This window comes from Heterodontus francisci, chromosome 4, assembly GCF_036365525.1.
Source record: "Heterodontus francisci isolate sHetFra1 chromosome 4, sHetFra1.hap1, whole genome shotgun sequence".
Lineage (NCBI taxonomy): Eukaryota > Metazoa > Chordata > Chondrichthyes > Heterodontiformes > Heterodontidae > Heterodontus > Heterodontus francisci.
In genome coordinates, this window is record NC_090374.1 from 127,736,818 (window position 1) to 127,880,996 (window position 144,179).

A 144,179-nucleotide genomic window follows, 5' to 3' on the forward strand; every position below is an offset into this window, starting at 1 on the left:
GCCTACATGTGACTCCAGACCCACTACAATGTGGTTGATGCTTAAATGCCCTCTGAAATCGCTTAGCAAGCCATTCAGTTGCATCAAACTGCTACAAAGCCAATTAGGAATGAAACTGGTTAGACCACTCGGCATCGCCCTAGGCACTGGAAACTACAATAGCAAACTCAGCCCTGTCAACACTGCAAAGTCCTCCTTATTAACATCTGAGCTTGTGCCAAAGCTGGGAGAGCTGTCTCACAGACTAGTCAAGCAGCAGCCTGACTTAGTCATATTCATGGAATCATACCTTACAATGTCCCAGACACTGCCATCACCATCCCCAGGCATGTCCTGTCCCACCGGCAGGACAGACTCACCAGAGATGGCGGCAAAGTGGTATACAGTCAGGAGGAAGTCGCCCTGGGAGTCCTCAACATCGACTCCGGACCACATGAAGTCTCATGGCATCAGGTCAAACATGGGAAAAGAAACCTCCTGCTGATTACCACCTACCACACCCCCCGGCCCTCGGCTGATGAATCAGTGCCTCTCCATATTGAACACCATGTGGAGGAAGTGCTGAGAGTGGCAAGGGTGCAGAATGTACTCTGAGTGGGGGACTTCAACGTCCATCACCAAGAGTAGCTCGGTAGCACCATTACTGACCAAGCCCTAAAGCTAGACTGGGTCTGCGGCAGGTGGTGAAGGAACCAAAAAAAAAAAAAAAAAAAAAAAGAGGGAACATACTTGACCTTGTCCTCACCAATCTGCCAGTCACAGATGCATCGGTCCATGACAGTATTGGTAGGAGTGACCACCGCACAGTCCCTGTGGAAACAAAGTCCCGTCTACACATTGAGGATACCTTCCATCAGGTTGTGTGACACTACCACAGTGCTAAATGGGACAGCAACACCAAGGCTCATTTTAGATGGCATCTTCCAAACCCACGAACTCTACCCCCGACAAGGACAACAGATGCATGGGAACATCACCACCTGCAAGTTTCCCTCCAAGCCACACACCATCCTGACTTGGAACTGTATCACCATTCCTTCACTGTCGCTGGGTCAAAATCCTGGAGCTCCCTTCCTAACAACACGGGTGTACCTACTCCAGATGGACTGCAGCGGTTCAAGAAGGCAGCTCACTACCATCTTCTCTTGGGCAATTAGGGATGGGCAATAAATGCTGTCCTAGCCAGCGATACCCACATCCCATGAATGAATTATAAAAAAAAAAAAAAATTTTGTCAGGGGCCCATAGCCTTTGCAGTATCCAGTGCCTTCAGCCTTTTCTTGATATCACGTGAAATGAATCGGATTGGCTGAAGAGTGGCATCTGTGATGCTGGGGACTTCAAGATGCATCCTCTACTCGGCACTTCTGGCTGAAGATTGTTGCAAATGGTTCAGTGTTGTCTTTTGCACTGATATTCTAGGCTCCCCCATCATTGAGGATGGGGATTTTTGCGGAGTCACCTCCTCCAGTTGTTTAATTGTCCACCACCATTCATGCCTGGCTGTGGCAGGACTGCAGAGCTTGGATCTGATCCACTGGTTGTGGGATTGCATAGTTCTGTCTATCGCATGTTTACGCTGTTTGGCACGCATGTAGTCCTGCGTTGCAGCTTCCCCAGGTTGATACCTAATTTTTAGGTATGTCTGGTGCTGCTCCTGGCATGTCCTCCTGCACTCTTCATTGAACCAGGGTCGGTTCCCCCAGCTTGATGGTAATGGTAGAACGGGGTAATATGCCAGGCCATGAGGTTACAGATTGTGGTTGAGTAAAATTCTGCTAATGGCCCACAGCGCCTTATGGATGCCCAGTTTTGCATTGCTAGATCTGTCTGACTATTATTACCCTATTATTTTTACACCTCTCTGAGGTTTGCCTACATATCTGCTCCTCTATCTCTCCCTGACTGTTTGGAGGCCTGTAGTACAATCCCAGCCAAGTGATTGCCCGCTTTTTGTTTTTGTGCTACCTATATGGCCTCATTTGAGGAACCTTCTAAGATATCATCCCTCCTTACTGCAATAATTGACTCCTTGATCAACAGTGCAATGCCACCTCCTCTTTTACACCCTCCCCTGTCAAGCCTACGATACCCTGGAACACTGAGCTGCCAGTCCTGCCCTTCCCTCAACCATGTCTCTGTGATAGCAATAATACCATATTCCCAAGTATTAATGCCCTCAATTATGAGCTGATATATTCTCAATTTTATTAAAAACTTGTAATGTTAAAATGCTGAGCCAACATCCTAAGTTGTCATATTGTTTCAATGGACACTGTACCACAGCTTTGACATACATGGCTAGGATCTTGCAAAGGAGATTGTGATGTCCCATACGCACTCCTATGCCAGCAATTCATTATTATCTCTTGTTGGAGAATGAGGGAGAAAGCAAGAGGCTATTTTGGAGCCAAGCTATTAACCTGCATGCCAATCCTGCCTCGATAGCTATTTTCCACATCCAGACTGATAACAGAAAAAAAGAAAAAAAATGACAAGAGGAAAAGAGAAAGAGGAAAAAAGAAAAAAGAGGATAAGAAAATGGAAGGGGATACATTAAGCCACTTGGCCACACATTGTGACCCATGTGACAGACACAGCTTGCCTCTGTCAACCATGTTTATATATTTTTAGCACACAGCAATATCTCCAGTAATCCAGTAATAAAAACAGAAAGTGCTGGAAATACTCAGCATGTCAGGCAGCATCTGTGGAGAGAGAAGCAGAGTTAACATTTCAGGTCTGTGACCTTTCATCAGAACTCAATATCTCCAGTGTCTGATTAGAAAGTACAAATCGCACCAAGAACAAAAATTAGACAACAGTCAATTAAAATAATAAAGGAATTCAAATACTTTGTTAGGTCTAAAATAAAATTTGCACCATTTACTTAAAAGCTCAATGTCTTTCCAGGAAGCTAAACAGATCTTGATATATGAAAGACATAGTGTAGGTTGTGTTTCTCATTTTCAAAAGTGCCTGAATTTCTGATAGAGCCATTTATACAAATAACACTATTGTGATACAAGTCTGCAACCAATAGATAGTGAATAAATTCGCAGTCCACTATACCCAAACTATTTGATCCATGTTGATGGTTCTACTAAACAAGGAGAGTATTAAGTATCTGCTTAACCACTATAAAGACATAGATAATTTCTACTGCACTGAAGGTGGAGCTGCACAGCACATCTACTGTCTAGGACCTGAGCTTGAAGCCAGCACTTACTGATAGGATGAAAATTTTCGCTTTATTGGCTGTGAAGGCCCTCAATAATGTGAGCTGGGGGAGTGTTAAAACTAATTTGCAGGGCCATCTACATCCTGGGGGTTACCATTGTCCAGAAAATTAACTGGACCAGCCACATAAATACTGTGGCTACAACAGCAGGTCAGTGACTGGGAATTTTTTGACTAATAACTCACCTCCGGACTCCCCAACACCTGTCCATCTACAAGGCACAAGTCAGGAGTGTGATCGAATACTCTCCACTTGCATGTATGATTGCAGCTTCAACAACACAAAGCAGCCCGCTTGATTGGCACCCCATCCACCCACCTTAAACATTCACTCCCTCTGTCGCTGGTGCACAGTGTCAGCAGTGTATACCATTTACAAGATGCACTGCAGCAACTTGCCATGGTTCCTTCAACAGCACCTTCCAAACCCACAACCTCTACCATCTAGAAGGACAATGGCAGCAGACACGTGGGGAACACCACCACCTGCAAGTTTCCCTCCAAGGCAAATACCATTCTGACTTGGAACTATATTGCCATTCCTTCAATGTCGCTGGATCAAAATCCTGGAACTCCCTTCTTACCAGCAGTTAAATATCAAACAAAACACTGCATTTGGCTATCAGGCAGTCAGTAGTGGCCTTGGGAGCTGAATCCTCATTAAATGCACAGTGTAGTAAGATTGTCATTGTGCTTAGTGAATATCTTAAGTTTTATCTTTGTGTTCCTGTAACATTGACTTGATCAGTGGTTGAAGTTTGAAGCAAGCACTGACAGAGGCAGTGCTTCATAAACCACCAAACATTTGTCAGATATTTGGAGATGTACATGAGACTGTAAGAAATTACTGGACCTTGTTACTTTCAAAATCTTGTTGGGCACTTACTGTCTTTTTTTATAGTGCAATTGGTATTGAAGAATATTTGGAGTCTGATATGGATAGGGGACAATAGTTGTGGCTATACTTAGTGATGTAATTGGCTGAACAAAAATTTTAAAAATCGCATTGTAATTTTCAGTTTCCATCCAAAACAACAATCAGCCCTATACTGTTGGTTGATTTGTTTCTAATAAACAACAAAATTCCTGCATTTTGAAGTTTTGAAGACTTACCCTGAAAATAGGAGTAAGTACAGTGTATGATGTGTCCTAATCCGTAGTATTAAAATACCATTTGTTCGGTTTTCCCATAGTGTCCTAAATAAGCCAACCACCCAAAAGGTGCATTTTTATTTTATTTTATACTTAGCTTACTGTGGGGTCAGGAGGAGCCGGAGTATTGTGTTCAAATGAAACTTGCAGGCTGGTGGCAGCTGCCAATCACCCCTTCACAATTGCCTCACCATGACCCCACCCCTCCCCCAGACTCTGCTCACTGCCTGGGCTATTACCCAAGCTGGTCAATCTTCATTCTTCTGGGACTGGTGAGCTGTCTCTGAGGCCATGAGCGGCACCCACAGCTGTCCCGCAGTAAGCAAATGAGGCTGGGGGACGAATTTTGCATGGTCCTGCCACTGGCCTCACTAGGTTCACGATTCAGGCACAATCAGTTTCTAGGCTCATTATTAAAAAGAGGTTGACTACAGTTCATGCACTTGAGATTTTTCTTCTGTTAAATTCTGAGTGAGAATGAATAAATTCTTATTACAAATAAAACAGCAAATGCTAACAATCCAAGTCTGTCAGTATTTGAAAGACAAGAAAGGGTTTATGTTTTGGGTAGAACTTTTAATCAGAAAAATATGCATTTCTGTTTTCATTATTCCTATGACACATAATTTTTTCTTATGGTTTCCAAATAGTTTTTAAATATTTGAACAAACATTCGAGTTAGACACATTTTTAACCTCAGATAGTGGCAAACTGAGCAAAGGAAAACAATATTTGCAGTCCTCTATGATTTTTCAGGAATTAGGACACTGTAGCTTTTCAAATATGCTATCCCCTATTCACACAGTTAATGGATTTATAGGACAGCATAACTGACATTTCCTTAGTCTGATTGCAAGTGGGGAAAATTTGGAACTCAAAATTCATTTAAAGCTGCTCAGGCTCCATAATGTTCCAGGACAGTTACAGTATGCCGGTGCAATGAGTTATTTTATGTTGTCTGATGCAATGTAAATGAGATGTGTGGAGTCCAGTTGGTTGAAGATCTCAAACAGGTTTATTACAGCTAAACTTTGATATACAGTACAGAGCTAAATATTTACAGGACCTGCCTCTAGATGTTACAGTTGCAGGGTGGCTCTGGCTCTGAGTCACACGACTACCTACTGGTACTCAGCTCATTAGCATACTAAGATCTTAAAGGGACATCACTCTGAAAGGCAATCATACAACATCCTCCTTCTTTCCAAAGATAAGTTTTGAATGCTAACAGTAAAAACACATAACATTAGATAACATCAAAATTATTTACAAATGTATACAGATTATGAACTTTACACGTGCAGTAACTTAATAGTCCACATATCGTTTGGGTGGTTTGACAACTCTTCTAGATCTGGTTATGGTATAAGCTTCTGAGGATGTCATCCTTAGCTGTTTTGGATTTGCAGGCATGTTGTCACTGTGTTGGTTGTTGTCGAGTTGTTCGCTCACACCCTTGTTATCTGAATGTGTTCTTTTGAGTCCGCTGTGTGCAATTGGAGTATTGCATACTGCTCTTAGTTGGCTACGGTTCCTTCCCAACACCGCTGCACTAGGTGTTGTAATCTCACAGGACCTAGACAAATTTTGGATAACTCTGGAGGTAACCATGTTCTCATTGTGGGGTGTATGACCCTGACCTTTTGTCCTACATGTAACTGAGGTAGTTCCGCCCCTGCATGTCAATCGTGCACCATCTTCATTCTCCCCTGTTTCTTGAGCAGTGTCTCTTGCATCTGGGACAATTTGGACAGATGGTGGCTTGGCAGTGTCGCCCGCAACTGTCTACCAAACATGATCTCTGCTGGTGACATTAGGCCCATATGCATATGTGTTGCTCTGAGGTGGAGCATGGCAACACGAAAATCTTGTTTCGTTCTCCTACACGTCAGGATAAGTGATTTGACTGTGCGAACCACTAGCTCGGCAAGACCATTAGATCTAGGGTAATGTGATGAGGATGTCACATAGTTTACACCCCATTTGGTGCACATATCCCTGAAAGGTTTGTATACTGTGGCCCACTGTCAGAAATGATTTCTGCAGGCGCACCAAATAGACTAAATATGGCATTCAATGTGTCTGCGACGACCGCTCCTTTTACCTGTCTGAAAATTGGAAATTTGGAGAAATAATCAGTAACTAAGATACAGTTGTTTCCATTAACGGAAAAAAGGTCAGTGGCGATTTTGGACCAAGGGACTGATGGAAACTCGTGAGGGTGTAGAGGTTCTTTGCGTTCTTGTGACTAGTGGCTCTGGCCTGCCTCCAACATGCTCACTAACCTCTCGACGTCACTGTTTATCCCTGGCCAATAAACAGTGTCTCATGCCAGTCGTCTTGTTTGCTCTATGCCGATAAGGCCTTGGTGAAGTTGTGACAAGATGTCCTCTTGGAGAGCTTTGGCAACAATCACTTGTTTTCCCTTGAAGGTGACACCTATCGAGATACCAAGATCATCTCTGTCGGGCCAAAAGCATCTCAGGGTTTCTAGCATAAAAACAAAATACTGCGGAGCTGGAAATCTGAAATAAAAACAAGAAATGCTGGAAATACTCAGCAGGTCTGGCAGCATCTGTGGAAAGAGCAGAGTTAACGTTTCGGGTCAGTGACCCTTCTTCAGAACTAGCAAATATTAGAAATGTCAAAGGTTATAAGCAAGTGAGCCGGGGGTGGGGCAAGAGATAACAAAGGAGAAGGTGTATATTGGACAAGGCCACATAGCTGACCAAGAGGTCATGGAGCAAAGGCAAAAAATATGTTAATGGTGTGTTGAAAGACAAAGCATTAGTACAGATAGGGTGTTGACGAACTGAAGATTGAACAGCCGCAAGTACAAACATGAAAAAAAACAGTGGGTAAGCAAACTGAACAAATTACAATGAAATGAAATAAACAAAAGAAAAAAGAAAAAGTAACTAAAAATAAAAGTAAAATGGGGGGCCCGTCATGCTCTGAAATTATTGAACTCAATGTTCAGTCCGGCAGGCTTTAGTGTACCTAATCGGAAAATGAGATGCTGTTCCTCGAGCTTGCATTGATGTTCAGTGGAACACTGCAGCAAGCCCAGGATAGAGATGTGAGCATGAGAGCAGGGGGGAGTGTTGAAATGGCAAGCAACTGGAAGCTCAGGGTCCTGCTTACGGACTTACTAGCACCTCTTTTATCGTGTCAGGCCAGCCTTCTATGATGACTCTCCACAGTGCCTTCAGTTGTGGGTCATTTGCTGTTTCTGGTTGTAGTTGGTCACATTTGTGCTGACCAAAATGCAATCAGTCGATTTTGAGCACATCTTCCACCTCAATGTCCACGCTGTCCACTTATAGATCCAGTGGAACTTCTTCATTCTTGTTCGGGTTTGACAATCTGCTCAGCGTATCCGAGCTGACCATTTTGGTACCCGGTTTATGGCAGACGCTGAAGTCGTACCCCTGTGCTTTCACTAAGAGCCGATGTTACGACCGAGGTGGGAGGAGTGAACTGTCTTCTAGTTCCGCTTCTCCACAGGGTAACAACATATATTTAAATGTTTACCCAGTTACCGATCAATCATAGATTCTACTCTTTACCCCAGAAAAAATGCACCAACCAGGTTTCTTAAATAAACAACAAAATTATCAGTTTGTTATAAAACAAGACATAACCAGTAATGAAGCAAAGCATTAACACACAGGGCTAAATCATCTGTGCCTGCCGCCAATGTCGGCAGTGGGCGAAAGAAAGGGCAGCCTGCCGATGCAGGCTGGAAGTCACAGAACCGCTGCAATCTGCCGTGCGGCAGCTCATTTAAATAGCCCGGGCAGGCTGTTCCCCGATCATGTGGAGGGAGCTGGCTGTCCATCCCCACCAATCGCATCAGCTGCCTGCGCATTTTTAAAGGGCTGTCAGCCCTCCCAGGAAATGTTAATATTTAAAGATAAAGAAACTAAAAATAAATAAGGAGATTTCTTCTGCCCCTCTCCCAAACCCCAATAACAATTAAATTAATTATTTGCCCTCTCACCCCCCCTCCCAAAAACACTTACCTTATCCTTCTGACCTACTCCGCCCCCCCCCCCCCGCCCCCGCCGACAACTGCATAAACTTTAAACTCCAACCCTTCCCACTATCCCCTACACCCATGATGTTACTTTGACCCCATTCCCCCATCCCCCCAAACTGACAAATTTACCTCCTCCCCCCTCCCTCCCAGTGTGGTGCCTTGCTTCCCCGCATGGGGATCTGAAGGCACGGGAGTGCTGGCCAACGGGCTGAAGATCGCAGCAGGACATGAGGCGGTGGCATAAGTATCATTTATTCATTCATTTTAATTTATTTAAATATTCAAATGGGGGTCTCGTGGCCAAGCGGCGGAGGGGCCGCCACGAGGCCTCACCGTCGCCAGTAATATCGGGCTGGGTCCTCCCAGTGTCGGGGTGCGTGGCGGCCCTCTCCCAGAGGCATCCCCCCCGCCCCCGCCACAGACCCCGATGCCTGGGGGAGAACAAAATCCAGCTCACAGACTTCCAGGATTGTCTTCTTCCTTGGGGCATGGTACTGCAGGGTACCGGTTTCTGCTGACAATGCTTGTTTGAGAGACTCAAATATATGCTGGTGGTCCTCCTGCCATAGGAATGGTATATCTTTTTTTAAGAGCTCTTTCAGTGATGATGCATTGTCAGAAAAATTTGGAATGTATGGTGCCAAAAAGCTGAAAAATCCAAGACATCTCTGGAGATCTTCCTTGTCTTGTGGGGGTAGGCATATGCCTTACATCTTCGTCTTTGCCTGGGTCAGGACGGATTCCGCGACCTGAATAGATGGAGCCAAAGAAGTTGATCTGACCTATATTCACCTGGTACTTCTTGCTGTTAAAAACAAGCCTATAGCAGTGAGCTACTGCCATTAGTTAATGGAGATTTCGATCATGATCTTCTTTAGTTTTGCCCATTGCCGCAAGATCATCGGCATTGCATATACAGCCAGGCACGTTTTCTATAATTCTGTCCATAGGCTGTTGTAACAGATCTTGACTTACAGACAAGCTGAAGGGTAGTCTCTGGAAGCAATATCTTCCAAATTGTGTCCTGAAGGTGGTGACTTCTTGAGATTCCTTAGCTAGGTGTACCAACCAATATCCATGTTTAGCATCCAACTTAGAGAAGAATTTGCCTCCTGTGAATTTGGGATTCAATTCCTCTAATGTCAGAATCTTGTGGGGTTATCTCTTTAGGGAGCAGTTTAGATGCCTTGGATCTAGACATACCCTGATTGCTCCATCCTTCTTCAGGACACAGGTGATTGAGCTGCACCAGTCTGTGTAATGATGCACACGATGCCATTATGTTCCATGTCATCTAATTCATGCTTAAGCTTTTCTTGTATGTGCACACTGAACTTTCTAGGAGGGTTGATTGACAGGATTGCATCCTCTCTGAGATGCAATACAGCATTGCCTTTGAAATCTCATATGGCTTTGAACCTGTCTGGGTGCATTTGTTGCAGGTCGTGGACTGGCTCAATGTGGGTACCCTTGGTCTCTTCTGCTGTAATGGTTACCTTGGTGATCTTGTGGATAGTCACAATGTTGAGGTCCTTACACGCTGGTAGTCCTGCCACTGATGGTCCGCTAGTGTCTACTAGATAGAATGTTTGTGGTTTCCATGCTGACTTGCCATAGCATTGCAATGTTAATGTGCCACTGAAAGGGCTGGGTAACCCATTATATGCAGATAACTTGGCAGTTGTCGGTTGTATCATTGATTTTCAATGACTCTGGTACATATCTTTCAGGATTTGGACTGGTAGGATATTTGCACTAGTAATGGTGTCAATCTTTTTGACTGAGTGCATGTTTGCCTGCTTTCTTTGGGATCTAGAAGGACAAGGGCAGCAGATGCATGGGAACACTGCCACCTGCAAGTTCCCCTCCAAGCCACACACCATCCTGACTTGGAACTATATCACCGTTCCTTCACTGTCTCTGCGTCAAAATCCTGAAACTCCCTTCCTAACAGTACAGTGGGTGTACCTATGCCACATGGACTGCAGTGGTTCAAGAAGGCAGCTCACCACCACCTTCTCAAGGGCAATTAGGGATAGGCAATAAATGCTGTCCTAGCAATGAGGAATGCTTGCTCGTCTTCTGACTGAGAATTGCTTCTCTTTGAGCCTTGTCTCAGGTCTGTTTCGCTGTGGACTTAGTGCATCAGCTTGTGTTTAAGCAGTTCTCTGGCACTCTCCTTGCTGCTGTTACCCTTTTGCTGCACCTGTTTTCTGTTTGCAGGTGTCCTACTGTGTCCTATCTCTGCAGCTTTGGAGCCAGATTTCTTGCATAGGCAGGCTCAATGTCCTTTTACACCGCACGCCTTGAAATGCAGGACAACTTCACCGTGAGTGGGACCAATCACACTTACCACACAGCTTTCTTGCTCTTTTCAACCTGGTTATCATGCTGATACTGTTGGCTGCACTTAGTGCTTCCAGGTGCTGTTGGCCAGATACAATGGCTTCACATTTCCTGCCAACTTCCAGCAGTGCATCAATGTTGTGACCTTTCTTTCTCCCCAAGAGGTCTTTATGAAACGCTTCAATGGGTGTTGATACAATCACCAGCTCCATTATTTGGTTTGACAGCTCAGTTTCTGAGAAATTGCATTCGTTGCCCTTACTATGGCACCTACTGATGGATTGGTCTATTGATTTCAGTGGCTGTTGCCTGTAGGACATCAATTCCAGGCAGTGAATTTGAAAATTCACTCTTAATCAGAGTTGATCTTCCAGCACTTTCCATATTTTTGCAGGAGCTTTCTGATCCTCTTCAAATAAACCTGAGATATTAATTCTGTGCAATCCCTCATTTCCAACTGCCATTAGTATTTTCACAGCCTGTTTTTCTGGTTCCACAATTACTTGATCTGTAAAGCATAACTGCATTCTCTTTTTGAAAGTTGGAACTTGGATAGGATATCCCATGCTGGGAAATTTGGTATCCATTTTTCTGCTGTTCTTTTGCTTTAAACTTGCTTTAAGACTTGTTCAATGAGTCTGTACTGTTTCTGTTTAAAAAAAAAACAACTCTCTTGGCTGCTTTGATTGACAGGAGCAGGTGTTCAGCAATGCTTTTCTGTTTATCCAGCTTCCAGCACTCTAGTCTGTCTGTTTACACAGCTGGGCAATAAACATTCTAAGTGTTTTTTTCTCCGCTAGAGTTTGGTTATACAGCCGTTCAATGGGAAATTCGTCACGCTTGAGTAGTTTTATGTTTTTTTTTAAATTTTGGCTGAATGAATGAAAACTCTTCATGCTTGAGTGATTTAATGTTTTTTTAAAACTCTGACGGTGGGCTGTGTGAATGGAGGATTCCCATGCTTTTTACTATCGGATGCCTCCTGTAATGGCACCAACCTCGATCAGCCTGGGAAAGAGATCAGGTCTTCCCCATTTTTTTCCTACAGAACCCTTGAAAAAAGAATCAACTTTCAAGCACTTCAAGGCTTCTCTTTTTTTTAAAACGGTGATTCCTCTACCGTCAGCACAACGACTCACTCGCAGGAATTTGTTTGCAGCTTATCGTTAAGCTCTGTCTTCTACAGCTTGAGGTAAGTTCTTTTTTCTTTTTATTGTTTGGACCAGTATTTTTTTAAACTTTCTCTCTTTTGGCTGTAACAAGGGTAGTTGTTAAAGTTGTTTTCCCTGTGGTCTTCAAGCTTGGATTCTGTCTTCTTACCACAGCTGCCACCATGTAATGAAGAGCTGCCATCATGTAATGAGTTTCTTTTTAATTTGTCTGATGCACCATAAATGAGATGCATGGTGTCCATTTGGTTGAAGATCTCAAACAGGTTTATTACAGCTAAACTTTTATGTACTGTACAGTGCTAACTATTTACAGGACCTGCCTCTAGATGATAAAGTTGCAGAGTGACACTGGCTCTGAGTTACATGACTACCTACTGGTACTCATATCATTAGCATATTAAGATCTTAAAGGGACATCACACTTAAAGGCAAAAATACAACAGCCAGAGACATACTGCAATATTTGTTATGTCATGTGGTTCAGTTACAAAAGTACTGTTGCTTCTTCTGTTCAAAATAATATTGGAATTTATAAGAACATTAGCTGCTGGTTTCAATTACCAATAATTCCTTAACAATGTGAACACAGACCGTGACTGGCAGGGAAAGAAGTGGCAATAATAAATCAAGAATAGGTGGAGCTCAAGTACCATGCTCAAGCACTTGCATTTGCTTGAACAGCTTTTATTTATTAACAAAGGTCTGACATTTCCTGACTCAGGGAACACTCTGTCTTATGACTATTCACAATATTTCTCAATTTGACATTCTTGCCAAGACGTACTGGCATGTTCTCCATGCTTTCTCTGTGTCTTTCTCTACAAAGAATCCTGTTTATAAATGAATATGATGCTAAGGCACTTACTCACAGATCCATGGCACTTTAATACATTTTTACTTTTCTTCTTTTTCCCAATAGCTCAAGACAGAAGATCCCTCTTAATTTTTATAGACATTAAATGGCATCAAGTATTCACAGCCCATTGACAATTTGGGTGAGGTACCAAAGGAGTGTTGGTGTTGATGGAAGCCTCAGCCTGACTTCATGTCTTCAGGAAAGGAGTGGCAAAAATGGCAGGAAGGAAAGTGACATCTTAGATGGAAGGAATGCTATAATACAACATTAACACACAAAGGCCTTCAGTTTCCAGAATCAAGTAGGCAAATTATCAATGCTGAGTCACTCCATTTACCTTTAGACCTTATCCCAAACATCAAATTAAGTAGCAATCAAGTATGATAGGGATGTTGTACATTTACAAAAAAGGGCATTGCATTCTTGTGAGGGAAAAGAAGCAATAACACGTCACTGGTAAAAGTTCAGCACAGTTTGAAAACAGCAGCATTGGCTATTTGAAATAATGAAAGTATGTGTCAGCCACAGTGAGAAATAAATACTGTTGAAGCATTCAATGCTGTGGCATTCATATGGAAATTATATCAACTTTCCGTATAACTACTGCAACGTACTCACATTCCATTGCCTTCCTCAGTTTTATTATAGTGGACCATTTGATTAACCAATGTAAATTTCTAATTTGCAATCATAAAATGATAATGTCCAATTATTTAATTAGTCTTTCTGAAAATCAACCCAACCCTAGCCAGGCCAATTTCTAGTGAAGATTATTCAGATTTGTGGGAGTTGTTAAAAACTTAACATGAAAAGGGCAGTTGGTCAGTTTGAGAGTGGTGCAGTGGTTAGCACCACAGCCTCACAGCTCCAGCAACCTGGGTTCAGTTCTGGGTACTGCCTGTGTGGATTTTGCAAGTTCTCCCTGTGATTGTGTGGGTTTCTGCTGGGTGCTCCAGTTTCCTCCCACAACCAAAGACTTGCAGGTTGATAAGTAAATTGGCCATTGTAAATTGCCCCTAGTGTAGGTAGGAGAATTGAGGGAAGGTGGGGATGTGGTAGGGAATATGGGATTAATGAAGGATTTGTATAAATGGCTGGTTGATGGTCAGCACCGACTCAGTGGGCTGAAGGGCCTGTTTTGGTGCTGTATCTCTCTATGACTCTAAAAGAGGTCCAGGGTTGAGTCTGAATTTTCTTCCACGATACCATGTAAACCTGGACAATATAACAGTGGAGAAAGTGACAAAATGGGGCAGGAAGGCCTACTGTCAGATCTTTGCCCCTGTAGAAAACTCAGCCACACCTTCCCCCCCTTAAATATACCATCGCATTTAAAAGACAGTGGGCAGTGTGGGGTCAGGAAACTGACCAATTGCCCTGTCTTCTGCCTCAACTGCTGCCGATCCCAGGTACCAGCAGAAGAGGGGCAGTGGTACATCCTGCAGCAGCAGTGGAAAGCTCAGCTGAAAACCTTTTTGGAGTGAGAAAGCCTACAGGCTACCCCTCCCTCCCTTCTGTCCCCATAACTGGTCACAAAGAGGCCTTTGCTGATGGAGAGGCTGCTGATTAAAGGAATCGTTGCGGAGCCTCTACCCATTTAACGATATCTCCTCATCACTTGGCGCTATCTTTTACTCCCTAGCAATGGCAGTTTTCATCAGTGAGTGTGGTGATATTGCCAGGAGCCTGACCTGCATTTTTCAAAGTGGGAGCAGGACAATGGAAGGACCTTAAGATCTTAAGTCACACCCCAACCCACTTCTGGCAGTAAAAGCAGCCTGCAGGGAAATTGAACTTTGCTGCCCTTCTCTGGCCAAGTTTAACCCATGTTGTCAGGATTTTCAAAAACCAGTAAAAAGAGCTTTGATGAACAAATAGGCTTTTCTTATCTCTATCCTTTCCTAAGTTGCAATGCATATCTCATAATGGTGGGACATTCTTTGTGTAGAAGTGGGATGGAGGAGTTAAAAAAAAAAGTATTAGGGTCATATTTTCAATTTCAAAACTATACTTTACAATACAGCATTGTTAGCTATGACACGGAACACAAAAGTCCGAGTGTTTAAAGCCTGTATCCTCAGTACCTTGCTCTACAGCAGTGAGGCCTGGACAACGTATGTCAGCCAAGAGCAACGTCTCAACTCATTCCATCTTCGCTGCCTCTGGAGAATCCTTGGCATCAGGTGGCAGGACCGTATCTCCAATGCAGAAGTTCTTGAAGTGGCCAACATCCCCAGCATATACACCCTACTGAGCGGCGCTTGAGATGGCTTGGCCATGTGAGCCGCATGGAAGATGGCAGGATCCCCAACGAAGCATTGTACAGCGCACTTGTCACTGGTATCAGACCCACCGGCCGCCCATGTCTCCGCTTTAAAGACATCTGCAAACGTGACATGAAGTCCTGTGACATTGACCCCAAGTCGTGGGAGTCAGTTGCCAGTGATCGCCAGAGCTGGCGGACAGGCATAAAGGCGGGGCTAAAGAGTGGCAAGTCAAAGAGACTTAGCAGTTGGCAGGAAAAAAGACAGAAGTGCAAGGAGAGAGTCAACTGTGTAAAAGCCCCGACAACCAATTTTATCTGCAGCGCCTGAAATTCACATACGAATTCTCAACATGCTTGGAACTACATTCTTGTTTGTGCTATTTCTACCTGGGCTTTAACCCAATTATTTTAAATGATAACAGCCAGGTAATAGTAGTGACAACAGGAACATAGTAGAAGTGCATTTAGCAATTATATGCAAACTTCCTCAATGGAAATTTCTCCCTCTTGACCTGTGAACTTGAAAACATCTTCCAGGAATTTCCCTGAGACCTCTCCCAATTGGTCACTGTAACTGCTGCAGATGATTGGCAGAAAATCAGTTGATAGCTGGGATTTGTGCCAATCTTGTGCTAATGTTCTGGTGGTTAATTGGGAGATCGCTGAGGAAATTTCCAGTGATACAGCCAAATAATAGGGACAAATAACCAAAATCAGAGACATGTTTTAGCGTAAGTGGCAGTATGGAGATTGAAAGAGAGTCAACCAGAAAAATGAATCCAACCTGAAGACAGAGAGGGAGGGGTTACAGGGAGGGGAGAAAGGGAGAGAAAGCAAACCAACCAGAAATGGAAAGAGAGTGATCAAACTAGAAATGGAGCAAGAGTGAATAAAAAAGGAGCGAAAGTGATAACAAACCATAAAAGGAGAGAAAGAAAGCCAGAAAACAAGAGAAGAAACCAGAGGCAGAGTGGGGTAAATCTGTAAGATGAGACAGTGACAAATAGAAAAAAAGATGAACGAAATAAGGGAATGAAAAAAGAAGGGGAAGTGAAAGCTAGCAAGAAGGGAATGGAAGAACACAGAAGGTAATGAGCAGATGGTGTTGAACACAAAAGGGAAGAAGAGAAAAGGACAGAAGAAATGGAGGAGAGATGCGCAGAAAGCATGGAGACAACAGAAAGAAAGACAGAAAAGAGAAGGAGCAGAGACTGGCAAACAGAAAAAAAGAGACAGACAGAAGGGAGTGATTTGTAGAGATAGCGAATAAGAGGGAGGTGATTGAGAGAAGGTATAAAGCAAAAAGAGAGAGACAGAGGGAAGGAATAGAGACACCCAGGAGAGGAGGTAAGAGAGACACAAGGGAAAATAACTGAGTAAAAAACTGTACATTTTTTAAAAGTAGACAATGTAGCAAAAGTAACAATAACTAATAAATGATTTTCAGAAGTGTTATTTATATGAGTATATCTCCCTTGGTGTTGCTGACAGGTAGTTCAGGGCCTGGTTTGCGGTTCTTGATAGTTGCCATCATTCTGCTGTTACCTAAAGACAATGACACCCTATTGAAGCAATGGAGATGAATTTTCTCCGGGATTTTCCCAATCATTCACCATAACTTTGCAGAACCCAGGGTCCCTGCAGCTCTTCAAGCTGGAGTTACGGCGGATGATTGGGAAAATCAATGTGGAAATTCACCCCCTATATGTAAGTATTATTTCTACATCCACCAGAGAGAAGAAGGCGGATAAAATCAGACTGCCTAAATTATTTGAAAAAATGGGTTAGTTTTGGTAGAGCATGGCTACCCGAACTGACCCCAACCAGACCCGTGACGTGTGGCTGGTTCAGAGCGGGTCGAGTATCTCTTCCAGGTCCGGCATTCGGGCTCAGGTCGGGTTGGGCCGGATCGGACACAGTGCTGCCTCTTGCTCAGGGAGGGAAAGGGAAATAAGCTGATCAACCAGAAGTCTTCAATGAAACAGTACTGCAGATCTGCAATACTGTAAAGTTCTGATGACTATCCAATGAATTCAGCCACAAACTAAAGTGTTTGTGTGTGAAAGTTGCGGTGGGTGGGGGCGCAGGGGTGGCGTGCCGTTGGTGACAAAATCAACGTCCAATTCCCAACTCCATCTGCACGATTCTGTAGGAATAGCCTGCTGCCGGAACGGAGGATCCAAGGTACAGCACAACCTCTTTGAGAAATTAACTTCATTCCCGTAGTCGGGTCGGGTCGGGCATGAGAAAAAAATCAAAGGACTCAGGCCCGGGTCTGGCTCGAGTTGTATGTGGTCGGGTCAGGCCCGGGTCGGGTTTCAATTGCATACCCGAGCAAGCCTTTAAGTTTTGAGCCATATGCTGGATAGTGAAAAGTAGCTTTGAGAGATTTGATTATTTGAATGTTTGCTATTTACTTGTTCCTCATTTTTGCTTCAGTGAATTTAATATTTGATTAGTAATTTATTAGATAACTTGCTACATCAGTCAGTCGCTAATTTTGTTTTACAAACACGTGGCACTATGAGATGTGCTGGGCAATTTGGGCATCATTAAAGTACAGTCAGCAACCTACAAAGTGCTCAACAAACACTAGCAGACTGAAGCTAGGGTGGGGAATGTGAAATCTTGTAGGTCCACGGCTAAGCCCAGCTGAAAGTGGGCAGAAGGGTGGGGAGGAGAGCCAATGCAGTGACTGGCAACGTATCACAGTATTTTCCAAAGCTACAGCTGATATCATTCAGGAATATTTCATGATGGCTGGCAATGTGTTCATTTCATTTCACGATTATAAACCAATTTGGGTACGAGGAAGTGAAGCAGGATTCTCATTTTGATGAAAAGCAGCATTGGGCTTCGCTGCTTTGATGCTTAACCACTTGGTGGCACCATCAGAGTATTTAAGCACATTCTGGGCTCTTTTGCATCCTGACTCCCGAAAGAGAAAAATTGAATTTGTTCTTAAAGACTCGAGTTAGAAATTACTGTTGATGATACTAGTAGAGGAACATTTAATGCATTTGTACGCCATCACTCTTTAATAGAGACATTTTATTCCATTTATTGTAAATGGTTTAATGTTTCCATTAAAACAACAGAGGATTGTTAATGAACATTGGCGTGTTAACAATCATCAATAACTTTTAGAATTTTTTCTGTATTTCAGAATTTTTTTGAATGACAAAACAGGCTGGGATTCCAACATGGCTGCAGTTAGCATTTCTAACAAAAGAGCACCTCAGATTATAAATATGAATACATGGGAAAACAAAATTACAGGAACAGCAACTCTTCAGAACATGCTGATTTTTTTCAGTGAACAAATTTAAATAGAGTGACAATGTGAAGATTTTGAATTTATTTTCAATCTGTTCCTATAATATAATCACATTATTATTACTGAATCTGTAAGAGATACGTGCAGACATGAGTCGTTCTGAGTGACACTTATGTTCATCAATGGTCTCAACCAATTCGCTTCTGATGGCAAAACCGACACCGTGCTCAGGCTTCCCAGACCAGTAGAAGGTGGAGTTATTTTCACAAAGTGAGCCAGTTCCTCTGAACCATGTTTCACTCAGTGCTGCAACATTGACATTCATACAGAACTGCTCATAGTTAATGTGTGCCATCTTACAATCACGAATATTGTCCATTAGGGATTGGACATTCCAACAAGCGAAATTATACTTTTTGTCAGAAAATGTAGGGGGTGAAGCAAGGCTTTTTAGCCCTCCTTTTATTGGCCATCCCCTGCAGGGGCAAGCAGGCCATCTCTAAATAGAGCTGTTTGGTCGCCTAGGTCAGCTGCTCGGACTCTGCAGTCGCTTCTTCTACACGTGAACAGCCATCACACATGAGCTAACAGGACTTCTTCAGTTTACAAATCACAAGTAGATGAAGCTAGCAAGATGTTTACCTGCACAGGTGAGATAAGAGCAATAATGTTAGTGCAGAAGCCAAGCTGCAGAAAGTATATTCCTACATTACAACTACACTTTAAAAGCACTTCATTGACTGTAAAGCGTTTTGGGACATTTTGAAAGATGTTATATAAGTGCACCCATTGTAACACACTCCCTGCTGTTTAGTGTAGGGAAAGAAATGAGGAACAATTCCTGTTTTCCCCACTTTAGTACCTTCGTGTAGATCCACCATATTGATTTCAAAGATGGAAAGGAACTATTTGGCTGAAGCAGACACTGCCCTATCAGTGGGAAGTGCTTACTGTGGCAGTAGGCAAGTTACTGATTAGAAGCTATGGTTCACATCATTGCAGCCAGTGATCCAACTCATGCTGAAAATTACAGACACCAAATCAGTATCTACTATTGAAGAAGATATTGAATTCATACAGAACCATCTGCACAGTATTAAGTCATCGAATTAGTTGGCACTATTTCTCACAGAATGTCCATCTGCTGATGGCTTTGGAGGCTTGAATTATATTGTTCACAGACAGGAGTTTGATATAAGTGGTTTGCAGGAGATGGAAGAGAGGAAATAGTTTACATTGAAGCCACTTACCTCAAGACAAATGCTTTCCTTTAAGATCAGTGCACTACAGGCATCAGGGAGATTACTGGGATTTTCTGAGAGCTCAGATCCTAATGCCAAAGATTTCTACGAATTTTTAATAAGAGTGTGGCCTTTCAGTTTAAAGAAAAGTTATGTGATTTGGTCTTTTAGAAATCACTGGAATTCTTTAGGTTAAACTTCTGTGAAAAAATTGAGGTACAGTTTTTTTCATTAAATCAGTAGAATTTATACTGGAAAATTTGATTTGTAAGCTACATCTTCATGCAAGTGGTCATGTTTTTTAAATAGAGACGTCTAAAAGGCTACAATGCATAAAGGGTAATTTTCCACCTGTAAGCTCCCAGTGGTTGGCCTCACCCCACAAGAGCACACAATCAGATATTCTAATGCACACTACCCGCAATTCTCTGATCATTGTTTAAATAGAAAGTCATGGGCAGTGCGTATCTGAATTTCCAATACAGGCCGCTAATTTTGGCTCCATACCTCTGCTATGGAAGCCTCAAAGGCCCACAATAGTGCCAGCTTGGCTTCCCTGGCTGGGAAAGGCGCTAGTGAGGGTGTGCCAGAAGTGTCAGAAGAGGTGTTATCGTGACATCAGACAGCCATTCCGGTTGATCTGATGCTTGTTTAACAAACTTGTTCTCAGCTCCCAGTTCTGAAGACCCACCATGTCATTGGGCAGAGGTATAGGAACTGCAAGGGCTAACATTCTAACAATGTGCAGTTGGTGTGCAACCATGCACAATATATCATGTCGGTGAGTGTTCACTATCCTGGCAGCAGCCACAATGCACTCATTCTGAGGCAGTCAGCCATTCCTGCTATCTTTGGACCTCCACAAAGAACCAGAGGGGCACTGCTTGGATTAAAATCTGCCCCTGTGTATGTGGTTGATGATTCCCCCTCTCACCATCCAACCACACGATGACACTGGGCATATAATGAGAGCCATGAAGCCACAAAAAACATTATGGAATTATGCTTCCGATGCCTTGACTGCTCAGGGGGGAGTACTTCAGTACATGCCAGAGTGGGTGTCCAAGTTAATTTCTGGCTGCTACACTTTTCATAAGATCACCATCATGAGGATGTAGCCATTGCCTCCAGGAATCCGGAATCCATCTCAGGAGGAGGAGGATGATTAGGAAGAGGAGGAGAAGAAAGAGTAGGAGGCAGGGAGGATGCATCCTGGACCACTTCGCTCCTGATGGTCTGTACGAGGTTGCCTTCCCAGACTCCACTTTCCCTTTACCACCCTGGGCTCACTATTCCTACTGTCACACCCATCTGAGACGCCCCATCACAGCGTCCCTCTGGCCACCATCCAACAATAAAGGTCGCCCACAAAAACCTTCTCACTAACATCTTTATCCAGCAGCTTATCTAATTGTACAACCAGAAATGAACTATTCACCCTTGTGCTTTCCCTTAGTGCCTGACTTGTGGGAGCCTGTCATAGTGCTCCTGTGCAGTGATACCCCAGTGGCTGCACATGATTGGTGGAAGGCTGCTTATTTTCACTGGGGGAGACTGTAGATGGCCTTGCAGGATGGCCTCAAGCAGCTCTGGGCCCCGAGGGCCCATCTTCAGACTGCACCACCTTGGCGTGGGCAGTAGTGGACTGGGCTGGCTGGCAACAGTAAGGCCACTGGCAGAGTGGCAGTGGTGAAAACAAAAATGCTGTCATCCTGAGAGAGGACAGTAGGTTTGTGCTCTACTGCAACACCCCAGGAACGGAGCCTCAGCAATCCTAGTAATCTGTTGGAGGGCAGATTGCTAGACTGCCACATGAGCCTGAAAGTCCCTTTGAGCACAACCTACAGCCATGATGGCAGTGGTCTGAGCCTGCATGGCAGTAAGCATGGAACTCATGACCTCAATCTGAGCTTCCAATGCAACACTGAGACATTGGGTGGCTTTCACCTCTGCTGTAGTGGAAGCTGAGACAGCGTCCAGCAGACGCTTCATCAAGGCTGGGTCCGCAAGTGCTGTCATGGAGCTAGCCATTACTTCCACAGTGGAAATGATGTGTTCCAAGCTCTGCGTGATGCCCTATGCCACTTTGGAGAAGGACTTCTCCATGCTTCTTAACAGTGACAACAGCCTGTCTGGTAGGCTTGCCAATGTACCCGGCATCTTAGTGTGCATGTCCCTCAGCATTCTACTGTGTGCCACCCCATCGAGGTCCTCACCTGAGTCCTCTGCAGAAGAACCCTGCTAAGCTAGTACAAGCACTACCCTTTCCCTCTGGCTTGGCAGCAGCCCACTCATGCCCAATAACTCACCATGTGCAGATCCCGTATCTATATTAACCTCTTATGTATGCAGAGTGCCACTATCTGAGCTGCTGGCTGCGAGCATCAGATCAAGTGACAGTGCTTCTTCATCACTGGTGTGGGGTTGCTCTCTTTCTTCCTCTTGGGTGTGCTGTGGCTGGCCAAGTGGCAGTTCTTGGGCATCTGAAAGCATAAAATCAAAAGGGGAGGGTTGGGGTGAGGGATGGGGGTTTGGGGAGGTCCACATCATGTGAGATAGTAGAATGAGGGTGAAGAGGGAGTTGAGAAGGGCCACAAGGCAGTAACATACTCTTATCGTGAATGGTCTCGGCAATGCTGGATGATACAGGTTCCGTCACAGGAAGCTCCATGATACGAAACACCATCTCTCCATTGGGCTCCTTGGATGAAGGTATGCCAGCCCGTCGCTGGTCTCAGCTGCTCACTTGTATTATGGGCCATTTGTCCTGTAAGAGAGAGGGAGGAATGGCAGTGATTATGTTGCAATGTATTTGGGTGATGTGCCTGCCATAGCTGAATAGCTGAAGATACGTGGAGGAAGTGAGAGGTGGGTGTGAGATAGTCATTAGTGGAAGGTGTGTGAGGGTGTGGTGGAGTATCTGAATGTAAGGCAGGAGTCCTGAGTTGTAGGGAGTGCTGATGGGTGAGTGATGGGGCTGTGGTTGGTGGGGTGGTGAATAGGAAATGCCATGTGGAGATGCATTCACTGACCTTGATCACGTATGTGAGGATATTAAACTTCTACTGGCATGGCTGCTCGGTCCTTGGGGCCAGACTCCGGGCATTGACCTCCTTGGCCATCTGCTCCCATTCCCTTCAGAGGGTTTGCATTGAGGGCCGCCTGCACCACCCCCACACAAAAACACAGCCTCTCTCCTCCTGTCCATCCCCATTACTAAGGCCTCCATCAGTGAACCGTGGAGCCATCTCTCTGCCCTAGGGTTCCATTTCCCTTGTGCAGAATTGCAGCTCTGTCAGTCAACAGCAGCATCCTGTGATTCAGTGCAGCTTCCCTTTAAGAGGAACAGTCTGCCTTTAAGAGAAAGAGGCTAGCTGCAGCACATAGAAACATAGAAAATAGGAGCAGGAGTAGGCCATTCGGCTCTTTGAGCCTGCTCCGTCATTCATTATGATCATGGCTGATCATTCAACTCAGCAATAGTGACTTGTTCCCGCTTCCCCCCCACACATTCTAGCCTCACATGCTATTAGACGGTCTGTCGCGCTGGGCTGCACTAAGAAATCATGGAAATGAGGAGGCAGCACAAAGTTTGTATGCTGCCTGCCTGAATGGGAATGAGTGTGAAGGAGCCACAGATCTCGACCCTCATATTCAAAAACGGGCGCAGACGAAATTTTACTCCCAAGACTTACTGGGCAAAGCTCCCCACCAGAAGAACAAAGTCAGAAAATTATCATGTTTTCACTGAAAAGGCAGCAACAAAATAGATTACAGCTTATTTTGGATAAGCTATTTATATTATTTATGCTACTGATGGCACTGTGTATAGTTACTTGTGTCTTAGAGACTGAAAAGCAAATGTAACATATTAATATATTCTAATGAAAGGTCCCACCTGAAACAGATGCTAGCTGATACACTGTGCTTTTGCAGCATTTACTGTTTCTATATACATTAGTTATCCTAAACTACAGTATATTTGTCAGTATGTACTCAGTGGGTAGCACTCTCATCTCTAGGTCTGGTGCTTGTGGGTTCAAGCCCCACTCCAGGACTCGAGCACATAATCTAGGATGGTGTACTTCACTGTTGTACTGAAGAAGTGCTGATTTTTGGATGAGATGTTAATCTGAGATTCAGTTTCCCCTCTCAGGAGGATGTAAAAGAACATGGTGTTATTCCTATAGCAACATCATTAAACAGATTCTCATGTCATTAGTCTCATTGCTGTTTGTGGGACCTTGCTGTGTGTAAATTGGATGCTGCTTTTCCCAACATTATAACCATGACTACACTTTGAAAATGCTTCATTGGCTGTGAAGTGTTTTGGGATGTTGTGAAAAGTGCAATGCAAATGCAGATGCTTTCTCTTTCTATTGCTGGCAATTTGCTTTATTTTAACTTCAACTTACTTGGGCAAACTTTCACTTACAGCTTTAAAATAGCTACAGTTCTTTCAATTTAGTTAAATTTGCAGTTTTTGACATGGCAGTGTAATGGTTGCTTTCTGTGAACATGGTGGATGTGATTCGCAGATCTGATTGGTCTCTGCTGTGTGACCAATAATACCACATGATATGTGTGGATGAGTTAGAAAGCAATGTGGACCTCTATACTCATACAATCGTATAGCAACACAGACAGAAAAATCATCTGGATATCCTGTTAATTTGACTCGTCAAATAACTCTGAACATTGTACACTAATGTCCATTATGGACAGCTTTATGTGTGAATGAAGAAATGTTTTACTGTCTGATTGAGCCTGTATTCTAAAAAAAATCTTCCTTTTTGTAGATTGAACATATTTTGGTTGTGCTGTCATAAGACACATTTTGTACCCTAATAGCAGCAACTTAACAATGGGTTACTGTAGATGTATTTTAGAAGATTAGACGAGCAGTAAATTGAAGGAGATATATAAAACTCCACTTCATTAGTTATAGGCCTTGTGACTCACAGCAGCAGCCCACATAATTACCGTAGTGCATTTCCATGGTCCCACATTGTTAGTCATTGGACAAAAAGCTCATTTATCAAAAACAGATCTACTTTATTGATGTTGAGAGATTCCTTCAAATTACGTTAAATTAAAAACATTCAGCCAAGCATTGCAGTATCAATGTGTTGAGACGGATGTGGAATATAAACGGAGGATCAGTCATTTAAAAAAAATGCAACTTTTCCCTTGAATAAAAATGTTTGTCATTTTCCTGTTTGCCTGTTTGGCATGATGGGATCAAGCTGAGGAACAGAATGTAATTCCAGTTTGCACTCAATTCCAGCATCAACTATTTCCAGGTGGGTATATTACAGGTCAGTTACAGCGCTGATCACTAACAATTTGTCTTTCCAATTGCCACACCACAAACTATTCTTAACTTCTGAGTTATTGTTGAAGTGCTGCCACTTTATGGGCAGTCGTTTGTACTGTGAAATGTGGGCTAAGAAAGTGATGACCTTGTCCAAACCACATCTACTTTAAAGTCTTACAACGTAATATAGCACAAATGACTAACTACAGTGGAGCAAAATAAAACTTCCATTAGAAAAAAGCAAATGGTAACAATTCCTATAGCAAGTCATTGTGAAATTTGAGAGTTTTAAAACATTTCTGTATTTTCTAAGAGTTTGTGCTATCCGTGAAGGATTTTGAGTGTGTGCTGATTGTGGAAAGCCAATAAGAGTATTTATGTAATTTCCATCAACATTAGGGATTCCAAAAAATATAGCACAAGATGCACACACCACTCAGGAAAGAGGTTTAATTGAAAAATTGTGACTGGGAAGCTCCACATAAATATCCTGAAAATAATCCTAAACCATGCTAATGATTGTGACCCACAACATTGAGAAGTAATTATGTTCCAAGAACAGCAAAGACAAGCCAATCTTTAAAATTGAGACAAATCCACAAGGATAAAAGAAACTCTTGCACAATATAAATAACAGTGGAAGAGGGAGGAAATGGCAGACAAGCTCATTTAGATAATATTCTGAGACAAAATAAAAAACTAAAACACATAAAGATAATAGAGGTCAGAAAAAATAGAGTGAGAGGAAGAAAATATAAAAAATTAGAGTCTGAGAAGACTTTTTTGGCAAAAAGACAAAACTAATGCAAACACATTTTTCCATATACCACATTGATTGTTTTTTGATCAGACTCTTATTTTCTGGCCCTTGGTTTTCTAATCAATTTTGAACATTCTGTACCTTCCTTCACTCACTGAATGTAATACTTTAATTTAGCTTTGAATTTAAAAACCAATAAATGTCACCACGTGGATTAATGGACCCTCTCTGTCCCCATCTTTCTTTACACACATTTGCACATAAACACAGACAGACAGGCAGGAAGGCGAGAAGACAGACAATTAGACAAACAAGCAGCATGACCACAGGAGACAGTTGAGTGACTGGGTCACTTGATGGCAGAGCTGACAAAACTTGTGCAGTGCAATTCATGGACATAGCTTTGGTGGTATGAAATAAACAAGAGTTTGAATGAACAAATTTCACTGTTAAATGGTTGTGCCAACCTGCCACAGACATAGAACAATCCTTTAACCCTAATGACAACTACATTACAAATAAAACTGTGAGACCTACAGAATAAGACAGCTGAATATTCTGCAAAGTGTGCCGGGGGCTGTAAACTAACAATTGTTCCAAAACAATAAGTGCTCACCTTGCCGACACCAGAGTGAAGAGTGCATTTTGTCAGCCCTGTGACTGCTGTAGTATAAGGATGTAAAGGGTTAATAGCGTAAACAGTGAGAGAGAACGCTCTCACTGTATGAGCGATGATGTAACAGTCACATGAAATAGGCTTGAGAAGAAGGTATAGCAACACAAAGGATGCTAGCTTAGGTGGATTGCAGAGTGTATATAGTAACTGTAAGTAATAAAGACTTGTTACTTTATCTTTATCGGAGTCCATGGGCTGGATTTTACATTGGGCGGATGGGAGCTGGCCACCGACGTAAAAGTCGGTGGCGAACCTGCGTCCTCCCGGCCCAGGGATCCATCCCGCATTTTACGGGTCCCCGGTATTAATTGTTCCAAGGCGCAACATCCACCCACTTGAGGAAGGAAGTCTCGCCTCATTGAGCTGCCGGCCAATCATTGGACTGGCAGCTCTTAGTCCCAGCAATGCCATTGGAAGCAGTGGCCACTGCTGGGACTGCAGCCCAGCCGAGGACATGGAGCTGGGACTGAAGGTAAGTTGGGGTTTGCCTTGCCATGGGAATCGGTCATGACCAGGTGAGGCAAGGGTGGTCGTTTGGGGGTAAGGGGGGGATGTCTCGGGTCCTGGGGGTAGTTGGGGAAGCGGGGGTGGCCCTCAATCGGGCACCCTGTGCCCAATTGTCAGGGCCCACCCGGTGCTCTGGGAGGCCGCCAAGTATCACTGGGCAGCCTTTAAAGTCTACCGGACGTCTGCTTGCCACGGGTAAAATACCCGTGGAGGCCCTTAAGTGGCCTTGATTGGCCTGGGGCGGGCGGCTCGTTTCTCCCCCCCCCGCGGCCCACGTAAAGTGGGGCAGAGGCAGGAGCGGGCCAGGAAGGCCTCCCGGAGCCTCCCGCTCAGTTTTACGCCACCCACCCTGCCACTAACCGGCTTGCTAGGGTGGCATAAAATTCCGGCCTAAGACTTTCCTTGAACACCCTATAACGCAACTAATACAAATACAACTAAACCCAACATGGTGTCAGCAATAAAACAATGGCAAAATAGCAGTGACAGCGAGCAGGACAATTTGAAGATCTCCTTACCTTTGGAAGAAACACCAGGTAAACAACACAGAAGTTTAAATATAAATAATGGCCTGGTACAGTAAGAAAACTATTTACCTACAGAAGAGGCTGTGAAGTACTCCGCAGCTGTTGTGAGTCAGAGCACAGAAATACAGGCTGCAGCACTGAAGCGTGGTGGCCTGCAAGTAGAATCCAATGATAGGGTACGTTATGATACCGGATACGATGGATAAATTTAAAAGCCTTTTGAAAAGTTTGAAGCGATTTTATAAAGGCACTTGTGCTCTAAAGATGTGAAAAATAGCAGGGAAAAACCCAATCCTTCACTTGGGCTGAACATGAGGGCGAAGAGGGGAAAACCCCCGGAAAGCACAGGAACTCCTGAAAAGCGCGGGAAACCCCCGAAAACAGCAGGGATACCTCCATTAAGGCAAACAAGCCTGAGAAAAATAAACAAAGAAAGCGAATTTATTAAAGAAAGAGGAAAACCCTAAAAAAAAGCCTATTAAAACAGCAGGGAACTCTTGAAAACAGATGGGACCCCACCACCCCCCCCCACCCCCCCCACAATTATAGCAACCAAGTCAGAAAAAAAAGATAAGCAGAATTTCCTGAAGAAAGGCAAGCACCCTAAAAAGTTTAATAAAGAAAGCAATATTGATCCAATACTGGGAATGCCTGAGAGTTTCCAGAATCAAGAGGGACTCAATCATATTCAAAACTGGCTTTTATGAAGAAAAAAGTTCCAAAGAATGCTTCGCAACTCCATACAAAATTTGAAGTGGAACAATTGAACACCCAAGTGTATTCAGTACAAGCGATTGCAGATGACATAATTGTCCAACAAGGGATCAATGAGGTTATCGATAAACTCGAAGATGTACTTCAAGCCTTTGATAAATATTTTAATCCCTGTACCAATAAAATCTTGGAAAGAGCCAAATTTAATAGTCAGGTGCAGATGATTGGCAGATCTGTAAACTCCTAAATTAATGACCTGTATAGACTGGCAGAAGGTTGCGAATAGGACGAATTAAAGGCAGAACTAATCAGAGACAGGATAATTGTTGGCATAGCGGATGAATCCTTGTCACAACTGTTGCAATCCAAGGAAGACCTTACACTGGAAAGGGCCATTCAAATGTTAAGACAGGCTGAAGTTTGTAAACAGAATAGGAACATTCTACGAGCTGAAGTCAAGCCATGGATAAGAAGAAGTCCAATGCCCCTCCAACTGCTTAAGCAAATGCAAGGGAAACACCTTGAGGAACAGAAAAAACATACAGGTGAGAAGGAACATGACATAGGAAAACTTTGTCAATGTTGTGGAGCCAAGAAGCCCCACAGTGCCCAGCAAGTAAAGCTAAGTGTTTCGATTGTGGAAAAACTGGACACTATGGGAAGATATGCCATAGCAAATTTCTTCACTTAAAGGTACAAAGCAGAAGACCTTCACGCAAAGAGCAGTGAATTAAGTACAGCAATACCCACAAGAGAAAGAACCAGGAGAGTTCTTGGGAGAAATCAGTAATCCAGACCAAGATTTCTGGACAGTAGATATCTACATAAATGGACAACTCACTAATGTCAAGTTTGACACAGGGGCTAGCGCATGGCATTGTCTGACCAAGATCCTTGGGTGAAGAGACATTACCTGCAACCAACAGATATACGGTTGCATGGTCCAGGCGGGACACAACTGTGAGTAAAAGGCAAACTCCAAGCAATTTTTCAGCATAAAGGAAGACAACTGGTGGAGACCTTTATATCTCCTACACAATCAAGAATTTTCTTTACTGAGCAGAAATGCATGATTACAACTACAGTTGATTAAAAAGGTAGCTGAAGTCGAGCAAACAAAAGTTCCTTTCAATTGGCAGCCGATGTGTTATTGAGGGCAAATGTAGATCATCCATCACAGGAAGACATGAGTTTTGTATGTGACATACAGTCATACTTGCAACAGGAGAAGGTTGGCCAGCAAGCACAAAGAAATTGCGAGAAATACGACAAGCACAGAAGAATGATGAAAGAGTGTATTCACATTAGACAATATCGTACACATGAGTGGCCACAAGAAAGTCCAGGAGGAATAATAATGAAGACATTCGATGAGTATAGGAAATACTTTATCATAATTGATGAGTTATTAGTTTACAACGACAGAATTGCTATTCCAACTTCAATGAGATCCGATATCTTAGATCGATTACACCAAGGACATTTGGGTATAACCAAGTGCAGAACGAGGGCACAATCTTTGGTCTGGTGGCCTGTGATATCTAAGGATATCGAGATCATGATCAACAACTGTCAGACGTGCGGGATACAGAGGCCAGAAGAACACAAACCACTGTTGACTCCCCAGTTTCCAACTAGACCTTGGCAAAGGCTAGGCATGAATTTATTCATGTTTGGTGGGAAGTCATATATCATCATTATCCACTTCTTTTTCAGGTGGATAGAAGTCCAACGATTTCATTCTATAACCACCAAGGTAGTTATCAGAGCCCTTACGGACATCTTTTCGACACATGGGATTCCTGATGAAATATTATCAGGTAACAGACCACAGTTCATGAACAAAGGTTTTACTCAATTTGCCATGAAGAAGGAATTTCAGCATCTTATGAGCTCACCGAGGTATCCACAGTCCAATGGCGAGGCAGAACAAAGTGTGAGAACCATAAAATCTTCAGAGAAAAATGAAGATCTTCCTATCTCACTCCTAGTTTATCATTCAATGCCACTGCTGTGCAGATTATCGCCAGCAGAATTACTAATGGGAAAGAAGTTAAGAACACAACTTCCAGTATTGCCTCAACAATTAAAGCCTGGATTGAAGACTCAAGAAAAACTCCTACAGAGGGAAACAAACCAACAACTACAACAGGAGATTTTGAATGAGAAACTTACAAATTAAACAATGGTCAAAAAGTTTGGATTCGTGACCTGGAACGAGAATGTATAGTAATCCATAAACAAGAGGACTATCAGCGATCGTACGTTATACGAATGAATGAATGAAAGGAACATATGAAGGAATCAGAGGAATATCATTCCTATTCCACAAAAGGAACAGCCAGTAATCCATCTGCAAGATCCAGATGAAAAAGAATAAACCCAAACTGAATGGACTACTACAACCCGTAGAAATGAAAAACCAAGTCAGCATCCAGACTTTCTACAAAGATAACTGATCGTCCTAGACAGATTACAACCAGATTGGGGATAACTGTCAAACCTCCAATGAGACTGAGACATGGGGGGAGACAGTAGTATAAGATGCAAAGGGTTAATACCGAAGACAATGAGAGAGACCTCTCCCACTGTACGAGTGATGATGTAGCAGTCACATGAGATCGGCTTGAGGAGAAGAAGGTATAGCAGCATGAAGGGTGCTAGCTTAGGTGGCTTGTGGAGAGTGTATATAGTTACTGTAAATAATAGAGTTGTTAGTTAACCTTTACCAGAGTCTAAGACTTTCTCTAAAATGCCCTATAATGCTTCTAATACAAATACAACTAAACCCAACGACTGTATTTCAAAAAGTCATGAAGTTCTTTGTCCGTCTTTCATCTGAGCTGTTAAACCAAAATCACTTCGCCCTCTTAGGTGGGTGTAAAAGATCCTATGGCACTATTCAAAGAAGCAAAGGAGAGTTCTCCCCAGTATCCTGGACAATGACATACCCAATATCACTAAAGAAATAAACTATTTAATTGGCTATAAAGTCAAGGACATCCTGGGGGAAATTTTATGCTCTTCCTGTGGCAGTTTGGAGGTGAAGTGAACATGAAATTGGGTGAGATAGAGGGAGGATGTCCCTGCCTCCACCAAAATTAAGTCTGGGGCAGAAGGGCCTATGAACGGGCATCTCGCACTGCTGCCAGTTCAGGCCCTTAACTGGGCAATTAATGCCCAATTAAGGGCCTCATCCAACTGCCGCAATTAGCCATGTGGCAGGCAGCCCTGTCGCCACATGAGAAGTATGGCATGAAAAACTGTGCGGGCTGATTCCTGGCTCTGGGGAGTGAGGGGGAGGGTCCCTCGTTAATAGGCACAGTGCCTGAACGAGGGACCCACCATCAGGAAGTGGGGGGGGGACCTGCTGAGAGCCACTCCCCTGCCCTTGTTAATGACCCCCTCACATCCCCCCAGCCCTAGCAACCTCCACCGTGTGAGACCCTTCCCGTTTTGACCTACCTGTGGCCTCGGGTAGTGCTCCACTGGTAGAAGCTACTGCAGCAACGCTGGTCAGTGAAAGAGATGTTGTCCTCTCTTTGGCTGGCAGCTCTCCGAGGGCGGGACTTCCATTGCCAGGGTCCTTGATCCTGTGGAAGATCTGCCGCTGTCCACTGAAGTGCCTAATTGGCACTAGATTCGGCTGGCTTCTCACAGAAGAGGCACGCAGGGTTCTCAGTGTCACTTTTTCCAGACGTCGGGACCCCTGTCGCCAGGATAAAATCCCGATATTAGTTGCCCACTTAAGGGCCTCAATTGACAGTGTGGTGGGAAGGCCATCCCTGAGCCTTCCTGCCACAGACTTAATTTGGATGGAGGTGGGAAGCTGGCGGCGTCCACACCTGCCACCACCCCGCCCAATTTAATACTCTCCCCGCCTTCTAACTCGCCACGGGGTAGAGCATATAATTCAGCCCTATACGTTTGGCAAAGGTTTATCAGATTGGGGTTTCCTCTGATGTCCCACCAAAGTTGCAGCTGTAGATTGGGATCAGGTCTGGGGAATATATTTTTTTTATTCATTCATGGGATGTGGGCGTCGCTGGGCAGGGCAGCATTTATTGCCCATCCCTAATTGCCCTTGAGAAGGTGGTGGTGGGCTGCCTTATTGAACCACTGCAATCCATGTGGGGTAGGTACACCCACAGTGCTGTTAGGAAGGGAGTTTCAGGATTTTGACCCAGCAACAGTGAAGGAACGGCGATATAGTTCCAAGTCAGGATGGTGTGTGACTTGATTTAGATTTAGAGATACAGCACTGAAACAGGCCCTTTGGCCCACCGAGTCTGTGCCGACCATTAACCACCCATTTATACGAATCCTACACTAATCCCATATTCCTACACTAATCCCATATTCCTACCACATCCTCACCTGTCCCTACCACCTACCTATACTAGGGGCAACTTATAATGGCCAATTTACCTATCAACCTGCAAGTCTTTTGGCTTGTGGGAGGAAACCGGAGCACCCGGAGGAAACCCACGCAGACAAAGGGAGAACTTGCAAACTCCACACAGGCAGTACCCAGAATTGAACCCGGGTCGCTGGAGCTGTGAGGCTGCGGTGCTAACCACTGCGCCACTGTGCTGCCCCACTTGGAGGGGAACCTGCAGGTGGTGGTGTTCCCATGCATTTGCTGCCCTTGTCCTTCTAGTTGGTAGAGGTCGCGGGTTTGGAAGGTGCTGTCTAAGGATCCTTGGTGCATTGCTGTAGTGCATCTTGTAGATGGTACACACTGCTGCCACTGTGCGTCTGTGGTGGAGGGAGTGAATGTTTTTAGATGGGGTGCCAATCAAGCGGGCTGCTTTGTCCTGGATGGTGTCGAGCTTCTTGAGTGTTGTTGGAGCTGCATCCATCCTGGCAAGTGGACAGTATTTCATCACATTCCTGACTTGTGCCTTGTAGATGGTGGACAGGCTTTGGGGAGTCAGGAGGTGAGTTACTCGCATCAGGATTCCTAGCCCCTGACCTGCTCTTGTAGCCATGGTATTTATATGGCTAATCCAGTTCAGTTTCTGGTCAATAGTAGCCCCTAGGATGTTGATGGTGGGGGATTCAATGATCGTAATGTCATTGAATGTCAAGGGGAGATGGTTAGATTCTCTCTTGTTGGAGATGGTCATTGCCTGGCACTTGTGTGGCGCGAATGTTACTTGCCACTTATCAGCCCAAGCTGTGGCATGGGTTAGATCTAAAGAGAGAAAAGGGAAAAATCAGGGAAAGCCAACAAAAGTTATGAATATTTCCTTGCCACATTAGAAAGAATAATATTTAGGATGCCTGCATTTCACAATAAAGGTTGGGCATCTGTTATATCATTTTCCTCCACACTCTTTCAAATAAATCTCCTTCTTGACTAAACCAGAAGTACTAATCATCTGGTGATTCACCTTGTAATCGATGTTAGTACACCTTTATGTATTTTTTTGCATTTACAGCATTAAAGAATATTTACTTGTCAGTCCAATTACTAATTGGCTGTCTGTAGATCGCTATGAATAACATAGTACCTGTTACAAATTTGAAGCAGTTCTTTGAGATTTCTTCACTAATGGTCAATGAGAAAGAAGTAATCTTTTTTGTTGGAAAAATATTACATTGCTTCTTATGGCACTTACAAATAGTGATCCTACCTCAAAAATTTAGAAAGTAGGATCCACATAGCTCAGATGGTCAAGACCATAAATAACTAAGATGTACAGACCAGGAAAATCCCAAATTCTCTTCTGGTCTGTGCTGAGTTATCTTAGCTCAGTGAGGATGACAGCAGGGGAGAAAAAAGTGGCTTTAGCATCCATGGTTTAGGGACGGTATATTGGCTGTGACTCACTTTTAATTGCTTTTGCTTAATCAAGCTGCTTCTTTTGCACTCTGACATAATCATAGTCAAAGAAAAAGCATTTTTTCCCTAATGAAATGTTTACATTTTATTATAAAAAGTAACACATTTCGGGCAAGGAATCTCAGCAGGAATACAATTTCAGGGATCGACTGTCATTTATAAATGGCTCAAGACAAAATCTCAGTTTCTGATGTCACCACCACTTGATTGAATTATTTCCTTCTAAGTCCCCTTGATTGCTATTATTTTATATTTATTTGATATAATTATTGAGGTATTGTCCTCTTGCAAGGCTAATGGAGTTGTGATAAATTCTAACTGCAAAGCTCTTGCATATTAATCATCACAAAAAAGAAAAGAAAAATGAGTTAGGAATAGAAATGACAAAGGGCTATCTTGACTTTGCACGATAGTTTAAAATGGGTGATAGTGAGTCGGCATCCTGTTTAACATCACTCCCAATTTTATTTCCAAATCTATCCAGTGTTTTGGATGGCATTGGATAAGGGAGGAATATTGTCCAGAACGTTGAAGAAACCTCTACTCTACCTGAATCAGTACCATGTAGGTATAGGTGATTTGAGGTTACAAATGCTGCCTTCAGTTTTCAGTTCTAATTATCATACTTAGGCACTAGGCTAATTGTAAGATGGAGATCTCAGAAATTTCTAAAGTAGCCAGGTGCGTAACTATCCTTTGCCTGAAAGACGACTTGAAAGATTTATTTCATAAAGCAAATTACCAGTACATTTAGGTCTGTGCTGTGGTCAGAGTGTGGTTATTTGGATTTGTGGTTTGTTCTGTCTATTTATTCTGGGTGTTTTCTTAATAAAATGTTCAGTTTGTGGCTAAGCAAGCTGCTGATCACAAACAGAAGAAGCATGGGTTGGAGGTTTTGGTTCCTCTTCCTGTGTGGTTCACATTTGTAACTGTTCAATATTAACATTTTTGGACACTGAGTACATGGGAACCCAGAATACAATAACACAACCTGTTACAATTAAAAAAACATCTAAATACAATATTGTTAATCATGCTGCTTGTTTATATAACAGTAGCTTGCTTTTATATAGCAACCTTAACATAGAAAACATTCCAAGACACTTTACAGAAGAGCAATGGTCATGGAACAGTAGTAGGAAAGTTAGCAGAAATGATTGGTTGAAAAGATAGCCTTTTGTGTAGGGTTTTAAAGGCCGGGACAATAATAAAGCAATGAGGGTTTGCCAGGGAGCTCCCGAGAGTCATGTCCAACCAGCTGAAGGATCGGCCATAAATGATGGAGTAGAGAGAAGGGGTTTGTAAATGTGGCGAGAATTTTGTATTTGATATTTTGGGAAACAGGGGTCGGGTAAGACAGGAGTGATGAGAGAATGGTGTTGATACAAGATAAGATATAGGGCAGCGTTATTCTGTACAAGATGAAGTTTGTATGGAATGAAGCTTGGGTTGCCAGAGGAGGATGTTGAAGAGGTTAAGTTGTTCAGAAAATCATAAATAATGGTTTTACCAGTGATAGCTAAAGATAGAGGTGGAGGTGGATGATGTTATGGAGGTTTGAAACTATGATCAGGGTTGAACAGGACACCAAATTCACACACGACCTGGTTCAATTTGAACACAAAGCTAAGAAGCAGAATAGAGTCTTGGGCAAACATAAGGGGGTAGGAGACAAATTAAATGATTATGGTCTTTCTTCCAGTGTTCAGTTGATGGAGGTCTGACTTATCCATGACTTGACAACAGGTAAGTAGTCTGACAAAACAGAGGTAATCAAGAAAATGAGGTTAGTGATGGAGAGATTGAGCTGACTATCATCAATATAGGTATAGAAACAATTAAATGCCTATTTATAATGTCACCAGTAGATATATGTAAACAAGGAAAAGGAGGGCTTTGAAGATAGTACCTTGTGGTACTCCAAAGGTAACAATATGGGTGTCAGAGTGAAGCCATTATTGGAGTAGTATTGGCAACATTGTGTTAACTATAAGTGGAACCACATGAGGATAGTTCTTTGGAAGTGGATCATGGAGGAGTGACAATGGATCGACTGTATTGAATGCTACAGATAGTTAAGGAGAGCAAGGAGGGATAAAGTAGTTGCAATCACAAAGAAGGTCATTGGTCATTTTGGGGCAGAATTCAAATTGAAGGGATTAAAACAGAGAATTGTGAGAGGTGAATACAAATTTGGGAAGTGATGATGAATTCAAAGACTTAGAAAAGCAAGATTAAAATGGAGTGGTACTGACAGTAGATCAAGGGATACAGAGTGGACTTTTTGAAAAGACTTCCATCTCCCAATGCATTCAATTCAAAATATTTATAAGTCCTCTATGAAGTCCTCTGATTTCCCCATCACCCCCCACCCCTCCCCCGTCCACCATCTCTGCAACCTACTCCAGTTACATATCCCCGCCAAAATGGTCTATTCCAATGGCAGGTCACAGACTCAAAGCTGATGTCATTACAGCTACAATAGTGCCAAACAGTTCTTTGATGCCTTCTGGTCATTCGGGCTTCTCCTCAAAGCAACTGTAAAGCAGCTGAAAATAGTTGGGCCTAGCACACTGCACTGAAAAACTCCTGCAGCGATGTCCTGGAGCTGAGATGATTGACCTCCAACAACCACAACCATCTTCCTTCATACTAGGTATGATTCCAGCTGATGGGGAGTTTTCCCTGATCCCCACTAACTTTAGTTATATTAGGGCTTCTTGTTGGCACACTCGGTCAAATACTATCTTGATGTTAAGGGCTGTCACTCTCCTCTCACTTCTGGAATTCAGCTCTTTTGTCTGCAATGAGGTCCATAATGAGTAAACATGACAACCAAATTGAGATCTCAGTTTATTCCTGTGTTTTCTTGCAACTTTTGACAGCTGAGTATGGGCGGGAAATATAAAGTTCTGTATTATGAAGGAACTAAACAGAAATCTTTCACATTAAGGCATTTTGATAGAGTATGGGGGAGGAAGGACATGAAGGTGTGAAGTGACTTTTATTTAGTGAACCGACTTTTATTCATTGAAAGCACTATAAGTTGCTTCCCCCTTTCTCTGCCTGCTGGCTGCTGGCTGTCCAGGTTCAAATCCACTCCTTCCTTCCTCATGTTGTGGAATTGGAGGCCACTTCCCCATCCCATCTTCAGGATCATCCCCTTCAGCTTCCAGAGCATCTAAGTCTTTCTTCATTGTGATATTATATAGCCCAGAAGCTGCAATGATTCTGGAGACTCACTGGGTCAAATTACAACATTCCCAGTCTGGTTGGAAATTAGGTCAAGATAAGGCGTTCCCTCTGGTCTGTTCTGTGCACTGGGCATACCTGGCAATTAGAAATCATTTCTTTTATATCTCTCGATATTCCCAGCCACCACACAGATGACTGAGCCCATGCTCTGCATTTCGTGATATCCAAGTGGCCCTGGTGCATTTTCTCCAAGACGTCTGCCTGGAGTGAGACCAGAATCACCAGCATCTTGTCATATACCAGCAAAACATCCACAATAGTAAAGTGTTTTCTGTGCTTAAAGAAGATTTTCATCAGCCGTACCACTTGGATGATGCTGTGGACAACCTGGCATGCAATATTGGCAGATATAGATGCATTCCTCATCTTACATCTGAGCATGATGAATGTGCTAGAGCTTTTTTGAACTTGCTGGCCATTGTGATGCAGTGAACTGAGAATATGACTCAATCTCATTAATGAAGTTAATATCCTGTTGTGTAGGATGGCACACAGTAGCTCTGGACAATGCATCTGCTTGCAAAGTAATACTATATTCGGTCTTAAATGAAAACAGAGTGCAGGTTGAAAGCTGAGTGTAGAGATTCGAGTTTGGTGAGTGGGGATTTTAAGTGTTGTTATCTTTATAAAAGTCTGGTCTGCAGCTAGCATTTAACTGGGATTTACCCTCTAGATAAAGTAGGGTTAAGAAAGTTAAGTAGCGTTAAGAAAGTAAAGTAAGTTTCTTACACTCTTAGGCAGGGATTAACAGGCCCTACTGCAGAGTAGCTGATCAGTTAAGTAGCTGACCAGTCTAATCTGGTTGTTGCAGTTTCAGCTTCAAAAGGTATAAATTCAGAGATCTGGGTGCAGCCTGCAAACGGTGTGCAGATTACAAGCTGAGTGTAGAGATTCGAATTTGGTAAGTGGTGGGTTCGGTGAAGGGGGAGGAGGTGCTCCTTTTTTCTACTTTTTTTCCCCTACTTTTTTATCCCTCCAGTATTTGGTTCCTGCTTTGGTGCAGGGGAAGGAGCTGTTTGGTGAGTATCTGGTAAGCTATTCTACTTATAATAAATAGTCTGTAAAGTTAAGGTATGGCAGGGCAGCTCTGCTGAGTGGAATATACAGGCTGTGGCATGTGGGAAGTCATGGATGCACCATATGTCCTAGACAAACACATTTGCAGGAAGTATCACCAGCTGCAGAAGCTTGGGCTCCAGGTTTCGGAACTCGAGAAGTGGCTGGAGTCACTGTTGTGCAAGTGCGAGGCGGAGGATTACGTGGATAGCACATTTAGGGAGGTGGTATCACCACAGGCTAGGAGCATGCAGGCAGATAGGGAATGGGTGACTGCCGAGCAGTCTAAGAGAACCAGACAGGTAGTGCAGGAGCCCCCGATATGATCTCACTCACTAACTGTTTTTACGATTTGGATACTGGTGAGGGTCATGGTTCCTCAGAGGATTGCAGTCAGAGCCAGGTTTGTGGCACCGCAGGTGGCTCAGCTGCACAGGAGGAGAGGAAGAGGAGTGGAAGAGCAGTAGTGCTAGGGGATTAGTTAGGGGAACAGTCAGGCGTTTCTGCGGCAGTAAACGTGACTCCAGGATGGTGTGTTGCCTCCCTGGTGCCAGGGTCAAGGATGCCATGGAGAGGCTGCAGGACATTCTTCTGGGGGAGGGTGAACAGCCAGAAGTTGTGGTCTACATTGGTACCAATGACGTAGATAAGAAGGGGGATGAGGTCCTGAAAGCAAATTTTAGGGAGCTAGGAAGGAGATTAAAAAGCAGCACCTCAAAAGCAGTAATCTCAGGATTACTCCCAGTCCCACGTGCAAGTGAGCATCGGAATAGGAGAACTGAACAATTTAACATGTGGCTGGTGAACTGGTGTAGGAGGGAGGGCATAGATTTCTGAGACACTGGAACCGGTTCTGGGGCTGATGGGACCTGTGCAAAATGGATGGATTAATAACAGAGACCTGACTCAACGAAGGGCAGGACAGAATCAATTTGGCTCAAGCTAAGGAACAAAAATGGTGCAGTCACATTGCTCGGTGTTTTCTATAGACCACCAGCTAGTGGGAAGGATGCGGAGGAATAAATTTGCAAGCAAATTACAGAGAGGTGCAAAAATTATAGGTTAGTTATAATGGGGGACTTTAATTATCCAAACATAGACTGGAATCATAGTTGTGAAAAGGGCAGTGAGGAGCAAGAGTTCCTCGAGTGTGTTCAGGAAAATTTTCTGCAACAGTATGTTGTTAGTCCAATGGGAAAGGAGGCATTGCTAGATCTGGTTCTTGGGAATGAGGTGGGCCAAGTGAATCAAGTATCAGTAGGAGAGTATTTAGGAGATAGTGAACATTCTATCGTAAGGTTTACGCTAACTATGGAAAAGGAGAAAAAGCAATCCAGGGTAAGAATAATTAATTGGAGGAAGGCCAACTTCAATGGGGTAAGAATGGAGCTGGGTGAATAAATTGGAGTCAAAAGCTGGCAGGAAAACCGGTCGATGAACAATGGACTACCTTCAAAGAAGAGATAGTTTGGGCACACTCAAGTTATGTTCCCTAGAAGGGGAAAAATAGGGCAAACAAATCCAGAGCTCCCTGGATATCAAAAAAAGGTAGAGATTAAGATAAAGAAGAAAAAGTGTGCTTATGACAGATGCCAGGTAGAAAATACAATTGAGAACCAGGCTGAATATAGAGGATCCAGAGGGGAAGTGAAAAAGCAAGTAAGAGAAGCAAAGAGAGAGCATGAAAAGAGACTGGCAGCTAGCATGAAAGGAAATCCCAAAGTTTTCTATAGGCATATAAATAGTAAAAGGGCAGTAAAAGGAGGAGTGGGGCCAATTAGGGACCAGAAAGGGGATTTACACATGGAGGCAGAGGGCATAGCTGAGGTATTAAATGAATACTTTGCATCTGTCTTTACCAAGGAAGAAGATGCAACCCAGGCAATGTTGAAAGAGGAGGTAAGTCAAATACTAAAGGGGTTTAAAATTGATCATGAAGTATCAGATAGGCTATCTGTACTTAAAGTGGATGAAGTACCAGGGCCAGTGCGATGCACCCAAGGATACTGAGGGAAGTGAGGGTGGAAAGTGTGGAGACACTGGCCATAATTTTTCAGTTTTCTTTAGACTCAGGGGTGGTGCCAGAGGACTGGAGAATTACAAATGTTACACCCTTGTTCAGAAAAGGGTGTAAAGATAAGCCCAGCAACTACAGGCCAGTCAGTTTAACTTCGGTGATGGGAAAACTTACAGAAAAAATAATTTGGGAAAAAATCAATAGTCACATAGACAAATGCAAGTTAATTAAGGAAAGCCAGCATGGATTTCTTAAGGGACATCATATTTAACTAAATTGCTGGAGTTTTTTGAGGAGGTAACAGAGACGGTTGATGAGGGCTATGCAGTTGATGTGGTGTACATGGACTTCCAAAAGGCATTTGACACAGTGCCACGCCACAGACTTGTGAGCAAACTTGTAGCTCATGGAATAATAGGGATGGTAGCAACAGGGATACGAAATTGGATGAGTGGCAGGAAACAAAGAGTAGTGGTTAATGGATGTTTTTCGGGCTGCAGGAAAGTTTAGAGTCATACAGCATAGAAACAGGCCCTTCGGCCCACCGCGTCCATGCCGACCATCATGCCTATCTATACTAATCCCACCTGCCTGCATTAATTCCATATCCCTCTATGCCTTGCTCATTCAACTACCTGTCCAGATACCTCTTAAATGTCACTACTGTTCCTGCCTCCACCACCTCCTCAGGCAGCTCATTCCAGATACCCACTATTCTTTGTGTGAAAAATTTACCACTTTGATCCCCTCTAAACCTCCTCCCTCTCACCTTAAATCTATGCCCTCTAGTTTTAGTCACCCCTACCATGGGAAACAGACTCCGGCTATCTATCCTATCTATGCCTCTCATAATTTTATATACCTCTATTGTGTCCCCTCTCAACCTCCTTCGCTCCAGGGAGAACAGACCCAGCCTATCCAATCTCTCTTTATAACTCAAGCCCTCCAAACCAGGCAACATCCTTGTAAATCTTTTCTGCACCCTCTCCAGCTTAATCACATCTTTCCTGTAGTGCGGCGACCAGAACTGCACACAATACTCCAAATGCGGCCTAACCAATGTTATGTACAACTGTAACATGACGTCCCAACTCTTGTACTCATTGCCTCAGCTGATGGAGGCAAGCATGCCATACACCTTCTTCACCACCCTGTCTACCTGTGTTGCCACTTTCAGGGAACTATGTACTTGCACCCCAAGGTCTCTCTGCTGAACAACACTCCCCAGGGCCCTGCCATTCACTGTATATGTCCTGCCCTGGTTTAACTTCCCAAAATGCATCATTTCGCACTCGTCTGCGTTAAATTCCATTTGCCAATCCCTTGCCCACTTTCCCAGTTGATTTATATCCTGTTGTAACCTTAGACAAGCTTCTTCACTGTCCACTATACCACCAATTTTGGTGTCATCTGCAAACTTACTAATCATGCCCCCTACATTCTCATCCAAGTCATTAATATATATGACAAACAACAGAGGGCCTAGCACCGATCCCTGCGGCACACCACTGGTCACCGGCCTCCAATCTGAAAACCAACCCTCCACTACCACCCTCTGCCTTCTATCACCAAGCCAATTTTGTATCCAACTGGCTAGCTCACCCTGGATCCCATGTGTTCGAACCTTCCGGACCAGCCTATCATGCGGGACCCTGTCAAAGGCCTTGCTAAAGTCCACCACCCTGCCCTCGTCAATCCTCTTGGTCATCTCCTCAAAAAACTCAATCAAATTTATGAGACATGATTTCCCACGCACAAAGCTATGCTGACTATCCCAAATCGGACCTTGCCTTTCCTAATGCATATAAATCTTGTCTTTCCGAATCCCTTCCAATAACTTTCCCACCACTGATGTAAGGCTCACTAGCCTGTAGTTCCTTGGCTTATCCCTGCTGCCCTTAAATAAAGGCACAACATTAGCTAGCCTCCAGTCTTCCAGTACCTCACCCATGGCTAACGATGATACAAAAATCTCTGCCAGGGCCCCAGCAATCTCCTCCCTTGCTTCCCATAGCATCCTAGGATACGCCTGGTAAGGCCCTGGGGATTTATCCACCTTAATGCACTACAAAACCTCCAAAACCTCCTCCTTTGTGATGTTGATATGCTCCAGGATATCGCTGTTCCCTCCCTTGAACTCACTAGCTTCCATGACCTTCTCCATGATAAATACAGACGAGAAGTGTTCATTTAAGACCTCACCCATTTCCCATGGCTCCACACATAGATTATCACACTGATCCTTAAGGGGACCTACTCTCTCCCTAGCTACCCTTTCATTCTTAATATACTTATAGAATCTTTTAGGATTCTCCTTTATCTTGTCTGCCAGGGAAATCTCATGGCCCCTTTTCGCTCTCCTAATTTCCTTCCTAAGTGTACTTCTACATCCCTTATACTCCTCAAGGGACTCGCTTGATCCCAACTGCCTATATCTGACAAATGCCTCCTTCTTTGTCCTGACCAGACCCTCAATATCCCTCGTCAACCAAGGTTCCCTAAACTCGCCAGCCTTGCCCTTCAATCTAACAGGAACATGCCGGCCCTGAACTCTTCCTATCTCACTTTTAAAAGCCTCCCACTTGCCAGACGTCCCTTTACCTGTAAACAGCCTCTCCCAATCAACTTTTGAGTGTTCCTGTCTGATGCCATTGAAATTAGCCTTCCCACAATTTAGGACTTCAACTTGAGGACCAGTCCTATCCTTTTCCATAACTATCTTGAAGCTAATAGAGTTATGGTCACTGGTCCCAAAGTGCTCCCCCACTGACACATCAACCACTTGCCCACCCTCATTTCCTCAGAGGAGGTCGAGTGTAGCCCCTTCTCTAGTAGGGCCATCCAGATACTGCTTCAGAAAACTATCCTGGACACACTTAACAAATTCTTTTCCATCTGATCCCTTAGCACTAAGGCAGTCCCAGTCAATATTAGGGAAGTTAAAATCACCTACTATTACAACCCTATAATTCCTACACCTATCTGTGATTTCCCTACATATATGCTCCTACAATTCCCTCTGACTATTGGGGGCCTATAGTATAACCCCATCAAAGTGATCACCCGTTTCTTATTTCTAAGTTCTACCCATATGGCTTCGCTGGACGTTCCTCCCGGGATATCCTCTCTAAGTACTGCCGTGATGTCCTCCCTAATCTATAGTGCAACTCCCCCTCCTCTCTTACCTCCACCTCTGTCACGCCAGAAGCATCGGTACCCTGGAACATTGAGCTGCCAGTCCTGCCCATCCCTCAACCACGTTTCCTTAATAGCTATAATATCACAATCCCATGTACCGATCCATGCTCTGAGTTCATCTGTCTTACCTGTAAGGCTTCTTGCAGTAAAGTAAATGCAGTTTAGCCTACCAGACCTTCCACGCTCCCTGTCCTGCCTCTGCCCGGCCTGCCTACTGGACTTACTTGCTTCAACCTCTACATTTGCCTCAACTATCTCATCGGAGTGACTACTACTTTGGGTCCCACCCCCCTGCCAGACTAGTTTAAACCCTCCCGAGTAGTACTAGCAAACCTCCCCGAAAGGATATTGGCCCCCTTCCAGTTCAGATGCAACCCGTCCCTCTTGTACAGGTCACCTCTGCACCAGAAGAGATCCCAATGGTCCAAGTAGCTGAAGCCCTCCCTCCTACACCAGCTCTTCAGCCACGCATTAATTTGCCTTATCCTCCTATTCCTACCCTCACTAGCATGTGGCACAGGGAGTAATCCTGAGATTACAACCCTAGAGATCCTGCTTTTTAACCTTCTGCCTCGCTCCCCATGTTCACTTTGCAGGACCTCATCTCTCTTCCTGCCTATTCATTAGTACCAATATGGACCACGACCTCTGGCTGCTCCCCCTCCCCTTTCAGAATGCCTTGTGCGTGCTCAGAGACATCCTTGACCCTGGCACCAGGGAGACAACACACCATCCTGGATTCTCGCTCGCGGCCACAGAAAAGCCTATCTGTGCCTTTGTATGTTGTAGTGGAGTTCCCCAGGATCAGTGTTGTTTTTCCTGATATATATTAATAACCTAGACCTTGGTGTATAGGGCAGAATTTCAAAGTTTGCAGATGAAACAAAACGTGGAAGCATTGTGGACTGTGAGGAGGATAGTGTAGAATTTCAAAAGGACATAGACAAGATGGTGGAATGGGCTGGCAGGTGGCAGATGAAGTTTAATGCAGAGAAATGTGAAGTGATTCATTTTGGTAGGAAGAACATGGAGAGACAGTATAGAATAAATGGTACAATTCTAAAGGGGGTGCAGGAGCAGAGGGACCTAGGTGTATATGTGCAGAAGTCATTGAAGGTGGCAGGACAGGTTGAGAGAGTGGTTAATAAAGCATACAGTATCCTGGGCTTTATTAATAGGGCCATAGAGTACAAGAGCAAGGAAGCTATGTTGAACTTGTATAAGACACTAGTTCAGCCTCAGCTGGAGCATTGCATCCAATTCTGGGCGCCGCACTTGAGGAAAGACGTGAGGGCATTGAAGAGAGTACAGAAAAGATTCACGTGAATGGTTCCAGGGATGAGGAACTTCAGTTATGAAGATAGATTGGAGAAGTGGGGCAGCACAGTGGCGCAGTGGTTAGCACCACAGCCTCACATCTCCAGCGACCCGGGTTCAATTCTGGGTACTGCCTGTGCGGAGTTTGCAAGTTCTCCCTGTGTCTGCATGGGTTTTCACCGGCTGCTCCGGTTTCCTCCCACAGCCAAAAGACTTGCAGGTTGATAGGTAAATTGGCCATTATAAATTGTCCCTCGTATAGGTAGGTGGTAGGGGAATATAGGGACGGTGGGGATGTGGTAGAAATATGGGATTAGTGTAGGATTAGTATAAATGGGTGGTTGATGGTCGGCACAGACTCGGTGGGCTGAAGGGCCTGTTTCAGTGCTGTATCTCTAAAAAAAAAGTTTTCCTTGGAGAAGAGAAGGCTGAGAGGTGATTTGATAGAGGTATTCAAAATCATGAGGGGTCTGGACAGAGTAGATAGAGAGAAACTGTTCCCACTCATGAAAGGATGGAGAATGAGATGGCACAGATTTAAAGTATTTGGTAAGAGAAGCAAAAGTGACATAAGGAAAAACTTTTTCACGAGCGAGTGGTTAAGGTCTGGAATACACTGCCTGAGAACATGGTGGAGGCAGGTTCAACTAAAGCATTCAAAAGGGAATTAGACAGTTATATGAAAAGGAAGAATGTGCAGGTTTATGGGGAGAAGGCAGGGGAATGGAACTGAGGGAATTGCTCTGTCAGAGAGACGGTGCAGACACGATGGGCTGAATGGCCTCCTTCTGCACTGTAACGATTCTGTGATTCTGTGAAGTCTTCATAGAGCAGTAAATAATTTTGGAAAGTCTTTTTGGAAGTGACGCCTGGATTCTTGCTGCTTAGCTTCTTCCACTTTCCTGATAAGATTAAGGTCTATACAAGCTCTTCTACTTAAAAGAGAATATTCTTGATTCTGTGTAACATACGGTGTTTCCAATATCTGCTTATCTGCTTTCCCTTGTACTGGAGTGTTCCCTGGAGCTTTCCCTTGACTTTCAGTTCAATCCCTCCTGGACTGTGTACTTGAGTTTCTGTTGGTTGCAGGCAATGCATTGATAACCACGTTCGTTGTCTGATAAAACTATTACACTTGCTCCAGTGTCTAGTTTAAAGTTGGTGATATGTCAGTTGACGTATATATCTGCAATCCAGAATGGATGATTTGGGTCATTGATCTCACCAAGGAAGTTTTCTGATTTCTCTGCTGATGGAGATTGCTCAGCTTTATTAATAGCTCTGTGCATGAAGACTTTTTCTTTAGAAAAATGGCCAAAATGGCCTAAATTCTTGCAGTGAAAGCATTCCGCTTTGTTTGCAGGACACTGTTCGTGCCTGTGGGTCTTTTTTGACACCAAAGCACTTGCAGAGTTTAATGGCGTCTTGCACTTTACCTCCCAAGTGTACCTTCTTTTCTGGTGCTTCTTTTACAGTCCTGGGCTTAAGGAATTGTATGGTCACATGGTCACTGGAGGTTTCCTGAACCAAGGTTTTTCTTCACCTCTCAGGATTGCTCTGTTCTGCTTCCGGACCTCTGCTTGTCTCACCAGCTTTATTGTGTTTTCTAGGGTGAGGTCTTCCTTAGACTGCAATAAATCTGAAAGAGATTCATCAGCAATATGTACTACAATACAGTCTCATATTAATTCTGCTTTTAGCTCTCTAAATTCATATCCTTCAACTAGCCTGTAAAGGTAATTTATAATAGCATCTACCGGTTCACATGGTTTCTGGACCCTTCTGTTGAATTTGACCCTTTTTAGAATTTTGTTGCTCCGCAGGTTGAAATAATATCAAAGGCTTTTAAGACTTCTTCAAATTTATCTGATCTCTCATTAATGCCTTGTCTTGCAATAACATCATCTGTTATTGCTCCGATGGCATAAAGTAAGGTAGTGACTTGTCCTGCTTCAGACTTGCTGTCTAATTTTGAAGCAATTCTGTACCTCAAAAAACCTTTTTCTCCAAAGTGACCAGTTTTGAGTTTGATTTGGTCCTTCCATGTGTCCAAATCTCTCTGGTAGTGGAAATTTAAGATCCATGGCTTTTCTAAGCTTTCGAAGTAGTTTACTTGCTGTTTTAAATGTTCCCTTCAGTAGTGGAAGTTTTCCCGTGACACTGACTCCCACAGCAGTCACTGTCTTTCCCTGGGAAATCTCTCTGTTAGACTAGGTATTTGTTTCTTGAATGTAGCTTTGCAGCATTATTTCAATTAGCTCTTCGCTCCCTTCCCCTGCTGCTTTTTTTTGCTGCCTTTCAGTCTCCACATGTAATGACGCCAACCTCGGATCTGCCCTTGCTAATAATTTGGTTTTCCCAGTGCCGCCTGCCTAGTGCGTCGTTAAGAACAATTCGCTACCTTTTTTAAGGGTTACTCACCAGATCCCCGACCATTGCTTGGTTCACCCACTCGAAGCCTGTGATCACTGGAATGGGATTTGTTTTCACAGAGCACCATGCCTCTGTTATGCAGCCTGAAGTACTCCGGAAGCTGAATTCCCGACTCTCTGTGCCTCCACTTCAACCATGGAGCAGCTCTGGATCTCCCCAAAGCCTCTTCTCGAGTTCTGCAGTTTTGGTTGCACTTTGTTCAGGTCTGACTTTCCAACCTTCTTTTCAAAATTTTCTGGGTGTGGTATGGCAGGAACTGCTGCTGTTCACCATGCTGTATGTTTGGTTAGTCTAAAAGGGTAGATTACTGAGTCTTTGGTAAGTTTTAACAATAACCAGTTTATTACATATTAAGGAACTATATACATCTTTACATAAGTATGTCTAACTCCACTGATGCCTTGCTACTTCTTCTTCAAGTCTCTCTGTCATGTGATCTCTTACATCATCATAGTGGGAGGCATTACTCACACAGTCCCAAGCTTTAACCCTTTCAAGCTCAACACCATCCAGGACAAAGCAGCCTGCTTGATTGGCACCCCATCCACTATCTTCAACATTCACTCCCTCCACCACTGATACAAAGTGGCAGCAGTGTGTACCATGTACAAGATTCACTGCAGCAACTCACCAAGGCTACTCAGGCAGCACCTTCCAAATTTGCAAACTCTACCACCTAGAAGGACAAGGGCAGCAAATGCATGGGAATACCATCACCTGCAAGTTCCCCTCCAAGCCACACACCATCCTGATTTGGAACTATATCACTGTTCTTTCACTGTCGCTGGATCAAAATCCTGGAACTGCCTTCCTAACAGCACTGTGGGTGTGCCTACATCTCAAGGACTGCAGTAGTTCAAGAAAGCAGCTCACCACCACCTTCTCAAGGACAATTAGGGATGGGCAATAAATGCTGCCGAGCCTGTGATGCCCACATTCCACAAATGAATTTTAAAAATCTAATTTCCTGATTTATATTCTGCCAACACTACAAACCTCTGTTAGGGGCCCTATAAACTACTCCAGTGTTTTCTGCCCCATGTTTCTTAGCTCCACCAAACTGATTCTACAACTTGATTTTCCGAGCTAAGGTCCTTTCTCTCTACTGTTCTTGTCCAACCCTTCATTATCGGGGCTACCCCACCTCCTTTTCCATTTTGCTTATCTCTTCTAAAAATCAAATATCCTGGAATGTTTAGATCCCAACCTTGGTAACTCTGCAACCACGTTTCCATAATGGCTATTACTTCATACACATTAAATTCTACCTGTGCTATTAAATTATCTAATTTACTGTGAATGATTTGTACATTCAGATAGAGTGCCTTTAGGTTTAACCTTTTTCTATTTTTCTCTGATATCACCTCAATCACTAATGCGCTATATCCTTTGTCAAGCTCTCTGTCCCTTCCTGACCTACACTACTTATTATTACCCAAATCACTACTCTGCTCTACAACTCGACATTTTTCTTACTACTTTTTAATTTACCCTTTCCTGAATCCTCCCACCACATGCACCCACCCCCTCTCCCCACTCCCTTTATTAGTATAAAGCCCTGTCTACTGCCCTAGTTATTTGATTCACCAGAACACTGGCCCCAGCACGGGTTTAAGTAAATAAAAACAAGAAATACTCAGCAGGTCTGGCAGCATCTGTGGAGAGAGAAGCAGAGTTAATGTTTCAGGTCAGTGACCCTTCATCAGAACAGGTTTAAATAAAGCCTGTCCCTATGGAACAGTTCCCTCTTTCCCCAATACTGGTGCCAGTGGCCCATGATGTAAAACTCCTGCGTCCCACACCCCTCCTTCAGCCACACATTTTTAATCTCCTATTCTGTTTATCCCCATGCCAGTTTGCACATGGCTCAGGTAATTAAGCAGATCGTGCTGTCAGTCAGCAAGTGATGGCGATTTGACACTAATTCTGCTATTTCCGACTTTGCCACTCTAGTTAACACCCTCTCTTGAACACATACAGTTGAACATGCATTCAGTAGCACAAAGGGCCCCGAGCAGCTCTATTTAAAGGAATCATCAACAACTTGCAGTTCAGTTGCTAGGTGCAACCATCTTCAGCTGCTTCATCAATGACCTTCGCTTGATCATGAGGTCAGAAGGGGGATGTCTGTTGATGATTGCATAGTGTTCAGTCCCATTCATACCTCCTCAGATAATTAAGCAGTCTGCACCCGCATGCAGCAAGACCTGTACAACGTTCTGTCTTGGGTGATAAATGGCAAGTAACATTCATGGCACACAAGTGCTAGGCAAGGACCATCTCCAACAAGAGAGAATCTAACCAACACTCTTTGACATTCAACAGCATTACCATCACTGAATCCCCCACCATCAATATCCTGGGGTTACCACTGACCAGAAAACTAAATGGACTTGCCACATAAATACTGTGGCTACAAGAGCAGGTCAAGGGCTGAGAATTCTGTGGCGAGTGACATGCCTCCTGACTTCCCAAAGCCAGTCCACCATGGACAAGGCACAAGTTAGGAGTGTGATTGAATATACCCCACTTGCCTGGATGAGTGCAACTCCAACAATGCCCAAGAAACTTGGCACCATCAAGGAAAAAACAGTCCATTTGATTGGCATCCCATCCACCAACTTAAATGTTCACTCCCTTCACTGCCACCAGTGCACAGTGGCAGCATTGTATATCATATACAAGATGCACTGCAGCAACTCGCTAAAACTCCTTTGACAGCACTTCCAAACCCACAACCTTTGCCACCTAGAAGGATAAAGGCAGCAGGCGCATTGGAACACCACCACCTGCAAAGATCCCCTCCAAGTCACACAGCTTCCTGACTTGGAACTACATCGCCGTTCCTTCACCTTTGCTAGGTCAAAATCCTGGAGTCCCTCTCTAACAGCATTGGGGTGTACCTACGCCACAAGATATGCAGCAGTTCAACAATTTGGCTTAACACAATCTTCTCAAGGGCAATTAGGGATAGGCAATAATATAGGCCTTGCCCACAAAGCTCAAATCTCATGAACAAATAAAAAATATATAGAAAGGACTCAAGTGTTGGGCCCTATTATGCTCAAATAACGTGCCGATGTTTGTTGACTCAGCTCACACGTGAAGAGTCACTAATGTAAGGCACTCAACAGTCACCAATGTCTGTAAAAGAGTGCCCCAGTATGAGGCAGTGCCTCTAGAAAATCAGAAGATTAGCAGCCATGAAAAGTGCTTTATTGTGTGCTCTCAGGAAGGAGGAAGTGGCATCAGGAGCATATCTATCCACTGTGTAGAGCATCATTAGTAATGGACTGGAGACAAGTCACCAAAATACCCCCCTAAGTTGGGGAACTGGTTGTATGATGGTTGTATGGGGGAGGGATAAGAAGAAAAATAGCACAATAATTGGGCACATATCCTAAAGGGCAGCATTACATCGAATGTACAGCACAGAAACAGCCCTTTCGGCCTAACAGGTCTATGCCAGTGTTTATCGTCTACATGAGCCTCCTTCCACCTTACTTCACCTCACTCTATCAGCATCTCCTTCTATTCTTTTCTCCCTCACGTACTTAACTATCTTCCCCATAAATGCATCGATGTTAATCGCCTCAACCATTACATCTGGTAACAAGTTCCACATTCTCACCACTCTCTGAGTAAACAGGTTTTTCCTGAAATCCTCAATGGATTTATTACTATCTCATTTTTATGTCTCCTAGTTTTGGACTCCCCCACACCTTCATAATTTTAAAGACCTCAATCAGGTCACTTCTCAATCTTCCTTTTTCTGGAGAAAAGAGCTCCAGCTTGTTCAGTCCTTCCTTCTTGAATGCTACACTGTTAGGATGAGACATTGAACCAAAGCCCTGTCTGCCCCCTCAAGTGGACGTAAAATATCCCAAGCCACTCTTTTGAAGTAAAGCAGGGGGGTTATCTGGTGTGATGGTCAAAATTTATCATTTAATCAACAGCACAAAATCAGATCATCTGGCCATTCTTACTGTTTGTGGGAGCTTGTTATGTGCAAATTGGCCTCAGCACTTCCTGCATTACAGCAGTGACTACACTTCAAAATTGACTGTAAAGTACTTTGGAATGTCCTGAGGTCATGAGAGGCATTATATAAATTCAAGTCTTTTTTTTTTCTTTTTTACAGTAGTTGTTCAATAAAAAGTGATTGATAGTGATAAATTGAAGATTGGCAGAATAGTTTGCCATTGGTTTGTGCATTGTAAGCAGACCTTGTAATTTTAATTGAAGACATCTAGAAAATCATATTTACTTCCTCTGCAATCTGTTACTGCTTCATATAGCCTCTCTAGGCATCTTTCTCAACTGTAACTTTAAAGATACTTATACGTTGCTGTAAATTATCTCCCACAAATATGGGTGTTGAAATCGGCCCTTGTGAGAGTAACAGCAAGTGTGCTAACACGTTCTTATGAAATCCCTCTGTCAGTATTTTAACAAAGATATTAATCCATTTAAAAGAAACAGGCTTATTCCACCATTAAAATAACAAACAGAGGAATTGTATAGGAATGTTTTAATGCATTCATTTCTAATACTGCACAGCACTATTTCAGCTGGCTGATTTCTTACACATTTCTCATGCTGAATAGTATTAAAGGAGATTTAGAAAAGCAGAAAAGCACAGAATGTATCTCAGCACCTGCTAACATGATTATTTTAGCATTTAATTTGTACTTTTGTATGAATTGTCAGGAAACAGCCATATGAATAGTGTGACTCCCTAACCTGATCCTCAGAATTCCCTCAGACGTGAAGTGCAAATCAGATGAAATGCGTTATTTTGTTGCATGTTTCCCAAAAAGCTGTAAATTCCAGGAATTCTGGAGTAAAAATCTGAGGTGTTTGTTAAACATTCACATCAGAAGATGCTTCACATTGTTCTTGGTTAGCATGCAGTACATGTCATACAGAAGGTTTAAGTAGGCAATGAATGTCCTCTCAAAGTTAATGGTTGACACTGCAAGTTAAATCTACTTTTTTGTCAGCATAGAAGACATTTGAAAGATGGCATTGAGTTGGATTTACTCTCAGCTTTCCTTTCTAAAAACATTTACTTTCTCTTTTTATGGCCTTGAAATGACATCCTGAAAACAGTAGCATACAATGGCCCAGATTTTGTGGCAGCAACAAAGCAAACTGCAGAAACAAAATTCTTCTTAAAAATGAGAACTTGAAGAAATACCTTGGGGAAGAATTTTATGCTCGCCCCCCCCCCCCCCCTCCCCCTGTGGTGGGTTTGGAGGTGGGAAAAGCATAAAATCGGATGGGATGGTGGCCGGGGGTGTTCCCACTACCGTCCTGCCTCCGCCGAAATTTAGTCCGGGGCAGGAAGGCCTGTGAACAACCTACTCACCCCGCCGCCAATTGAGGCTGTAATTGGGTAATTAACCCCCAATTAAGGGCCTCTTCCCACTGCAGCCACAATTACCTGTGTGGCGGGCAGCCCTATCACTGCATGGGAAGCACGGCACAAAAAAACGCGCGGGCTGCTTCCCAGCTCCGGGTGGAGGACAGTGTCTTGTTCAAAGGCACTTATTGCCTGAACAAGGGACCCAGCATCGGGAAGCGGGTGCCCACTGAGGTCTACCCCTGCTCTTGCTGCTGACCCCCCTCCACCCCTCGCGTCCCCCACCCTGCAAGACCCCTCCCACCCTGATCTACCTGAGGGCTGGGTTCAGCGACGATCCTCAGCCTCCAGGACGGTCAACTCCAGCAGCAGCCACCGCCTCTGCGGTGGCACTGCAGTTGCCAGCCTCTGATTGACCAGCCGCTCTCCACGGACAGGACTTCCGGCGACAGAGTCCTAAATTGGCACTAAATTTGGTGGGCCTTCCAGAAAAGAGGTAGTGCTGGGATCTTGGCGTCAGTTACCCCCCAGCCCACAACGTAGAAACCCCTGCAATCAGCATAAAATTTCCCCCCTGAAGTCAGAGTGTTGTGGTGGGTGAGTTGGGAAATGAGTTGGCTCTATAGCACCTCCTGGTGTGCAACTGGTCCAGGAATTGTGACAGCTAATAGGACTTGTATTTGTGTTTTGTTCAGCTTAGAATAGGAAATTCTGTTCAGAAAAATCCTTCGACCTGACGGGAAATGGTAACAACAAACTGTTGACATTTTAGCACTTAAATACTAATATTAATATGACACAGATTGGTAGTGAGCCCAAGGGTTGAACAGAAAACCCTTGTTGCTGTATTTTGGCTGACTGCGATTTTCTTTGATTGTGAAATATGATAGAATAAGTCTTCCACCAGACTGTGACTTGGACTATAATCTGTCAAGCAGCAGTTAGTCTGAATGTTTGTAAGTAGCTTGGTGAATGTGTCAAAGTCTTTCTAAAAATAACACTGGCAACAAATTGATGCAATCACCTTAACATTTGGAACAAAAGTTCAAAAATTCCCCCAACTTCATTCTAATCTTGATAATGTCATCATCCTACCGATGACAATAGTGCTATTGTGTGTTGCAAGGATTTCAGTCTGGCAGAGGTCAAATGGCCTCTGTCTGGCTACTCTTCGTATCTCCCCCTGATCATTATTACAGTAGACCTGATGAAGTGTTGCACATTGATTATTAACCCATCTTTCTCCGACAAACATTGATGACCTGCTGTACATTTCCAAACTTCCTATTTTTTTGAGTGAAAAAATGGTGCTCTGTAACCTAGTTGGCAAACTTAGCCAAAAAATTTAAGCTGTCAAAACTCTCAAGTAAAATCAGTTCATTGCTCAGTGACCTTAAGTACCAGTGTTGCAATGATGTGCCTGAAGCAGCCTCATGATGCTACAATGGTGGTAACAGAAGTGTGGCACTTGGGCACAGCAAGATAGTCTATATAGAGTGTGGTGGGACAACACAGGGTCATAGGAACATAGTAACAGAGGAGCAGGAGTAGGCCATTCAGCCCATCAAGCCTACCCCGCTATTCAATACGATCATGGCTGATCATCCACTTCAAGGTCTTTTTCCCACACTATCCTCATATCCCCTTATGTCGTTGGTATTTAGAAATCTGTCAATATCTGCTTTAAACATACTCAATGACTGAGCTTCCATAGCCCTCGGGGTAGAGAATTCTTAAGATTCACAACCCTCTTAGTAAAGAAATTTCTCCTCATTGCTGTCCTAAGTGGCTTCCCCCTTATTTTGAAATTGTGTCCCCTGATTCTAGATTCCCCAACCAGGGGAAACATCTTAGCTGCATCGACTCTATCTATCCCTTTGAGTATTTTGTAGCTTTCAATGTGATTAACTCTCATTCTTCCAAACTCTAGAGAATACAGGCCCAGTTTCCCCAATCTCTCCTCATAGGACAGTCCCGCCATCCCGGGAACAAATCTGGTGAACCTTTGTTGCAGTCCCTCGATGGCAATACTATCCTTCCTAAGGGGACCAAAACTGCACACAGTACTCCAGTGCAGTCTAACCAAGGTTCTATACAATTGAAGCAAGACTTCACTACTCCTGTGCTCAAATCCTCTTGTGATAAAGGCTAATATACCATTAGTCTTCCTAATTGCTTGCTGCACCTGCATGTCAGCTTTCAGTGACTTATTGACAAGGACACCCAGGTCCCTTTGTACATCTACACTTTCTAATCTCTTATCATTTAAGAAAAACTCTGCATATCTATTCCTCCTACCAAAGTGGATAACCTCACATTTTTCCATATTATATTCCATCTGCCACGTTCTTGCCCACTGACTAAGTCTGTCCAAATCCCCTTGAAGCTGCTTTGCATCTTCCTCACAAAACACATTCCCACCTAGTTTTGTGTCATCCATGAATTTGGAAATATTACATTTGGTCCCCACATCCAAATCATTGAAACATATTGGAAACAGCTGCGGACCAAGCACTGATCCCTGCGGTACCCACTAGTCACAGCCTGCAAGAATGACCTGTTTATTCCTACTCTCTGCTTTCTGTCTGTTAACCAATCCTTAATCCATGCCAGTGCTTATCCTATCCCATGTCCTTTAATTTTGCTAACCAACCTCCTGTGGGGGACTTTATCAAAAGCCTTCTGAAAATTCAAGCATACCACGTCCACTGACTCCTCTTTAGCAATTCTGTTAGTAACATCCTCAAAAAACTCCAACAGGTTTGTCAAACATGATTCCCCATTTATAAATCCATGTTGACTATGCCCAATCAGATCATTATTATCCAAGTATCCATTTATCACATCCTTTTGAATAGATTCGAGCATTTTCCCAATGACTAATGTAATGCTAACAGGTCTGTACTTCCCTGTTTTCTCTCTCTCTCCCTTCTTAAATAGTGGGGTGACATTTGTTACCTTCCAAACTGCAGGAACCGTCCAGAATCGATCGAATTTTGGAAGATGATCACTAATGCATCCACTATCTCCATAGCTACCTCTTTCAACACTCTGGGATGTAGAATATCAGATCCTGGGGACTTATCAACCTTCAGCCCCATTAATTTCTCCAATGCAACCATCTTACTAATATTAATTTCCTTCAATTCTTCATTCTCTTTAATCCCTTGGATCTCTAATTCTGGGAAATTTCTTGTATCTTCCTCAGTGAAGACAGACAAAAAGTAATTATTTATCTTCTCTGCCATTTCTCTATTCCTCATTATAAATTCTCCTTACTCTGCCTGTAATGGAGCCACATTTGTCTTAGCCAAATTTTTCCTTTTTACATACCTATTTAAGCTTTTACAGTCCGTTTTTATATTTTTTGCGAGCTTATATTCATATTCTATTCTTCCTTTATCAGTTTCTTCGTCCTCCTTTGCTGTATTCTAAAATCCTCACAAGGGTCAGCAAGGAAAAGAAAGGGTATTCAGCACACTACTGATTTTAATATTCTCTGCAGTTTTATGGGGAATGAGTGCAATACTGGAGGCACTATGGTGCTTGTAATTTCCCCCTCACCCCCCCGCCCTCCCCGCCCCCACCCACACCAGTTCCAAACCCTCTGATTAAAGCACCATGTTTTGAATTAGCAAAGGTTCCATCCTGAAAAGGCCCACAAGGAAATTAGCAATGAAGCTGGAAACAGGTATATCTGGGCATCAGCCTAATTGACAGACTTTCCTCCCAATTTATAGTGTGAGTAAGGGGCCAATATCTAAAGTTACGATAGAATTTTGTTTGCATTACGCAAGCAAATAGAAAACAGGAATAGCCTGCCGCTACTGTCCTGATATGTTAATCATTCATGGGGGCTGGAGGGTGGGGGTGCAAGGGAAACATTTGTAAACAGCTACAATTGATATCTCCAGTTCTAGCTGACCCATAGAATTCTTTTAGTTCTGATTTTATAAAAAGTTTCATGACACATGTACAATCATAGCACATTAATACACTTCAAAGACCTAGCAGAAAGCCACCACAATGCACCCTGAGTTATTTCCTTTCACTGAAAGGTATCCAAATTAACAATTTGGCTGTTGGGTCAGCTCCACTGTAGGATAGGGAATGAGTACACTGCCCAACAAACCAATGTGCAATGTTGCACTTCAATGTGCTAACCAGGTTATACACTGGGTGCTCTTTCTTCCTGTGACATTTAGAACACAATAATTGTGGAGCAGCATGACCCAGAAAGCAAATGTAAATGTCTGCTAAGCAGTGCTGTGAGTTTTTAAAACAGTCTGATCACCCTGTATGCATGGCCAATATAACTTGGCTGGCACAATTGAAGCAACGTTAGTCATCACACGTTAGAAGGCATGACTTGTGTCAGCAAGTTAAATATCAGAACAACTTTAAAGATTCCATTGATCAAAGTTTTCTGGAAAAATGATGATAACAATAAAGCTGCCAGATCAGTATTCAGATTCCAAGTACAAGTCTGACACTTGCAGTTACTTATCTATCACTTCACTAAGTTGAATGTGTGACTCATGGAAGCTCAATTCTATGGACTCCTGCCGTAAGCTGTATGCTTATATTTGTCATGAGAAAATGAATATTTATATGTTTACATGTGTGTATTGGATTTTGAAATTAATTGTGTGACAATCAATTGACATCATTATTAAGCCACAGTGGGCAATTGGTAGATACTTTGAACAAAGTAACTTTGCAGAGCCTTTTCCAATTAATTTGTCCTCTGTTGATGTAGTAGCAGTTAAAAGACATTGGGTGGCACTCACTCAGTAATGTTTTTCTCTAAGACCTATGCCAAACATATGCAGACCTATTTATACAGTTCGGTTCATATTTCCTCCAATTAAGCATTGTTAAATTATTCTGGAAATGATGATAAAGCTCTACAGCCTAATATTTTACAAAGCTTCAACGGAAACTGGTCTGATCCCTTCATCATCAAATATGATTAGATCTGACAAATGTTATTTTCAATAGATTAGACTTTATGTGAGGAATTCTAATAGATTTTGTAAACGTATATCTTGCAATTAGGATAATTCTTTAATGTATATATTCAGACACTTTTCATGCAATTGATATTCTACAAAAAAAGATTTTGTCAATAAGTTTAATCACAATTAGGCAACAAACTGCAAGTATCAAAAACAAGGCAATTTGCAAAATAAAATGATAATGAAGATCATTAGCTTAGAGTACTTACATTTAATTTTGAGTCTATGGCAAGAAGCTAAGGACATTGTAATATTCCAACAAATAATTTTTGGATTTTACCAACTGCAGTTTGCAAAATGAAATGCAAAAAAGGAACCTATAATTAACCAGAAGTGAGTAACACACCTGTCCGACTCAGTATTGTTCAGATGGGGAAGACTCAGCAAGCGACACTGTACATTCCTGCCCAGCTGAAGTCTGACCTTTTCCCCAGCTAGCATGTGGTACAGTGACAGACCCTAAACTTAACACTCTTATAAACAGATCCCCCTTCAAGCTTGTCACCACCACTAATTATTAATCTTTCTTGTACTTCCCCACCAGATGTACTTTCTCAGGAATATCAATCCAGCTGACCTGAAAAGAGACAGGAGAGGTTAGGCCGGTGAGTCATTTCCTTAGCTGACAGAATCCAGAATGTTATAAATTTAGAAAATGTACAAAGGAGTAAGAAAGTATAAAATTTACATTTTACCAAGTTAGAATCGTTGAACCATACTGTTGCTTTGACCTTTCAGCAATTAAAGTACCAAATTGTACTCCAAAACTAAAATATATGTTTTATGGCTTTAGCTTGTTCAGAAACTACTATCGTTGTATGCTGCTGTATCTCTGTAATTCTGTTATCAGCATGTAGCTATTATATCAACAAAATTTGATGAGCTGGTTCAGAAATGGGTGCAGTTCCCATCCGTTACTTGGGCAGCAGCCCCACCTCGATCAAGCAGTGGGCAGCGATTTTGCATAGTGGAGACACGGGTCTCCCCCAATCACGTGGCAGGGGCAGGATGCGAGTCGCCGAATACACCACCAGATAATTCTGGAGCAGGTGCTGGCACCATATTTAAAAGCCTGCCAGCCCATCATTCATTCCTGTCTTAGAGTCATTGTCAGATTTGTACAGCTGCAAACATTGCTGGACTGAATCCTAAACACCACCAACCCAACCCCCCGACGAGGACAGCACAGGATGGCTGAGGCACGACACAAGGTGGCCCTACAGTTCAGTGATGCTGCCCTGCAGATTCTCCTCCAGGCTGCTAGGGAAAGGTGGGAGGTTCTCTTCCCCAGCAATGACAAGACAAGGTCATCCTGCCTGACCAAGCAACTCTGGGTGCAGATTGCAGAAGAGGTCAGCAGCTGTGGGGTCACCCAACGCAACTGGGTCCAATGCAGGAAGAGGGGCAATGACTTCCTGCGTTCGGCCAAGGTGAGAGCTCCATACCTCTTTTCTTTTTGGTGATTGCATGTGACTACGTGGGAGGGTGCGCAACATAGGGAGGGTGGCACTACCACGGCAATGGTAGAGGGGCTTAGGTACTACCTCATCCTGACAGCTGCATGGCTGAATTGCAGCCATAGGCAACCTTCCTTCCTAACTCATCCTCATTAACTCCCCTGACATCATGAGATGTATCACATCCCTGAGTAGGTGATGAGGGGCTGAGAGTAACAGAGCTATCATGAGCCCAGCTACTGTCACAGGGATCACACTATTTAAGAAGAGAGGGAGAGAGTAAACAGGGAATTACAGATCTGTTAGCCTTACAACAAGTCATTGGGAAAATGCTAGAATCTATTCTAAAGGATTTGGTAAATGGACACTTGGATAATAATGATCTGATTGGACATAGTCAACATGGGAAATCATGTTGACAAACCTGTTGGAGTTTTTTGAGGATGTTACCAACAGAATTGATTAGGGGACTCAGTGGACATGGTATGCTTGGATTTTCAGAAGGCTTTTGATAAAGTCCTCCACTGGACGTTGGTTAGCAAAATTAAAGCACATGGGATAGGAGGTAATATACTGGCATGGATTAAGGATTGGTTAACAGGCAGAAAGCAGAGAGTAGGAATAAACAGGTCTTTCTTGCATTGGCAAGCTGTGACTAGTGGGATACTGCAGGGATCAGTGCTTGGTCCGCAGCTGTTCACAATATATATCAATGATTTGGATGTGGGGACCAAATGTAATATTTCCAAGTTTGTGGATGACACAAAACTAGGTGGGAATGTGTGTTGCAAGGAATATGCAAAGCGGCTTCAAGGGGATTTGGACAGACTTAGTGAGTGGTCAAGAATGTGGCAGATGGAATATAATGTGGAAAAATGTGAGGTTATTCACTTTGATAGGAAGAATAGATGTGCAAAGTATTTCTTAAATGGTAAGAGATTAGAAAGTGTAGATGTACAAAGGGACCTGGGTGGCCTTGTCAATAGGTCATGGAAAGCTAACATGCGGGTGTAGCAGGCTATTAAGAAGGCTAATGAAGAAACTGGGCCTATATTCTCTAGAGTTTCGAAGAATGAGAGGTGATCTCATTGAAAGCTACAAAATACTTAATTGGATCGACAGGGTAGATACAGTTAAGATGTTTCCCCTGGTTGCGGAGTCTCAAACCAGGGGACACAATTTCAGAATAAGGGGGAAGCCACTTAGGACAGAGATGAGGAGAAATTTCTTTACTCATAAGGTTGTGAATCTTTGGAATTCTCTACCCCAGAGGGCTGTGGAAGTTCAGTCATTGAGTAGGTTTAAAGCAGAGATTGACAGATGTCTAAATACAAATGACATATGGGGATATGAGGATAGTGTGGGAAAAGACATTGAAGTGGATGATCAACCATGATCATATTGAATGGCAGGGCAGGTTCGACGGGCTGAATGGCCTACTGCTCCTCTGTTCCTAGTAGGAGTGCCCGCAAACATATTAAAAAAAACACCTAGCCACATTTTGGGACTCATAGGTGTAGGAAATAGTTCATGTATTGATTAATTCAAAGTTCTTCAGTGCAACTCATTTGCCATCCTTGTTTGAATGGCATGTTCCATTCTGCCTTAAATGTGAGATGCTGACTTCCCCCTTTCCCCTTAGTGCTATGCCAATGTAACCATAGCCCTCATTAACATATGATCTCCCATGGTCACTAGCAAGGTTTTCAGCTAGTCACAAGTCAGGGAACCCAAATGGAAAACAGGCGACAGTCTATATGCACTGAGGTCAGTCTTTATTGCTTTCTCTATGAGTGGGCATCAGAGTGCCTGGAAGCGGGTGATTATGAGGTTGTCTCTTGCCTCCCTGGCACGTCGCTCAATCTGCCTGGTCTCAGGTGCAAGGTCTTCACCATCCATTGCTGCTTGCCCCTTCCTTCCTCTGCATCCTCCTCATCGGGGGATGAGTGCCATTCAGGCATACCATCGTCATGTAAGGCCTCCCCCCTCTGCAGCACTAGATTGTGCAGAGCACAGCAGACCACCATGATACGCGAGACCCTTGCTGGGCCATAGTGTAGGGCTCCAACGGATCGATTGAGGCATCGGAATCTCATCTTCAGTAGCCCAATGGCCTGATCAATGGTCCCTCAAGTGGAGCCGTGGCAAGTGTTGTACCTCTCCTTCGCAGCATTGTGAGGGTTCCTCACAGGTGTAAGAAACCAAGTCTTGGGTGAAAACCCCTTGTCCCAAGAATCCATCCCTGAAGGCAGGTGGGGGGCCTAAAAAGCTGTGGCATCTGGAACTGTCGAAGTATGTAGGCATTGTGGCTGCTTCCCAGGAAGTGGAATATACCTGCAGAAAAGTCTTTCGGTGGTCGCAGACCAGTTGAATGTTGATTGAATGAAATCCATTCTTGTTGATGAATGTGGCTGGCTGGTCCATGGGAGCCTTGATGTCCACATGCATACAATCCATCACACCTTGCACCCGGGGAGATCTAGCGATTGCCCTGAATCCAATTGCCCTCTTGGCCTGACTGTCAGGGTAGTCTGGTGGCACACAAAGTCGCCCTCTTAAACAAGGCATTGATCACCTTCTTGATGCAACAGTGGGCTGCTGCCTAGGAGACACCACACATGTCTCCTGTGGCTCCCTGGAAAGATCCAGATGCGTAAATGTTTAGTGTTTTTAGGACCTCTGTCATAGGATGACCCCCAAATCCCAACGGCTGCAGCTCATCTTGCAGCAGGGCACATAACTCAGTGGTGGCCGCCCTGGAGAGCCATAGTCTTCTTTGACCATGGTGCTTGGATATTGGTAAGTAGCTGATATGAGTCTGGTAAACTCTGTGGTGCCCTTCTTGGCATGGTCAGCTGCTGTCATTCTCGTTGTGGAACTTCACGGACAGGCACAACTGCCTCTTGGCCCTCCCTCGGTCAGAGGTGCTGCATCACACCATGGGGTCAAAATATTACAGGGTGTATTAGCCCCATGTCAAGTGACTTGTGGGCCTACAGAGCGCTGTCAATGCAGCAACGATCCTGCCTTGGCAACTGAGCGTTTAACAATTCTCTTGGCGGAGTCCCTGATGGCACTCAAAGCCCAACCTTGTTGATAGCCCACCCACTCTTCCAGCAGTTTGAGCAACCAAGCATATCACATAGCAGTTTGATAATCCAATACAGCCACCCCAAACCCACACTAACCCCTTGCAGAGCCCCGAGACTATGACGCCCCCCCCCCCCCCCCTTGAAGAGCCCCTGACCACATTGTAGAGTCCCCATGACATCAATCCCCCTTGCAGAGGCCACAGCAACACAGACCAACAATGGTCTTTGAAACCCCCTCTTACCCTATGCTCAGGGCTGCCTCCCCGACATGGCACTGAAGCCTCTTAACTTGGTGTCGTTCGGTTTTTATAGTCATGAACCCAAAGGCACCTGAGTGCTGCCCGCCGTCTACTAAATAAAGAGCCAACCATTAAATTGAGGAGAATTGGATGTATGTGCATTAAGAACAACTGCTCAGCAATTTAAAATAGCTCCCTGTCGCGTCAGGGCACCAATGCCACCTTGGTGCTTTCCCACCACTGACAAAATCTGGAATAGATGGCATGAGGCCTGATTTCCAGTCGGATGGCTCCAGTGCGATTCTCTGGCCTCCTACCCCCACACCCCACCCCCCATTCCATGCCACCATTCCTGCCTTAAACGGCTGCATTAATTTCTGCCCAATGGGCGGCACTGCGGTGCAGTGGTTAGCACCGCAACCTCACAGCTCCAGCGACCTGGGTTCAATTCTGGGTACAGCCTGCGTGGAGTTTGCAAGTTCTCCCTGTGTCTGCGTGGGTTTCCTCCGGGTGCTCCGGTTTCCTCCCACATGCCAAAGACTTGCAGGTTGATAGGTAAATTGGCCATTAGCAATTGCCCCTAGTGTAGGTAGGTGGTAGGGAAATATAGGGACAGGTGGGGATGTGGTAGGAATATGGAATTAGTGTAGGATTAGTATAAAATGGGTGGTTGATGGTCGGCACTGACTTGGTGGGCCGAAGGGCCTGTTTCAGTGCTGTATCTCTAAACTAAACTAAACTAAACTAAACTAAATGTGTGCAGATTTTGAGATATGGACTGTCATTCTGTTGTGGAGACATATTAATGATGAGTAGATATTTCATTTATTCAATTTTAAACTGAAATATGAAACTATTTAAAGATGACTAAGATATTTTCTTTGATTCAGAGTCTACAACCACAAAATATTTGGAACATGGTGTATGGGTTGACTCATTAACTGTCCTCAGAGTTTGGATTATACACATTTTCTGGGCACTTGTCCAGGAGAATTACATCAGATTCCAGCCACATTCAGCATTAATGTCTGCTCGGGAATTAATGTTTATTTAGTCAATGATTGCTTAGGAATGGAAATCAGATCAGTTAGTGGCAATTCAGAATTGGGCTCGATTGCGTTTCTGTTCCTGAGCACCATCAGTTTTGCCTCTAATCTAAGCTTTTTATCATTTTGAGTAGTTGGAGATGTCTCAGTGTTCAGTACCATTTGCAACTCCTCAGATAATGAAGCTCATGTCCATATGCAGCAAGACCTAGACTGCCTGGGCCACCCAGCTCCTGACATCTTTACAGTCTTGGTCCAAACATGCGCAAAAGAGCTGAACTCCAGAGGTGAGGTGAGAGTGACTGCCCTTGACATTAAGGCAGCATTTGACCGAGTATGGCATCACAGAGCTCTAGCAAAACTGGAGTCAATCAGAATCAGGGGGAAACCTCTCCACTGGTTGGTGTCATACCTAGCACAAAGGAAGATGGTTGTGATTGTTAGAGGTCAATCATCACAGTCCCAAGACATCACTGCAGGAGTTCCTCAGTGTAGTGTCCTAGGCCCAACCATCTTCAGCTGCTTCATCAATGGCTTTCCCTCCATCATAAGGCCAGAAGTGGGGATGTTCACTGATGATTACACAATGTTCAGCATCATTCGCAACTCCTCAGATACTGAAGCAGTCCGTGTCCATATACAGCAAGACCTGGACAACATTCAGGCTGGGGCAGATAAGTGACAAGCAACATTCATGCCACACAAGTGCCAGGCAATGACCATCTCAAACAAAAGAGAATCTAACCATCTCCCCTTGATGTTCAAAAGCATTACCATCACTAAATCCCCCACTATCAACATCCTGAGGATTACCATTGACCAGAAACTGAACTGGACCAGCCACATAGATACTGTGACTACAAGAGAAGGTCAGAGGTTGGGAAATCTGTGGCAAGTAACTCACCTCCTGTCTCCCCAATGCCTGTCCACCATCTACAAGGCACAAGTCAGGAGTGTGATGGAATACTCTCCACTTGCCTGGATGGGTGCAGCTCCAACAACACTCAAGAAGCTTGAAACCACCCAGGCCAAAGCAGCCTGCTTGACTGGCACCCCATCTACAACCTCCAACATTCACTCCTTTCACCACCAACGCACGGTGGCAGCAGTGTGTACCATCTACAAGATGCACTGCAGCAACTCACCAAGGCTCCTTCGACAGCACCTTCCAAACCCGCGACCTCTACCGTCTAAAAGGAGAAGGGCAACAGATGCATGGGAAGACCACCACCTGCAAGTTCCCCTCCAAGCCACACACTATCCTGACTTAGAACTGTATTGCCGTTCCTTCACTGTCGCTGGGTCAAAATCTTGGAACTCTTTTCCTAACAGAACTGTTGGTGTACCTACATCTCAATGACTGCAGTGGTTCAAGAGGGCAACTGACCACCACCTTCTCAAGGGCAATTAGGGATGGGCAATAAATGCTGGCCTAGCCAGCGAAACCCACAAACCCACAAACTAATATTAAAAAATGACACAAATTGCTATGGAATATGATACATTAACAGTAACAGGGATGTGGCTTAAGCCAGGGCAGCACTGGGAGTTGAACATTCCTGGTTACATAATATTCAGGAATGATGGAATGAGAAAAAGGGAGGGGTTCAGTGTTAATGAAAGACTCCATCAATGGAATTCTGGAATGATATCGCTGATGGTACAAAAGCTGAATCTATTTGGTTCGAGTCAAGAAATCAGAAGGAAACTGTTACTCTGATAGAAGTATATTATAGAACACCGAACAGTGGAAAGGAGGTAAGGGAGAAGCATATAGACAATTGAAAGGAAAATGCAGAAACATTTTGGCTCTAATAAAAGGTGACTTTAATTACCCAAAGATAGGCTGGGCTAGGAGTAATGAGAGTGGCCAAGAAGGGAAGGGCTTTTTATAATGTGTTCAAGATGCTTTCTGGATCAGTATTGCTTTAGTCCAACAAGAAAAGAGGCAGTGCTGGATTTGGTTCTGGGAAATGAACTAAAGCAAGTAGTGAATATGAAGGTAGGAGAATGTCCAGGAAATAGCAACTGTAACATAATTAGATTCAATATAAATATTTAAAAAAGAGATAGACCAGTCAAAGATAAAGGCACTTGACTGGAAAAAGCCAATTTATATCAGATTAAAAGGAATTAGGTTGGATCAACTGGAAAGAAATGGTGGCAAATTGGACAGTGTACAAACAGTGGAAAACATTCAAACAGGGGATGGGTTGAGTACAGACTAGATATCTTCCCACAGAAGTAAAGGTGATGCAGTAAAAACTGCAGTCCCAAGGATGAAAAGTGAAATAAAAATAAAAATTAAACTAACAGTTTAAAAAGAGGGATATGACAAATCTAGGAATGATGATAAAAAGAATTGAGTAATTGAATTGAAATTGAATTGAGTAAGCAAAATATAGAAGGGAAGAAAAATGATAAGAAAGACTTGGAGAAGATATGAAGAAAAACTAGAGTGTACCAATAATACATTGAAAATGTTACATCTAGTAAGCTTCACAATTACTTCCTGCAACACTTTCTTGTCACACTTTCCCTCTCAGATTTTGCTGATAGCATCCCTGCTAGCTACAGAAACCACTGTATCAACTCATCAAGCTTACTTTGACAAGACCTCTGACAACAAGAGAGACAACAGCAGCAATATCAAGAGAACACCATCACTTCCAAATTCCTTTCCAAGTTATGCATTATCTGACTGAGCTGAAATATAGTGTCATTCCTTTATTGCTGGGTGAAAATTCTGGAATTCTGCACCTAACACCATCATGAGAGTATGATCAGCACCAGGACAGCTATTCAAGGAGAAGGTGCACTCAGAGGGTTAGGTAATAAGTGCAGCATTACCAATATCACCCGTATCCTGAGAATAGATTATTTGAATCACCCTGAGCAATACTACATACATATGAACATACAAATTAGGAGCAGGAGTAGGCCACTCGGCCCCTTGAGCCTGCTCCGCCATTCAATAAGATCATGGTTGAACTGATTGTCACCTCAACTCCACATCCCCGCCTGCCCCCAATAATCTTTCACCTCCTTGCTCATCACGAATCTATCTACCTCTGCCTTAAAAATATTTAAAGAGTCTGCTTCCACCGTCTTTTGAGGAAGAGCGTTCCAATGACTCATGTCCCTCTGAGAGAAAAATTTCTCCTCATCTGTAAAGGAGACATCATATCAGTGGATCTTCCTTTGCATTCTTACAGTTGGAGGGAAGTTTTTTTAACAATGGGATTGCTATACCAAGTGATGTACACTTAACAGGCCATTGATTTACAGTGGCTAAGTCAAATTCTGATTCTTATTCCATGCCTTTCTGCAATTTTTACCAATATTCAGAGAATCAAGTTCTCTGCCTATTTTTTCAGTTAAAACTGTAAAGCAATGCCCTTAATTAATATCATGCATTTTATAAATAGCAAAAAATTAGTCACCACACTTTAGTGTCACCTGCCAAGAATGAGGCATATTAATTTCATCAGATGAACATCAATTTTAAACTGTTGCTGGAGTTAAGGGATGGCTTGTTTGAAGAGACCAGCAGTGGCTGGAAGAATATTTGCATACTAAGCGATAGTGCTTGGGGAGACAAAAGAATTGCTCACTGATTCAATTAACAGAGATTGGTCTGGGTAATAGTGATCCACACCTTGTGTAAGAGACAGCATTACATCCCCCACTGAGAGCTTTGGAATCCACAAATGCAAGAGTTTGTTGAAAAACTTTTTCACATGACTAACCTGCTGGCCAACATGGAGTTTTGAATTGTGCTCACAGGATAGTTTGAAGACACAAACTGCAGATTGTAACTGAACCTGGAACAAGAGAGCCTCTCTCCTGGCTGGCTCTCTTTCACTTTCTCACAAGCCTCCGGACCCACTGAAGACACACAAACCTCAAGAGAGAAAAGACTCCTATATCGAAACAAGTTAAAGCTTGCACTGGGCCCCAACGATCAGCAAGACTTACCGGCAGCCAAAGACTCAACATCAAACTCAAAAGACTGTAACTACAATCCAGCTATTGCCTCAAACTTTTCCCCTTTATTCTTTTCTACTTTTTCTGTCTCTATCTGCGTGTGTGTTTATTGCATATGCATGCTAGCATATTCGTAGTTGTTAACTGAATTAGAGTTTAAGATCAATAAACTTCCACCTTTCTTGTTTAAATCTAAGAAAACCCATTGAATTGATTTATTTCTCTACATTTGGAAAGAGGTGAACAAGGATTCACTGAGGGGGAGCTAAAACTTGGTGTTTTTAAAAATTAAACCCTGTTACGGTTAAACTAGGCAAAGGCTGAGAGGGAACCCCTAGACCTTTTTTTCACCTGGTCGTGACATTAAGAAGAATGTGAGGGTCCTTGAGAGGATGCAAAGGATTTTTACCAAAATGGTTGCAGGGATGGGGAATTTTAGTTACAAGGTTAAATTGGAAAAGCTGGGATTGTTCTCTGTGGAGCAAAGGAGTTTGAGGGGAGATTTGATAGAGGTGTACAAGATTATGACAGGCTTTGATAAGTTAGACAAGGAAAAACTGTTCCTATTAACTGATGATACAAGGACTAGGGGACACAGATTGAAGGTTTTGGGCAAGAGATGCAGGGGAATTGTGGGAAAGAACTTTTTTACACAGCGAGTGGTAATGACCTGGAATTCGTTGCCCACGAGGGTGGTGGAAGCAGAGACAATCAATGATTTCAAAAGAATATTGGATGGCCACTTGAAGGAAATAAATTTCCAGGGCTATAGGAATCAAGAGGGGGAGTGGGACTGACTGGATTGTTCTGCGGTGAGCCGGCATGGACTCAAGGGGCTGAATGGCCTCATTCTGTGCTATAAATGACTCTATGACTTTAATTTTATTTCTTGCATTTTTTTCAAACTCAGGAGATACATCGAGATGGTAGGCAACATATGCAAGGTTGGAGGAGCTGTACTGATAAGGGGGAGAGTCATGCGGTTTAGTCATGTTGGGTGGATCTAGGTTCTGATAGTAGTGATGGGCGGGTTTTGGAGTTTGGCAACACTGTGGGGTGCCTGGAGTCAAAAAGTGGATACAAATTTAAGAAAATAAAATTTCACAAAAAAAAAAATGCTCACCCATGCCCAAGAAAAATTGCTTTGGAGAAAATAAATCAACACTTTGAAAAGCTGCATTTTAGCTGCTTGTTTGTTTCTTATAATTTCCTCGGGAACAAACAGCACAACTGTAATGTCAGCCTTCAGAAACCATCATCTTAAAATGTCTATATCTCATTTCATATGAGAAAAAGTAATGTCTGATTCTTTAGTACTTCAGCCAAATTTGTCCCACTTTTCAATAGATCTAATTGGTTGGTAATGACAACCTCCAACATCAGTGAAATATAATGAATTTTCTTGTGAAATGCTAATAAGCTGATACATGAGTTTAAAACAGCAACAGTTTGCAATTATGGAATTCCTCACAGCTGTTGCCCTTCACCATTCCTTCAGTACTGTAATACTGAAATTCTTTCCTGATTCCTAATTTCAGTTCAAACTCCCACTCGTGACTTAAAATCAGAGACACCCAGCAGTATCAAGATAGGGAGAGGAGATGTAAAGTTAGCAGTAGGGGTGATATAAAATTACAACACTGGAAGAGGGCACTACTTAGTAGAAATTGGTTGAGATGAGATGCAACAGGAAAAAAATGTTTTTGTAAATGCCCATTGACATAAATGTGAGAACTTCAATGAAAAAGCATTGTTTTGTTGATGTGAGGGCCCTGAATTTTCTTGAAGGTTTTTTTTGGCTGGAATTTTGGGAGTTGTTTTATATGCTGTCGCTTGCATACAGTATTTGTTAATGCTGTGACAGAAACCATACCTGCCAAATAGAAACATATTAATTTTGTCATATGGAACACTACTTGAACTTTTTTATTGGACATTGAACATAACTTGCTTAAAAGGACCGCAGAGCTGAACAGTTAAAACATGGCTGCACATTTGCATTCCAAGAGACAGTTTCATAGAGAGACAATGGGAGTGCTCCCTGATTCAATTAGTGAGATGGGTTTTGTCAATAGTCATGATCAAAGGACATTGAGAGTCATTGACCTTATAAGAGACAGCACCCCACCCCTCAACCAAGTTTTTCTCGTAAGCTTTGAAGGATTAACAATCCTCCCCAGAAGATGCTATTTCAAACAAAGAGCTGGTCACACGACTTACTTGCTGGCCAGACTGGGGACTATTGAATTGTGCCTCACAGACAGGTTTGGGGCAGACTGCAATTTGAAGACAAAAAAGAAGGTCCCTCCCACTCTTTGTGTCTCTCTCTCAAGCAAAGACCCAGGGACCCACGGAAGCAGCTTAAACCTCAAGACAGAGGACCTCTTCAGCCTTCTGGTACCAGAGAAGTAAGTGTGAAAGTGTGCACTGGGCCCCAGCGAGAACTGCAAGACTTCAACTCCAATCAAGGTCTGTATAGCAAAACTAAAGACAGTAACTGAATTCCATTTACTACTCTAACCCTCCCCCCCTTTATTCTTTGTCTCCCTCTGTATCTATTTGTTTCTCTCGTATGCGTGTTAGCATGGGTGCATCGCTTATTTTAGTAATTTTAACTGAGTTAGAGTAATAAGGTTAATAAACTTACATCTTACTTGTTTAAACCTAAGAAAGCCTGTTTGACTGGTTCATTTACAATTACAATTTGAGAGCAGTGAGCAAGGATTCAATGTTAATACTGTGCTAAAACACTACATTTTAAAAGTTAAACCCTGTTACGGCCAAACCAGGAAAGGGGCTAGAGGGGAGCCTGAGACTCCTTCCTCACCCGGTTTTAACAATACCCTTTAACATTGCATAGACAGCTTTCTAATCAGTTAACTGTTTGTAATTAAACACATGAGCCTAGTAATCACTGTTGGCAATATTACCAAATGAATGCTCAACATACTAGTGTCAGATTCCTTGGGCTAATATTTTAATGTACATGTTAAAATATTTACTTTAAATGGGTTATACCTTCATTAAAATATTGTACTATAGAATATCACAAACTCATTAAGCACTCATCTCTTATTATCAAAGGTAATACTAGGCTATAGCAACTAAATTAAATAACATCCCAAATTAATAATTTAAATAATATTAAATCAATTGCTTGGAATAAAACAGGGCTGTGATTTCACTTCAGGGGACATGCATAGCAAACAATGCATAACAAACACATAAGTGAAACATTTTCCATAAATGAAAGTAACAGTAACAACGTTGTTGTTACAAACTAAGAGTTCCAGCTGGCAATTATCAATACCAGTATTCAATGGCTCAGCACTGGAAACTTAGATCTCTGTATGGAAGATTGCAGCCTTGGTCAAGTAAACCTCTCTCCTCTTTACAGAAATGTGCTGATTCTTTGGAAGAATTTGTCAACAATCATATCCTAACTCTCTGAGAGATGTTATCTCCTCTGCGACTTCAAGAGAATTCATTTACTTTCCATTTTCACATTTGCTAATCTCACAACTTCAAACTTTTCCTAGCTGTAACACTTAGAACATAATGCATTTCTACCGCCACGAATTACATTAACATTCATCGACCCCAATCACTCTGGGAGAGTTATTCTATGACTCAGGAGCATCATAAAGCACCTGATCGTCACTTAAACTCTGACTTCATTTTTGCAATTTTACTTTACCTGCAAACCATAGTCCTTGCACCGGTGATCCCTTAAACTGATTGACACCAATACTACAATTCCAGTGATGAGCAAATCAGAACAATGGAGCTAAGTTTGATCAATTCACTTATTTAATGGCTTGAATGTTTTATTGTGTGCTTCTTTCACATTTTATAATAAGAATCCTTAGATTTTTCATCCTATATGTATTTTCATTGTGTCTTCCTGGTCCATGATGCTAGCAGAGGCTGTGAGAGTGATGTATCTAAATTAACAGGAAGGCAGTAAATAATTTTGCCATTTTCTGGTCCCTTTACTTGAACATCAGATCTGGAGCTAATGACCCTGCACTTGTTCAATCTGCCTGTGAAATTGGCATATTAAAGAACTGGCATTATGGTGCACTTGAACATTCTTGCCAGTGCTCTTACAAGCATTAACAATGCAGAGAAACATGGAAAACACCAGGTGCTCATCCGATTCTGTTCCAAAGTAATTGTGAAATTCCTGACTGTAAATATGACGCATCACTATTTTGAAGAGTTCGAGATTATCAATGGTCAAAGGCAATGTTACCTCTTTTATCTTTATCGTGCACGGCCTGCTGGTTGCACTGCATGGTCCCTCAAAGTTTGCTGCGCGGACACAAATACGTACATCCTAAAGGAAATGTTTGCCGTGCATGACCTATTGCACTGTGTGGTACATTCTAGATTGCCGTGTAGCCATGCACCTGCACAGCTTAGAGAGAATTGGCCACTGAGGTGAAAAACCCTTATCAGTTTAAAGTCTGAATTGTCCAGTGTTTTTCCATTGTTGCTCCCAAGCTGATGCCAGTACTATGACGGCACTAAAACCAATTACTTGTAGTACCAAGTAGCACTGATCAAACTCTTAGCCTTCCTTAAAGCAATGTACATGTTGGTTATTCAAACAGTGATATCATTAGCTGCATCCTTGATTTTGTTTGTCACCAGACATAACAGAAAAATAATCCCTTTCCCACTTAACAGTTCGGAAAACTTTTCAGAGTTTTTCAGGGTTAGTGTTTTAGGCAGGACTGCTTTTTCGACGTTATGACTTCTGTGACTCAAAAATCATTTATCAGCCATTTCTGTAATGGCCAAGCAGTCATCCATTGACTCCAGGCGATCAATCGTTATTGATCTACAGGAAACTGCATTATCACCTAAAATGCCAACTTATATTCCGTTCTTTGAACAGATTGCAGGTTGAGAGGCACCAGATGAATTTAAAAATAATGCGTCTGGTTTGCAATCATTGCCACATGCAAGTTAAACTGGGTATTCCATTGTATTTCCATTGAGTATGAATGTCAGTGCCATTTAGCTTCTTCCAGGAATTTATAGACTTTTCTTCTGTGAGTTTTGTGTTAATTATCTTCTTAGTTATGCAATATAGTAATCCATTTGGCACAATCCCGGAATGAAATTGATTAATTCCCGAGGTGTTGTCTACTGCAGCACAGGCTAACCTTCTGCTTTTTCTTTCTGTGTCCATGATGTTTTCAGAAGCTGATGTTTTCAGTAACTCCTGTCCAGAGGACATTGTATTCAATTAAAATGTCCCAAATGCTACCTGGCAGAGGTGCACAGACCAGGAATCAAATCCTTGAACTTCTAGTGTGTACAACTCAGTACCACATTTGGTGGTGCCTTTACCTAATGCCATTTAGAGGGGCTCCCAGATTCACTTCAAAACATGTATGCAACGAATAGCAACAATGGTGGACATATTACTAATAACAAATATGGAATTAAAAATACAATTTCACTTAGTTTTTAAACCTTTTGAGGGGCTTTTTGTTAACATCCTGGTTTGTGCGAGGGGTAACATTTAATAAATGTGTGAGTGAAATTGGTGTATTTACTGGCACAGAATACTTTGCAACTTTACTTAATTGGGCACATTCTCATGTCACCTCTGATTCTTTTGCCAATCACCTTAAATCAGTATGCTTTGGTTCTTGACCCTTCTGTCACTGGGAACAGTTTTTCCCGATCTACTTTGTCCAGACCACTTATGATTTTGAACATCTCTATCAAATCTCTCTCAACCTTCTCTTCTCCAAGGAGAACAGCCCAAGCTTTGCCAATCTATCCACATAACTGAAGTCTCTTATCCCTGGATCCATTCTCATGAATCTTTTTTGCACCCTCTCCAATTTCTTCACATCTTTTCTAAAGTGTGCTGCTCAGAATTGGACACAATACTCCAGCTGAATCTGAACATGTTTTATAAATTCTTGAACCCGCCCACTTCCATTTTAACGGAAGCAGGAATGCGGGGGAGGGGGGAGGGCGGGGGGTGCGAGCAATCAACTTATTCCCAGAAGGCTCCCCTCATTTAAGTATTTTAATGAGGTGTCTGCCTCATACACTTTCTCTGTTCTAGCTTTAATGTCGGTCAGCTGGGTTTCCTCGGCCTCAGGAAACCTCGCAGTTAAAAGGAGGCGTGGACAGTTACTTCGAACAGTAAGTTACTTTCCAGCAGTGCTGTGGGCCAGGAGGAGCAAGGAGCTGGAGTGCTTCCTCCCTGCCCCCAAGCAAGCCTGTGACCCTCTCTAGCGATCAGCCCCTATAATCCAATGCCTTCCCGATTTTCTCCACAGCTCGCCATCTCCTCCCAATGCATGCCACCCCACATTTTTCCCCTTGGGCTCCCTGTGGTCTTCTCCCCTTCTCCCCTGATCTGTTTAGACATCCCAGCAATCTTCTCCCCTTGTCACCAAAAAATTCTTCCAAGCTTTAACATGCTTTGTTAATTTGTTTACCAATTAAATATCATAACAATTTGCAAATGTAGAGACAGCTCAAACCAGGATCAATGTCTGTCTCACAAATTTTGCTGTAGTAATTGCTGGAACTATTGCAAGACTTGTAAAAATTGTATTGGGATACTAACTACTGCTGCGGTTCAAGAAGGCAGCTCACCACCACCTTCTCAAGGGCAATTAGGGATGGGCAATAAATGCTGGCCTAGCCAGCAATGCCCAAATTCCATGAATGAATTTTTAAAAAACTAGAAAATCATATACTTTCCCAAAGCCTAATACATGCCTCTGGTACACTATGCAATATGCTACACTTCTCTGCCAGCAATTGCTTATATAGTTGATTTATACATTCCCCCTGTCATATTTATATAGACATCTGTCTGTAGTGTATTGTGCAAGATGACATTAAGAAAGACAGACAATTATGTTAACAGTTGCAAAATGACACCTGATGAACTTATGCTGTTTCCTGCATTCTTTTATTGGTGATCAGTCATTTCAAATGTCCAGTAAAATACACAGATTTAAAATCATGTTTGCCACAGGGCAAAAGATTCCAAATATATTCTGCCATAGACAAGTGGCTGATGAAATTTAATGCAGAAAAGGGTTAAGTGATTCATTTTGGTAGGAAGAACAAGGAAAGGCAATATTAAGAAAAGAGTACAATTCTAAAGTGGGTACAGGAGCAAAGGAACCTGTGAGTATATGTGCACAAATCATTGAAGGTGGCAGGGCAGGTTGAGAAAGTGGTTAATACAGCACATAGGATTCAGGGCTTTATAAATCGGGGCATAGAGTACAAAAGCAAGAAATCTATGATGAGCCTGTATAAAACACTGCTTTGGCCTCAAATGGAGTATTGCGTCCACTTCTGGGCGCCACACTTTAGGAAGGATGTGAAGGTATTAGAGAAGGTGCTGAAAAGATTCACAAGAATGGTTCGAAGGATGAGTAATTTTAGTTACTGGATAGTTGGTGAAGCTGGGGCTGTTCTCCTAGACAAAGGGAAGATTAAGAAAAGATTTGAAAGAGGTGTTCAAAATCATGAGGGCCAGAATTTTATACCCCCGGCAGGAGTGGGCTGGAGGTGGGGGGCGCGGGGAGGTCGAAAATTGAGTGGGAGGTGGAGGTGCCATTCCCGTCGCCTTCCCGCCCCCATTGCAATTTTAGGAGGGGTGGCGGTGGCAAGAAGCGGGCTGCCCAGCCCAGGCCAAGTAAGGCCCTTAAGTGGCTAATTAACTGCCATTTAAGGGCCTGCTCCCGCCGCTGCTGGTATTTTACCCGCGGCAGGCAAGCAGCTCAGGACCTCCAGGAGGCCACCCAGTAAAACCTGCCAATCTCCTTGCGTGTTTGGGGGGGGGCCCTTCTGATTGGGCACCCTGTGCCCAACGGAGGGCCCTCCCACGATTCGCACCACCTCCACCCCCCCACCCCAAGCAAACCCCCTTGCTTCACTGGAGCCCAGCCCATTGTCCCCAGCGAGGCCCCACAAATGTACCTTTTCTCAGGACTGGCATGCCTCTTGCTCGTCTCCCTGGTTGCAGTCCCAGCAGTGGCCACCGCTCCCAGTGGCGCTGCTGGGACTGAAAGCTGCCAGCCCACTGATTGGATGGCAGTTCTTGGAGGCGGAACTTTCTGCTTCACGGGGTGGAAGTCCTGCCTGAGGCCAATTAAGGGCCTGGGCCACGTAAAATCATAGTGTCGTTCCCAGGCCCAGTGCAGGTGGGCTCTCCCTCGACTTTTTGGCCGGTGGGCGGCTCCGCCCACCCAGTGTAAATTTCCGGCCGAGGGGTCTGGACAGAGTAGCTATGGAGAAACTGATCCTGTTGGCAGGAGGATCCAGGACAAGAGGAGACCAATTTAAGGTGATTGGCAAAAGAAGCAATAGCAACATAAGGAAAATCTTTTTTACGGAGTGAGTAGTTAGGATCTGGAATGCACTGCCTGAGAGTGTGGTGGAGGCAGATTCAATCACGGCCTTCAAAAGAGAATTGGATCATTATCTGAAGAGAAAATATTTTTAAGGCTATAGGGAAAAGGTGGGGGTGTGGGACTAGTTAAGTTGCCCTTGCAGAGAGCCAGCATGAACACGATGGGCAGAATGGCCTCCTCTCTGCTGCAACCATTCGATGATTCAATCATTCATGTTCAACAGTAAGTCTCCATGTACAGCTCGTTAACAGATGACATGCTATTAGTGCTGAGCCTCTGCAATATAAAATGACATTATTTTAAGAAGCAATATTAACATAAATGGTAGTGGCATTGATATAAGACCATAGATTAATGGATACAAATTGTTTTATATAGATATTGTCCATGTAGGGTAATAAAAAAGCTAATCATTCTACTAAGATTACTGCCTTCTCCTTATTAGTTGAACTTGTACAAAAGATGAGATAAGGACTCTTTCATTATCATTATACCGATGATATTATAATAAGTTAGTCTGCTTCTTTGTTCTTCACACTAGATTAACAATTTTACTGGGGTTCAAGAAGCCTTGAAATTCACATGAATCAGGATATCCATAATAGGAAACTTCAGTCAACAAATATGTCCTTTGCACTGATCCGTGTGCATTTGTCCTGAAGGCAGCCTGCTGACATGTGATTTGTTTATAGTTAATCACTCATTCCTATTCCAGTCACACATGAGTATTCCAAGCTTCAGGCCTATAACAATCACATCTCAACATTCTTATATTGTCCCCAAGGGGTTTGTTTCACATAGAAAAAATGAGAATCTAAATGAGAAAACTATAGCCTAAAGATGGAGTAGACAGGTTTCCACAGAATGGAGGGATTCTTTGTGTCAGTGTGATTTTTGAGTGCTTATTAGCTTGCTCAATGATACTTTATCTGTTTTATACTACTCAAGAGCGGTGCTTTGACAAAGAGAGCAATATCCGTTATTAATCAAATCAAAGAGATGGATTATGACTGCCTTTCTTCACAGTATGGATCCTTCAATATTACTGCTTTAAGAGGGAGAGGAGTTATAACAAAAGGACTTTCTTTCAAAAAATGTAATATTAATGTCTCAAAGCAAAATTCTTTTATTGAAAAAGCATGTCCTAGATATAGAGCATTCAATAGAGAACACCAACAAGGGAATTAAGACACTAAATTGTGACAAGGTATGAGAATAAGCGTCCCTTTGGGCAATCAAGTTTCAAACGAAAGAATGCTGAAGGGCTTTATTTTGTTTCAAACTTGATTGTTCAGAAGAATGATTGTTATTGGACTACGCATCACACCTTGTCACAATACATTTGTTTTAATTCTCCAAATTAATGTTAGCTGCTTCAAGGCATTGCATAATTGCAAAAATTACCTTAAAGTAATTGGTGATAAATGCTTCTTGGAATTAGTAGAGAAATTTAACTTCTCTAATTCCTATCCAGATTCAAGGGAATATTTACTAGCAATTTATGCTATGCTTCAGGTTCCTTGTACTTATTTCTTTCTGTAGTCATGATTTTAAAATGGTATCCTGCTGTTTTACAGGATATATTTTTTCAAATAATATCTTGCGCATTTTCACTTTGTATTTGAGTCTTAGAAAATGCTACACAGATCTTTAGATGTATCCTTTTCCTGAAGGCAATGTGACTCATGCCAGGCAAGGCCGTAATCTATGCTGTGCTGTAAAGTTCTCTCAGATGTTTATGTGTGTGGAGAGTGCTACAGAAACACACACTGTTGGTTCTGCAGGCATGATCTTGCCCAAGTCATTATCCTTGTGCATGAGCCTACTCTGTTACTGGGAATGGGCTGTTTAATCAATGTAAAGCGTGATAGGCAAGTCCGATCCTATCCTCACCTGACATTTGCACAAGTGCTGTATTCCAGAAGAGATGAGTAAAAGGAAACCAGGCTGTCTTCCCTCTTTCTCACTTCCTAGCCTAGGAATATGAAGGCAAATTGCAGTGTCTCAACACTTAAGTGAAATTAAGTCAGCACAGACTAATATTAAACTTGCACTATATCGTTCAGTAAGATTCAGACACTACACTTATCTACTGAGCCTTCAGGAGAGTCAGCCTAGATTTTATAGTGAAACCTGTCAATGCATACATACCATTTTTAAAAAATGAATATTAACACAAGCAAACATATGAAGAAAGTGTTTAGAATATGAAAGAAAAATAATATTAAAAAGATAAATGTGGAAAATAAAAAGACACAAGATGCAAAGACATTTGAATTTACTCTTTTTTATTAGTTGATCACTTTGATAATAGTGGGGATTTCTTTGACTTCTGGAGACTCAGACCACTTCTGTACTCAGGATTTATTTGAATGCCACTGGCAAGTTATGGGTGCCAAATGAGGTTTTACTCCTGCTCCTCCTGGCCCCTGAAAAGTTTTCCCCCAAAAGATTCAAGATTTTTTCTTGACAGGTACCAAAGGTCCCTTTGAAGATTGCTGATTAGTATGATTCAATGCCAGATACAAACAGTTGCAGTGGGTGTAGCAAACAAACCAGCCAGTGTGTTAGCCATGGCTCAGTTGGTAACACTCTCATCTCAAATTAAAAGGATTGTGGGTTCAAGTCCCACTTCTGACCACAAATCCAGGTTAATAGGTCAAGGCAGTACTGAGGAAGAGCTGCACTGTTGGAAGAGCTGTCTTTTAGCTAAGACGTTAAAGCGAGGTGTTATCTGTCCTCTAAGGTAGATGTAAAAGATCCAATGGCACTATTTTGAAGAGGAGCAGGGGAGTTATCTCTGGTGTCCTGACCAATATTTATCCCTCAATCAACATCACAAAAAAAACAGATTATCTTGTCATTGTCACATTGCTCATTGCTGTTTGTGGGTGTTTGCTGTGTGCAAATTGGCTGCCACATTTCCTACAGTATAACAGTGACTACACTTCAAAAGTTCTTCATTGGCTGTCAAGAGCTTTGGAATGTGCAATGGTTACGCAAGGTGCTATATAAATGCAAGCCTTTCTTTTACAATTCTAAATGGTTCCTAAAACCCTGAACAGGAAACGGGTGCAATGCCAATTGGCGGCAGGTGCATCTGGCTAAGTAAAGGCGTTGAGTTGCGGGTCCTGACAAATTGCATGGTCAGAGGGGTTCAGAGGTGGAAACTACTGCATCAGCTGAAGCCTCAGCAGGTGCTGATGTCTTTTTTAAAGGGTTGCCAGCCATACAGTTAATCTTGCAGTCTGCAGGCATAGGAGAGGAGGAGGTCACAGAGACTTTAGAGTGATGGAGGAGAGTAGACTTCTGGAGGCCCCATAAGAACATAAAAAATAGGAAGAGGAGTAGACGATTTGGCCCTTCGATCCTGCTCTGCCATTCAATAAGATCATGGCTTATCTGATGGGGACCTGAACTGCACTTTTCTGCCCGCCCTTCATAATCCTTTGCAGCCCTTGTCAATCGAAAATATTCATAACGCAGTCTTGCCCCTCAGTGTTCAGTGCGTCGTACAACAGTATTCAGTGCTTCCTACACCAGTGTTCAGTGCCTCCAAAACCAGTGTTCACTGCCTCCAAAACCAGTGTTCAGTCCCTCCTACACCACTATTCAGTGCCGTCTCGACCAGTATGCAGAGCCTCCTGCACACGTATACAGTGCCTCCTACAATAGTATTCAGTGCCCCCTACACGACTATTCAGTGCTCCCTACACCACTATTTGGTACCGCCTATACCAGTATTCAGTGCCGCCTATACCAGTATTCAGAGCCTCCAGCACCAGTATTCAGTGCCTCCAAAATCAGTGCTCAGTAACTGCTACGCCACTATTTGGTGCCGCCTACACCAGTATTCAGTGCCTCCTAAACCAGTGTTCAGGGCCTTCTACATAAATGTTCAGGCATCTTACACCACTATTCAGTGCCTCCTATACCAGTATTCACTGCCTCCCACACCGGTATTCAATGCATCCTACATCAGTATTCAGTGCCTCCTACACCACTGTACAGTGCCTCCTTTAACAATATTGAGTGCGTCCAACACCAGTATTCAGCACATCCTACACCAGTGTTCAGAGACTCCTTTAACAGTATTCAGTGCGTCCTAATCCAGTTTTCAGTGCCTCCTACACCAGGGCTTAGTACCTCCTACAACACTGTTCAGTGCCTCTTTTAACAGTATTCAGTGAATCCTACACCAGTGTTCACGGCCTCCTACATCACTATTCAGCGCCTCCTACAAGAGTGTTCAGTTCCTCCTACACCAGTGTTCAGTGCCACCTACACCACTATTTAGTGCCTCTAACACCAGTGTTCAATGCCTCCTACAACAGTGTTCAGTGCCTTCGACACCAGTTTTCTGTGCCTGATACACCAGTATTCAGTGCCTCATACACCAGTGCTCAGTGGCTCCTACACTAGTATTCAGTGCCTCCTCAACCACTGTTCAGGGCCTTCTACACCCGTGTTCAACGGCTGCTACACCAGTGTTCAGTGCCTCCTGCACCAAGCTTCAGGGCAACTGACATCACTTTTCAGGGCCTCCTACACCACTGTTCAGGGCCTCCTACACTACTATTTTGTATTTCCTGCAACAATGTTCAATGCCTCCCACACCAGTATTCACTGCCTCCTACACCAGTATTCAGAACCTCCTACACGAGTATTCAGGGCCTCCGAAACCAGTGTTCAGTGCCTCCTACACCACTATTCACTGCCTCCCACACCAGTATTCAGTGCATCCTAAACCAGTATTCACTGCCTCCTACACCAGTATTCACTGTCTCCGACACCAGTATTCACTGCCTCCCACACCAGTATTCAGTGCATCCTAAACCACTATTCACTGCCTCCTACACCACTATTCACTGCCTCCCACACCAGTATTCAGTGCATCCTAAACCAGTATTCACTGCCTCCTACACCAGTATTCACTGCCTCCTACACCACTATTCACTGCCTCCCACACCAGTATTCAGTGCATCCTAAACCACTATTCACTGCCTCCTACACCACTATTCACTGCCTCCCACACCAGTATTCAGTGCATCCTAAACCAGTATTCACTGCCTGCTACACCACTATTCACTGCCTCCCACACCAGTATTCAGTGCATCCTAAACCACTATTCACTGCCTCCTACACCACTATTCACTGCCTCCCACACCAGTATTCAGTGCATCCTAAACCAGTATTCACTGCCTCCTACACCACTATTCACTGCCTCCCGCACCAGTATTCAGTGCATCCTAAACCAGTATTCACTGCGTCCTACACCAGTATTCACTGCCTCCCACACCAGTATTCACTGCCTCCTACACCAGTATTCAGTGCATCCTAAACCACTATTCACTGCCTCCTACACCAGTATTCAGTGCATCCTAAACCAGTATTCACTGCCTCCTACACCACTATTCACTGCCTCCCACACCAGTATTCAGTGCATCCTAAACCAGTATTCACTGCCTCCTACACCACTATTCACTGCCTCCCGCACCAGTATTCAGTGCATCCTAAACCAGTATTCACTGCGTCCTACACCAGTATTCACTGCCTCCCACACCAGTATTCACTGCCTCCTACACCAGTATTCAGTGCATCCTAAACCACTATTCACTGCCTCCTACACCAGTATTCAGTGCATCCTAAACCAGTATTCACTGCCTCCTACACCACTATTCACTGCCTCCTACACCACTATTCACTGCCTCCTACACCAGTATTCAGTGCATCCTAAACCAGTATTCACTGCCTCCTACACCACTATTCACTGCCTCCTACACCAGTATTCAGTGCATCCTAAACCAGTATTCACTGCCTCCTACACCAGTATTCAGTGCCTCCCACACCAGTATTCACTGCCTCCTACACCAGTATTCACTGCCTCCTACACCAGTATTCAGGGCCTCCCACACCAGTATTCACTGCCTCCTACACCAGTATTCACTGCCTCCTACACCAGTATTCACTGCCTCCTACACCAGTATTCACTGCCTCCTACACCACTATTCACTGCCTCCTACACCACTATTCACTGCCTCCTACACCAGTATTCAGTGCATCCTAAACCAGTATTCACTGCCTCCTACACCACTATTCACTGCCTCCTACACCAGTATTCAGTGCATCCTAAACCAGTATTCACTGCCTCCTACACCAGTATTCAGTGCCTCCCACACCAGTATTCACTGCCTCCTACACCAGTATTCACTGCCTCCTACACCAGTATTCAGGGCCTCCCACACCAGTATTCACTGCCTCCTACACCAGTATTCACTGCCTCCTACACCAGTATTCACTGCCTCCTACACCAGTATTCAGTGCCTCCCACACCAGTATTCACTGCCTCCTAAACCAGTATTCACTGCCTCCTACACCAGTATTCAGTGCATCCTAAACCACTATTCACTGCCTCCTACACCAGTATTCACTGCCTCCTACACCAGTATTCAGTGCCTCCCACACCAGTATTCACTGCCTCCTAAACCAGTATTCACTGCCTCCTACACCAGTATTCAGTGCATCCTAAACCACTATTCACTGCCTCCTACACCAGTATTCACTGCCTCCTACACCAGTATTCACTGCCTCCTACACCACTATTCACTGCCTTCTACACCAGTTTTCTGTGCCTGATACACCAGTGCTCAGTGGCTCCTACACTAGTATTCAGTGCCTCCTCAACCACTGTTCAGGGCCTTCTACACCCGTGTTCAACGGCTGCTACACCAGTGTTCAGTGCCTCCTGCACCAAGCTTCGGGGCAACAGACATCACTTTTCAGGGCCTCCTACACCACTGTTCAGGGCGTCCTACACCACTGGTCAGGGCCTCCTACACTACTATTCACTGCCTCCTACACCAGTATTCAGTGCATCCTAAACCAGTATTCACTGCCTCCTAAACCAGTATTCAATGCCTCCTACACCAGTATTCAATGCCTCCTACACCAGTATTCAGTGCTTCCCACACCAGAATTCACTGCCTCCTACACCAGTATTCAGTGCATCCTAAACCAGTATTCAATGCCTCCTACACCAGTATTCAGTGCTTCCCACACCAGAATTCACTGCCTCCTACACCAGTATTCACTGCCTCCTAAACCAGTATTCAATGCCTCCTACACCAGTATTCAGTGCTTCCCACACCAGAATTCACTGCCTCCTACACCAGTATTCAGTGCATCCTAAACCAGTATTCACTGCCTCCTACACCAGTATTCACTGCCTCCTACACCACTATTCACTGCCTCCTACACCAGTGTTCAGTGCCTCCTAAACCAGTATTCACTGCCTCCTACACCAGTATTCACTGCCTCCTACACCAGTATTCACTGCCTCCCACACCAGTATTCACTGCCTCCTACACCAGTATTCAGTGCATCCTAAACCAGTATTCACTGCCTCCTACACCAGTATTCACTGCCTCCTACACCACTATTCACTGCCTCCTACACCAGTGTTCAGTGCCTCCTAAACCAGTATTCAGTGCCTCCTACACCACTATTCACTGCCTCCTACACCAGTATTCAGTGCATCCTAAACCAGTATTCACTGCCTCCTACACCACTATTCACTGCCTCCTAAACCAGTATTCAGTGCCTCCTACACCACTATTCACTGCCTCCTACACCAGTATTCAGTGCCTCCTACACCAGTATTCACTGCCTCCTACACCACTATTCACTGCCTCCTACACCAGTGTTCAGTGCCTCCTAAACCAGTATTCACTGCCTCCTGCACCAGTATTCACTGCCTCCTACACCAGTATTCACTGCCTCCCACACCAGTATTCACTGCCTCCTACACCAGTATTCAGTGCATCCTAAACCACTATTCACTGCCTCCTACACCAGTATTCAGTGCATCCTAAACCAGTATTCACTGCCTCCTACACCAGTATTCAGTGGATCCTAAACCAGTATTCACTGCCTCCTACACCAGTATTCACTGCCTCCTACACCAGTATTCACTGCCTCCCACACCAGTATTCACTGCCTCCTACACCAGTATTCAGTGCATCCTAAACCACTATTCACTGCCTCCTACACCAGTATTCAGTGCATCCTAAACCAGTATTCACTGCCTCCTACACCAGTATTCACTGCCTCCTACACCACTATTCACTGCCTCCTACACCAGTGTTCAGTGCCTCCTACACCAGTATTCACTGCCTCCCACACCAGTATTCACTGCCTCCTACACCAGTATTCAGTGCATCCTAAACCAGTATTCACTGCCTCCTACACCACTATTCACTGCCTCCTACACCAGTATTCAGTGCATCCTAAACCAGTATTCACTGCCTCCTACACCAGTATTCAGTGCATCCTAAACCAGTATTCACTGCCTCCTACACCAGTATTCACTGCCTCCTACACCACTATTCACTGCCTCCTACACCAGTGTTCAGTGCCTCCTAAACCAGTATTCAGTGCCTCCTACACCACTATTCACTGCCTCCTACACCAGTATTCAGTGCATCCTAAACCAGTATTCAGTGCCTCCTACACCAGTATTCAGTGCCTCCTACACCACTATTCACGGCCTCCTACACCAGTATTCAGTGCATCCTAAACCAGTATTCACTGCCTCCGACACCAGTATTCAGTGCCTCCTACACCACTATTCACGGCCTCCTACACCAGTATTCAGTGCATCCTAAACCACTATTCACTGCCTCCGACACCAGTATTCAATGCCTCCTACAACAGTATTCAGAACCTCCGACACGAGTATTCAGTGCCTCCTACACCACTATTCACTGCCTCCTACAGCACTATTCACAGCCTCCTAAACCAGTATTCAGTGCATCCTAAACCAGTATACAGTACCTCCTTCACCAATATTCATTGCCTGCTACACCAGTATTCAGTGCCAGCTACACGAGTATTCAGTACTTCCTTCACCAGTATTCAGTGCCTCCGATACAGTGTTCAGTGCCACCTGCCCCAGAACTCAGGGCTTCCTACACCTGCGTTCAGTGCCACCGACACCAATATCAGTGCCTCCGACACAGCTATTCGGTGCCTCATAAACCGGTAATCAGTGCCTCCTACACCAGTGTGCAGTGCCTACAACACTAGTATTCAGTGCCTCCTACACCAGTGTTCAGTGCCTACTACACTAGTATTCAGTGCCTCCTACACCAGTGTTCAGTGCCTACTACACCGGTATTCAGTGCCTACTACACCGGTATTCAGTGCCTTCTATACCAGTGTTCAGTGCCTACTGCACTGGTATTCAGTGCCTCCTACACCAGTGTTCAGTGCCTACTACACCAGTATTCAGTGCCTCCTACACCAGTGTTCAGTGCCTACTGCACTGGTATTCAGTGCCTCCTACACAAGTGTTCAGTGCCTACTACACCAGTATTCACTGCCTCCTACACCAGTATTCACTGCCACCTATACCAGTGTTCAGTGCCTACTACACCAGCATTCACTGCCTCCTATACCAGTGTTCAGTGCCTACTACACCAGTATTCAGTGCCTCCGACACCAGTGTTCAGTGCCTACTACACCAGTATTCAGTGCCTCCTATACCAGTGTTCAGTGCCTACTACACCAGTATTCAGTGCCTCCTATACCAGTGTTCAGTGCCATCTACAGCAGTGTTCAGTTCCTCCTACACCAGTGTTCAGTTCCTCCTACACCAGTGTTCAGTGCCTACTACACCAGTATTCAGTGCCTCCTACAGCAGTATTCAGTGCCTCCTATACCAGTGTTCAGTGCCTAGTTCACTAGTATTCAGTGCCTCCTACACCAGTATTCAGTGCCTCCTATACCAGTGTTCAGTGCCTAGTTCACTAGTATTCAGTGCCTCCTACACCAGTATTCAGTGCCTCCTATACCAGTGTTCAGTGCCTAGTTCACTAGTATTCAGTGCCTCCTACACCAGTGTTCAGTTCCTCCTACACCAGTGTTCAGTTCCTCCTACACCAGTATTCAGTGCCTCCTACACCAGTATTGAGTGCCTACTACACCAGTATTCAGTGCCTCCTACACCAGTATTCAGTGCCTACTACACCAGTATTCAGTGCCTCCTATACCAGTGTTCAGTGCCTAGTTCACTAGTATTCAGTGCCTCCTACACCAGTATTCAGTGCCTCCTATACCAGTGTTCAGTGCCTAGTTCACTAGTATTCAGTGCCTCCTACACCAGTATTCAGTGCCTCCTATACCAGTGTTCAGTGCCTACTTCACTAGTATTCAGTGCCTCCTACACCAGCATTCAGTGCCTCCTATACCAGTGTTCAGTGCCGAGTTCACTAGTATTCAGTGCCTCCTACACCAGTATTCAGTGCCTCCTATACCAGTGTTCAGTGCCTACTACACTAGTATTCAGTGCCTACTACATCAGTATTCAGTGCCTACTACACCAGTATTCAGTGCCTCCTACACCAGTGTTCAATGCCGCCTACACCAATACCTGTGCCTCCGACACAACTATTCAGTGCCTCCTACTCAAGTGTTCAGTGCCTCCTAAACCAGTAATCCGTGCCTCCTACGCCAGTGCTCTGGATCTCCGACAACAGCATTCAGTGCATCCTACACCAGTATTCAGTGCATCCTAAACTAGTATTCACTGCCTCCTACACCAGTATTCAGTGCCTCCTAAACCAGTAATCCGTGCCTCCTACGCCAGTATTCAGTGCCTCCTATACCAGTGTTCAGTGCCTACTTCACTAGTATTCAGTGCCTCCTACACCAGTATTCAGTGCCTCCTATACCAGTGTTCAGTGCCGAGTTCACTAGTATTCAGTGCCTCCTACACCAGTATTCAGTGCCTCCTATACCAGTGTTCAGTGCCTACTACACTAGTATTCAGTGCCTACTACATCAGTATTCAGTGCCTACTACACCAGTATTCAGTGCCTCCTACACCAGTGTTCAATGCCGCCTACACCAATACCTGTGCCTCCGACACAACTATTCAGTGCCTCCTACTCAAGTGTTCAGTGCCTCCTAAACCAGTAATCCGTGCCTCCTACGCCAGTGCTCTGGATCTCCGACAACAGCATTCAGTGCATCCTACACCAGTATTCAGTGCATTCTAAACCAGTATTCACTGCCTCCTACACCAGTATTCAGTGCATCCTAAACTAGTATTCACTGCCTCCTACACCAGTATTCACTGCCTCCTACACCAGTATTCAGTGCATCCTCAACCAGTATTCACTGCCTCCTACACCAGTATTCACTGCCTCCTTCACCAGTATTCAGTGCATCCTAAACCAGTATTCAGTGCCTCCTACACCAGTATTCAGTGCATCCTAAACGAGTATTCACTGCCTCCTACACCAGTATTCACTGCCTCCTACACCAGTATTCAGTGCATCCTAAACCAGTAATCCGTGCCTCCTACGCCAGTGCTCTGGATCTCCGACAACAGCATTCAGTGCATCCTACACCAGTATTCAGTGCCTCCTACACCAGTATTCACTGCCTCCTACACCAGTATTCAGTGCATCCTCAACCAGTATTCACTGCCTCCTACACCAGTATTCACTGCCTCCTTCACCAGTATTCAGTGCATCCTAAACCAGTATTCAGTGCCTCCTACACCAGTATTCAGTGCATCCTAAACTAGTATTCACTGCCTCCTACACCAGTATTCACTGCCTCCTACACCAGTATTCAGTGCATCCTAAACCAGTATTCACTGCCTCCTACACCAGTATTCAGTGCCTCCTACACCAGTATTCAGTGCATCCTAAACTAGTATTCACTGCCTCCCACACCAGTATTCAGTTCCTCCTACACCAGTATTCACTGCCTCCTACACCAGTATTCAGTGCATCCTAAACTAGTATTCACTGCCTCCCACACCAGTATTCACTGCCTCCTACAACAGTATTCACTGCCTCCTAAACCAGTATTCAGTGCCTCCTAAACCAGTATTCAGTGCATCCTAAACCAGTATTCAGTGCATCCTAAACCAGTATTCACTGCCTCCTACAACAGTATTCAGTGCATCCTAAACCAGTATTCAGTGCATCCTAAACCAGTATTCAGTGCATCCTAAACCAGTATTCACTGCCTCCTACACCAGTATTCAGTGCATCCTAAACCAGTATTCACAGCCTCCTAAACCAGTATTCACTGCCTCCTAAACCAGTATTCAGTGCATCCTAAACCAGTATTCACTGCCTCCTACACCAGGATTCACTGCCTCCTACACCAGTATTCAGTGCCTTCTACAGCAGTATTCACTGCCTCCTACACCAGTATTCAGTGCCTTCTACAGCAGTATTCACTGCCTCCTACACCAGTATTCAGTGCCTTCTACAGCAGTATTCACTGCCTCCTACACCAGTATTCAGTGCCTTCTACAGCAGTATTCACTGCCTCCTACACCAGTATTCACTGCCTCCTACACCAGGATTCACTGCCTCCTACACCAGTATTCAGTGCCTTCTACAGCAGTATTCACTGCCTCCTACACCAGTATTCACTGCCTCCGACACCAGTATTCTCTGCCTCCTACACCAGTATTCACTGCCTCCTACACCAGTATTCAGTGCCTTCGACACCAGTATTCACTGCCTCCTACACCAGTATTCACTGCCTCCTACACCAGTATTCACTGCCTCCTACACCAGTATTCACAGCCTCCTACACCAGTGTTCAGTACCTCCTTCACCAGTATTCAGTACCTCCTTCAACAGTATTCAGTGCCTCCTGCACCAGTGTTCAGTGCCTACTACACCAGTATTCAGTAACCCCTTCTCCAGTATTCAGTGCCTACTACACCAGTATTCAGTGCCTCCTATACCAGTGTTCAGTGCCTAGTTCACTAGTATTCAGTGCCTCCTATACCAGTGTTCAGTGCCTACTACACTAGTATTCAGTGCCTACTACACCAGTATTCAGTGCCAACTACACCAGTATTCAGTGCCTCCTATACCAGTGTTCAGTGCCTACTACACTAGTATTCAGTGCCTACTACACCAGTATTCAGTGCCAGCTACACCAGTATTCAGTGCCTCCTATACCAGTGTTCAGTGCCTACTACACTAGTATTCAGTGCCTACTACACCAGTATTCAGTGCCAGCTACACCAGTATTCAGTGCCTCCTATACCAGTGTTCAGTGCCTACCACACGAGTATTCAGTGCCTCCTACACCAGTGTTCAGTGCCTACTACACCAGTATTCAGTGCCTCCTATACCAGTGTTCAGTGCCTCCTATACCAGTGTTCAGTGCCTCCTTTACCAGTGTTCAGTGCCATCTACAGCAGTGTTCATTTCCTCCTACACCAGTGTTCAGTTCCTCCTATACCAGTGTTCAGTGCCTAGTTCACTTGTATTCAGTGCCTCCTACACCAGTATTCAGTGCCTCCTATACCAGTGTTCAGTGCCTAGTTCACTAGTATTCAGTGCCTCCTACACCAGTATTCAGTGCCTCCTATACCAGTGTTCAGTGCCTAGTTCACTAGTATTCAGTGCCTCCTACACCAGTATTCAGTGCCTCCTATACCAGTGTTCAGTGCCATCTACAGCAAAATTCAGTTCCTCCTACACCAGTGTTCAGTTCCTCCTACACCAGTGTTCAGTGCCTACTACACCAGTATTCAGTGCATCCTAAACCAGTAATCCGTGCCTCCTACGCCAGTGCTCTGGATCTCCGACAACAGCATTCAGTGCATCCTACACCAGTATTCAGTGCCTCCTACACCAGTATTCACTGCCTCCTACACCAGTATTCAGTGCATCCTCAACCAGTATTCACTGCCTCCTACACCAGTATTCACTGCCTCCTTCACCAGTATTCAGTGCATCCTAAACCAGTATTCAGTGCCTCCTACACCAGTATTCAGTGCATCCTAAACTAGTATTCACTGCCTCCTACACCAGTATTCACTGCCTCCTACACCAGTATTCAGTGCATCCTAAACCAGTATTCACTGCCTCCTACACCAGTATTCAGTGCCTCCTACACCAGTATTCAGTGCATCCTAAACTAGTATTCACTGCCTCCCACACCAGTATTCAGTTCCTCCTACACCAGTATTCACTGCCTCCTACACCAGTATTCAGTGCATCCTAAACTAGTATTCACTGCCTCCCACACCAGTATTCACTGCCTCCTACAACAGTATTCACTGCCTCCTAAACCAGTATTCAGTGCCTCCTAAACCAGTATTCAGTGCATCCTAAACCAGTATTCAGTGCATCCTAAACCAGTATTCACTGCCTCCTACAACAGTATTCAGTGCATCCTAAACCAGTATTCAGTGCATCCTAAACCAGTATTCAGTGCATCCTAAACCAGTATTCACTGCCTCCTACACCAGTATTCAGTGCATCCTAAACCAGTATTCACAGCCTCCTAAACCAGTATTCACTGCCTCCTAAACCAGTATTCAGTGCATCCTAAACCAGTATTCACTGCCTCCTACACCAGGATTCACTGCCTCCTACACCAGTATTCAGTGCCTTCTACAGCAGTATTCACTGCCTCCTACACCAGTATTCAGTGCCTTCTACAGCAGTATTCACTGCCTCCTACACCAGTATTCAGTGCCTTCTACAGCAGTATTCACTGCCTCCTACACCAGTATTCAGTGCCTTCTACAGCAGTATTCACTGCCTCCTACACCAGTATTCACTGCCTCCTACACCAGGATTCACTGCCTCCTACACCAGTATTCAGTGCCTTCTACAGCAGTATTCACTGCCTCCTACACCAGTATTCACTGCCTCCGACACCAGTATTCTCTGCCTCCTACACCAGTATTCACTGCCTCCTACACCAGTATTCAGTGCCTTCGACACCAGTATTCACTGCCTCCTACACCAGTATTCACTGCCTCCTACACCAGTATTCACTGCCTCCTACACCAGTATTCACAGCCTCCTACACCAGTGTTCAGTACCTCCTTCACCAGTATTCAGTACCTCCTTCAACAGTATTCAGTGCCTCCTGCACCAGTGTTCAGTGCCTACTACACCAGTATTCAGTAACCCCTTCTCCAGTATTCAGTGCCTACTACACCAGTATTCAGTGCCTCCTATACCAGTGTTCAGTGCCTAGTTCACTAGTATTCAGTGCCTCCTATACCAGTGTTCAGTGCCTACTACACTAGTATTCAGTGCCTACTACACCAGTATTCAGTGCCAACTACACCAGTATTCAGTGCCTCCTATACCAGTGTTCAGTGCCTACTACACTAGTATTCAGTGCCTACTACACCAGTATTCAGTGCCAGCTACACCAGTATTCAGTGCCTCCTATACCAGTGTTCAGTGCCTACTACACTAGTATTCAGTGCCTACTACACCAGTATTCAGTGCCAGCTACACCAGTATTCAGTGCCTCCTATACCAGTGTTCAGTGCCTACCACACGAGTATTCAGTGCCTCCTACACCAGTGTTCAGTGCCTACTACACCAGTATTCAGTGCCTCCTATACCAGTGTTCAGTGCCTCCTATACCAGTGTTCAGTGCCTCCTTTACCAGTGTTCAGTGCCATCTACAGCAGTGTTCATTTCCTCCTACACCAGTGTTCAGTTCCTCCTATACCAGTGTTCAGTGCCTAGTTCACTTGTATTCAGTGCCTCCTACACCAGTATTCAGTGCCTCCTATACCAGTGTTCAGTGCCTAGTTCACTAGTATTCAGTGCCTCCTACACCAGTATTCAGTGCCTCCTATACCAGTGTTCAGTGCCTAGTTCACTAGTATTCAGTGCCTCCTACACCAGTATTCAGTGCCTCCTATACCAGTGTTCAGTGCCATCTACAGCAAAATTCAGTTCCTCCTACACCAGTGTTCAGTTCCTCCTACACCAGTGTTCAGTGCCTACTACACCAGTATTCAGTGCCTCCTATACCAGTGTTCAGTGCCTACTACACCAGTATTCAGTGCCTCCTATACCAGTGTTCAGTGCCATGTACAGCAGTGTTCAGTTCCTCCTACACCAGTATTCAGTGCCTCCAATACCAGTGTTCAGTGCCATCTACAGCAGTGTTCAGTTCCTCCTACACCAGTGTTCAGTGTCTACTACACCAGTATTCAGTGCCTACTACACCAGTATTCAGTGCCTCCTATACCAGTGTTCAGTGCCTAGTTTACTAGTATTCAGTGCCTCCTACACCAGTATTCAGTGCCTCCGATACCAGTGTTCAGTGCCTAGTTCACTAGTATTCAGTGCCTCCTACACCAGTATTCAGTGCCTCCGATACCAGTGTTCAGTGCCTAGTTCACTAGTATTCAGTGCCTCCTACACCAGTATTCAGTGCCTCCTATACCTGTGTTCAGTGCCATCTACAGCAGTGTTCAGTTCCTCCTACACCAGTGTTCAGTTCCTCCTACACCAGTGTTCAGCGCCTACTACACCAGTATTCAGTGCCTACTACACCAGTATTCAGTGCCTCCTATACCAGTGTTCAGTGCCTAGTTCACTAGTATTCAGTGCTTCCTACACCAGTATTCAGTGCCTCCTATACCAGTGTTCAGTGCCTACTACACTAGTATTCAGTGCCTACTACATCAGTATTCAGTGCCTACTACACCAGTATTCAGTGCCTCCTATACCAGTGTTCAGTGCCTAGTTCACTAGTATTCAGTGCCTCCTACACCAGTATTCAATGCCTCCTATACCAGTGTTCAGTGCCTAGTTCACTAGTATTCAGTGCCTCCTACACCAGTATTCAGTGCCTCCTACACCAGTATTCAGTGCCTCCTATACCAGTGTTCAGTGCCTAGTTCACTAGTATTCAGTGCCTCCTACACCAGTATTCAGTGCCTCCTATACCAGTGTTCAGTGCCTAGTTCACTAGTATCCAGTGCCTCCTACACCAGTATTCAGTGCCTCCTATACCAGTGTTCAGTGCCTAGTTCACTAGTATTCAGTGCCTCCTACACGAGTATTCAGTGCCTCCTACACCAGTATTCAGTGCCTCCTATACCAGTGTTCAGTGCCTAGTTCACTAGTATTCAGTGCCTCCTACACCAGTATTCAGTGCCTCCTATACCAGTGTTCAGTGCCTAGTTCACTAGTATCCAGTGCCTCCTACACCAGTATTCAGTGCCTCCTATACCAGTGTTCAGTGCCTACGACACCAGTATTCAGTGCCTCCTATACCAGTGTTCAGTGCCTACTACACCAGTATTCAGTTCCTCCTATACCAGTGTTCAGTGCCTACTACACCAGTATTCAGTGCCTACTACACCAGTATTCAGTTCCTCCTACACCAGTGTTCAGTGCCTACTACACCAGTATTCAGAGCCTACTACACCAGTATTCAGTGCCTCCTATACCAGTGTTCAGTGCCTACTACACCAGTATTCAGTGCCTCCGATACCAGTGTTTAGTGCCTACTACACCAGTATTCAGTTCCTCCTACACCAGTGTTCAGTGCCTACTACACCAGTGTTCAGTGCCTACTACACCAGTATTCAGTTCCTCCTACACCAGTGTTCAGTGCCTACTACACCAGTGTTCAGTGCCTACTACACCAGTATTCAGTGCCTCCTACAGCAGTGTTCAGTGCCTACTACACCAGTATTCAGTGCCTCCTACACCAGTGTTCAGTGCCTCCTACACCAGTGTTCAGTGCCTACTACACCAGTGTTCAGTGTCTACTACACCAGTGTTCAGTGCTCCTACAGCAGTGTTCAGTGCCTCCTACACCAGTGTTCAGGGTCTCCTACAGCAGTGTTCAGTGCCTCCTACACCAGTGTTCAGTGCCTCCTACACCAGTGTTCAGTGCCTACTACACCAGTATTCAGTGCCTACTACACCAGTGTTCAGTGCCATCTACACCTGTGTTCAGTTCCTCCTTCACCAGTTTTCAGTTCCTCCTACACCAGTGTTCAGTGCTATCTACACCAATGTTCAGTGACTCCAACGCCACTATTCTCTGCCTCCCACAACAATGTTCAGTCCATCCTACACCAGTATTCTGTGCCTCAGATACCACTGTTAAATAACTCCTAGACCAGTATTCAGGGCCTCCTACACCACTCTTCTGTGCCTCATACACCAGTGTTCAGTGCCTCCTACACCAGTTCTCAGGGACTCCTAAAGCTGTGTTCAGTGCCTCCGACACCACTCTTCTGAGCCTCCTAAACCAGCGTTCAGTGCTTCCTACACAAGTGTTCAGGGTCTCCTACACCAGTAAGCAGCGCCTCCTGAACCAGTATTCAGTGCCTGCTACACCAGTGTTCAGGGTCTCCTACACCAGTGTTCAGGGTCTCCTACACCACTGTTAAGCACCTCCTTCACCTGTATTCACGGACTGCTACACCAGTGTTCAGGGCCTCCTACACCAGTGTTCAATGAGTCGTACAACAGTGTTCAGGCCCTCATACCCCAGGGTTCGGTACCTCCTTCACCAGTATTCAGTGCCTGCTACTCCAGTGTTCAGGGCCTCGTAAACCAGTATTCAGTGCTTCCTACACCAGTTTACAATGCCTCCTCCACCAGTATTCAGTGCCTACTACAACTATATTCAGTGCCTCCTACACCAATGTTCAGTGGCTCCGACGCCACTATTCTCTGCCTCCCACAAGTGTTCAGTCCATCCTACATCAATATTCTGTGCCTCTGACACCACTGTTCAATAACTCCTACACCAGTGTCCAGTGCCTCCTACATCAGGATTCAATAACTCCTACACCAGTATTCAGGGCCTCGTGCACCATACTTCTGTGCATCATACACCAGTGTTCAGTGCCTCCTACAGAGTTCCCAGGACCTCCTGAAGCTGCGTTCAGTGCCTCCGACACCACTCTTCAATGCCTCCAAAACCAGCTTTCAGTGCTTCCTACACAAGTATTCAGTGCTTCCTACACCAGTATTCAGTGCCTCCTATACCAGTGTTCAGTGCCTAGTTCACTAGTATTCAGTGCCTCCTACACCAGTATTCAGTGCCTCCTATACCAGTGTTCAGTGCCTAGTTCACTAGTATTCAGTGCCTCCTACACCAGTATTCAGTGCCTCCGATACCAGTGTTCAGTGCCTAGTTCACTAGTATTCAGTGCCTCCTACACCAGTATTCAGTGCCTCCTATACCTGTGTTCAGTGCCATCTACAGCAGTGTTCAGTGCCTCCTATACCAGTGTTCAGTGCCTAGTTCACTAGTATTCAGTGCCTCCTACACCAGTATTCAGTGCCTCCTACACCGGTATTCAGTGCCTCCTATACCAGTGTTCAGTGCCTAGTTCACTAGTATTCAGTGCCTCCTACACCAGTATTCAGTGCCTCCTATACCAGTGTTCAGTGCCTAGTTCACTAGTATCCAGTGCCTCCTACACCAGTATTCAGTGCCTCCTATACCAGTGTTCAGTGCCTAGTTCACTAGTATTCAGTGCCTCCTACACCAGTATTCAGTGCCTCCTACACCAGTATTCAGTGCCTCCTATACCAGTGTTCAGTGCCTAGTTCACTAGTATCCAGTGCCTCCTACACCAGTATTCAGTGCCTCCTATACCAGTGTTCAGTGCCTACGACACCAGTATTCAGTGCCTCCTATACCAGTGTTCAGTGCCTACTACACCAGTATTCAGTTCCTCCTATACCAGTGTTCAGTGCCTACTACACCAGTATTCAGTGCCTACTACACCAGTATTCAGTTCCTCCTACACCAGTGTTCAGTGCCTACTACACCAGTATTCAGTGCCTCCTATACCAGTGTTCAGTGCCTACTACACCAGTATTCAGTGCCTCCGATACCAGTGTTTCGTGCCTACTACACCAGTATTCAGTTCCTCCTACACCAGTGTTCAGTGCCTACTACACCAGTGTTCAGTGCCTACTACACCAGTATTCAGTTCCTCCTACACCAGTGTTCAGTGCCTACTACACCAGTGTTCAGTGCCTACTACACCAGTATTCAGTGCCTCCTACAGCAGTGTTCAGTGCCTACTACACCAGTATTCAGTGCCTCCTACACCAGTGTTCAGTGCCTCCTACACCAGTGTTCAGTGCCTACTACACCAGTGTTCAGTGTCTACTACACCAGTGTTCAGTGCTCCTACAGCAGTGTTCAGTGCCTCCTACACCAGTGTTCAGGGTCTCCTACAGCAGTGTTCAGTGCCTCCTACACCAGTGTTCAGTGCCTCCTACACCAGTGTTCAGTGCCTACTACACCAGTATTCAGTGCCTACTACACCAGTGTTCAGTGCCATCTACACCTGTGTTCAGTTCCTCCTTCACCAGTTTTCAGTTCCTCCTACACCAGTGTTCAGTGCTATCTACACCAATGTTCAGTGACTCCAACGCCACTATTCTCTGCCTCCCACAACAATGTTCAGTCCATCCTACACCAGTATTCTGTGCCTCAGATACCACTGTTAAATAACTCCTAGACCAGTATTCAGGGCCTCCTACACCACTCTTCTGTGCCTCATACACCAGTGTTCAGTGCCTCCTACACCAGTTCTCAGGGACTCCTAAAGCTGTGTTCAGTGCCTCCGACACCACTCTTCTGAGCCTCCTAAACCAGCGTTCAGTGCTTCCTACACAAGTGTTCAGGGTCTCCTACACCAGTAAGCAGCGCCTCCTGAACCAGTATTCAGTGCCTGCTACACCAGTGTTCAGGGTCTCCTACACCACTGTTAAGCACCTCCTTCACCTGTATTCAGGGACTGCTACACCAGTGTTCAGGGCCTCCTACACCAGTGTTCAATGAGTCGTACAACAGTGTTCAGGCCCTCATACCCCAGGGTTCGGTACCTCCTTCACCAGTATTCAGTGCCTGCTACTCCAGTGTTCAGGGCCTCGTAAACCAGTATTCAGTGCTTCCTACACCAGTTTACAATGCCTCCTCCACCAGTATTCAGTGTCTACTACAACTATATTCAGTGCCTCCTACACCAATGTTCAGTGGCTCCGACGCCACTATTCTCTGCCTCCCACAAGTGTTCAGTCCATCCTACATCAATATTCTGTGCCTCTGACACCACTGTTCAATAACTCCTACACCAGTGTCCAGTGCCTCCTACATCAGGATTCAATAACTCCTACACCAGTATTCAGGGCCTCGTGCACCACACTTCTGTGCATCATACACCAGTGTTCAGTGCCTCCTACAGAGTTCCCAGGACCTCCTGAAGCTGCGTTCAGTGCCTCCTACACCACTCTTCAATGCCTCCAAAACCAGCTTTCAGTGCTTCCTACACAAGTATTCAGTGCTTCCTACACCAGTATTCAGTGCCTCCTATACCAGTGTTCAGTGCCTAGTTCACTAGTATTCAGTGCCTCCTACACCAGTATTCAGTGCCTCCTATACCAGTGTTCAGTGCCTAGTTCACTGGTATTCAGTGCCTCCTACACCAGTATTCAGTGCCTCCGATACCAGTGTTCAGTGCCTAGTTCACTAGTATTCAGTGCCTCCTACACCAGTATTCAGTGCCTCCTATACCTGTGTTCAGTGCCATCTACAGCAGTGTTCAGTGCCTCCTATACCAGTGTTCAGTGCCTAGTTCACTAGTATTCAGTGCCTCCTACACCAGTATTCAGTGCCTCCTACACCAGTATTCAGTGCCTCCTATACCAGTGTTCAGTGCCTAGTTCACTAGTATTCAGTGCCTCCTACACCAGTATTCAGTGCCTCCTATACCAGTGTTCAGTGCCTAGTTCACTAGTATCCAGTGCCTCCTACACCAGTATTCAGTGCCTCCTATACCAGTGTTCAGTGCCTAGTTCACTAGTATTCAGTGCCTCCTACACCAGTATTCAGTGCCTCCTACACCAGTATTCAGTGCCTCCTATACTAGTGTTCAGTGCCTAGTTCACTAGTATTCAGTGCCTCCTACACCAGTATTCAGTGCCTCCTATACCAGTGTTCAGTGCCTAGTTCACTAGTATCCAGTGCCTCCTACACCAGTATTCAGTGCCTCCTATACCAGTGTTCAGTGCCTACTACACTAGTATTCAGTGCCTCCTATACCAGTGTTCAGTGCCTACTACACCAGTATTCAGTGCCTCCTATACCAGTGTTCAGTGCCTACTACACCAGTATTCAGTGCCTCCTATACCAGTGTTCAGTGCCTACTACACCAGTATTCAGTTCCTCCTACACCAGTGTTCAGTGCCTACTACACCAGTATTCAGTGCCTACTACACCAGTATTCAGTTCCTCCTACACCAGTGTTCAGTGCCTACTACACCAGTATTCAGTGCCTACTACACCAGTATTCAGTGCCTCCTATACCAGTGTTCAGTGCCTCCTACACCAGTATTCAGTGCCTCCGATACCAGTGTTCAGTGCCTACTACACCAGTATTCAGTTCCTCCTACACCAGTGTTCAGTGCCTACTACACCAGTGTTCAGTGCCTACTACACCAGTATTCAGTGCCTCCTACACCAGTGTTCAGTGCCTCCTACACCAGTATTCAGTGCCTCCTACACCAGTGTTCAGTGCCTCCTACACCAGTGTTCAGTGCCTACTACACCAGTGTTCAGTGTCTACTACACCAGTGTTCAGTGCTCCTACAGCAGTGTTCAGTGCCTCCTACACCAGTGTTCAGGGTCTCCTACACCAGTGTTCAGTGCCTACTACACCAGTATTCAGTGCCTACTACACCAGTGTTCAGTGCCATCTACACCTGTGTTCAGTTCCTCCTTCACCAGTATTCAGTTCCTCCTACACCAGTGTTCAGTGCTATCTACACCAATGTTCAGTGACTCCAACGCCACTATTCTCTGCCTCCCACAACAATGTTCAGTCCATCCTACACCAGTATTCTGTGCCTCAGATACCACTGTTAAATAACTCCTAGACCAGTATTCAGGGCCTCCTACACCACTCTTCTGTGCCTCATACACCAGTGTTCAGTGCCTCCTACACCAGTTCTCAGGGACTCCTAAAGCTGTGTTCAGTGCCTCCGACACCACTCTTCTGAGCCTCCTAAACCAGCGTTCAGTGCTTCCTACACAAGTGTTCAGGGTCTCCTACACCAGTAAGCAGCGCCTCCTGAACCAGTATTCAGTGCCTGCTACACCAGTGTTCAGGGTCTCCTACACCAGTGTTCAGGGTCTCCTACACCACTGTTAAGCACCTCCTTCACCTGTATTTAGGGACTGCTACACCAGTGTTCAGGGCCTCCTACACCAGTGTTCAATGAGTCGTACAACAGTGTTCAGGGCCTCATACCCCAGGGTTCGGTACCTCCTTCACCAGTATTCAGTGCCTGCTACTCCAGTGTTCAGGGCCTCGTAAACCAGTATTCAGTGCTTCCTACACCAGTTTACAATGCCTCCTCCACCAGTATTCAGTGCCTACTACAACTATATTCAGTGCCTCCTACACCAATGTTCAGTGGCTCCGACGCCACTATTCTCTGCCTCCCACAAGTGTTCAGTCCATCCTACATCAATATTCTGTGCCTCTGACACCACTGTTCAATAACTCCTACACCAGTGTCCAGTGCCTCCTACATCAGGATTCAATAACTCCTACACCAGTATTCAGGGCCTCGTGCACCACACTTCTGTGCATCATACACCAGTGTTCAGTGCCTCCTACAGAGTTCCCAGGACCTCCTGAAGCTGCGTTCAGTGCCTCCGACACCACTCTTCAATGCCTCCAAAACCAGCTTTCAGTGCTTCCTACACAAGTATTCAGTGCTTCCTACACCAGTGTTCAATGCCTCCTACACCAATACCTGTGCCTCCGACACAACTATTCAGTGCCTCCTACTCAAGTGTTCAGTGCATCCTTAACCAGTATTCAGTGCCTCTGACACCAGTATTCAGTGCCTCCTACACCAGTATTCAGTGCCTGCTACACAACTATTCAGCGCGTCCTAGACCAGTATTCAGTACCTCTTAAACCAGTTTTTAGTTCTTCCAATGCCAGTGCATAGTGCCTCCTACAACATTGCTCAGTGCCTCCTTTAACAATGTTCAGTGCCTCCTACAGCAGTGTTCAGGGCCTCCGACACCAGTGTTCAATGCCTCCAACACCAATACCTGTGCCTCCGACACAACTATTCAGTGCCTCCTACTCAAGTGTTCAGTGCCTCCAAAACCAGTAATCCGTGCCTCCTACACCAGTGCTCTGGATCTCCTACAACAATATTCAGTGTCTCCTACACCAGTATTCAGTGCCTCCTACACCAGTTTTCAGTGGCACCTACACCAGTGTTCACTGCCTGCTACAACAGTGTTCAGGGTCGCCTACACCAGTATTCAATACCTCCTTCACCTGTATTCAGTGCCTGCAACACCAGGGTTCAGTGCCTCCTACACCAGTGTTCAGTACCTCCTTCAGCAGTAGGGGTAGGGGGTTGGCCGTGGCGTAGTGGTATTATCACTGGACTAGTAACCCAGAGACCCAGGTTATTTCTCTGGGGACATGGGTTCGAATCCCACCACAGCAGAAGGTGAAATTTGAATTCAATTAATCTGAAATTAAAAGCTGGTCTGATGATGGCCATGAAACCATTGTCGATTGTTGTAAAAACCCATCTGGTTCACTAATGTCCTTGAGGTACAGAAATCTGCTGTCCTTACCTGGTGTGGAGCAATGTGGTTAACTCTTACATGCCCTCTGAAGTGGCCTAGCAAGCCACTCAGTTGTACCTAACCGCTACGAAGTCAATAAAAAGGAATAAAACCGGACGGACCACCCGGCATCGACCTCGGCACCGTAAACGACAACGGCAAACCCAGCCCTGTTGACCCTGCAATGTCCTCCTTACTAACATCTGGGGGCTTGTGCCAAAGTTGGGAGAGCTGTCCCACAGACTAGTCAAGCAACAGCCTGACATAGTCATACTCACGGAATCATACCTAACAGACAATGTCCCAGACACTGCCATCACCATCCCCGGGTATGTCCTGTCCCACCGGCAGGACAGACCCACCAGAGGTGGCGGGACAGTGGTATACAGTAGGGAGGGAGTTGCCCTGGGAGTCCTCAACATTGACTCCGGACCCCATGAAGTCTCATGGCATCAGGTCAAACATGGGCAAGGTAACCTCCTACTGATTACCACGTACCGCCCTCCCTCAGCTGATGACTCAGTACTCCACCATGTTGAACTGCACTTGGAGGAAGCACTGAGGATGGCAAGGGCACAAAATGTACTCTGGGTGGGGGACTTCAATGTCCATCACCAAGAGTGGCTCGGTAGCACCACTACTGACTGAGCTGGCCGAGTCCTAAAGGACTTCTATTCATATATAAGGAGCAGGAGCGTAACTAGAGAAAGGATTGGCCCACTGAAGGACAAAGGAGGAAAGTTATGCGTGGAGTCAGAGAAAATGGGTGAGATTCTAAACGAGTACTTTGCATCGGTATTCACCGAGGAGAGGGACATGAAGGATGTTGAGGTTAGGAACAGATGTTTGATTACTCTAGGTCAAGTCGGCATAAGGAGGGAGGAAGTGTTGGGTATTCTAAAAGGCATTAAGGTGGACAAGTCCCCAGGTCCGGATGGGATCTATCCCTGGTTACTGAGGGAAGCGAGAGAGGAAATAGCTGGGGCCTTAACAGATATCTTTGCAGCATCCATAAACACGGGTGAGGTCCCGGAGGACTGGAGAATTGCTAATGTTGTCCCCTTGTTTAAGAAGGGTAGCAGGGATAATCCAGGTAATTATAGACCGGTGAGCCTGATGTCAGTGGTAGGGAAGCTGCTGGAGAAGATACTGAGGGATAGGATCTATTCCCATTTGGAAGAAAATGGGCTTATCAGTGATAGGCAACATGGTTTTGTGCAGAGAAGGTCATGTCTTACCAACTTAATAGAATTCTTTGAGGAAGTGACAAAGTTGATTGATGAGGGAAGGGCTGTAGATGTCATATACATGGACTTCAGTAAGGCATTTGATAAGGTTCCCCATGGTAGGCTGATGGAGAAAGTGAAGGTGCATGGGGTCCAAGGTGTACTAGCTGGATGGATAAAGAACTGGCTGGGCAACAGGAGACAGAGAGTAGCAGTGGAAGGGAGTTTCTCAAAATGGAGACGTGTGACCAGTGGTGTTCCACAGGGATCTGTGCTGGGACCACTGTTGTTTGTGGTATACATAAATGATTTGGAGGAAAGTATAGGTGGTCTGGTTAGCAAGTTTGCAGACGACACTAAGATTGGTGGAGTAGCAGATAGTGAAGGGGACTGTCAGAGAATACAGCAGAATATAGATAGATTGGAGAGTTGGGCAGAGAAATGGCAGATGGAGTTCAATCAGGGCAAATGCGAGGTGATGCATTTTGGAAGATCCAATTCAAGAATGAACTATACAGTAAATGGAAAAGTCCTGGGGAAAATTGATGTACAGAGAGATTTGGGTGTTCAGGTCCATTGTTCCCTGAAGGTGGCAACGCAGGTCAATAGAGTGGTCAAGAAGGCATACGGCATGCTTTCCTTCATCGGACGGGGTATTGAGTACAAGAGTTGGCAGGTCATGTTACAGTTGTATAGGACTTTGGTTCGGCCACATTTGGAATACTGCGTGCAGTTCTGGTCGCCACATTACCAAAAGGATGTGGATGCTTTGGAAAGGGTGCAGAGGAGGTTCACCAGGATGTTGCCTGGTATGGAGGGCGCTAGCTATGAAGAGAGGTTGAGTAGATTAGGATTATTTTCATTAGAAAGACGGAGGTTGAGGGGGGACCTGATTGAGGTGTACAAAATCATGAGAGGTATAGACAGGGTGGATAGCAAGAAGTTTTTTCCCAGAGTGGGGGATTCAATTACTAGGGGACACGAGTTCAAAGTGAAAGGGGAAAGGTTTAGGGGGGATATGCGTGGAAAGTTCTTTACGCAGAGGGTGGTGGGTGCCTGGAACGCGTTGCCAGCGGAGGTGGTAGATGCGGGCACGATAGCGTCTTTTAAGATGCATCTAGACAGATACATGAATGGGCAGGAAATAAAGAGACACAGACCCTTAGAAAATAGGCGACATGTTTAGATAGAGGATCTGAATCGGCGCAGACTTGGAGGGCCGAAGGGCCTGTTCCTGTGCTGCAATTTTCTTTGACATAGCTGCTCGACTGGGTCTGCGGCAGGTGGTGGGGGAACCAACACGAGGGAAAAACATACTTGACCTCGTCGTCACCAATCGGCCTGCTGCAGATGCGTCTGTCCATGACTGTATTGGTAGGAGTGACCACTGCACAGTCCTTATGGAGACGAAGTCCCGCCTTCACATTGAGGATACCGTCCATCGTGTTGTGTGGCACTATCATCGTGCTAAATGGGATAGATTTCGAACAGATCTAGCAATGCAAAACTGGGCATCCATGAGGCGCTGTGGGCCATCAGCAGCAGCAGAATTGTACTCAACCACAATCTGTAACCTCATGGCCCGGCATATCCCCCACTCTACCATTACCATCTTTTTCCAAATGGCAGGCAGTGACTAGTGGGATACCACAGGGATCGGTGCTAGGACCCCAGCTATTCACAATATATATTAATGATTTTGATGAGGGAACTAAATGCAATATTTCCAAATTTGCAGATGACACAAAATTGGGTGAGAGGGTGAGTTGTGAGGAGGATGCAGAGAGGCTTCAGGGTGTTTTGGACAAGTTGAGTGAGTGGGCAAATGCATGGCAGATGCAGTATAATGTGGATACATGTGAGGTTATCCACTTTGGTAGCAAAAACAGGAAGGCAGACTATTATCTGAGCGGCTATAAGTTGAGAGAGGGGAATATGCAGCGAGACTTGGGTGTTCTCATACACCAGTTGTTGAAGGTAAGCATGCAGGTGCAACAGGCGGTAAAAAAGGCAAATGATATGTTGGCCTTCATAGCTAGAGGATTCGAGTACAGGAGCAGGGATGTCTTGCTGCAATTATATGGGGCCTTGGTGAGACCACACCCCTGGAATATTGTGTGCAGTTTTGGTCTCCTTATCTTAGGAAGGATGTTCTTGCTATAGAGGGAGTTCAGTGAAGGTTTACCAGACTGATTCCTGGGATGGCGGTTCTGACGTATGAGGAGAGATTGAGTCGGTTAGGATTATATTCGCTGGAGTTCAGAAGGGTGAGGGGGGATCTCATAGAAACCTATAAAATTCTAACAGGACTTGACAGGGTAGATGCAGGAAGGATGTTCCCGAAGGTGGGGGAGTCCAGAGCCAGGGAGCATAGTCTAAGGATATGGGAGTAAAGCTTTCAGGACTGAGATGAGGAGAAATTTATTCACCCAGAGAGTGGTGAGCCTGTGGAATTCGCTACCACAGAAAACAGTTGAGGCCAAAACATCGTATATTTTCAAGAAGGAGTTAGATATCGCTCTTGGGTCTAAAGGGATCAAAGGGTATGGGGCGAAAGCCGGAACAGGCTACTGAGTTGGATGATCAGCCATGATCATAATGAATGGCGGAGCAGGCTCAAAGGGCCGAATGGCCTACTCCTGCTTCTATTTTCTATGTTTCTATGCTTCTATGTTACTCTGAAATTTCGAATTCCTAGCCTCTGACCTGCTCTTTTAGCCAGAGTATTTAAATGGCTACTCCAGTTCAGTTTCTGGTCAATGGCTAACAACTGACAGTACTATGACTAGGGGACATATATTGAATGTTTTGGGCAAGAGATGCAGGTGGAACGTGAGGAAGAACTTTTTTACGCGGTGAGTGGTAATGACCTGGAACTCTGCCCACGTGGGTGATGTGAATGGAGGAGGAGATTGAGGAAACTGGGCCAGTATTCTCTCACCTTCTCTCACCTTGCCACTGCTGCGTAGAGCTCTTGGCCAAGGTGATGGTATATAGATCTGCAAGCATCTGTGGGATCTGGCTCTCCATGATGGTCGCCAACCTCTCAACGGAGGAAGCCATGTGCTCACATGCCTGAGACTTGGCAGCATTCATAGCATGGATGGACTCCTCCATCATCCGCTCATGGCCGTGCATTGCCTGTGACAGCTCCGCCAGATGTTCCCTTACCTTTCTCTGCAACCCCAGCATGTCCTATGATTTCAACACCAGAGGCTTATCATCAGCCTGGGGAACCAGCACGGGCCTGGCCACCCATAGTACTCTGACTGTCAGAGGCCTCGGCTGTTTCAGCCTCAGCCAGCTGCTCAGGCGCGTGTGTGGTGCTCTCATGAGCTTGTGACCCTGAATCTAAGCCGGAGCATACCCACCGATGTGAGCATCCCTGCACTGGCAGGAGAATCATGTGACAGTGCTTCCTCTGACTGTTCCTCCTCCTCCTCAGAGGTTAACGGCAGGTCCCCTGTCGCAGTGGCTGCATTTGCCTCTGAAGTGCCACAACCTGTATGACAGAAGACAAACATTTGTGAGTTAGGTTGTGCAGATCTCCTCATGCCAACCATGCATGATGTGGTGGAGGACACACGAACACAATGTCTCCTCACTCTCTTCTGTGGACACTCCAGTCTGACTGCTTGCAATTGCACGGCCGCTCTGGGCCCCCTGCTGGCACCAGAGCCTCCTCCTCTGCCGATGTCGGAGGACATACATCAGGGATCTCATCGCCAGTTCTCAATGTCTCCCTGGTGTTATGGGCCAATTTCTCCTGCAAGCAGAAAGAGGGACACAGTTAGGCCTCACACGAGGAACAACAGGACACTTATGTTAGTGGCAACCCCTCGTCCCTGATGCGGGCTCCCAAATAGTTCCTCTCCATGGCCGCTCTCAGGGGAGGTAATGGGGGTGAGCTGTGAAAGAAGGCGGCCTGTCGCCCAGATGCCACCATGCATCTGACAGGACGTGGTGATGCCTCACCCACCTGCCACCGCTTTTGTTGTCATTCTCTCCCATGTCGCATTCCCTCCCGCGTAGCCACATTCAAGCCCCAAAGAGAAGAGAGGTATGGAAGACTCACCTTGCTGCAGTGGAGAAGGTCATTTACCTGAGGCACTGGACCCAGTTCTGGGGTGTGACCCCAAGCCCGCTGACCTCCACTGTGATCTCCGACCAGGCTCACTTGGTCAGGCGGGAGGATCTCTTCTTGCCATCCCTTGGAACAAGGACCTCCCACCTTTCCCTTGCAGCGTTGAACCATGGGGCCAACCAGTGCCTTGCCTTGGACATGGTCCCAGTTGGCTCCCGAACCATCTGGTCAGTCTGCAGTCCTGGCGCAGGGGTGCAGGGAGGTGCAGAGGTGCTGGAGCAGTAGTGGGGATGATCTGGCACAGCAGTGGTGGGGCGGGTTAGGGGGGTTTTGTTGTAGTCCAGGAGATACAGCAGCAACAGCAGCAGTGGTAGAGGGGCCCAGCAGCATTCCAGGTTCACTGCATCAGTGAAAGGCAGCACTTTAAAGATGGCACCACCACCTGTGTTCCTATCAGTTGATGCCACCATCAGTGCCTCGTAGCCCGCCCTGTCCTGCAATAGGACAGGCCCCACACCTTGGTTATGTTAATTGGCTGGCCACCATGTGATCGTGGTCAGCCGACCGCACACGTGACATGGCAACAGCACCCTCTTCTGGTGCTGCCACCAGGACCCATGACCGGCTGACAAAATTCAGCCCATTATGTGCAACAGCAAACATTGTATAGGGTGCTAATCAATGTCAGATAAATCTTTTAACATTTTTCCACTGCTTGGGCTGAACTTGTTCAGGCAACTGTAAAATGCCTCCTTAAATTAGATGGCCTCATTGTATATTTCCACTCACCATTGTGAGACAGTGTGGGCTAGTCCACAAGTAGTATCCATTACACATTTGTCATACTCACCTTCAGATTTTACACCTGTCTTATTGCATGCAAGTGAATAACTGTCCTCATGATGTATCCTGAATAAAAAGATCAATTATTAACTTTCATGTTGTGTTTTCCAGTCTTTCCACAGCTAGTCACCTATTATTCAACGTTTTGAAAGTATGTCATTTCCCAATATTGAACCAATGAAGCACCAGATTGTCGGTCAGCAAAGGTTCTCAATGTGTGAGCTGAATAAAGCCTCCACATAGTGGCAGATGATGGAATCATTGCACAGAATTTAAATAGTTTAGAGTTTTCAGAATTTTCTCATAACTTCAAGTTTCAGATTGAAGGTCGATGAATCGCAAAGAAATTCAAAATCCTCTTCCTCCTCCACAGCAAAAAAAATGAGTTTGTGGTATCAGTAGTGAAAGTACATAATCACATGACTGTTGACCTTGGCCATGATTCATTTGCATTTAGCACTAAGCTCGCTGAACTCCATAATCGTTTGCAGTGTGCTGAATTTATGTGTGTTCCATGCCTGTATATATCACGTCTTACTGATGTTACCAGACTCCAGGGTTCAGCCAAATGCATAGGCTCCTAAGTCTAAAAATTTAAAGATGATTTGGTTCTTCTTAAGTGGTTATATCTATCTTGCGAATTGAAGAGATTAACAGTCAGCTGGTTACAGTCTGTGATGGATGTAGAGGTTTCCTTGCACTTGATGAAAGACAGACTAATAGCATAGTAAAGGAGGCAGCATAGATTTGGTTCTATTTTTAGTGTTGTTTGCAACTTAAAAATAGTTTGTACAGGAGAGAAGAATCTCCAGCTGTGTTCAAGCTCTGATAGATTCCTCTTAGGAATCTAGAGTTGGCAAATACTAAATATTTTCCTTAGCTCATTTTCCCACAGGAAACTTGTTTAAAATATTTAGATAGCCTGGTTTTTCCAGAAAATACTGAGTTTGTAAAAACAAGGAATACTAATGACCAGGTTGTTTTTTTGCATTCTTTTTGATAGCTTTCACAAATACAGAAGTCTCTGTTTGTCAATTAGATGTAAATAGAATGTTAAAAAAAACTTTATTTCAATGTCGAGTAACCATAATTAAATAACATGTATCAGATGTTATTATATAATTCCCTTCCTTTTCTGTTTATTCTTGCTGAAATCAATTGGTGTCCCAGAGTGCGATGCTGGCAAGAGAACAGTGCTGCAGACTACACTATGTTTTAAGCGATGTCTGTTCAGCATTCTGTAAACTCCCACTGAGTTCATCTGAAATCCTAGAATGCCAAATGACCTCTCTAATCTGCATTCTATTCCAGAAAGAAATGTACAGCATTTCGTCACCACAGCTTAACGTTCAACTGACTTGGCACGTAGGCCTAAGATTCAAGGTCCACATATAGTGTACCAGGGCTCCCAACTGCAACTGCATTATCAAAAAGAGGGTTTTTTTTCCCCTCTCTCACACATTTACCATTGTTTTGTACAAATGCAAAATACCTAAAACTCTGGAAGGTGGGGAAGGAACTACAAAATAAGACAGAATTAGTTAACGTCTCACGAAGAGATGCCTGTTTAAAGGTTATAAAGTGCAGCGCAGTTAATTTGCTTTTATATGATAAGCCAGCACAATTCCTTTCCCCTACACATCTGCAAATAAATGTTTTTTTTAATGGGAGTATGGCTGGGTGTAATTACTGAGCACAGATTTGTTTGGCTAGAAATGATGAAATAGCTTATTGTTCAGCCAAGTCTTTCTCCATGTAACATTGCTTTTTTAATTAGTATTTCCCACCAGTTTTTAATTGACTCAAAAGAGTAGGTTTACAAATTTGTGCCCCCAGTGCATGGTCATAATGTTCTGCTATTAAGCCTCACTCCAGAACTTTAGCATGTCATCTAGGCTGGCAGTGTTGTGCAATACTGAGGGAGTATTGCATTGTCAAAGGGGCCGTTCTTTCAGCAAGATTTTGAAACTAGACCAACACTTTTTGAAGATGAGCAGGACGTTTTCCCTGTGACCTGACAAACATTCTTCTCTGAGTTAACCACCAAAAATTAGTTAAACCGCTCTTTCATAGGATCATAGAATTTACATCGATTCCGGACCCCAGGATGTCTCATGGCATCAGGTCAAACATGGGCAAGGAAACCTCCTGCTGATTACCACCTACTGCCCTCCCTCAGCTGATGAATCAGTACTCCTCAATGTTGAACACCATTTTGAGGAAGCACTGAGGGGGGCAAGTGCACAGAATGTACTCTGGGTGGGGGACTTCAATGTCCATCACCAAGAGAGGCTCGGTAGCATACTACTGACTGAGCTGGCTGAGTCCTAAAGGACATATCTGCCAAACTGGGTATGTGACAGTGGTGAGGGAACCAACAAGAGGGAAAAACATACTTGACCACGTTCTCATCAATCTACCTGCCGCAGATGAATCTGTCCATGACTGTATTGAAAGGAGTGACCACCACATAGTCCTTGTGGAGACGAAGTCCCGCCTTAACATTGAGGATACCCTCTATCGTGTAATGTGGCACTACCACAGTGCTAAATGGGATAGATCTCGAACAGATCTAGCAATGCATAACTGAGCATCCATGAGGCGTTGTGGGCCATCAGCAGCAGCAGAATTGTACTCAACCACAACCTGTAACCTCATGGCCCAGCATATCCCCCACTCTACCATTACCATCAAGCCAGGAGACCAACCCTGGTTCAATGAAGAGTGCAGGAGGGCATGCCAGGAGCAGCACCAGGCATACCTCAAAATGAGGTGTCAACCTGGTGAAGCTACAACACAGGACTACCTGCATGCCAAACAGCATAAGCAGCATGTGATAGACAGAGCTAAGCGATCCCATAACCAACGGATCAGATCTAAGCGATGCAGTCCTGCCACATCCAGCCCTGAATGGTGGTGGACAATTAAACAACTAAATGGAGGAGGTGGCTCCACAAATATCTTCATCCTCAATGTTGGGGGAGCCCAGCACATCAGTGCAAAAGATAAGGCTGAAGCATTTACAACAATTTTCAGCCAGAAGTGCCGAGTTGATGATTCATCTCAGCCTCCTCCTGAAGTACCCAGCATCACAGATGCCAGACTTCAGCCAATTCGATACACTCCACAGGAAATCAAGAAAAGACTGAAGGCACTGGATACTGCAAAGGCTATGGGCCCTGATAATATTCCGACATTAGTACTGAAGACCTGTGCTTCAGAACTTGCCGTGCCCCTAGCCAAGCTGTTCCAGTACAGCTACAACACTGGCATCTACCCAGCAATGTGGAAAATTGTCCAGGTATGTCCTGTCCACAAAAAGCAGGAAAAGTCCAACCCGGCCAATTACCGCCTCACCAGTCTACTCTCAATCACCAGTAAAGTGATTGAAGATGTCATCAACAGTGCAATCAAGTGGCACTTGCTTAGCAATAATCTGCTCAGTGACGCTCAATTTGGGTTCCGCCAGGGCCACTCAGCTCCTGACCTTATTACAGCCATGGTTCAAACATGGACAAAAGAGCTGAACTCAAGAGGTGAGATGAGAGTGACTGCCCTTGACATCAAGGCAGCATTTGAGCGAGTATCGCATCAAGGAGCCCTAGCAAAACTGAAGTCAGTGGGAATCAGGGGCAAAACTCTCTGATGGTTGGAGTCATACCTAGCACAAAGGAAGATGGTTGTGGTTGTTGGAGGTCAATCATCTCAGCTCCAGGACATCACTGCAGGAGTTCCTCAAGGTAGCGTCCTAGGCCCAACCATCTTCAGCTGCTTGATCAATGACCTTCCTTCAATCATAAGGTCAGAAGTGGGGATGTTCGCTGATGATTGCACAATGTTCAGCACCATTCACGATTTCTCTGAAGCAGTCCATGTAGAAATGCAGCAAGACCTGGACAATATCCAGGCTTGGGCTGATATGTGGCAAATAAAGTTCGTGCCACACAAGTGCCAGGCAATGACCATCTCCAACAAGAGAGAATCTAAACATCTCCTCTTGACATTCAATGGCATTGCCATTGCTGAATCCCCCACTATCAACATCCGAAGCGTTACCATTGACCAGGAATTGAGCTGGAGTAGCCATATAAATGCTGTGGCTACAAGAGCAGATCAGAGGCTAGGAATCCTGCAGCGAGTAACTCACCTCCTGACTCCCCAAAGCCTGTCCACCATCTAGAAGACACAAGTCAGGAGTGTGATGGAATACTCTTCACTTGCCTGGATGGGTGCAGCTCCAGAAGCTCGACACCATCCAGGACAAATCAGCCTGCTTGATTGGCACCCCATCCACAAACATTTACTCCCTCCACCACCGACGCACAGTGGTAGCAGTGTGTACCATCTATCAGAGGCACTGCAGTAACACACCAAAGCACCTTAGACAACACCTTCCAAACCCATGACCTCTACCAACTAGAAGGACAAGGGCAGCAAATGCATGGGAACACCACCACCTGCAAGTTCCCCTCTACATCACACATCATCCTGACTTGGAGCTATATCGCCGTTCCTTCACTGTTGCTGGGTCAAAATCCTGGAACTCCCTTCCTAACAGCACTGTGGGTGTACCTACCCCACATGGACTGCAGCGATTCAAGAATGCAGCTCACCACCACCTTCTCAAGGGCAATTAGAGATGGGCAATAAATGCTGGCATAGCCAGCAAAGCCCACATCCCATGCATGATTAAACAAAAACATCACAGAAGGAGGCCATTCAGATTGTCATTTGTGGTACATTCCAATGTTCAAAATGGCTGCCAAGTGTCTACACAGTAAAAGTTAATGTACTTTAAAAAAATTTGTTATATGTGAAACACATTTAGATGTTTCTGAGATGTGTTCGGAACTTGACTTAAAAGATTGTCCACATTCCATGGTTGTCAACTTTCAGTAGATACGACAGCACACACTCTGCCAGATCACAACCAGCACAAGATAAAGACTTCTTTTAGATTAAGCTCCCTTGAGACGAATAAACTTACAAACCAACAGCTGAAGACTACCAGATGTGAAAAATAGTGTTTAAGGAGGACATGAAAATAGAATTAAAAAATATCTTCATGTGGACAGATCTGTAGTCAACAAGGTGACTGTCAGAGGAATCACTATTCAAGACAGAAGGGAGAGAGAAAACAGGGAACTATAGACCAGTTAGCCTGACATCAGTAGTGAAAATACTAGAATCTATCATTAAAAATGTGGTAATAGGATATTTAGAAAATTATAATATGATTAGGCAGAGTCAAATACGGTTTTATGAAAGGGAGGTTGTGTTTGACAAATCTAGTAGAGTTTATTGAGGAGCAGAATAGAAAAGGGAGAACCAGTGGATGTAGTATGTTTGAATTTTCAATGTGCTATACAAAAGGTCATTACACAAGGTTAGGGCTCATGGGTTTGGGGGGTGATATATTAGCATGGATTGGGGATTGGTTAACATACAGAAAACAGAGTAGAGGCTGAATTTTGAAATGCTGGTTGGTATGGGAGCGAATATATGCACGATTTGAAAATTGCATTCTTTGGAGGTCGGCAATGGGTTCCGCCGCCTCTGGAATGTGAAGCAATTGTTAAAGGGACACTGGGAGGAAGGGATCAAGAAGCCTGCACACCTCCAATTAATTGCTTGTTGAGCTCATTGAGGAGCTCATTGAAAGCCTTGTTAGGAGCATTTTGCAAATTTCACCAGACGAGCATGGGGAAAATGCCATGTCTGGAAAACGTCAGAGAGTAGAAGTCATGAATACTGCCGGGGGGCCATGATGGCTATTGGAAGGGCTGTTTAACATATTGTAGAAGTGCAGAATAAAGCTCAGCTGCTCAAACAGTGCCACAGAATAGCCATTGCTGGAGCTGAAAGAATTGCATTTGTGAGTAGTAAGTAGTAGGAATCTAGAGAAGGGCATGAGGCTGCTGGCATCACTTGGGCAGCAGGGGTTGGCAGGGGAAGGCCTGGTGAATGAACGAGTGCCAGCTGAGGGAGGTCAGATGAGAACAGGCTAATCTGACATTGGACAGAGCATTCAGGATGAGCTTCAGCAGACTCAACCTCCTGGACAGGAGGAGGCCAGACAAGCACAGTGGGGGCTGCAAGGGAAAGAAGGGGCTGCAAGGGAAAGAAGGTGCTACCCAAGGCATCGGGTCTGTTGTATGATCACCTAAGAGTGATGTTCCTTTAAGAACTCAGTATGCTAATGAGCTAAGTACCAGGATGTAGTCATGTGACTAGAAGCCATCGTCACTCTGCATACGGTTTGCTCTGTATTGTATATACCAGTTGAGCTATTAATAAACCTTTTAAAGATCATCAAGGAACAGGAATCCACGTACCTCATTGTGTTGTTTAAGATAATACAAAGAACACATGATATGGTGGTTAGCACTGCAGCCTCACAGCTCCAGCGACCCGGGTTCAATTCTGGGTAGTGCCTGTGCGGAGTTTGCAAGTTCTCCCTGTGACTCCGTGGGTTTTCGACGGGTGCTCCGGTTTCCTCCCACAGCCAAAGACTTGCAGGTTGATAGGTAAATTGGCCATTATAAATTGCCCCTAGTATAGGTAGGTGGTAGAGGAATTGTGGGGATGTGGTAGGAATATGGGATTAATGTAGGATTAGTATAAATGGGTGGTTGATGGACGGCACAGACTCGGTGGGCCAAAGGGCCTGTTTCAGTGCTGTATCTCTAAATAAATAAAAAATAAATAAATGGTGGCAGCTGTGGTGAAAAGACAAGATTTAAGCTCGAATACCATTGGTAAAACAGCATACTAAAGTTTAAAAGCAGTACAGACAACAGAGGAGAAAATTTGAAGTATCAAGTGAAGAAACTTTAAAACAAGGACCTGAAAAAGAGTGAAAGAAAGCTACATATCTTATAAGGCCGCTAATCATAGAATGAAAGCTTGGTAGAGGGGCAAACGATCAGGTGAGTCATTGTGCCAACAATTGAGAAATCCCAGTTTAAAAAAAAGCCTTCAAAGAGTTTTTAAAAATATTGATTTTCTAAAGGCTCCGTGTGAGCCAGAGAAAAAAAAGGGGAAAACACTGAAAAGTGGTGAACTAAAAAAAACAAAGTCCGATAGTGAAAAAAGCGCGAGAAATCCCAAACACTGCAAAGTCTCCATTAAAACAGTCAAGCTGAAAAAAATCATTAAACCAGTCGAGCGTGAAGAACATAAATAAACTCTTAGCAAAAAAAAGCAAGGGGAATGCCTTTGAACTGCCTATTGAACAACTGTGTAAACATACAAGCGGAAATGCTGAAAGCAAAATAAACAAAGAACACTGCCAAGCACTTGTTACACTCCATAAAAGCAGCTTGTCTACAAAAAGAGAATTTCTTAAAGGGGGAACAGCGCAGAGTTAATAGAACAAGTTTTAAAACCAGTTTCAAACCACGAATAGAAAAGTCATAAGTACAGTGCTGAAGGCACACACGGAGAAGGACAAAGTTAAATATAAAGCAGAAAGCAAAAGAACAGCGGAAAGATGGATTTCAAATTTCCCAGCATGAACTAGAAGGTCAATGATATCCTGTCCAAGTTCAAACTTTTTAAACAAAGAATCTCGTTATGCTTCACAGACCAAGCAGTTGTAGAACCAGAGAAGCAGGCTGTGAAAATACTGATATCAATTGGAAATGAGGGGTGATACAGAATCAATACTTATCTGAAGACGACCAGAAAGATCCTGCAGAGACATGGAAAGTGCTAGAAGATCAGCTTCGGGTAAGAGTGAATTTTAGAATTTGTCGTCTGGAATTGATATCCTACTGGCAACAGCCACAGGAATCAATAGATCAATTCATCAGTAGATGCCCATAGTAAGGGAAATGAATGCGATTTTTCAGGAACTGAGCTGTGGAGTGAACAAGGGAGTTGGTGATTGTCTCAACACCTATTGAAGCATTTTAAAAAGAACTCTTGGGGAAAAAGAAAGGTCACAGCATTGATGCACTGCTGGAAGATGGCAGGAAATATGAAGCCATAGTAACTGGACAACAGCATCTGCAAGCACATGATGCAGCCAACAGTAGGAGCATGATAACCAAGTCGCAAAAGGCAAGCAAACTGTGTGGTAAGTGTGGTTTGTCCCACTCACTGCGGAGTTGTCCTGCATTTCAAGACCTGTGCAAGGTATGCGGTGCAAAAGGAGAATGGGCCCACCTGTGCAAGAAATCTGACTTCAAAGACGCAGCCAGAAGTCATAATAGGACACAGACAAACAGAAGACAGGTGCAACATCAGGGTAATGGCAGCAAGAAGAGCACTAGAGTCCTGCATAAACGCAAGCCAATACACAAAATCCACAGTGAAATAGACCTGAGACAAGGCTCAGAGTGGTGCGATTCTCAGCCAGAAGAGGAGTTTCACATTGTGAACCGGACACATTGTAAGACGAAGTCAAACAACTGGAAGCTGTTGCTACTATTAATATCATGTGCCCAAAGAAAGTCGGCAAACACACACTCAGGATTAAGATTGGGACTGAAGCGAGTGCAAATATCCTACCAGTCAGAATCCTGAAGGATATGTACCGGAGTTGTTGGAAATTAATGATACAACCGACAACTGCAAAATTAACTGCATACAATGGGTCACCTATCCCTTGCAGTGGCACACTAACAATGCAATTCAGCTATGGCAAGTCACCATGGAAACCAGAAATATTGTACCTGGTAGACACAAGCGGACCAGCAATGGCAGGACCACCAGCATGTAAGGACCTCAACATTGTGATTGTCCAGTTGATCGCCAAAGTACCCATTACAGCAGAAGAGAACAAGGGTACCCACATTGAGTCAGTCTACAACCTACAACAAATGTAAGCAAACAGGTTCGACATCATAGGAGATTTCAAAGCCGATGCCGTACTGCACCTCAGAGAGGATGCAATTCCGTCAAATGACCCTCCCAGTAAGTGCAGTGTACACATACAAGAAAAGCTTAAGCATGAGTTGGATGACATGGATGTCATGTGCATCATTATACAGTTCAATTACATGCCTGCTGAAGAAGGATGGATCCGAGGCATCGAAACCTCTCCCTGAAGAGATGCCCCCACAAGATTCCAACACAAGAGGAATTGAATCCCAAATTCACAGGAGCCAAATTCTTCTCCAAGTTGGATGCTAAACATGGATATTGGTCGGTACATCTAGCTAAGGAATGTCAGGAAGTCACCACCTTCAGGACACCATTTGGAAGATATTGCTTTCAGAGACTACCCTTCAGCTTATCTGTCAGTCAAGATCTGTTTCTGCAGCATATGGACAGAATTATAGAAAATGTGCCTGGATGTATATGCATTTCCGATGATATTGCGGTAACGGGCAAAACCACAGAAGAACAAGATAGAAATCTTCATTCACTGATGGCAGTAGCTCATCGTGAAGGGATTGTTTTTAACAGCAAGAAGTGCCAAATTAATGTAAGTCAGATCAATTTCTTTGGCTCCATCTTTTCAGGTTGCCGAATCCATCCTGACCGAGGCAAAGTCAAAGATGTAAGGTATATGCCTACCCCAAAAGACAAGGAAGATCGACAGACATGTCTTGGATTTTTCAACATCTTGGCACCATACATTCCAAATTTTTTTGACAAAGCATCATCATTGAGAGAGCTCTTAAAGAAAGACATACCATATGTATGGCAGGAGGACCATTAGTATATTTCTGAGTCTCTTAAACAAGCATTGTCAGCAGAAACATGTACGCTGCAGTACTACAGTCCAAGGAAGAAGTCACTCCTGGAATGCGACGCCTCATAAAAAGGGCTAGGAGCGTGCATCCTGCAGGATGGCAAACCAATTGCATTCGGATCCAAATGTTTATCCTCAACACAATCCAATTACTCAAACATAGAACGTGAAACGCTTGCTCTGGTGTTTGGGATCACAAGGTTCCACACTTATCTGTTCAGTGAGCAGTTCACCCTGGAAACCAACCACAAACCACTGGAGACGACCTGGCTCAAACCATTGTCAAGCACACCAACTCGACTACAGCAACTCTTTGTGAAAATACAGGGATACAACTTCGACGTCTGCTACAAACCAGGTACCAAAATGGTCACCCCAGATACGCTGAGCAGATTGCCAAACCCGAACAAGAATGAAGAAGTTCCACGTGATCTACAGTAGACAGCATGGACATCGAGGTGGAAGATGTGCTGAAAATTGATTTGTTGCATTTTGGTCAGCACAAATGTGACCAACTGCATTCAGAAACAGCCAACAATCCACAACTGAAGGCATTGTGGAGAGTCATCATGGAAGGTTGGCCTGATAGGATAAAAGAGGTGCCAGAAACCCTCAGATGCTTTTTGCCTTATAGAGATGAACTCGGTATCTTGAGAGGCGTCACCTTCAAAGGAAAGCAAGTGATTGTGCCCAAAGCTCTCCAATAGGACATCTTGTCACAACTTCACCAAGGCCATATGGGCATAGAGCGAACGAGACTGGCAGGAGTCACTTTTTATTGGTCAGGGATCAACAGTGACATTGAAAGGTTAGTGAGGATGTGCAAGGCATGCCAGAGCCACCAGTCACAGCAATATAAAGAACCTCTACACCCTCATGAGATGCCATCAGACCCTTGGTCCAAAATTGCAACTGATCTATTTTCTGTGAATGGAGACAATTTTATCTTAGTTACTGATTATTTCTCCAAATTTCCAATTTTCAGACAGGTAACAGACACTTCAAGCGCAGTCGTCATAGACACATTGAATGCCATATTCAGTCTGTTTGGTACACCTGAAGAAATTATTTCTGACAATGGGCCACAGTCTACAGGCAAACCTTTCAGGGATATGTGCAACAAATGGGGCATAAACCATGTGACATCCTCATCACATTACCCTAGATGTAATGGTCTTGCAGAGCGAATGGTTTGCACAGTTAACTCATTTACCCTGAAGTGTAGGAGAACAAAACAAGATTTTTGTGTTGCCATGCTACATCTCAGAGCCCCACCATTGGATATGGGATTACCATCACCAGCAGAGCTCATGTTTGGCAGACAAGTGAGAACGATTCTGCCAAGCCATCATCTGTCCAAATTCTCCGAGATGCAGGAGATACTGCTCGAAAAACAAAGGAGAATGAAGATGGTGCATGACCGACATGCAGGGGTGGAACTACCTCAGCTGCATGTAGGACAAAAGGTCAGGGCCATATACCCCACAATGGGAACATGGTTACCCGCAGAGGTATCTAAAGTATGCAATGAGCCTCGGTCCTACGAGGTTACAACATCTAGCGGAGCAGTGTTGAGGAGGAACCGAAGCCAATTAAGAGTAGCATGCAATACTCCAATTGCACACAACGGACTCAAAGGAACAGGTTCCAACATTGAGGGTGTGATGGAACAACAGGACAACAACCAACACATTGACAACATGTCTGCAAACCAAAAACAGCCAAGGGTGAAATCCACATCCCCAGAAGGTTATCCCATAACCAAATCTGGAAGAGTTGTCAAACCACCGAAACAATATATGGACTCTTAAGCTTCTGCACTTGTAAATGTCACAATCCCTATCCTTATATTTGTAAATTTTATAATCGTGATCCCGTATAACTAATTTTGATATTATCCAATTTTATATGTTGTTACTTGTAGTGTACGAGGCTTAGCTTTCGAAAGAAAGGGGATGTTGTATGATCGCCTTAAGAGTGATGTCCCTTTAAGAACTCTGTATGCTAATGAGCTATGTATCAGCATGTAGCCACATGACTAGAAGCCACAGTAGCTTTGCAACTGTAACAGCCTAGACAAAGGTCCTGTATATAGTTTGCTCTGTATTGTCTCCTCGATTAGCTGTTAATAAACCTTTTAGAGATCGTCAAGGAACTGGAATTCACGTACCTCATTGTGTTGCTTAAGATAACACAAAGAACACATGACAGGGTCTACTGCCCAAGATTTAGCTACCTGCAACTGACAGAGCGCCAGAGTCGTAGGAGGCTGTGCCTATCCAGGCGGATGGTCTCAGTCATTTATTCTCTGATCCACAATCACATGAGGCCTTGCAGGCCCTATAGCATTCCATTGCCTGCAGCCATTAATGTCACCATCACCTTGAATTTTTATGCAACCAGGTTCTTCCAGGGATCAGCTGCGGACCTAGGTGGCATCTCACAGTTGGCAGATCATCACCCCATCAAGCAGGCCACGGATGCCATATTCTGAAGGCAGGTTGGGGGGAACCTTCATGTGCCACTTCGACTGCTTCAGCCCTTTCCAGGTGCCCTGGGATGCTGGATGAGGTCACCAACTGGGACGCAGCTGGCATCCACCCCGAGCATCTCAGTGCCATCAGCGACATTGGGTGGTCTATGCTACAGAGTCTCACTCTTTCTGTGTATATTTGTGTACTGCTCCTGCACCCACTCAGAGTGGTGCTGCATTTGGCTCTCCAAGATGTTGTCCAATCTCTCAATGGAAGCGCTCATACAATTGAAACCCTGAGTTATGACAGAGCACAAGTGCTGTAGGGACTCCTCCATTGCCTGCCCATAGTTCCTCAAGGCCTCAGGGAAACCCAACAAGCTGGAGTTTATTTGCCTCTGATTCTTGGGGAAGACCCTCTTTGTTTGTGACACCCGAGTCCCATCATCTTCACAGAGTGGAACATCACTCTGTGTGTCCACCATCCTCCGAGGGGGACTGCCCACAGGTGACTCTCCTTCACCCTCCTCCTCCTGCCCATGCGTATCTGAGGTCCATCCAGTGCTCCCCATTCTATGCTACTCTGGGGTCCAACTGAGGTGAGTGTGTCTGTGCTGGTGGAAGGTGCAGATGAATGGTGACTGTGCAGGCTCCATAATGTCTCCCCATCCCCCATCCCCAGCCCTGGAGGGTGGCAATGATCGTGCTTTTTCACTCTCCTCCTCCTGTGGAAAACACAAGAAAGTGGAAATGAGAAATTGTCCTACTCACCAAGTGCCCCAGAGAGGCGGTGGCTTAGTGGTATTGTCACTGGACTAGTAATCCAGAGGCCAGGCTAATTCCCTGGGGATATGGGTTTGAATCCCACCATGGCAGATGGTGAAATCTGAATTTAATTAATAAAAATCGGGAATTTATAAAAAAAAGCTAGTCCAATGATGACCATAAAACCATTGTCGATTGTTGTAAAAACCCATCTGGTTCACGAATATCCTACAGGGAAAGAAATCTGCTGTCCTTACTTGGTCTGTGACTCCAGATACACAGCACTCTTAAAATGCCCTCTGAAATGGCCTAGCAAGCCACTCAGTTTAAGGGCAATTAGGGATGGGCAATAAATGCTGGCCTAGCCAGTGACAACCACATCCCACAAACAAATTTTAAAAAAGCACAACCATCCCCTTAGATCACAGCGGTCGAAGATCCACAGCACGCATTGGAGTCTCCTTCATGCACTTTGGCTCAAGATAGAGTTACAAAATGACCCTGCTGTTCACTGCCTCCCATCTCGCCATCCCCCACGGACTGATGCATTGGCACCCTGGCAATCTCCAGTGTCACCTCCTCCATCGGGGTCAGAATATGGACCTGAGCTACACCACCACTCGTTCAAGCCATTTCTCATGTGTTATCAGCTCTCTTTTCCTGCAGGATGAGGGGAGAATGATTCATGACGAGGCTGGCCTCCCTCATCTCTTCCAGTATGACATACACGTGAGCTGACGTGCCCCTCAGTGATGTCCCCTTCTGAATAGGGCCCCATATGTGAGCGTGGCTGCCATCTCAGTGATGCGACTGGACACCTGATCTGACAATGTTAGGAAGAACTATGGACATTCTGTGAGGTCAGCTCATGTGTACCCTGGTGTTTACCAAGTTGGTGACCTGTCACCCACTTGCTGCTGGCCACTGAATCACTTTCTGCACTTGAGCCATAGGTGACTCCTCGGCTGCTGACCTCTGTCACCACCTTCATCCATGCCTTCTTTATTTCTCTAGATGGATTTCTTCTTCGACACCAGGAACAAAACATCTCTCCTGTCGGACACTGCATCCATTAAAGTCTCAAGGAAGGCATCTGAGAATCATGGTGCTGTCTGGGGACACCTGTCTATGCCAGCACAGGCCTTTTGAGGTCCCTGCTGCTTCATTGCTTCAGTGAATGGCAACCCCAGTCAGGCTGCTGTTCCCCTTTTCAAAGGGCCCTCCATTACTAGATCCCACTTCCAGACCACTCCTGGCGCCACTAATTGGGTGATAAACCCACCCCTGGGCCAATTAGGCCCTTTGCATTTCATAATAGGGTTTTGTCAGAAATGCTAATGTGGCGTTGGGTTCCTGATCCTAAATGAAAATTCAGCCCGAGGAATCAACGAGTAATTTTTGGATTGGCAGGTTGTAATAAGTGGGGTTCCACAAAGATCAGTGCTTGGGCCTCAGCTATTTGCAATCTATATCAGTGACGTAGATGAGGGGGTCAAGTGTAATGTATCCAAGTTTGTTGACATTACAAAGCTTGGTGGGAAAGTACGTTGTGAGGAGGATGTAAAGAGGCTGCAAAAAATTTAGGTAAGTTAAGGGAGGAGGCAAGAAGGTGCCAATTGAAGTATAAAATGGGGAAATGTGAAGGAGGAAAAGAAAAGCAGAATATGTTTTAAAAGGTGAGAGATGAGAAAATGTTGGTATTCAGATTGATTTGAGTGCTCTTGTATACAAAACACAGAAAGTTAGCATGCAGGTACAGCAAGCAATTAGGAAAGCAAATGGTGTGTTTGCCTTTAGTACAAGGGGGCTAGAGTATAAAAGAGTAAAGAAGTCTTGCTGCAATTATACAGGGCGTGGTGAGACTACACCAGGGGTACTGTGTCTAGTTTTGGTTTTCTTACCTAAGAAGGGATGCAGCAATGGTTCTCTGGACTTTTTCCTTGGATCAGAGGGAGATTTAGTAAACTGGGCCTATATTCTGCAGCATTTAGAAGAATGAGAAGTGATTTAATTGAAGTGTACAAAATGCATAGAGAAATTAACACTCTAGATGCTGAGAGGCTGTTTCCCCTGGCAGCAGAGTCTAGAATTAGGGGTCACAGTCTCAGGATAAGAGGACGGTCGTTTAGGACTGAGATGAGGAGAAATTGTTTCACTCAGAGGGTTGTAGATCTTTGGAATTCTCTAATCCAGAGGGCTATAGAGGCTGTCATTGACCATATTCAAGACCGAGATCAGGAACATAGGAAATAGGAGCATTCGGCCCCTTGAGCCTGCTCCACATTCAACTACATCATGGCTGATCTTCTACCTCAATGCCATTTTCCCGCACTATCCCCAGATCCCTTGATATCTTTAACATTTAGAAATCTATTGAACTCTGTTGTTACGGCCACGTGGTGCGATATGGAGGGTTCCCACTACTCAACTCCCCACCTGACTGCAGCAAGTATTTTGTTATTAGGGTTTAACCCCTTGGTATTTTATTTTTCAAATAAACAGACAGTGAAGTTTTCTTGTAAGTTTAAAATACAGTGAATCAATTGTTTATTGATCAATATGCTTTATCCTGAAATTGTCGCAACCACATCCACGCACGCATTCACTCACACATACACACATGTTTTGAAAGTGCTTCAATTTTTTAAAATTTCTTTTTGCGGACTTGTGTTAAAACTGAAAGATTCCATGGATGTGTTTTATTTACCCAAGTTCACTGAAGAGACACTTGAGAGGTTGTTTGAAAACCTCCGGTGCTGGAAGTCAAGTGTTTTGGGCTCAGTAAACAACAGAAGTCTTGGTGACCTGTGGAAAAATGGTTACAGAAAAGCCACATGTCAAGGTTTATGGAGGTCATGAGGTTGACTCTCTGTTTGGGATTTGGACATTATTTTTAGTTTCGTTGGGGTGTGAATTTCTTGAAGACAGTTGGTGTATTCCTGCCAAGGAAAAAGAAACCAACAAGCTCACCTCTTTCTCTACCTCTTTGAAGAAATTCTGCAAAGATCTGGTGTGGGAGAGCTTAAACCCCTGGTGCTGCATAGCTCCTGTGAAGTTGAAAGAAATCCTGTGATTCAGGTGTGTGCTGGCAAATAATCCCAATGCCACATTTATCGTAGAAAGCCTACTAGAATAATTCTCAATATGTCCAGCAAGGACTGCTTCCAAAATGATCTCAGTGACCGGTCTCCATATACCAGGATGCCAGACCAAAAACGGGACAATTGACATCCTTCCATATCTTTTTTTAAAATCAAGAATTAACAAGTTTTTGGCCAAAGTAGTCTTTTTTGTCTTTATTTTGTAACAAACCACTGCAGAGAGAATTTTTGTATTTTTTCCAGTGTGTGTGTGAGTATAATTGAGGAATTTTTAAAAGGGAACTTTCATATATCAATCTCTGTGTTAATGCTTTGCTTCATTACTGGTTAAGGCTTGTTTCATAATAAACTGATAATTTTGTTGTTCATTAAAGAAACCTGGTTGGTGTATTTTATTCTGGGATAAAAAATAGAGTATATGATTGACTATGGGTAACCGGGTAAACATTTAAATAGATGTTGTGACCTGTGGAGAAGTGGGACTAGAAAAGACAATGCACTCCTCCCACCTCAGTCATAACACACACAAGAGACAGATGGGAAAAAAGGGAAAGTGATTTTTTGGTGTGTGTGTGGTGGGGTGGGGGTGGGGGGGGCGCAGGGGCGGTGAGGTCAGGATAAACCTGTTGAATTTTCTTGGAAATCAAGTTCTCGATGGGTGCAGGCCTGAGCTGATTGTTGATTTCTCTCTCTTAATTGAAAATTCAGTTGAAGAAGGAGGGTCACTTCTAGCTCACTGCTGTCTCGTGTAGACGCAGGGCACGTGCCGTCTGGATTGCTGGAAAATAAGCTGCTGGATGTTGCTTCTCTCCCTTTCTGTCTGGCTCTCTCTCTGTAGGCTGTCTTTTTAAAGGTAAAGCCGTGTTACTTCTCACCTCCTGGTAGGCAATGTTCTGATCTCTTCCCCGTGGTGATTGCGCAATGACCCAGGACGTGGCTACTTCACACCTTCTTTGTTTCAGAAGAAGACATTCAATTCGGGATTGTTTTAGGATGGGTTACAATTGGCACCCCTTAGCTTTGAAGATTTGTCCTTTGTCTTTCTCAGACAAATTGAATACACAAAGAGTAATCAGTTTTTCTTCAGCGTCCATTTTGGACCATTGTTTACTTTTTAATATAAAGGTTTGTTTTTAAAAGACAAAGTCAGTTTTTCATAACTCTTCAAAGTTAATCCATAATTTGTATCATCGTACTTCCAGTGTGCATGACACTGTCTTGAACATACTCAATGACTGAGCCTCCACAGCATGCTGGAGTAAAGAATTCCAAAGATTCGCCATCCTCTAAGTGAAAAAATTCCCCCTCATCTCAGTTCTACTTATTCTGAGACTGTGTCCCCTGATTCTAAACTCCCCAGCCAGGGAAACATCCTTCCTGCATCAACCCTGTCAAGCCCTGTAAGAATTTTGTATGCTTCAATGAGATCATTTCTCATTCTTCTAAACTAGATTTTTAGACACTAAGGGAATCAAGGCATATGGGATAGGGTGGGAAAGTGAAGTTCAGATGGAAGGTCAGCTATGATCTTATTCAATGGCGGAACAGGCTTGAGGGGTCCTTTGGCCTACACCTGTTCCTATTTCTTACATTTTTACGATACCTTCCTTATGTGACAATCCACAATGCCAGTGTTATTTGAAACCTCCCTCCTCATTTCTCCTTGAGACTCCAGGCCAAAACTGAAGACAGCCATTTTCGCCTCCATATGAATTAGTTGTCCACTCGGTGATTGTAAATAGTCTTCTTATTCATGCACAAATGAACCATCTAGATGCTGGAAATTGTCAAAGCACCCAGACTGCTCCCATTAAGACCAGATGATTTCAGCTACCAGGAAGAACACCAAAATAAGCCTTCCCAGGTTTGACTGTTATTAATGGTCCACAGCATGCATGGCACAAACATTGCTTTTAATATGGGCAGCACAATTGAAAAATGGAAACAACTTTCCAGATTTTTCACATATGGTCAGTCTAGCTGCAGGGCACACTTTTGTGTATATCACAGAATTAGCTTGTATGACCCAGCATACATCATGTGAGCTGTGCCCAAATCAACACTCACACCAGAAACTATATGCATGCTGCATTGTAATGAACTCACAGAAAGAGATATTTATGTTTGTCATAGGGGTTAATGTCCCACTGTTCTTGCAACGTTCAACATCTGAGTGTTTTGGGTATTGTTTCCAGGAGAAATCCCACATCAAGAGAATTCAGATAGGAGGGGGTCCTCTCAACTTTTAATATCTATTCCACCATGACATGTTGCACTCAAAACCTGTTTTCACAAAGATCCTGGGCCATCCTGCAGAGTACCCAGCACCGGGACATGCAGGAGGAGGGAGGAACAGAGGAGACTTTCTGTAAGTACAACTTCACATCCAACTAACCCAGCCAGCCAACTCAAATTGAAGAAGTGCCATATAGTGAGCAGGTAAATATAACCATTGTATTATCAGATGAGGCACCAGATGTTACAGGATCATCTGATGACACTCCAACAGGTCATCTGGCCACTACCATTCCACAAAGCCCCAACTGAACAACAACAGCCTGCCACCACACTGCTCAGGCAACTAAGTTAGCACAACACAATGGTAGGATCTAAAAGACACATAACATATAGGTCACCAAGGAGAAGCACCAGGGTCATCATTATTTTGCCATTCACATTTCAATTCAAGGAGACTAAATCTAGACCTTCTTTTTCTTTACTTGCTCCATTCTCTCAAAAAGAAAGACAAATATTTATTTTTACACAATAACCGAAAAATATTTGCAACTTCACCCAATCACACGTTCACACACACAACAAAAAATAGAAAGTAGAGGGTAGCACTCATTTAGAGTCCAATTGTTGTAAATGAGTTCATTGTTTTAAAAACCTTAAGAAGCTTTTCAGGAGGAAATCTTCCAGCAGTGCAGGTCTGAAGGTTCGTTGTCTTGAAAAGGATGAAGTGTTGCAGGCTCCTTGTGGTTAAGCCTCAATCCGAAGTTGATGATGGAAATCCTGGTTCACTTTCGCAGATGGGCAGTTCCAAAGTCTACTTGCAATTTCTCTGCTGCAATAGTTAAAAGATGTTATCAGCAGGGTTCCTGTTCTGGCTGGAAAAGACCTTCTCTGGCTCTTCTTCATATCTCTCTCTCCAGAGATATACCTTTTAAGGTAGAAACTTGTCAGGTTAAGGTGTCAGTCAGGTGTCTAAGGGCTCTCTCCCCTGGGGTGATTCATACAATGTTGCAGGATATGGGAACCATTGGTACATGATGGCGTTTACATGTGGTCCATTTTGATAAATAGGTGCTATTTCACATCTATTACTTTGGCCTTGGCTTCGGAGTCAGTCTATCTGTAAAAGTTTTTGTTAGCTCCATACCTGCAGGTATGAGTTGTTAGCATGGAATGGGCTGTTTTCCATTTCAATGTGTTTTCCACAAAGCTAATTCAGACATGGATAATGGGTTTCATCTTCAACATACAAACATGTTTACTAACAGCACAGGACAGGTCACCTGACCTCTACTCCAACTTGCCTATAGCAAAAATGTATCCATTGTTTTGTAGTTCAGTTCAACGGCTGCCTTTTATTTCACAATTCCTCCAGTTCATTTCGTATTTCATCACTGTTCACTCTGTGAGTGTGACACCATGAAAACTCCAGCATAGGTTTAAGAAGCTTACTTCTACTGATCAGGGAAGCCAAGCAATGGGAAAGCTTCAATATGATGGAGGTAACAGCAAGAACAACATAAAATCTGATGTGGAACTCATTACTATAATTTTATAAAAGTACTGGTCAGCAAAGTGGTTTCAAAAAATGACAAATTTCTTTACTACAACATTCAATAGTGCCATGCATTCATCACTCCATACTGGACTTTATAACTCATGTTCCTAGCCAGAAAGACTTCACACTGCAGCCAGAGCGTGTCAGAATTGATTTGGTGAAGAGATCTCTAATTATATTGTTCTTCACTGCTAAATAATGGACAACCATTTCTACACAGTTTCAAGTATTTGTAGCTTCTTCAGAGAACACAACTTTTGATAATTTCTTTGCTGATATTCTCACCTTCTGACTTTCAGACTAAAACTAAAAGACGTAGGGCTAAAAGTTCAACATGGCACTTTTGTGGGCATGACGATCGCGATGCAAGATTACCTCCTGCCAGATCGAGGTGAGCAGCTTGCGTGCTGCCTGCTCAACACTGTGATTGCAGCATGCAGCCCAGTGCCAAGTGAGCTGCTGACTAGCTGCATGCTCAGCAGGGGGCCCAGGTACATGCGTGGCTAGCCCAAGTTAAAGTTAGCCTGCACCTCTTAAAGCCAACCTGCACCTTTTCAAGGGGAGGTGTATTCTGGCTGAAGCAGGTGTTGAAAGAATATCAATAAATGTTTCTCACAAGGAATAAAGAGTGCTAATGGAGCAGCAAATCAGAGAGAGAGCTCCTTGGTTCTCTGATGCAGTGTTGGAGGACTTCGTCCAGGAGGTGGCAAGGAGGGGGGGCGTTATGTTTCTGCAGGGTACCCAGAGGCCCTCATGGCATGCACCACAAAGGAAATGGGAACAGTTAGCCATGGAAGTCAATTCAAGGAGTCTGGTCCCGAGGACCTGGCTGCAGTGCTGTAAAATGTTCAATGAACTCACAGGAGTAGTCTAGGTCAGTGAATGTATCTTCAAATGCCATCACCCATTGCATCACCAACTTCACACACTGCTCAATGCATCACACATACATTACCTCCCATCAGAAATCTCTAGTAATCAGGAGTCATGCCTAACATTCATACACTTAACCTCACCCTCACACACCTACCAAAGCTACTCCCACTCCCCTGCCCTTTCCCCATAACCCTGCATTTTTTTTCTCTTCAGATAATTATCCAATTTCCATCTGAAAGCCACAATTGAACCTATCTCCACCACACTCTCAGGCAGTGCATTCCAGATCCTAACCACTCGCTGCGTAAAAGGTTTTTCCTCATGTCGCCTTTGGTTCTTTTGCCAATCACCTTAAATCAGTGTCCACTGGTTCTCAACCCTTCCACCAATGGGAACAGTTTCTCTCTATCTACTCTGTCCAGACCCCTCAAGATTTCAAACATTTCTATCAAATCTCCTCTGGAAAACAACTCCAGCTCCTCCAATCTATCCACGTAACTGAAGTGCGTCGTCCCTGGGTCCATTCTCGTGAATCTTTTCAACACCCTCATAAAGCCTTCACATCCTTCCTAATGGCGATGCCCAGAAATGGACACAATAGTCCAGTGGGGGTAGAATCAGTGTTTTATACAGGTTCACCATAACTTCCTTGTTTTTGTACTCCGTGCTCCTATTTATAACGCCCAGGATCCTGTATGTCTTAGAGTCATAGAGAGATACAGCACTGAAACAGGCCCTTCGGCCCAACGAGTCCACACCAACCATTTATACTAATTCTACATTAATCCCATTTTCCATCGCACATTCCCACAATTCTCCTACCACCTACCTACACGAGGAGTGATTTTTTTTTTAAACAATGGCCAATTTACCTATCAACCCACAAGTCTTTGGCATGTGGGAGGAAACCAGAGCACCCGGAGGAAACCCACACGGTCATAGGGAGAACTTACAAACTCCACACAGGCAGTACCCAGAACCGAACCCGGGTTATTGAAGCTGTGAGGCTGCGGTGCTAGCCACTGTTCCACCTTATTAACTACTTTCTCAACTGGCCCTACCACTATCAGCGATTTGTGTACATATACCCCTAGGTCCCTCTGCTTCTGCATCTCCTTTAGAATTGTATCCTTTATTTTATATTGCCTCTCTTCATTCTTCCTACCAAAATGTATAATTTCACATTTCTCTGCATTAAATTTAATCTCCCATTTGCCCACCTCATCAAAAAAACTCAACCAAGTTAGTTAAATACAATTTGCTTTTAGCAAATCCATGCTTGCTTTTCTTAATTAATCCACATTTGCCTAAGTGACTGTTAATTTTGTCCCAAATTATCGTTTCTAAAAGCTTTTCCACCACCGAGGTTAAACTGACTGGCCTGTAATTGCTGGGCTTATCCTTCCACCCTTTTTTGAACAAGGGTGCAACATTTGCAATTCTCTAGTCCTCTGGCACCATTGCTGTATTTATGGAGGCTTGGAAGATTATGGCCAGTGCCTCTGCAATTTCCACCTTTACTTCCCTCAGTATCCTTGGATGCATCTCCTGGTGACTTATCAACTTTAAATACAGCCAGCCTTTCTAATACCTCCTCTTTATCAATTTTTAGCAAATCCAGTGTCTCAGCTACCAGCTCTTTCACTATGACTTTGATAATATCTTCTTCCTTGACAAAGACTGATGAAAGGTAATCAGCCCCACCCCTTGCTTTACGAACTTTTTACTATTTATATGCCTATAGAAGACGGCTCCCATCATGGCTGCTGATATCATTGTTCAAAGGAGCATGCAAGCTCTTACAGCAGTCCAGCAATCTGTTTTCTAACAGATTACTAGGATTGCTGAGGTGCTGCCCAGGGAGAGTGCCTGTGCTCCATGGTGCACGAGCCTGCTGTCCGCTCTCAGGAGGAAGCATTCGTGCCCCACCACTGCCATTCTGCCATTGCCCTTGCTGATGCCTCTCAGCCAACCAGCCCAAACTGCTGCCACCCATGCTGAGGTGCTGCAGTTTGAAGCTGGGCCTCAAAGTCCAGAGTTTCTCAAGGCAGTAATGCAAGGCTATCTACAGTCTCCCAGTGAAAGTTAGCAGCCTTCCGCCACCCCTGCTGCAGCCATTGGATTAGAACTGTATAGGACCACTAAGCCAGGTAAAGGCACCCAGAAGACAGGCACTAAGGAAAGCACAAGGTTGAATAGATGAATACTATATGTAGTATTGGAAGCATTGTTGGATAAAGTTGTTATGGAATGATTCTTTTGTGATATCTTTTATTTCAGGGTTTTGGCCAAGCGGATGCTGTGATGGCCATAGCAGAGGGAGGAAGAGGTGGGGAATTGTGAAGCAATGGTGCTGTGGAGATGTTTTCAGGGAAACCAGATTCTGATGAGCTGCTCACAGATATGCATCTGAAACGCTAGTGTCCAGGATGTCACCTGCCTTCCTCCTCTTCCTCCTCACGAAGTTCTCGCTGAAGCCCCTGGTGGCAAGGGTGCACCCTCATGACAGCCAGGGTGTGTAGTACACAGAAAACCACCATGAATTTGGAGATACACTCAGACTAGTATTGGAGGGCTCCCCCCAAGTGTTCCAGGTAGCAGAACTATTGTTTTAGAACACTGATGGTTTTCTCCATGACACGCCTGGTGGCAACATGGCTCTAGTAGTATGTGCACTGCCCACATGTGCTCAGGTGGCAGAAGGGTGTCCTACAGCATGTGTGGAGTGGGTAGCCCTTGTCACCAAGCAGCCAGCTTCTGGTTCATCATGGAGGCTTGACTCTGGTGGGAGCGGCTGACTGACAGGGGATAAAAACATTGTAGCTGCTGCGAGGATAATGGGCATCAACCAACATGATGGTCTGTGCTTGGTTGCACACTAACTGCACATTAAGGGAGTGGAACCCTTTACAGTTTCCGTGCATCTCTCTGATGAGATGTGGTGCCTGCAGAGCCACATGTGTGCAGTCCATGTCTCCCCGCACTGTTGAGAATCCTGCTACTCTGGCAAAGCCACGTACCCGCTCCTCCTACTTCTCTCTGCTTAGACAGAAGACTATGCAGTCCCTCCTCCTTGTGTACAAGGCCTCGGTGACCTTCCTGATGCAGCAATGGATGGAAAACTGAGAAATGCTGATGATGTCACTGGCTCCAGCCAGGAAGGATCCTGAGGCATAGAAATTGGGGGCCTTGGTCAGTTTGATGGCCACTGGAAGAACCATCCTTACCCTGTTCTGTGGCTGCTGGGCTGGTTGGAGGAGGTAGCACCGTTCAGCCACCATCTCCTTGGTGAATCATAGCCAAGTCAGACACTGCTCCTAGCTAAGGTGGAGGTAGGAAAAGTGCTCTCTGAAGATTCTACGTTGGTACAACCTTCTATTGAGAGCCATCTTCCTTCTCCTCCCTCTGTACACAGCTTCCCCTCTCTGCAAATTGTGCTCCATCTCCCTGTCGTATTGCAGCCCAAGACGGGCTGCAACAATAACACCAATGATTGAGAGCAAGCTTCCTACTCAGAGGCCTTCAAACGCCACAGAACTCTTCGAAAAAGTCCAGCACCACTCCCTTTTGATTCTAACAACTTATGACAGCTCCTCCAACATCATAGTGCACAGCACTTCCACTAACATTGAAACAACAAAAAGAAGTCAAAAGCATCTCACCTGAAAGTCCCTTGCTGATCCCTTTAACTAGTGTTAGTGGGAAGGTCCCTTGTGCAGCAAAGCACATGTTCAGCTGAGAATGTTTAAGAGAAAGTGTTAACAGGAGCTCTGAGGCCCAAAATGGCAGCTCGGTCACCAAATCAATGTTAGAGACTGAATGATATCACGATCTGCTCACTCTGCATGCTTCTAAGCATGGTGATTCACGTGGACTGTGCCGGAAGTGGCAGCAAGTGAAGTAAATAATCCGCCTTTTAGGCCCTTCCAAGCTCCAATAGAGCCAACCCTAGTGGTATTACGGAGCCCAATTTAGAGCCTTACTGTACTTATGGGCAAACAGACCTGGAACATAAATATCTTCCAAATGGAAGACACTCGTTATCCTGGAGGAATGTACCCTCAAGGCAATTCTTATCAAAGGATGAAACATTACATTATATCTGCATCCATCATTCGGAGGATTAGTAAAGATATTGATATATTAATATCGTTTTCTTATAAATTGCATGGAGCTATGAATAGTCTGCTATGCAGTATCATGAAGGCAGCTAATTCCAACAGTCCTAATATTCAGACCTACAATCTTATTTGTGTCTCAACCCACTGAAAATTAAACATCAGTTTGTGACTTTCCTGGAAACAGTATAGCAGATACACTATATGAAAATAATATCAGGAAACACCTCCAAAATTGAGATCCTTGAAATCTATGAAGATTTTCCAGATTCATTGAAGCACATCTTCCCTTTTGTTCTCTTTCCACCCAATCCCACTTCACTTGCTTAAAACCTATTACATTTCTAACCTTTGCCAGTTCTGATGAAAGGTCACAGACCTGAAATGTCAACTTTGCTTCTCTCTCCACAGATGCTGCCTGACCTGCTGAGTATTTCCAGCACTTTCTGCTTTTATGTCAGTTTTTCATAATTCATCAGAGTTAGTCTACAGTTTGTATCTTTGCAAGTTTGACATGACAATCCCTTTGTAGAGGCGTCCTCCTCACAACTTGCTTTCCTACCTATCTTGGTATTGTCAGCCAATTTGGCTACAATACACTCGGTCCCTTCATCCAAGTCATTAATATAGATCGTAAATAGTTGAGGCCCAGAATCAATCCCTATGGAATCCCACTACTTACAGTTCATAAAACTGAAAATGACCCATTTATCCCAACTCTGGGGGTGCATATAGTGTCATAGTGTCATAGAGAGATACAGCACTGAAACAGGCCCTTCGGCCCACCGAGTCTGTGCCGACCAACAACCACCCATTTATACTAACCCGACAGTCATCCCATATTCCCTATCACCTCCCTACACTAGGGTGCATCGATCTTTGAAGGTGGAAGGACATATTGAGAGAATGGTTAGCAAAGCATATGGGATCTTGGGCTTCATAAATAGCGGTATTGAGTACAAAAGCAGGGAGGTTATGCTGAACATTTATGAAGCTCTGGTTAGGACGCAACTGGAATATTGTGTCCAGTTCTGGTCATCACACTTTAGGAATGATGTGAGGGTCCTTGAGAGGGTGCAGAGGAGATTTACCAGAATGGTTCCAGAAATGGGGTATTTTATACAAAGTTAGGTTGGAAAAGCTGGGGTTGTTCTCCTTGGAGCAAAGGAGATTGTGGGGAGATTTGATAGAGGTGTACTAGATTATGACAGGCTTAGATAATTTAGACAAGGAAAAACTGACCTCTGAGTAGAACAGATGCTTCAGGAGTCTGGTGTCAGGCATGCAGACGACATGTCCCAAGCAGTGGAGCTGGTTTTGGATGATTAGCACCTCGATGCTTGGCAGGTTGGCTTGGAAGAGGACAGAGATGATCTTCACTGTGCAGCAAAGCCAAGAAAAATGTAGGTAACAACGCCAAACCCTCTACATGGCCTTTTCAACCTCACAAAAGCCTTTGACTTTGTCAACCGTAAAGTCTTATGGAGCATCTTGCTCAAATTTGACCCCATCCATTACCTCTACCTTTTCTGCTTCTACTGATATTTTGCCAGCATCCTCTTCTTTAGTAAACATTGATATAAAGTGCTCATTAAGTATTCTAGTCATGCCCTGCTCCTCTAAGCATATTTCATCTTCTTTGTCCCCAATAGGCCCCACTTACTACCCCTCTTAGTACCCACTATTTACATGCCGGTAGAAGATTTTTGGTTCCCTTTTATGTTAACTGCCATTCTATTCTCCTATTCTCTCTTTGCCAGTTCACCTTCCTCTTCACCTTCCCTCTCAATTTACTGTATTTGGCCTGGTTCTCACTTGAAGAATTCAACTGGCATGCATCATACACCCTGTTTTTTTGTTTCATCATATTCTCTAACTCTGTTGTCATCCAAGGAGCTCTAGATTGTTCCTTAATCTTTTCCATTGCTAATCTAAACCTTATGATACAATGATTACCCAAGTGTTTCCCCCACAGACATTTGGCCCACTGGGCCCACCTCATTCCCTAGCACCAGATCCAGCAATGCCTCCTTTCTAGTTAAACCGAGACGTACTGGTCAAGGAAGTTCTCCTGAACAGATTTCAGAAATTCCTCCCCCTCCTTACCCTTTATTCCAACTTTATCCCAATCAATATTTGGATAGTTAAAGTCCCCCAGTCTCACCACTCTATAGTTCTTGCACATGTCTGTGATTTCCCTGCAGATTTGCTTCTCTATCTCTCTCACTATTTGGAGGCCTATATAATACCCCCAATAGTGCGATCATCTCCTTTTTGCTTCTCAACTCTAACCAAATGGCTTCTGTCTTTGCCTCTCAAGGACATCTTCCCTTTACAACACTACAATATCTTCCCTAATCAGAACTACCACCCCAACTCCCTTTTCTCCTTCTCTATCTTTTTTGAACACTTTGTATCCTTGAATATTAACCACCCAGTCCTCACCATTTGTAAGCCACGTTTCCGTTATTGCCACTACATCATAGTCCCACATGGCTATTTGTGTTTGTAGTTCATCGACGTTATTAATCACACTTTGTGCATTTACATACATGCTTTGTAAACATGTCTTTGTATTCCTTTTAGTGCTTCTCAATCTGCTCCTAGTGAGAAATTACTTTAAGTCAAGCAAGATGACCCATTAATGTTAATTAATTGCTGTTATTGCACAAAGGCTGATTGAATTAAAAGAATCTGGTCATAATTACTGTGCTATATGTTCACTTATCGTGAAATTAAGCACCTTAATAATTCATACTTGGCCTTGTCTCACCAAATGGTAGCTTGATTGGCCTTTGGAGAGATTGAAGAAAGACACGTGCGACTGACACAGATATCCAGTGAAGACACTTTAGGTTATGTTATTGTACAGTTATATATTGGACAACACTGATACACTCCTAAATATAATCAGACTACTTACGGGAATTACAAGCCCTACTGTACCTGAGAAAATATTTAAGCTGGGCATACAACATTTAACAATTGGTGAAAACTACTTGGGCTATTGAGTTATACTGGGGATTAAGGCAATCAAAAACATTTAAAATTGAAAACGGAACAACCAGTAGAGTTTAAAAATGTTAAAGAGGGGATGATGTGGTACATTTCTCTGGGTATTTGAAGTGAGAGAAAAATGAATAGGCAGTTGACTTGTTAATGAGCAGAAAAAGGATTACATATTTTCTTCTGTCAGTTCTGCTGACAGTATGGAATATAACATTATTTATGCCTCAAGCATATGGGCAGAAACTTAAGGAACTAAGTACGAATCTGGACAATACTTATAGTGAAAACGTTATTTCCAGGTCTTGAGCAGTCTAACAAATGAGCCTTAAAGGAGCTGCTAGAATCCACTCACAATATCAAAACTAAAAAGATTTATTTCAGAAAATAATACTTTTGGGTACAGTATATGGGTAATCTGAGAAATGATTAGGTGCAGCATGCTTGGGAGGAACAAGTGACTTTGGATCCATGGTTCCCAAAGCTTTTCACTACTGGTGTTTTCATTGCCTGATGTCTGCCACTGCTGTAGACTAATTGATAGAGATTGATGTATCATGTGACTGCCAGAATGGTAGAAGGTGACTTAGAAGGCCCTTGGGCTTTTCACAACTACCAAATCTACAAATATGCCTGAACTGATATTGAGTCTTGTATGTTTTTTTCCGTCCTTCAACATTTGACTTCTACAATGTAAATAACATCATATTCTCAAGGCTAATCTATCACTTTTCTCCAAGTCAAGAGGATGCAGGAATATCCTTTTTGTCGCTTTTGGTTAAGACCTGTGGTGAGGCTTACCAGTGCTGACCTGAGTTCCATGCTATGCATGAAGTTCATCAGATTGCCAGCAATGGTAGAGCCAGGTAGTGCAAGACTAAGTTGTTAGGAATGTTTATTCTATGTAAGTGAGTCATATGCTCTCAGCGGAGTGAAATAATATTTCAGATCAGTGAAAAATCATTCATCATAACAACCACTTTTCAGTTGAAAAGCAGCACACAATAATTTCCAATCATTGCACTAAGAGGTAAGCAATCATTTAGTCCCTTGCAATTTACAAATCAGTTTGTTGACAGTGTATTTCTTACAAATCTCGAATGATCTGCCTGTAACTTCAAGCACTCATAAATCTAAACGAGCACCTTCTTTTTATTACCAGAAAGGCTGGTTATTAACAAAATCTATTCTTTTTTTATTTGTTTTTGCCAAACGATAGTTTTCTATCAGCACTGGATCTCCGATGAAGTTGCTCATGGTAAGTTGTCAGACATACAATAGTCTGGCAATTCCTATGGTCCTTCTCTCCTGGTGTTAAGTGCGGTGTAGTGGAACCCCCACTCACCTCCTCCATAGCTAGAGACAAAGGGAGACCTACCAGATCATCCATGAGTGCAATAATAGTGAAAAGAAGGCAGTCAAAAGCACTCTAGCACTAGCAAAAACATTATGAGCAGGCCAGCATTCAGTCATAGAAGGCAGAAAATAAGCAAAGAAACACCCAGAAGTTAACCGATATTGTAAAAGGACAAACCAGCACTAAATTGCATGGAATGGATGAGCTCTTTAAATAGTACTATTGCAGGGTCCTTGCTTCCTTTTAGTGCTATGATTTTTTGTACAATGAATCAGGCACTGGCACAGACCAATTTCACAAATAAATCCTATCTTAAGTGTGGAACCCTTACTTAAATACTATAATAAGATTTTTTAATACTTCTGGCGCTTGACCTTGACACCTACAGAGAAGCCCAATTCAATATGGTGGATGCTGCATGCCCAGTATAGAATAAGGGCACACATTCCACTTGTCATATTGGAACCTTAGGTGCCATTTTTGTGCCTGTAAAGTAGATGCAGCACAATGAAATTTCTATGCCTGTATGTTCAAAATTCCCAATATGTTGTCCTATTGGGCAAAGATACAAATTCATAAAATTACCCTTCATATCTAACTGTCTGCAGGATCTCACTGTTGCCCTGGCACTAGTAGAACAGCAAAGTCTAAATCAGGAGTGTCCAACCTTTTTGCATTGGGGGCACATTTTTTTTTTAGAGAGAGAGATACAGCACTGAAACAGGCCCTTCGGCCCACCGAGTCTGTGCTGACCATCAACCACCTAATCCTACACTAATTCCACATTCCTACCACATCTCCACCTGTCCCTATATTTACCTACCACCTACCTATACTAGGGGAAATTTATAATGGCCAATTTACCTATCAACCTGCAAGTCTTTGGCATGTGGGAGGAAACCGGAGCACCCGAAGGAAACCCACGCAGACACAGGGAGAACTTGCAAACTCCACACAGGCAGTACCCAGAATTGAACCCGGGTCGCTAGAGCTGCGAGGCTGCGGTGCTAACCACTGCGCCACTGTGCTGCCCATATTACAATTTTTATCCCACATAGGGGGCCAGTGAGAAAATTTCAGAAAGATAAAGGCATTAAAAATTTATTTTACTATGAAAACAAATGTGCATTTTTGTGAAGAAGCTTTAAATGAAAAGACTAATTTATTGACTTACTTTCTCATCACTATTTTGAGCACTGAATTAGTGACATACGTGGCATTATTTTTGCTTGCATAAGTACTCAATCTCTGCCCGCACACTTGATGCAGCGATGTGGAGTGTCCCAGATAGATGTCCATCTGTCAGAAGTGATCGTGCTCTCTTTCTCTCCCCCTCTCTCTCTCCCCCTCTCTCTCTCTCTCTCTCTTTCTGCTCTCTTTCTGTGTGTGTCTCGCTCCCCGCTCTCCACCCCCCCCCTCATTCTCCACTCTCCACTGCCTACTCTTTTCCCCTCGCTTTCCATTGCCCACTTCTCGCCCCTCATTCTCCATTGCCCACTCCTTGCTCCCCCTTCTCCACTGCCCGCTCCTCGCTCCCTGACCTGCACTCACCATAAATGTGCAAAATAGAGGCATGCTGTGAACACTTCATTGCCGCTGCATGCAGCCATGTTGTGTGGGTGCAAGGTCCTAATAAACCTATAGCTGCCCATTGAAGTGCCTGACATTCCAGCAGTTTGCATCTGCAGACCGGATGGAAACCTTTGGAGGGCTGGACTCTGGACCGTGAGTTGTTTGTTGGATAACCATGCTGTAAATAGATTTGCACTCCTGGAGTGTTTAAATAGCAGCAGATAATTTGAGGGTCTTGTCTGAGATTGGAGCTGCTCTGTCTGTCACTAAGGAGATCACAGCTGCCCAGACTGTTTTTGACCCTGGTTTACTCTAATCACCTGCTGTTGATTTAGCTGGCATTAAATATAATACAAAGTCAAGCTGCATTCATTACACATAGTTTCACAGGAGTCACAAGCTCACTGAATTCCACAGAGGTGAAGAGCAACAGTTGCAAAGGCAGCAGGAATTCAATGCCATTTTTGCCTTCTTCAAAGTCTTAGCTGATCTTAACTCCAGACTTAAAAGTGTCCACAATCTTGATCCATTTGGCCAATAAACAACTGTTGTGCAACGTGCAATGAAGGATCATGCACATGAATACATGGTATCTGGGATCAATGCAAGTCTCATTTAACCTCAGCCAGTCTGGTTTTTGCATATGCACCAAAAAATAGGACCATAGGTCATAAACAGCTGTGAATGAATAGTGAATTTACCTTAGATATCAGGAAAATCACTTTCACAGAGAGTAAAAAATATTTGGATTCATTTACCAATCGTGGTGATAGAAGCAAATCACAGAAGTTATTATAAATGCAATAGGTTGCCATGAGGGAGACTTAATGCACCAGTGAAGTGAAAAGCTTCAATGGGCAGGGTGACACAACTTTTCTTCTGGAGGGCACATGAGATGGAAACAATAAATTAAAGGGATTCCAAACATGAAAGAGAAAGGTAAGTAATGAAAAAAATTTGGTCACTGAGACATTTCTGACAAAAGATTATGTAGGCTTATGTACAGTATGCACTATCATAGAATTTCCCCAGTTTACTTCATCTCCTGAGCAAGGGAAATAAAGATGTGAAATTGTTTTCTGACCCACAAAGGTAATCATGTGGAAATTGCAGAAAATCAATCCGACATTGCAACCTAAATTATTCAACCCTGACTTGCTGCTTTTCACAGATGGTATTTTTTCGTGAGGCTAAGCAGACAGGAACCATAGATTTTTCATAAAGTATTTCTTTATTCACAATATGTCTATTTTTGTAATCTTCAATCCTATTGTTAAAATGATTCTAGTCCCTTTAAGATTTTTGTTCCTGCTTGCCAGTTTTTCTCTTGCCAATTTACTCCCCTCTCCCCTAACTTCTGAAGGAAGTGGCTCAGTACTACAATATGGTTCCACAGGTACTCATTGCCCTCAAGTATCTTGCCCATGTAACCATGATTCTGATGTGTGCAATCAATAGTAACTGTGTAAGTATGGGATACCACGGTTAATTAAAGGAGTGTGTTACTCTGGAGGGGAGGATAATAGCAAAAGGATGTCGGAAAAAAAACATCCATTCAATTAAGTCAATTTACTTCATTAATGAGGCAATGCTTCAGGTACTGGCTAGTAGCTGGGACCCAATTCCAGAGAGGGTTGAGAACAGTTGGCAGTGACTCACAGCATTTTCGTGGAGTCAGGAGGAACACTCGTGCTCCTCCTGGAACTACAAATAGGCAGTTCAGACCAATCTGAATTAGGAAAAGAAGGTGGGGTGAATGTGGGAAAGCAAGGGGGCAGAAATATGGAAAAGGAAGCATATTGGAGGGGGAAGCAGATTGGGGGACAGGAGGGTGAGAAGTGCAGCAAGGAAGGGAGTTGGAGGGAAAAGACAATGGGAGAGGAGTGAAATGGGGAGGGGTAGAGAAAGGTAAAGTGAAGAGGTAGGGGAGGAAGCAGAATTCAGATTAGCAGAGGTAGGGGGAATTGAGGCATGGAATTGCCTGCCAGGAGGGGGACAGAAACACAAACAGTGGAATGGGGCAAATGAAGTGGTGTAGGAGTGGCCTGCGAGTGTGGGTAGAAAGCAATTGGCAGCCAGAATCATAGAATCTCATAGCACAAAAGGAGGTCAATTGACTTGTGCCGGCTCTTTGGAAGAGCTGCCCAATTTAATCCCATACCCTATCTTTTTCCCCATAACCCTGCAAATTAATCTACTTCAAGTATATGCCCAACTGCCTTTTAAAAGTTCCTTTGGAATCTGCACCCACCACACTTTCAGTTCCTGCATTCCAGATCTGAACAATTCCCCCTCTAGTTCTTTCGCTAATTATTTTAAATCTATGACCTTTGGTTAGCACTTGGTTACCCACTTGACAGAGGAAACAATTTCTCATTACTTGATCTGTCAAAACCCTTCATCATTTTGAATACCTGAATTAGATCTTCCCTTAATCTTCCCTGCTCTAACAATTCTGTGATTTCAAGAAGAAAAATTCCAGCTTCTCCAATCTGTCCACATAACTGAAGTCCCTCATCTCTGGTAAACCTCCTCTGTACCCTCTCCAAGGCATTAATATCCTTCATAAAGTGTGATGCCCAATATTTATTTATTTAGAGATAAAGCACTGAAACAGGCACTTCGGCCCACCGAGTCTGTGCCGCCCAACAACCACCCATTTATACTAACCCTACATTAACCTCATATTCTCTACCACATCCCCACCATTCTCCTACCACCTACCTACACTCGGGGCAATTTACAATGGCCAATTTACCTATCAACCTGCAAGTCTTAGGGCGGCACAGTGGCGCAGTGGTTAGCACCGCAGCCTCACAGCTCCAGGGACCCGGGTTCGATTCCAGGTACTGCCTGTGTGGAGTTTGCAAGTTCTCCCTGTGTCTGCGTGGGTTTTCTCTGGGTGCTCCGGTTTCCTCCCACAAGCCAAAAGACTTGCAGGTTGATAGGTAAATTGGCCATTATAAATTGTCACTAGTGTAGGTAGGTGGTAGGGAAATATAGGGACAGGTGGGGATGTTTGGTAGGAATATGGAATTAGTGTAGGATTAGTATAAATGGGTGGTTGATGTTCGGCACAGACTCGGTGGGCCGAAGGGCCTGTTTCAGTGCTGTATCTCTAATCTAATCTAATCTAATCTAATCTTTGGCTGTGGGAGGAAACCGGAGCACCCAGCGGAAACCCACGCAGACACAGGGAGAACTTGCAAACTCCACACAGGCAGTACCCAGAATTGAACCTGGGTCGCTGGAGCTGTGAGGCTGCAGTGCTAACCACTGCGCCACTGTACACAATACTCCAGCTGAGCCTAATGAGTGATTTCTAAAGGTTTATCATGACTTCCTTGCTTTTGTATTCAATGGCTCTATTTATAAATCCAAATATTCCATATACTTTCTTAACTGCCTTATCAATGCACCCTGCCACCTTCCAGGATTTGTGAATATGCACCCTTAGGTCCCACTCCTCTAGCACCCTTCTCAAAATAGTACCATTTAGATTTTACTGCCTCTCCATGTTGTTCCTCACAAAAGTCATCCCTCATGCTTATTCGCAATAGATTGCATCTTCCGTGTGCTTGCCCATCTCACCAGTCTGTCTCTGTTCTCCTGAAATCTGTTACTATTCCGATCACTATTTACTAAGTTGGAACAGGAAATGCAGCCGAGGTGGTGAAGGAGGGCCAAGAACCTGTTCATCAAAAGGAGGAGGGGACCATAATCTTGTTCATCGCTAGATAGATGGTTGAAATATTACACAACATGCAGTGGCTGATAGGTTTGCTCAGTGGCAGGAGTCATTTTCCATTGGGTATAATGAGGTGTGGGATTTTAGCCCAAGAGTCATCTGCAGCAAGGATGAATTATTGTTCATGAAGTTGAGGTTAAGGTCCAAAATTTTGTTCCGTTGATGGTGGATTTCTAGTTTGGAGAGTACATGGCTTTCTGGTGCTGCCATTTTTACTTGAGAGACTAATGATTGAGATTCCTGTTCAATAGAGGCTGTCATGCAACATTAGCATCAACTCCATAATAATCAACCAATCATGTAACAGGGCAGGAGTTTCTGCTCGGTTGTGCTGCTTTTTTTCTGAGCAACTTGCTCGAAATCAGTCAAACTAGCACAAAAGATCGAGGAATTTCGAGCACAAATCACGTCCAGTGCAAATCAAAATCCAATGATATTTTGTGCTAGTTTTAAAAAAATCATGCTGGAAGCTGGGCCCATCCACAAAACTATTCATTCCCTCAGATCAAATGAATTACCATTACAAGTTTCTGCTAATTCCACCCATTTGCAGGACTTTAAGAAGGCTCTTAATTTTTTTTTAGGTGCAAGGCACGTTGTGACGGAAACCACACCTGCCAAATGGAAACATATTAATTTCGTCAGATGGAACACTACTTGAACCTTTTTGCTGGACATTGCACAGAACTTGTTGAAAAAAGACCACAGAGTTGGACAGCTAAAACATGACTGCACATTTGCATTCTGACAGACAGTTGAATAGAGAGACATTGGGAGTGCTCACTGATTCAATTAACAAGATTGGTCTGGGCAATCATAGTAATGAACCTAAAACAAAAACAAGAAATGCTGGAATCACTCAGCAGGTCTGGCAGCATCTGTGGAAAGAGAAGCAGAGTTAACGTTTCGGGTCAGCGACCCTTCTTCGGAACAGCATCCGCAGTATTTTGCTTTTATTATAGTAATGAACCTTCTTTGTCTGTGTAAGAGCCAAAGCTCCACACCCTAGCGAGTGTGACTGGAGAGCTTTGAGAATCAACAACGCTCGCAGACGATGTTGTTTCAAGTAAAGAGCTGGTCACATGACTTACCTGCTGGTCAGACTGGGAACTGTTTGAATTGTGCCTCACAGAAAGGTTTTGAACAGACTGCAATTTGAAGACCAAAGAGAAGGAAACCCTTTCTCCCTGTCTCTCTCTCTCTCAAGCAAAGTCCCAGGGACCCACAGAAGCAGCTTAAGCCTCAGGACAGAGGACCTCTTCAGCCTTCTGGTACCAGAGAAGCAAGTTTGAAAGTGTGCATTGGACCCCAGCAAGAACTATAAGACTGCAATTCCAACCAAGCACTTTACAGCAAAACTAAAGACAGTAACTGGATTCCATTTACAACTCCAACCCACCCCCACCCCCCACCCCCCAACTTAATTCTTTCTCCCCCTCTGTATCTATTTATGTATGTGTTCATCACGTATGCATGTTGTGTAGCGCATTTTAGTAATTTTAACAGAGTTAGAGTGATAAGGTGCAGAAGGGCCCTCAATATGAGGTCATATCCACCTAGGGTGTTTAGGAAGCAATTCTCTTACTTAAAGCTCAACAAGGAACAATGTGTGAGATATCTCCACTTCAGTAATGACAACCTCACTGAAATCTGCCATCTGCTCCAGCCACAACTACAGCTCAGAGCAGACTTTTATGCATTTTGGTCCTCCCAGGCTGGAGCTGCTGATATTTGCAATGTCCCATATTTGCCATCCACTGTGTGCAAAGGAAGTCACTGAGGCTCTCTATTCAAAGACAGCTAACTACATTTCATTCTTTCTTGCCAGATACAAGCAGGTAAAATTAGTATATGGCTTCATGAGGACTGCAGGTTTCCCTTGGTGCAGGATGCCAGCTTTGCTGGCACTGCATGTCAACTCTGAGAGGTACAGCAACTGAAAATGATTGCACTCCCTCAAAGTTTACCTGGTGTGTGACAATGCAGAGAATCATGCAGGTCAGTGCCCAGTATCCTAGCAGCAGTCTTGATGCCTTCATTCTGCGACAGTCCACTGTGCCAGCTGCAGTTCAGTGATCTCGGCAAACCAAAGGGTGCCTACCGGGGTCTAGAGTTGACGACAATGCTGATAATGCTGGTGAATGATCTGCACACATATGTGCAGCATGCATACAATGAAAGCTACACTGCCACACAAAATGTGATCGAGCACACCATTGGCATGCTGAAACAACCCTTCTGCTGCCCGGAATGCTCTGAAGGAGCCCTGCAGTACTCAGCAGAACAGGTGTCAAAATTGATGGCAGTCTGCTGAATGTTGCACACCCCTGCCATCATGTGGGTACAACTCTTGCCACAAGCTACACAGCGACTAGCTGAGGAGCAGAGAGGATGAGGAGGAAGAGGAAGGAAGGAAGGAGGGAACATAGACAGTCCCTTTCTGGCCAGGTTGTCTGTGAAGAATTCATTCGACTGGATACCAATGGATGCAATTCCCAATTCCCCATATACCAACAGACACATATTCTCCCGCCTCTCTGTTACTAACCTTCACAGAGCCCATCTGGCTACAGTTCAAAAATAACAGCCAACATCACAGATTCACAGAATCGTTACAATGCAGAAGGAGGCCAATCGGCCCATTGGGTCCGCACTGGCTCTCTGAAAGAACAATTCCCTCAGTTCCATTCCCCCACCTTCTCCCCATAACCCTATACATTCTTCCTTTTCATATAACTGTCTAATTCCCTCTTGAATGCTTCAATTGAACCTGCTTCCACCACATTCTCAGGTAGCACATTCCAGACCTTAACCACTCACTGCGTGAAAAGGTTTTTCCTCATCTCACTTTTGCTTCTCTTACCAAATACCTTAAATCTGTGCCCTCTCGTTCTTGATCCTTTCCCGAGTAAGAACAGCTTTTCTCTATCTACTCTGTCCAGACCCCTCATGATTTTGAATACCTCTTTCAAATCACCTCTCAGCCTTCTGTTCTCCAAGGAAAACAGCCCTAACTTCTCCAATCTATCTTCATAACTGAAATTCCTCATCCCTGGAACCATTTTCATGAATCCTTTCTTTACTCTCTCCAATGGCCTCACATCTTTCCTAAGGTGCGACGCCAAGAACTGGACACAATATTCCAGCTGAGGCCGAACTAATGTCTTATACAAGTTCAACATAACTTCTAAAAAAGCAAAATACTGCAGATGCTGGAAATCTGAAA

General features: G+C 44.3%; 1 long non-coding RNA gene across 3 annotated transcripts; it reads right to left on the minus strand.

Moving 5' to 3' along the window:
- Positions 1-18,267: 18,267 nt before the first annotated feature.
- On the minus strand, positions 18,268-71,844 carry LOC137368715 (uncharacterized). 3 transcript variants are annotated; one of them, XR_010974817.1, is made up of 4 exons: positions 71,677-71,844; positions 47,206-47,508; positions 22,203-22,359; positions 21,912-22,075 (listed from the first exon to the last, which is right to left on the minus strand). It is a non-coding gene; the product is annotated as an uncharacterized lncRNA (long non-coding RNA). The 3 variants fall into 3 exon arrangements; XR_010974818.1 differs by lacking the exons at positions 21,912-22,075; positions 22,203-22,359 and adding an exon at positions 18,268-18,993; XR_010974816.1 differs by having other exon boundaries at positions 21,912-22,359.
- Positions 71,845-144,179: the final 72,335 nt, after the last annotated feature.